A 124,882-nucleotide genomic window follows, 5' to 3' on the forward strand; every position below is an offset into this window, starting at 1 on the left:
GAGCAGCGTTTGTTCCGTTGATTCTGCTGATAGAAAACAATGGAATAGATAGTGCGAGGCAATCTAACCGAAGCCCTCGCACTGAAATGGACATTAGATGCTCAACCTCATCCGCCAGGCGCCATCGAATGTCGGGATGGCACATCCCCCGTTAAGAAGGACCGCTGAAACTCGGCAGTATCTTGTCACCAGCTCCCTGGATTTCCGTGAGAGTGGTAGCAGAGCGACAGGATGTGCCACCAATGGATGTCTTGGTCTTGCCCAAATTGACTTGCTCGGACTTCTGGAATGTGTTGCTTGTCCAGGGCCGAACCCCACGCCGAATTGTGTCGATAGCAAGTGTCTTAGCCAGGCAGACACCCCATAAAACGAAAGACATTCTCAAATATCCAAACAAGATGTGGTATCGCTGGGTAGGATGGGTTATTGTCTATATCCTGGATGTCTCCCAGAACCACGCTCCTAGACTCGGATCTGGCATGATGCAAGTGGGAGATCGCCACAACCTGTGTTCAACTGATATATACTCCGAGATTTGTTTTCGGATTTGTAGTCCGATGAAGCCATATTCCCCGACCCTGTGCGGCGGGTCAAGACCGTGAGCGGCGGCGGCGGCTTCGAATTGATTATCCACTTGTTCCTCGAACAGAATGTATGAAGCGATATCATGTCCGAAGACGTGATGAACTCCTCCGAGCAGGTCGCTTGCTGCCAAACAATGCCAGGACAACCCGAACGTGTGTGATATATCCCATCGCACCCTGATACACCATTGACGAAGTTGAGGAGAATATCATGAGGATGATCCCCCGACCTGACTGAAAGGTCATCATCCGTCATGTTCATGGTTTTCGTTCTGCCTTGTATATATAACAAAGGCTCTTTTAGCCCTCTTTCTGTTCGTACTCCAAATGTCGCAACACAGCAGCCACAAGGCGATGGCTCGAGTGCTCAAGAAAGGACCCGACGCCAACCTCCGCTCAAAGCGCAGCAGGGTCGACCAGGAGTATTCTCCGGTAGGGAACCGAGGCACTGCTTACTCTGGTTTTTATTATGCTCCCAAGAAAAGAAGGACAGAGCCATGACGCAGGCCGGCCCACCAGGAACCCAGCTCTTGTTCAGGGGGTTCAATCTGACGCTCTTCGGTTATGTTCTTGATCATCTCAACGGATCAACTGAGTGAACAGTCCGCAAGGTCGATGCTGGCCCCCGCCTCTACCAGATACCCCAATAGCATATACAACAGGACCGGGAGCCTATACTATATTCAAGGATGAGTTGACGCTTCATAGTCCCGATGATGTCTTGTGTGGGAGTTGTGTGCGAAGCAGGCAGAAACGGCTGTATATAGTCGAGGCTCAACAATCTACTCTGCAATTGCTAGGCGAGGTCGAACTTGACGCCGCCAAGGAGGAGAGGAGCTTCTCGAGGCTGCACATCAGAAAGGCCAACTAGAGCATGGACTTGTTGATCGTGTCTCCATGCATAGAACATTATGGGGAACGCGAAGCCACGTTATCTCTCAATGCGGCAAGTGCTGTGAGGAAGGACGGCGCTTGGATCCGCTGGACAGGACAGACACCTCAACTGCCCAAGCTGAAGTCTTTTGCGGCATCTATAACTATATAGAGGACTTTGAGGGCCCGTAATCTGGCTTTCGTAGCCCCGGGCCAGGAACATTGAAGGTCTGGGTTGGACTCGAGGACCGTGTTGAGCTCACAGGGTCCATGCCAACACGGACCTGCCATGCGCATTACTGGAACTTCGAGGGCGCGTATAAAGAGCAATTCTATACAGCAGACCAGTATGTCTTTCCACATGGTGTCAATGAGCTGTAGTAGACCTGCAGTTCCTAGATCGTGTGGGTTCCCTTCAAGATCAAAGGGAAAACTAGGGAGAAGAAGCAACGAGGATGCTTTAGGGCTGTCTTTCGTGTCTGCATGGTTGGTTTCTCAATAGTTCCATCAGCTCAGGGCTATCCGGCCAAGGGAAGACACTGTGCCTCTAGTCACAAGTCTCGGGACTCATGTTGAGAGAATGCATATATATACCAGGCAATGAACTGGGAATAAAGTGTGGTGAATCAGGATTGTCCCAGGCACTGGCTGTCAAGGCAAGGGGCAAGCACCGAGATGAAATCTATCACCCGCAGTGGACGTCCGATGCCGCAGCTGTATAAGACTGAAGCTCACGAAGTTGCAAGGAATTTCGAGTCCTCGAACCAGGTTCGTTGAGAGTCGAAGATACCTTGCAACTTCGTGAGCTTCAGTCTTGGGGGGAAGCGAACGACAAGGCACCAGCAGAGACACCCAAGATATATAGTTGTAGATGTGAAGACACGCATCCAGAGCCAAAAGATCGGGTTTCTGGGCGTTCTCCATGCCATGATGACCGGGCTCTGGTCCAGGTCGGTAGATCTTCCTCGCCGCTGTCTAGCAAATGGGTTGCTTCTGTCGAGGGCGGTATATAGTAAGTAGGTAGGGAGTCACGACAGCGCTAAAGACCGGACAGGTCTTTTGTTGTCCAGTTTTTTGACAGGAGCAAGCTCGCAATCGGTTGGCAAGCTCAGACTCAATCAATATGGTGGCGCTTGCAAAGACGTCATGGGTACCAGACTAAAGGTCTTTGGCCGGGTGAGGCGCGGTTGCACTGCGAAAGATAGCAAGGGCGACGTCTCATCGGTTGTCATGTGTTGGTAGACTTGTCGGGTCCCCTTCTCGCTGGTCGTACGATTAGGCCGAGTTGTCTTTCCAGTGTTGCCTCGTGAGACTAAGAGTCGACAGGATATATAAAAATATGTGACACCTAGAGCTTTCGGCTCGTTGACCTGGGGTTGACATGAAGGTTGCCCAAGAGTGTTGCCTTGGACACTCTCTTTGCCTTACTGCTTCGTAATTCGCCATCGCCCGTCTATCCTGTTCACCAGGTTGCCAATGAGATGGCCTGATGCGACGCGAAAAAGGAGTCGTGCGTTATATATAGGTAGGCCGATCAAGAGTGGCTGCCTGCGACCGACTCGGGGCGGTCGAAAGGTAGACTAGAGAGAAGAAAAGGGGACATAAACTAGGAGGACTCCAGAAGTGGTACAAACGTTTGACTATCCACACGGCGCCGCAGCAACTGTTCAGATCATGTGCTGACTGAGAAATCTTCTCTCGGGCGTCGGAGAAAACTCGCGCATGATGCAGACAGCCTGTAGGGCAGACATCATGTGTCCCAAAGGCTGGATGGAAGACTATTAAGGTTCAATCGGTCAAGACCGAATTTGATCAGGGTATCTAGTCATCCCGCAAGACCGGAAGCGATCTTGCGATCGGGGAGAGGAAGTATATAGGAGTGGTGATTGCCTTGGGATCTGTGGATCGAGCAAGGATGGTTTGAGGTAAGGTTAGAGAGTAAGTCGACTTGGCGGTTTGATGATGAAGGGGGGGGGGGTGCAGGGTTGGATTGGATCCAACTGCGATTGGGCCCGAGCCACGTCGATCTCGACCCAGATGTAAGATCAGGCAGGAAGATCCGGGGCCATTGACCCCGAGAGTCTCAAAGACGGCTGTATTCCTTAAACACCTAATCCGCCAAGTCATTGGGTCTCGTTGTCGAAATCTTGCAGATAGAGTATATAGAAAAGAGAAGACAACCATGACCACTGAGGTTACGTCTCGCTTGTCCTAACGGTTGAGCCATTCGTCGTTTCGTCATTTTTCGTTTCGAATATCTTTCCAGTAACTTCCTTGATCTCTGCCTCGTATCCGTCGAGCGTCATCGTTCTCGGGTTCGGTCTGACTATCATCAGGCTTGTGCTGGCAACGCGTCTGTACCTTGAACGAAAGAAACAAATCCCGAGGCGTTCAAGGTTTGAATGACAGCGAGACTTGGCTCAGCGGTGATGTTATATAGGGAATAGGGCACAAAACTGATAATGGGTAAAGATTGAAAGAACAGGGTTCCCATGGAACCAGAAGCGCGCATGAGCGACCAAAATCCCTGCGAAAAGGTCCAGTGAGCAACTAACTACAAGGTAACTTTGGAGACGGGAGGGCACCTACCAGGCCAGCCATCGATTAAATTGGGTGTCTGTTCCTCAGTCTAGACGTCCCTCATAGGTGGTATAAAAAGAAAGGATGAATGTGATGGTGTGAAGAAGATAGGACTGGGATGGGGAGGGATGGGGGGTATTTATACCCGTCAGGGCGACTGTCGCCCTCACATCTTGTGCTGGTCTTTCGTGACATGGTTTCGTGTTTCCAGACTCTGGTCCAAACTGGAGTAAAAGGAAACAAGATGGCTAACACTCAAGTTTCTTTTTGCCATGGAAACCTCGTGCTTAAACTCTCAAGACAGAAACAGGTGGGAAGCTTGTTGAGACAACCCACTGAGATGAGGGATTGACAAACCTCCTCAGCTCCCCTGATGACATGCATCTAAAAACATGATGAGATTAGAATGAGGCTTTGCTAAGGATGCATGCCTGGCTATCATGAGCTTTGGGCACGCCAACTTGGCTATTTGGCACGCCCAATATCCGCTCCCAGAAACATGCAGTTGAGTAAGTACCCAAACACGTCAAGGCTCAAACCTCGCTCACTTGAGCGACACTCAGGCATCACTTGCAAGCAACAGACAGTTAGACAAATGGACAAATGCTCACCCCGACAAGCTTCACTCAAAGGACAACGCATGTTGACGGACAAATAAATGTCGATTCAAAAGGGCAAGCACAAGCTCCCCATGCATCCATTGATTGATTGATTGATTGTACATACGCCCACTGTCTTTAGAGAGTGATGAGAACAAAGACCCCAAAATGCAAACAGTTCCATGTCCTTCCATCCAATGCCATGCCTGTAGTCCAAATAAACGTCTCCCGGCGTGTGCCAGAGATCTCTCGTAGAATCGTAATAAAAATAAATCGCTAGTGGTGAAGGGCTTCTCTCTCGCCCATGATTTGTTAAACATCCATTCATATCCAAAACTCTTTGTCTCGTCTGTCGCGATGACGCGATTCGTCATAACCGACTGGTCTTGTCTTGTCTTCTATGCACCAAAACAAGTATGCAAAATCTGCTGTAGAAAAAAAAGAAAAAACGCCTCAGAAGCTCCAGTAGACGCCGGCCACTCTAAGCCATGACAAGCTCTCGCTCTTTCTTCTCCTTGCTCTTGAACAAAGCCTTGAGCATGTTGTTGCTGTTGCGGTGTGACTTGGGTCGGAGAACAACCTCCATATCGTCCTTGCGACTTCGGCTGTCTCGGCTGTCGATCGATCGTGTCTCGATTCTCTCGGAGCGCTTGCTCCTGCTTGAGCGGTGACTGCGCTCACTGTCGGCAATGCTCTCATCATCGCGTCGGCTGCGGTGGCTGCGGTGACTCCGCTCACTTGCATCGCTTCGGTGACTGCGATGACTCCGATGGCTATCGGTTGTCTTGCTCGTCTTGTTGGTCTTGGTCGTTCGGGTGCTGCGTCGTGACTTGACGTCGAAATCATCTCCGTAGCGATCAACGTTCTCCTTGTTGGCCAGTGGTGTGATGAGCTCCATATCGGCCGTCTCATCCTCGCCAAATGGCACGATACCTCTCCTCCAGGTCTCGATAGAGCTGACTTCACTGAGATCATCCTCAATAATAAGTGCCTCATCCATACCGGCACTGTACTCAGTCGGCGCTCGTCTCGGCGCGTACTCGCTCTGTGTTCGCATTGGTGCAGGGCGGTCCATAGGCTCGTACATGAGAGCCTCTCTCGCCTGTTGCTGCTCCTTGACTCTCTGAACAATCTTCCATCCTCCGAAACAGACGACCGTTACACCGACCGCGATACTCGTGCCGATAAGGAAGTGGGGTGATGAGAGAAGGGAGAAGACTGCTGGGGATCCACTCTTAAGAAGCATCAAGAATGCAGGGGATGACTTCTTGACCAGTTTGGACAGCTCTGCCAGAGAGAGCGCAACGGCGGCGGCGGAATCGGGATCCTTCTGGAGCTGTGCCATGGTGGTAGTCGCGGAATGGTGAAGGCACTTGGCTTCGGTGAGGATTCCCTCAACGCGGTGTACCAGGGCCTTGGCCTCCTTCTCGGTGCCATACTGAGGGTCCAGGTCGGTGCGCTCCGCCAGGTCTGGAGGAATGTTGCCGTATGCGAGATCCATGTCGATTTCCTTGTGAGGCTTCATCTTGACCAGCTCTCCTGTCGATCGGTTCCGCTGCACCATGGCACCGCCACCAGGGCCGTAGGCAGAGGGTGCCACGCTGCGCATCTCGACTCGGGCAAGCTGGCTCTGTGGGGGGATGGCGAGATCCATGGGAATGGTCTCGGCGTACGGGTTCTGGTAGGTGCGAGGAGGCGCTCGGCTCGGGGTCACACTGGAGACTTCGCTGTGTGTCTTGAGGTTATCCATGGTCAGGGCAGGTCGGCTGCGGGTATCGTAGTAGTCGTCTCGAGGGCGGCGGGATTGAGAGGTTACGCTTCGCGATCGGCCACTGCGACGGGAGCTGGCTTGGCTGCGCTGGTCAAAGGCGCGGGGAGGGTAATAGCGGTCGCCATCATCGATGTATCTTGGCTGCTGGGGAGCGAAGTAGTGGGCGTCATCGTCGATGTATCTGGGCTGCTGAGGCGGAAGGCCTTGAGGGTCAAAGGACTGGGAGCGCTGAAGAGCCTTTTCCGACTTGATCTCGGCCTTCTTCTCCTTGTAAGTGCCTTGGGCGTCCTTGAAGATGGAGTAGAGCTGTTTGCCCTGCAGGACGGTTAGTACAGATCGGGAAGCTTGGGGTGGGAGACTAACGGTCTTGATGATCTTGCCGGAGTTGTTAACGATGGTGATTGTCTGCTCAAGCGCGGGCATGATGGGCGGTCAAGCTGAGGTCGCACTCTCTAAGTGATCTTATCGCGGTCAAGAGAGGCTAGACTTGTCGTGCAGGAGGAAGCACGACAGATGCGAATGGGGTGCTTGATATGTAAGTAATCAAGAAAGGAGGAGACCAGCTCTCTCTTTTGTCCGTAACAGTCTCTCTATCTCGGTAAAGAGTAGAAAGAGGGTGCGTGTGTGAGACGACAAGGAGCTGAGGTCGTGCGAATCTAGCGTCAATGCAAGCAAGATCCGGCCTTGTAAAGGCTTGTCTTTGACGTGACGACGGGGATCCCTTTACCAGAGCAAGGCGAGCAAAAGGGAAGAGAATGATTTACACCCGGTCCCGCGTGGGAGCGTGGGATGAGGTGAGTTGTTGCTTGAGTTCCCGCAAAAGTGGGATCCAAGTGGAGAGACTGAAGAGACGGAAAAATGTGGTTGACGATCAGAAGCGGGGGGAGCAGAGGAGAGGTCGGTCAAGTTTGTACTCTGCAGAGCCGGTACTTGAGACTTTCAGCGTGACGAGGGCCTCCCAGAGGTAACCCAGCGCCTATGTTACAGCGGCCTCCCGGGAAGGGCAGCGCTGTGGCAGGGAACAAGCTAGGGGGGCTAGCTCGCTAGGGCCCAGCTAAACGGACCATGTACCCACGAAGAGGAGGGACCTTGCTGGCGGTGGCGCCGGGGAAGAGAGAAGGGTGATTGGGTCCACAGAAAAAAAAAAAGGGCTTTTTTGGGAGGGAGCTCAGCAAGTTGGGAGAGGCGGTGGACTTGTCGGTGAAGAAAGGGAGAGAAAGAAGATGGCAGGGAAAACCCAGGTTCACGAGAAGAAGGGGATGGGATATTAAGGGAGAAAAACGAGGCATCAGTTCCCAAGGCGGCAAACCGGTTGGGTTGGGTATGGATGATTCTCAGGGACAGTATCCTGCAAGCGAATAGAAGGAGAAGGAAACCAAAACTCGGTCGAGTGACAGTGGTGACAGCTCCCGTCCTGTCGTCTCTCATCTCATCCCATCTGCACGATGATGATCGCTCTGCAGTTGGGTCCTGCATGGATCAAGATGGCCGTCAAGTTGGCCCTGCGACTGGTAGCAAACTGTTACGACAACCTGCTTTCGCCTACGTCGGCTCGCATGGCCGTCCGCATGGTCTGGATACTACACAGGCCGGCCTTGGATGATGAAATCTTGCCTGTGCCGTGTCTTACAGTCCATGAGGAAACAAGTCCGTGAGAATTGTGAGCAACTACCCCCGATGAAACGTGAACCTGAACCTGGCGAGACGCCGCCATCAGAATGGTCTCACCACACTTCCTGCCCCCCCCCCTCGACCATGACCTCGCCCAAAAGCCCAGCTCACCTTGGGTCCTGGAGACGCTGCCGATTGGCCCGACCCTGTCTACACCTCCCTCTTGGTCGGGCGCCTGTGCATCGGTAGCGCGGAGTGACCAGGGGAGACATGTGCACCCTCTGGGAGGCCCAGAAAGCCAGCGCTTGACAGCGACCCTATCGCTTCCCCGTGCGGGCCTGGAGGATGGGAGGGGGAGGGCCTGTTCGGCGATTAAGGTCGCGACATGTGGTGTGCTCAAGACCCTATCAAAGGGAGGACGGGGCTGGGGCAGACGAGGAGACGAAGAGAGTGGCTGGGAGGGACACGGCAGAGACGGGAAGACGGTGACGGTGACGACGGATGGCCGGATGTCAATGGAAGTTGACGATCCCGACAGTTTGCAAGGATCATCTTGTTGTGAGCTCTCCCATCGGCTTGATGTGTTCCACGATAAGGCGGAAGAGTCTCGATGTGGGAGAGAGAGTCAGAGAGTGCGTGTCGCACAAGCCTCGATCTCCACTAGCCACTCAGCCACAGTATGCCAGCTGTTTGATCGTGGCTGATGCATCCTCTTTCAGCTGCTCTTGTCACACCCACCAAGAACCAACCCCTACCATGGCCCTGCATCGAAGGTCTGGATTTCTGCAGCGCAGCTCGTGACTTGACGAATAACTTGGACTTCGAGGCCACCGCCTCTCCTGTATTCGTCGTGATCCCGCCACGGCTGCATCAGCACTGTGGCAAAAAGACCAAGACGAGAAAGAACCCCCTTCAGGCCAATCTATAATGCCTCAGTCTTTCCCCGAGGGGATCGTCTTACGATGCCTGCCGCTGGGTTACTGTGCAGTCGATCGTGAACATCCATCATCCATGTTCATAAGCGGGAAAGATAATGCCTCCTTCGTGTTCTCAGAGTCTGCGTAAGACGGTGCTCGTCCCTGATAACTGAGCCCAGTCCACCGGTGATGGGCTGAGTGGTTGGGCTCGGTCAGGGCGACACTGACTGATACACGGGAGAAACGGTTTCTGGACGTTGGAAATGGATCTTCGGAGGTTGATCAGAGGCTGCCATGTGGCAATCTCTCCGTTGGCTCCGTTTGGTTCTTGCATCCCGAAGAAGATGCCGAAGTTGGCCGGCTCACCCTAGAGCGATGACTTGGACGGGTGTACTTGGATACACGACTCTAGTCTCTCTCTGGCTCTCATTATTATATTCCCTCACTAACGTCTATTCCTCTATGGCTATTATTCTACGCCCTATGTCAACATGGGTATCCATCATGTCATGATCCGAAAAACGCTCTAATTGCAAATCTTCCCCTCCATCGGGGCAAGTTCCGAAGGTCGGGGCCCCCAGGAAGGGATTTCCCACCCCGCGCTTGGCAGATATTGAAAGAGTTGAGAGAATGAGCTGGACCGAGTCTGTACAATTATAACGCTACCTCAAAGAGGACAATGTTACACAACTTCACTCCGTCCATTCAGACACGGCAGAGACGTTTCACGGCCGCGGAATCGCGCCTGCGCCTGCGACTTCCCCCAATTAATCCCCAGCTGCGACTGTAAGAGGGAAAGTCCCCGCCTCCGTAGCGTCGTAACCACCTCATCCGACCCCGGACTTTGATTGTCTTGGCTCTGATGCTATATCCCGAAAGTCATCATCTTTTTTTTCATGGAAAATTCTTTTCTTCAAATCTCAGCCTCGTTTGCCTGTGAGAATGAGCCTGCAGAGCCAATAGATTCTGGTTCCGACGTCTTCCGGTATTTGTTTTGTTTTGTTTAGTCTCCACCTCAGCCTTGTCGTCAAACATCATCTGTCGCAAACACCATTTGATTCTCTACCGAAAGAGAGCGACGAGGCTCTGTCGACAGCCTCATCATGGCCGCCTCAACACCACCCCAAGCGTCAATCTCTGTCCTCTGCGGCACCCTCCAGACTGCGACGGCCCGCGCCATTGATGCTCTCCGCGATTTTGTCATCTACTACCCCTCGGCCCGCTTGGACCTTGCGTCACTCTCACGCGAGCTGGCTGAGCTCCAGATGGTCTCGCGCCTGCTGCACCACAATGCCGAAACCCTCGATGCGGGCACTGCGACACTCCCCCAACGCCTCGAGGCTGCATTGAGGGGAGTCGTCGAGAAGGCGAGCGCCCTTTTGGAGGAGACGGATGATGCGCTGGAACCTGGGAGGAAGCCTGAGGACAGGACCCCGGCTTGGCTGGAGCACACGGCCGAAAGGCTGTCGCCGCTGGCTCGATTGGCCGAAAGCTTGAGAATTGCCATGAATCTTGGATTGGACGGGATACTACTGTAAGAAGCTCCATCCTCTAAGCTCAATTGGCCACAGCTAACATGTTCAGGGCCATCAACTCTGAGCCCCACGACGGTCGGCGAGAACTCCCTGGGTACAGCAGCTCCCAGATCCTACAGGAGGCAGTGTCCTTGCGATCGCGAGTGGATGAAGACTCGGATAGTGAAGACTTTCGTGTACAGAGTCAGAGGCCAACACTTTCTGAGTTTGCCGATGCCATTCAAGAGTACATTGAGCAGACCTCAACAGCGGCACCTGACGCACCACCAGAGGCGCCTCCGCCGTCGATATCACCACCTCCTTCACTGGGACCTCCTTCGGGACCTCCACCGTCATTTGGGGAAAGTCTTAGACAAAATTCTAGCAACGCGACTCTTGCTACGGCCCCGGAGTAAGTATTGACTCATATTAGAGACATGCCATGGCTGACATCCCTAGAACAACCGGCTCGTCTGAAGTTGATGAGCCCCCCATCCCCGAATACAATGCCATCGGCATCACAAACCCGAGTCCCCTGCGCATCAGCCTCCGACATTTGGCGAAGAAGGAGCTCTCCAATCATGAGGTGATTGAGGTGGCGTACCTCATCCGCAGCGACAAGCCCACCATCGCCGTCTGCACCATGGAGTCGCCCACCCGCTTCTACGACATCAATGCGAACCAGGTCTCGTGCTTGCAGAACCAGCATGGAGTCAACATGGTTTTCTCGAGGAATGGACGTCAGTGGGCATATCTGAGTGAGGAGGATGGCAGGGTTCTTAACCCCCAGAGCCACGATGGCAAGAATTTCAAGAAGCCCGTCATTCACCTTGGTGACTACATCAATGGGAGGAGGGTATCCATGCCCAAGTGGCCTGGCTCAAAGCCATTGGGCTTTTCTCAAGATGGGAAATGGCTTGCTGTGGGCACGACTCGGGGCCGAGTTGGCCTCCTGGATTGCCTCAACTTCAACAAGACCTCAGTCGTGATACCCTGCCATCAGGACGAGGTGACACATGCTGTCTTCACTCCTGACAGCAAGATACTGGTCACTCAGTCTCGCGACGGAATGATCCGCTTGACTGACACGGAGACGCGCAAGGCTATAGCCAAGCTCGAGACTGACACATGGAAGAAGCCCATGTTCCTGGGCGTCTCGCCTCAGGGCGATATCATCGTCTCCATTTGGGGCGACACCATCTTCCACTGGAACCACGGGACACAAGCTCTCGAGTCGTTTGAGCTTAGCAGCCGCAGGACGCGCGAGGGCTGGCCTATGGCCATATCCCCCGACTGTCGCTTCCTCTGCTGCCGAACCGATGATGGAGTTGACGTGAGTGACCTATATTCAGGTCGCGTGCTGTACACTATCAAATTCCAGAGTGGCTATGCCACTACTGCGGCGTTTAGCTGGGATGGACGGTATTTGATCTTGGGAAAGGCGGCGTCATGGATGGGCTTCAGAGTTGCCATGTCGACCTTGGATGTGTGGGAATTGGTGTTTTAGTTTCACGGCGTTTAAAATGGGATTGTTCACCGTCTTGATGACATTGACGTTGAACAAGCCGTGTATGGTTATAGAATGTATCCAAAGTGTATCATTCAGTCAAAGACGAGGTTCATGTCACTCGACTTCTTTCCACCTTGCTTCTAGCATGCCGACTTGAAGGACACTGCCTCCTCCGACTTGAGATCTCATCTCGCTGGCTTGTCGATCGTATGCATGGCCTTGCAACACCCACTCATTCGCATGTCCGTACCCGGCGTACGAGTTTCCTACCGTGTAGCTATTGCCCATGACTGCAGCTTGCGACCAGCCTAGACTTTTGTAGAAAGTCCCCTGTCTCCCCAGATATTCAGCCTTCATCGCTGCTAGCCGTTGTTGTACCAGGATCTGCTCGCACTGCATGATGGTCTGCGTGTAGATAACGTGTCTCTGCTCTGCAAACGCCAACAAGCCCTGGAGATCACCCGTCTCGCACGCTTCGGTGTATAGCCCCCTCATACGAGGCGAAAAGAGATCGCACATCCTCTCGTTATCCGGTTCTCTCGCGCCTTTGAGTGCATATCGAGGCTCGAGTGCTGTTCCTTGGGCAAAGTTGAGATAGCACTCTTCACAGATGGCCAAGACACCCCATCCCCACCATGGACGGTTCTTTCCAGATTTGTGCTTTGCTCGAGGACATGGCCTCACGTTTATCCATCTTGCAGCATAGTTGGCTAGGAGCTTCCAGTCGCCTAGGTTGTGGGCGTTGTCGTAGGCTTGGAGAGTTCCCTCTGCGCGGGCGTGGTTCATGTTGAAGCAGCAGAGATACGTCGCATCTTGCGATACGTCTTTGTCTTGGATGAACCAACGTGATCCGCCGACAGTTTTTATGACGCCTTCGTAGCAGGCGGCGCATATTCCCCAGCCTGGGGTATCGCCGGGCAACGTGTACCATGTTCCGCCCTTGATTCCATCCTTGTGGCAGAAGGGATATTTGTCGACTTCAAAAGAAGCCTTCCAGAATAGACTTCTATCCTCGTCGGCTAGTGCTTGATGCATCGGGATGAGGCGGTTAAGCTGGCCCATTGTGCATCGTGTCTGGAAGTCTCCTCCGCTAACCTGCTCAAACAGGTCTTCATCTTCAGACCGGTAAAAGTAGTCAAAGAAGCACGTCACGCACGCCTGAAGACTGGAAGACCCATTCTTGAGCTTGTACCATTGACGGTCGTTGGCCTTGATGTCGTTCATGCGTGGACATGGAGGCAATGTCACCCGCACGCTCATCTCCTCTGCAAACTTGGCCCAGTTATCCTCTTTGAGGTATTCTGAGAACTTGCGTTTGAGGAACCAGGCTGTTGAGTCGCAGAAGCACGCTCCCTGGACGGTCTGGAGTTGGTAGTGCTTTGCAAAGGATGTCCCGCTGACATCGTCTTCGAAGCAGGCCTGGCAAAGGGTGCTGTTGGGGACGTCGGGAGTTGTGTACCAGGGATCTCCTTCAGTCTGGATTTGTTCGAGACAGTCTCTGATGGTCATTCGCTTCTTCATAAAGGCTATGCATTCGTCCAAACTTCCTGACTTGATGGCTTCGGGGAAGAGTGTATCTTTGAGACGACGTGATGAGAAGCGACACCTGCGTTGTTTCTTGTCGTCGCAGTACATTTTCGTGAAAGTGTCGCGGAACCTGGTGTCGTAGATGTGTTTGACGTAGCACCAGGCGCAGATGGTGAATTCAGGTAGGGAGGGGTGGAAGAACCAATGCTGTGGTGTTGATGTTATGGCTGAGGAGCAATTGGGGAGTGGCTTGGCTCCGGAGGCGTGTTCTTGTGGTGGTCCTGGTGTGTGGACGCGAGGTGTTTTGGGGCGAGTAGGAGTGGCTTCTTCCCTGGGATGGGCGTTATGAGGTGAAGCCGGAGGCTGTTGATAAGGGGGGTTTTGTGTTGCCTGACTGGAGGAGTCAGGAGGAGGAGGACCAGGTGATGGTGGAAAGTAAGGAACTTGTGGGGGACTCATCGCTCCCTGGTTTGGAGCCGGCGATGGATGTGAGTTTTGATCTTCCTGAGCCAGGCTTGTCTGTGTTCGTGGTGGGAGACTTGGTGGAGGTGGTGGATAATGAGGGACCTGCTGCTGCGAAGGGCTCACTATCGGTTGGTCTGGAGATGTTCTAGGTGGAAATGACGGCGACTGAAAAGTACCCTGCTGAGCCGAAGGAGTTGACTGCCCCTGTGCTGGCTGAGAGGGGCTGTATTGAGCATGGTATTGCTGCTGGGAGGGACTCGGCGGAGGTGGAGGATAGTAAGGGGCCTGCTGCGGCGACGACCCCGACGGTAACTGAATTGTTGGCCCTGAAGTCGGAGATAGGTAGACGCTCTGCTGGTTGTGGGAGCCCGGACTTGTCGTTTGAATGGGAGGTGGTCCTGGAGGTGGTGGAGGCATATACTGCGCCTGTGAAGGACTTGGCGGTGGGTGGCTCGGCGGGCCTGGTGGAGGCGACAGATGCGAGTTTCTCTGGCTAGGAGGAGGTTGATATGACTGCGGCCGACTCGTTTCAACCATGGAAACTGGCCTCCTCGGCAGCGGCGGCGCAACTTCTGCTTCCTCCTTGGCCCTCTGCATCTCATCCAGGAGTCTTTGTTGTTCCCTGATAATCTCATCCTCGGCACGCTGCTGCTGCTTAGCTTCCTCTGCCTTCCGCGCAGCCAGTTCCTCCTGCGCTTGTCGCTGTTGCTTCTCTGCCTCGAGGTTCAACCTGGCCATTTCCTCCTCCGCGCTCTTCATCTGCGCCTCATACTGGGCCTTGTACTGTGCTGCCAATCTCTCCGCCTCGCGCCATTGCGCCTCGAGCTGCTTGGTTGCTTCATCCTGAGCAGCCCGGGAACGTTCAATCTCCTGAAGGGCCTGGGTCTGGGCAGCTTCGAGTTGGGCTTGAGCTCGTGCTTGTTCCTGAGCTGCTTGAGCCTTGGCGGCTTGTAATTGAGCCTCAGCCTCGGCTTGTTCTCGGGCTGCTTGGGCTCTAGCAGCTTGTAGTTGTGCCTCAGCCTGTGCCTGGATCTGCGCTAGATCTTGAGACTGTTGGGGACTGGTCGGACCATACGGCGGCGGAGGCGGGACGTGCTGGTACTGCGGTTGTTGATACTGCTGCTGGGCCTGAGGTTGCTGATACTGTTGATGATATTGAGCCTGGGGTTGTCCATAAGGCGACTGAGGCTGCTGATACTGAGGAGACTGAGGTTGTCGCTGCCAAGAACCCCCAGGTGAACCCTGATTCTGTTGTTGACCCTGTTGCTGTCTCGCCCTCTCCCTCTGATACTCCTGACTCGCCTGCTGCACCGCCTTTGTGAGAGCGTCCTTGAACCACGCCATGTTTGATACCCGATGAGGGGAGTGAGGGGATTCGGATTGATAAATAGCTGGAGGAGGACAGGGGGCCCGGGATGATCGGGGGCTTGGCATTTGTGGTGGGCCTTTTTGGTGATGCGAGACATTCAAGGCTATTTTCAAGCTTCACATACTGCGTGCTCTATTATTGACTGCCTGCATGTATTTGTGTCGAGGTCGTCTTAATAGTATTGGGCTATGTCAACTTCTCAGTTTCATTTTCTGCTGGGCTCAACTCATGCGTAGATTCAGTATCACTGATCTTCCATCCCCGGCTGTTGAAACACCAAGAATCCTGATGACGTAGTGAGCCAGGGCATCCGCATCCACTGCGGAATGCCTCCGTGCCTAGAGATCTATATCACTCTTCAACACATCTTTATGAGCAAGACTTTATTTAATCTCATGATAATCGCCCTAGAGTTTGAGGAGCCAGAGGTTTAAATACTGCAGGTTCGCTCTGATCATTCTGTGGTCACTTTACTACCGTCCAGGCCTAGGGTAAACCCGATCTCAATTATGTGAAGTGTAACTTGGGACTTCACAGGGAAGTCTAGAGAATAATGGTAGTTGGTTCCGGTGTGATGCTGCATGGAGCTTAATACTACAGTAATGTTGGGTCGCATTTTTTGCTATTGTGCCTAATCCTCTCTGCTTCTGGGAGCAAAAGAGCAATTGAGTCAACGATGGGAGGATTTCATTTTATGAGCCTTACCCGATGTCGGCCACCAACCTTATACTCTCACGTTGACAAACCCTACCAGGCTTGACTTGATCAATCATGAGCATTTCCCATTCTGTTCGAACAAGCGACACCGAAGAGAGCCCATGTACCATTGATATACAGCCGTCTACCAGAACCCATCATCCCCCCATCCCTTCCTCTCCCCCCTAATACTCTCAACCAACCCATCCCTCGCCCTCTGAATCTTTCTCGTCGTATCCATACTGCAGCAAAGTCCAACGTCAAACTCTTTCAGGTCAGTCTCGCCCATGGTAGACAACGCCGCGAGACCTAGGTATGCGTGATACATGTCGGGTGGTCCTCCTACGGCCTTGGAGAAGCCACCGATTTGGTGCTGTGTGATGTCGAGGATGTAACGCCGGGAGGGAGGGGCGTTGATGATTGATGAGTTGCCGAGCATCTAACCTGTGAGAATGGTGTCTGTAATAAAGGAAAAGGGGACTTACTGCAAGTGTACCGCCAACCCACCAACAATAGCACGTATCAGCCTTCTTGTTCCACCGTCCATTGAAACCAATATGCCCATAGTTGGTCTCTCCAAGCTTGCTCTCTAGGAAATTCTCCTCAACTTCATCTTCCTCCTCTTCCTTGGCGAGGTAGGCGAACTGTCTGGAGGCGAGGAACTGGAGGAGTCCTTCACGGTTGGGAATCCCCTGCTTGAGAGCGCTCTCAGGGGGATGGGGGGAGGTTGAGTCTAGGGGACGGTCGAGGAGGGATAAAGCACCGATTGCGCAGTATGCGTATCCGGCTAGGGAAGTTAGCTTGAGATGGCTAAAGGGAGAGGGTGAGCGTACCGTGGGATTCGTGCTGTGAGGATTCGGCAACTCCGCCGTCATAGGTCTGAAAATCGTCAGTGAATGTATTTTTAAGAGAGGGGTGACCTACTTGTCCTCTCCGGATATGGGCAATCATCTCATCAACGTTAACATCCTCAACCCAAGCATCCTCACCCTCCTTGACATCGCCTCTCAGCATCCACCGAATACAACTCGCCAGGTAACTGTGCCTCATATCCCTCCCACCGACAATCTCTCCGTCCCAGATATTCTGCCCAAAACTTCCGTCTTCTCTCTGTAGTCTCTTCAACCACCTTAGCAGTTTCATCCTGTCAACGTCCTTGAACGCAGCACATGCTTCGTCCTCATTCTCCGCTGCGGCACCCAACAAAATGAGGGCAAAAAACGTAGCTGCAATGTTGGCAGTTCCCTTTGACGCATCCTGTCCCTGAAGCGCATGCGTCGAACTCCCGCAGAAGCCGCCATCGGGATGCTGCAGACTGAGCACCCAGCGACGGATGGCTGCGCGATCTGAGGGCGTCAGGGGCGCATCGAGCAGATCTAGGGCTGAGATTGTAAAAGTGGCAAATGTGAGACGGGTTGAGTCGTATGCCGTGTAGGGTGATGGCAGGTATGTCTTGTGGCAGCGCTGCCAGTACTTGATGTGTTTCTGCTTATGCAGTGAAGAAGCATCAGGCGAGTCTGCCATTGCGGGAATGAAGAGGTTGTCGCTGCGAAAGGTCTTATAGTTTAGGTATAATAGAAGAAAATGAGAGAAAGAAAAGAAATGGAGGGTAAAACGTAAGCCCTCGAATGTCGATACAGGATCTGAGATGATGCTCACAGCCCAAGTCCTAGCTCAGCTTGTAGGCCTTGTTGGGGCCTCTCACCAGCCACGCACCGCCACATCACATTGCTCGCATTAAGCTTCCCGCTGTGCGCCACAGGTCCCCCGGCTATCTGATTGGCCAAGATCTCACGAAACTCCCCACGATTGTTTGAGCGCGCCATGTGACGCAGCCTAGAGAGTCTACTGCCGAAGCGAAGGTACAGTAGGCCACCCTAGCTTTATCCATCGCGCATCGCATTCATTCATTCGCAGCGGATAAAAGTACAGCGTGACCACACATGCACGCAGACAGACACCAAGTGTGACCTTCGCTCGCTTTCTAGTCTGTCTTTGATTCTCGGGTCTATATTTTAGGCTCCGCCGTTTTGTTTCGTTGTTCTTCCTTCTAGGTTCCCCTCCTTTCACGAGCTACACGCAGACAAACGTTGAACTACCGAGACCAACACTGCTATCCTTGCGACTCAACAACACCTTGAACGAGACGATCTCGAGCCCTTGCCTAGAAACAACTCCGATCCTCTATCAAGCTCGCCTCTGTCGACCCCAACCATGGCGCTCATATCCGCCAAAACCATCATCACCTCCGTCTCCCTCTTCCACCTCACCCTCGCCTACTTCTTCCTCACCAACCCGAGCTCCCTCGATGGACAGGCCCTAGTCTTCATGCTCGGAGAGAGCATGGGAATGGTATGCCTTTCTTTGTCTTGCGCTGAGGCATAGATCAGGTCAAGCTAACAGACATAGCCCTTCGCCAGAGGCTTCGAAATACAAAGTCCCCCGCTCGCTTTCCTCGCCGCCGTCCTCATCTTTATCGGTTTCAGCGATCTCGTTTCCCTTTCTATGCCCGATGAGGTCTGCCTAGTGTTTCACTGGGGAACCCAAGGTCCGTCCCTCGCACCAAACCACAATCAACTTGGCTAACATGTTCCCCAGCTCCTCTGCGCTCGTTCCTCTCCCTCGGTTTCGTCGTCTACATCTACATGTTCGGCCCCTCCTCTCCCATGTACGACTCCTCCTCGCGCAGCCGCCTCTCCCACCCGAGTTCACACAACCCATCCTACCGTCCTGCTGGCTGGGGCGGCGACATGCTCAAGAACCGCCTGTTCTTTACATTCATCTTTATCGAGACCATGACCTGGTTCTGGATCTGGGTCACCCTCCGAGAGGAGCGTGAGGTCATCATGAGCAAGAAGTCCAGGAGACGGAGCCAGTCGTACTCCAACTGAGGAGTCGGATGTATCTTGGGTTTAGGTGGGCTTCTCGGAGTAACGGTGTCATTTTCGGTTGGAGGTACAAGGTGGACTTGGGACAAGATGCCACTTTGGTAGGTTATAGCAAGGTTATAGGATTTCGGTTGCATAAAGATCGTAGTAGAGATCCATGACTGATGCGTATGCGCTTTTACAGTTTGACGAAATTGACCTGGTCGTTTCACTTGCAATCATGTCACTTTGCTTCTACTTTGGACAGATAGTTGACTCAAAACGAAACAAGGAATGGCTCTGTGAGCCTCTATCATTCCGTGGTCGCATATATAACAAAAGAGGTATCCATGACTAGGTATTGTACAGCAGTCCATGCCAACTGATAATGATGATGGAGGCGACAAAGCTCGAGTAGCGAAGCAGAGGAACAAAGAAACAACAAAAACAAGATGTAAAACGGCGTCTAGTGCCGAGGAAGCTTTTTCGAGAACCCCCATGGATAAAAAATAGCAATGCTCACTTGCCAATTCCCAGGTAATTATAATATTCCTTTCGTCAAGTCGTTGGAACCCCCCACACCATCTGCTCTTCTCATGCGCTGGCGATGCATGTGTCTATCAGCACGACTGTGCTGCAGGAGCCTTTCCAGCAGCTACTGAAGTCGAGATTTCAGCTGTTGTCGAGGCTGCAACCTCGGGCTTCTTTTCGATGATGGTGGGCGCCGGTTCCAGTTTTGGTGTTTCATGCTCCTCAAAGATTTGCTCTTCGATCTTTTCCCCTGGACCCCCAATGACCGGACTGAAGACATCGACTTCTTCGATATCATCGTCCTCTCCGGATCCCTCATCCTCCTCTTGAATGGTGATTTCTCCAGATCGACGTCCCAGTCCGGAGGCACTTGCACTTCGGGAATGTGAACCGGATCCGCTGTTGCGCTGGCCTTGTGAAGATCCGGCAAAGTTAAGTGTCGGCCCCTTGAACAAGTTGCGCTTCCGCTTGGCAAACATGATGCCAGAAGAGAAGGGGTTCGGGGATCCGGGTGCCTGTGGGGGACCAGATGGCATACCTTCGTTAAAGATGCTCAACGGAGGTGGTGTCGCTCGAACAAGGCGGATATTTGATGGAAACGACACAGAAGTAGGTGTTGCTGGTAGAACCTTGACAGAATGATGAGGTGAATGGCCTCGTTGAAGAGGCGTTTTCGACATGGATGTAGAAAAAGAAGCTGCTGAGCTGGTGGACGATGCCTTTGAGTGGGAATGATGATGATGGTGTATCGATCGAACCGACGACACAGAGGATGACGTCGACTTTCGGCCTCGCAGTCCAGCTGACGACCGCCGAACCGTCGACCTCGGGGTCAGGGGCGAGGGTGACAACGACTGTCGCTTGTACGACGATCCCGTAGTGATACGTGGTGGGGGGTAGGCCGGAGATGCCAACCCTCCTGAGGCTGTCCTCTGCACACTGCTTCCGGCTTGATGTGCCCTCGCGACGTGGCCGTTAGCCACGACCCCCTTGGGCAGTCCAGCTGTTGGCTGTGTCCCCGGTGAGCCGGAAGCCGGGTACTTGCTAGTTTGCGGCCGTGAGCTCCCATCCTTACTGCTGGTGGCACTGCCCTCTTTCTTATGCAGGTCGGGGGTGCTCCGACTTGTCCGCCTCTCGTGTCCACGTTTGCTCCTCCTCGTCGTGTTCTCAGCCAACCAGTGTGTCATATTCTTCCAGTGGGTTATGAATGCAAGGCTGGGCTTCCTTCGCGTCTTTTCGGAACCGCTTGCCTGGCTCTGCTGGCTCTGAGCACTGCCACCATCCGTACCCAGTGCATCCGATGTCGTAACCAGATGAAGAGTTGAGCCTCGTGATCGAGCACTGCGTATTAGGCCCTCCTTAGGAGGTGGAATAGGTCGGCGCTGTCGAGAGGTCGAAACCGATCTGATCGAGTCCTTGTCGATGGGTGGGGGAGGATGATCACCATCGGCGTTTGCTGCTCCTGGTTCCTTTCCAACTTCGAGTAGTTGAGGGAGATCTGATACCACGTAGTCCACGTAATGGGCGCTCCTCCGTTCGCTTCTCCCTCGACTTCGTGATCCCGATCCCGAATGCTCCAGTCTCATGTGCCGCGATATACCATTAGACTCGTCCACCTCATGTAGGATGGGAGCTATCCGTTCCAGTCGACTCGATGCTGCGGACAAACGTCGTATGCTGCGGCTTTCAGCCTCCCTCTCTTTTCGCTTCCTCTCCTTTCTCTGCATCTTGCGCTGCTCCTTTTCGAGAAGGAGGGCCCACCATCCCGCAAGAGCATCGCATTTTTGAGCGAGCACACTTTCGATCACGGCGTCAATGTTGACACCAGCGCTTCGCATCCTCTGCAAACAATCCTTCTCTAAGGCAGTCGAGAACGGAGGCGACTGCTGGACATCGAGAATGGCTCGTTGGGTAGGGGCATGCTCGGCGAGGAACGGGTTGGCGAGGATATCTGGCAATGTTGGACGTAGTAGCGGTCTCTTGGACAAGAGTGCCTTGATCAGCGGAACTGCGTCAGCTGGAAGATGATCGGGATACTTGGGTTCCTCCGCCAGGATCTTGGTTCGGGTAACGTTATCGTCATCGTCGTCGAAGGGAAGCTCGCCGCAGAGCAGAGCGTATAGAATCACACCGAGACTCCAAACATCCACCTTTTCGCCAGCATATTTCTCGCCCTTGAGCATCTCGGGTGCTGAATAGCAGATGGTGCCGCAGAAAGTCTGGAGGTGGTTGGTCCTACCCTCGTACTCTCTTGTGAACCCAAAGTCGACCAGCTTGACATTTTCATGCTTGTCGAAGAGGATGTTTTCGAGCTTGAGATCGCGGTGGACGCACGAGTGGTTGTGAACGTAGCAGACGGCGCCGACGAGCTGTGTAAAGATCTTTTGGACTTTTTGGACGGGGAGCGGACCGTGTTCGAGGAGGTGGTTGTAGAGTTCGTCGCCTGGGAGCGTTAGCAGAGGAAGGGAGTGGCCTCGGGGATATTGTGCGTACCGGAACAGTACTCGAGAACCATCCAAACCATGTTCTCCGTCACGATGACCTCGTACAGCCTCGCAATGTGCGGATGTATAAACTGTCGATGGTGATGGATCTCCCGGGCAAGGTTGGAGTCGCCCTTGTTGGCGGACTTGAGAACGACCTTGTCAAAGATTAGCTTCGTTCGTTCGTGTATTGTTTCGAGCCGTTGCGGACCTTGGAGCCATTGGTGAGCTTGTGGGAGGCGAGGTAAACCTTGCCAAAAGATCCCTTTCCAATCAACCGACCGAGAGTATAGGAGCCGACGGATTTGAGATCCTTGCTGGAGAATTCACTGCACGGAGAAGGTATTAGCGATGGAGACGGCGAGGTTGACGGGGATATCGTACTCGAGAAGCTCCTGATATGAGCGGGCAAGCTATTCAAGAGGGTTAGAGCTGCATTCCATCCGAAGCCCAACGGAGCTCCATGTTGGGAGACCCAGTCAACGCACCTTGGCCTTGCGCACCAGCTCGGCCTGTCCTTTGACTGCCTGCATCCCTCCACGCCGCCTGGCCACGCCGGGGGAGGGAGATGGGATTTAGTTGGCGTCGTCGGAGCGGGAATCGGGAGGCGGTGATCGGGTCAGGTCGAGCAGCAGTGGGATATGGATGGCGGCGGGAGCGTCTCCCAGTGGCAGTGGCGTATTGCTTTCGGGCAGTCGCGGCGGCACATGCGCAGGATGGCCAGAAACGCGCATTCGAAGAGGTAAGGACAGGATGGGAGGGGCGAGCGCGTGTATCGCAGCTTGTTCGGTCGATGGTATGTCGTGACAGCTCTCGTCGGTTGTTGAGAGGTCCAGCTCGAGCTGGCGGCGATGGAACAAGGAGGGGAGTCGCGAGGGGTCGTGATGCCGCTGTAGAAAATCGAAAGAGACGAGACTCCGATCCGCCCGAAAGAGAAGAGAGTGACACGAACAAGAGGCACGCAGAAGGGGATGCTTGGAGGTGAGGTGACGTGACAAATGTTGGTTCCAAGTTGTATGTAGGTGTCAAGGTTTGGGGTAATAATTTTGGAGCTGGAGATTGGATGTTCAGGTTGCTCCAAAGACCGAAAAGGTACCTCTGACGCCAGCACAAATCAGCGGTGCAGCCAAGTACCCCTCCCGTCAGCCTCGAATTGATGCCGTCAGCGCCAACTCTTTGACACAAAGATCAAGAGATGCTAGACGGTTTAACTCTCCAAAGGTCTAGTCATTGCAAATGGGCAGAGAAGCTGTCGGCAGTGGCGCGACATTACACCTAACCTCCAATCCGCGAGCATCGGGAGAGTGGGTGACCACGGGGGACCATTCCCCGACTTGGACAAGGGGACAGGGAGGGAACAAGGGGGAGCGATTCGCCTGTGGAAGGGATTTGAGGCCCTTTAATCAAAACATGCAGGGGGGCCTCAAGGCTGGAAGATATAACATGTTTGTCTGTCGCTCCTTTGAAGCTTTATTTCTGCTGTGGGTTTGCATCGCCGTTCACAACGTTGTGGACAATTCAGTGATCGGCGGCTCGCATATCCAACCTGGATGTCATGTGCATTTACACGTAACTGACTGTTGTCTGTTTCTATTGTTAGGCGTGCTTGCATCAAGGATGTTCCTTTCACTTTATTCACTGGGAAGTCAACGTGCATCTTGTTAACTCTTCATCCAACGTTGGACAGTGACTCCAATGTAGTGAGGACAACGCTTCATGTAATTGAGCGGGAATAGCTTCTTGCACAATTGACAATTCAACCTGAGTGTCTCGGCTCCATCACTCATCCATTCGAGCTTCTATTAACCCTTATGGCTAGTCTTACTCACCCGCGCAGTCATTCGAGCTTCATCCGTCTCACTCAGCGCATCCTTAAGATCCCACGTATATTACCTTATTCTTGTCAACCAATCTCGAGTATAAAGATAAGACCACTATGGCGTAATAGTGCTTTACCAAAGACAAGCTCCTCGCTAATCATTTTGGAACAAATCCTCCGACCCGTGTTACCCACTTGGCACGTGGTTGAAGCAATCGTGAGCCGTCCCAAGCTCCCTTGCTCGCAATCCCACGACAACGCCAACTACTTGATCCAAACTTGAATCATGATCAAGAAAAGCACTCAAGCCCAGAGGATCTCTAGCTTCCCCACACACTATCGGCGTGATATCCTGTTATCGCTAAGCTGGAGGGCTGTCCCGCCTTAGCGACTGGCGTCGTCTCATCTCGTCTCAGCAACATGTCATCCAGACAACTACGCTAGACCAAAGACTGCTGCCAACAAACTTAATCTCAACGTTAGAGAGGAGTCGCCTGGGAGCTAGTGACCCCCAAGAGGACACGCACCTTCGCATCACATCTCCATCGCCTAGGCAGTGGCCATGAACGCCTGTTCTTGGCTTGGCTCAGTTCCGATAGGCTCATCCGGCGCCCCGAGATGGCATCTGCCTTTCCGTTCATCCCCATGATCGTATATCCGTTCTGTGTCCATATCGCTGCTCTCCCTGTAATTTGCAACATCCTCTTGATCTTCAGGTGTCCGCCATCCGAAACTGTTCGGCAACTTCTCGTGCTGGCGTGCTGGGAGAGCGACATCTAGCCCCCTTGCAGTCCTCTGGTCTATCGGCTATTACCCTGACAAGGCTGGGCTGGACTCTTGACAGGTCCTCCCATCTTATGTGTAATGCCAATGCGGTATCAGAAGAATCTCCGGCCATCGTAGCCACGCTTCAAGCGGGGAAACCTGTGCCTGGATTAACAGTTATCGAAACTTAAAGGTTGACTGGCATGCAGGCTCCATATTCCCCTCGCCCACACGCGACCGATTCTCAGGTACTATCGAATCATCGTCATCGAGCTGTTGCATTAAGGTTTTCGAGGCGTCCCGATGATGGCGTGGATCAAGCTACAGCTCCTCGGGTGCCTGCGCCAGTAGCGCCTGTCAAGTACCCTTTAAGGTTTCCGTGAAGCTATCCAGACTGTCGAATTAGGTCTAGGTAGGTCTGGCCCACTGACTCGTTGGCATGCTTGGGGTTGACTGGAATGCTGCGCTCTGGAATGAAGGGAGCCTCCGACAAGATGTTGCTCCGCCCCGTGGCCTAGAGTTCCCATATGGTTTTACGTTCCGAGACTGAGGCTTAAGGGTCCCTCCACGAGGGTCCGATCTGGACGCGTCTCCTAGATATCGGCCGCCACCGGTCACCGGTAGGTCGGATGTTGTGATAGCCCCAAACCCTCTCCTCCCAACATGGTATATCTGGGATGATCCCAACCCGTTCGGTTGGGCTGATGTTTCTCCTGTAACCGTTAGAGTTTCTTGTTTCACAACGGGTGTCCTGTCGAACAAGGACCTGCGAACCATCATTCCCTGTTCTACTTCAACCGCCACACCCTCGACAACATGGTCAACTGCAACACCAAGACCCTCCTGGGTCTCTTGGCCATCGCTACCTTGGCCAATGCCTACTGGCGCATGTCGTGCAGCATCATCCAGACTGGGCGAGTTGATCCCATTATTGCTCCTGGACGTGTCGCTGCGCATCTTCACAAGGTCTCGGGTGCCAGCAACTTTGGCGTCTCGGCCACCTACGACGACCTACAGGCTTCGCGATGCAGTTCCTGTGAAGTTCAAGACGACAAGTCGGCGTACTGGACACCACAGCTCTTCTATCAGCATTCCAATGGCAGCTTTGAGCTGGTTCCCAATGGCGGCACTGTTGTGTACTATCTCGGTCGCGGCGAGAACAGGTCCAACATCGAGCCATTCCCTCCTGGATTCAAGATGCTTTCTGGAGATAGCACCGCTCGATCGGCAGATACGAAGACGATGACCTACAGTAAGACTGGATATAAGGGTCGACCAGTGGCAGAGCGTATCAGTTTTGCTTGCCTAGACAGCTCGGGTCCCTCAAAGGAGCGCAACTTTATGTGGAGGACAGACTGCGACAACGGCATGCGAGCGCAGGTACACTTTCAGACCTGTTGGAACGGAGGTGACTACCAAGCCGATCAGAGTCACGTCGCATACTTGTCACAGATTGACAATGGCATCTGCCCACCCTCACATCCTCGCATGCTCCCTCACCTATTCCTCGAGGTCATATACGGAGTCAACAACATCGACAAGAGCAAGGGTGGCAAGTTTGTCTTTGCCCAGGGCGACACGACTGGATACGGGTTTCACGGCGACTTTCTCAACGGTTGGGATATGTCGGTTCTCAAGGGCGCCATCAAGTCTTGCATCAACAACGACGCCATTGGGGGAGCCATCTCCAAGTGTCCAATCTTGGCTTCGTCGCAGACCCCTTTCTTCAGCGATAACTGCCCTGAGATGCCCCCAATCGTCAACGAGACTGTTCGTGGAATGCTTGATCAGCTTCCCGGCTGCAATCAGGTCACGAGCGGTCCTGCCAAAGCCCCCCAAGGCATCTGCGCTACTCAGCCACCCTTCAATGACCTTGGTGATATGGGCATTGGCAAATGGTTCAACCCTTCGCCAGGCGACAAGGTTGGATCTTGGGCATACCTTGGCTGCGCGGCAGAGGGGGTGAACGCCCGAGCGCTGAACAAGTATGCCGTCACCTCGGACATTATGACCATCGAGTACTGCACTGCTGCATGCAAGGAGCAAGGATATCCTCTTGCGGGTATGGAGAATGGCCGCGAGTGCTACTGCGCAAGCGCGCTGACGAATGGTGCTTCATACGTGAAGGCGTCCATTTGCGCAGCAGCACCCAAGATGATTTGCAGTGGCAACATGACGCAGTATTGCGGAGGGCCGAACCTGCTCACTGTCTGGAACGACACATCTTATACACCTCCTGTTCAACTTGTTATCGGCTCGACCAAGATCGCCAACGGTACGGCTACATATCAAGGATGTTATGCCGAAGCTACCAACGGTCGTGCCCTCTCGTCGGATCGTACCGCAGATACTGTTGGCATGACCAACGAGATGTGCGTTGCTTTCTGCCAAGCTGGCGGGTATCTGTATGCCGGAACTGAGTATTCCCAAGAGTGCTACTGCGGCAACACCATTGGCGGCGATAATATCCCTGATATCTCTCAGTGCTCCATGCAGTGCAAGGGAAACATCTTCAGTTACTGCGGAGCTGGTAACAAGTTGAGTGTCTGGAAGATCACCCAGCCCGAGAAACCAGCTGGGCCTATCACCGCCTTCAATGGTGCCGCCGTCTACACGGGCTGCTATACCGATGGAGGCTCTGGTGGTCGGACGCTGCCTGGCGCCGTCTTCACCGGCTCCTCCGTGTCGCTTGACACATGCTTCGCCTTTTGCAAGAAGCTCAACTTCCCTTTATTTGGCATGGAGTATGGGCGGGAATGCTACTGTGGCTACGCGCCCAAGACACAGTCCTCGATTGCACCCGATGGTGACTGCAGAATGCCTTGCGCTGGCGATGTCTCACAGAAGTGTGGTGCCGGCAATCGCATCTCCATCTGGAACAACACCCTTTACACTCCCATGGCCAGTCCTGAAAGCTTCAACATCCAGCCCAATTACCTCGGATGCTACACCGAAGGCAAGAAAGGCCTGGCGCTGGGCAAGGCCAAGACGTCGGGCAGCAAGATGACGGCCGAAGTGTGCGCAAACTACTGCGCCAACAAGAACCTCGCCTTCATGGGACTGCAGAATGGTCAGGATTGCTACTGTAGCAACGCTGGACCTTCGAGCGGGAGTGTTGAAGCACCTGAGAAGGAGTGTAACGTGGTTTGCAAGGGCAACAAGGCTCAGAAGTGTGGTGCGGCAGAGAGGTTGAACGTTTACAAGGTCAATGCGATCAAGAACAGTGCCAAACCTGTTCAGGCCAAGGTCCAGGACTTTTCTCCCACGACCTTGCACAAAGCGACCACCACATCCAAGGCAGTCAATGTCAAGGGAAAAGCGACAACCTCTTCCAAGGTGGCCAACGTCAAGGCTAAGTCGACAACGTCCAAGGTTGTCAATGCCAAGGCAAAGGCGACGACGACATCCAAGGTGGTCAATGTCAAGGCCAAGCCTACCACTACCATTCGCCCTGCTGTCAAAGGGAAGACATTAACATCCAAGGTTGTGGTCCAGAAAGCCAAACACACATCTACAGCTCGAGTTGCTGTGCAGGCAAAGAAGACCTCATCCTCAAAGGTCGTCAACGTCAAAGCCAAGCCGACTACCAGCCATCGGGTAGCGGTAAAGGCCAAGGCACAAACGACCTCAAAGCCCATCCAGGTCAAGGTGCAAGCGAAATCGACCGCTCGCCCTACTACAACCTCGAAGGTTGTCAAAGTGGCAGCCAAAAAGACAACTCCCGCAAAGGTCCAGGTGAAGAAGACCACAACCTCCAAGGCGAAATCGACCTCGACTCTTGTTCGTGTGGCCAAAAAGACTCACAGAGCTGCCGAGCCTGAAGTGACTGTCGCTCCTATCTTCAAGAGAAGGAAGGGAGAGGGCTCTGATGGAGGAAAGAAGAACAATGGTGGTGGTGATGACAAGGACAAGAACAAGGGCAAAGGTAAGGGCAAAGGAAAGAATGATGATGATGCTGGCAAGAGGAAGACCTCAACATTGATCAGTGTCACCTCATCCTCATCTGCCACCAAGACGGAGGACTCAAGGAAGGGAAGAGAGACCAAGCACTCCGATGACAGGAAAAAGAGCAAGGGCCGAGAAGACTCCAAGGGGAAGAAAACCTCAACGAAGTCTTCTTCATCCTCGGCTACCGCAACCGCCTCGGTGTCGAAGACTGAGGACTATAAGAAGGGAAGGCAGACCAAGGCACCCGAGAAGGGAGAAAAGGGAGAGAAAGGTGAGAAGGGCGAGAAAGGAGAGCAAAGGGAAAAGGGCCCAAGCTCTAAGGATTTGAGGAAGTCAAAGACCGCAACGACTCGCCCAACCCCAACTGGCTCGACCGCCGCAGCGCAGGCGACCAAGGACTCCAACAAGGGAAAGGGGCATGGAGATTCGGACAAGTCGAGGAACAAGAAACCCTCGACAAAGTCCAGGTTCAGGTTGGTTACAAGGATCTCAAGGGAAAGGAGAAGATCAACCGGTTCAGGATCAACCGCTTCTTCAAATGACGATGCGATATAGAGGCGACGCTTCAGTCTCTGTAGATAGTTAGCTGACTCTTGAAAGAGTGTGTCATATAATGTAAATGATCTATTGTAATGTTAATGCACTTGCACTCGAGTGTGTCATGTTTCTACGTACCCCCATTCCTGGTCGAGTTTCGAAGGGGCTGGAAAAGTAATTGGCTAGCACGGATGGTCTTGTTGATTCTATGGTATTGGAGCTGGACGCCGTCGGAAATGCCCGTAGCACGGGGGTGTAGAGTGATCATGTAGCCTTCGTCCTGCCCTCCAGGATCGTCGAAAATTCTGCCAAATCGGATGGCAGGTTCTTGGATTGTTAGCCATGATGGCACTGTCTACGCCCTGCCCGAGATGTGAACTGGTTTGTCGCCCGCCGATTGGGTTCTTGAAAACATCGTTGCTGGTAGTGCGAAGCTCAGTCCTGGGAGGGGGCGGCGAGTTGGCGATAATGGGGGTCAAATACTCAACAGCAAAGAATTGAGCATACTCACAGCGAGATATCGCAAAGGAAAACGCCGTTTCTCTTAACGTAAGTGTCGGAGGTGTTCACCCAAAGCACCGAATGGTTAGTTGGACTGAAGGGTCATCGTAATTAGCGACGAGCGGTCGAAGTGTGCGGGTTGTAATACAAAGTACTGGAGTAGATGTCTGGGCTAGGGCAGTAGAAACGACCTTTTGATTGTATGGATACAAATTTAAACTCGTGAAAGCCCCAAGTATTGTAGTACGGGAGCCATTATATCTATCGACGGCTATTATCTTGATGAGGAGGTACGGTTTTCCCCTGTCACCTTGTCCGTAGTGCCAGTAGGTGTTTCGTAGACATCTCGCATAGTTGCCTACTCCTGAACCTTCTTACCGGTGGACCCTTACATCAAGGACGCACCCCAGGACATGTCACGAACCTACGTCAAGTTCGCCACACCAAAGGAACCCACCGAAGGCAGTTCTAAGATGGAAGAGAACTGGCAACACTGCATCCAGGCAGGCAAGTTGTGGGCTGAATGGGGACACGCACTAGACGACGAGAACAGGGCGCTTTGCAAGGCGTACGCAGGAGACTTCTTTCCAGTGAAGTTTACAAGCCTCCCAGGCAACCATAGAACGGCACGTCCTGGAAGGAACTACATCACTGACTCATGGGCGATATGGACCTTGATGAAGGTGATCTACGGCAAGGATAAGGTGCTCAGGAACAACCACAGGAGAACCAAGAGGAATCAAGCAGATTCACACCCACATGTGAGCACCTCACCTTTTTGCCAGTGTTTTGGGGGGAGAAGGATCTCGAGATCTCGACCCATCCCATTCTCAATGAGGATGACCTTGGACTAGTCACCGTAGAAGAGCTGAAAACTGGCACGAGTACCCTCAAGGATCGGTTTCCCGCCCGCGTGGGGGAGGAGGAGGAATAACTTCCTCTGTCTTTTCTTGTGCTGTCTTCCCCCTGTTGTCGCACCTCGAACTCACCTTGGGTGGTGCCCGCGAGATGCCCCGAATCATGCGATGCTCTCGACTTCTCAGCTATCGTTTTCGGATCTTTCCCTAGACAGCTCAAACTCGTCGTCATCTTTCTCATCGGGATCCATATCTGACGCCCGCTCACTGCCCTGTTTCTGTTCCCTTCTACTCTGCGCCATGACTTGCTTCAGCTGCTTTTCAAATTCCAATCCTTCCCTTGCGTGTCGTTGAGCTCTGTTGCCTTTGGACGTTCTTCCAGTCGACCCAAAGCTATCAACTCTCAATGGTATAATTGGCCTCGACTTATTCATTGGTAGCGCCGCCCCATGATCCCCATGGCCTTTATACTACCGCATCCGGTCCGGTCCCCGCGAGGTCACCGAGAAGGCTCAGGTCTATGCCCTGCAAAGCCCAATCGCTTGCCCCTGTGTCGAACTCGGGCATAATCATATGCGCATCCTGCGAGTTCTTATTGAGGTTGAAGACAGCGGGATGACTGGCCCTCGCGGCGGCTCTCTGCGTGTCGGATTCTTCATGGCCGTTTTGGCCCTCTGATGGCGGTGGTATCAGTGATGAGATGGAGACGTCAATCCCGCTGCGGCGAATCTTGACGGTGCCAAAGTATGGGACGAAGATATGTAGCGCGTTGCCGTCCTCGCTAACCCTGCCAAACTGCGCTTCATTATTATGCGTCTCAGCGGCCGAGGAGTCCGCGCTGTACCATCCGCCGGCTGCAACATCCGCCTCAATTGCAAGTAGATGTCTCAGGATCGTGACAGCATTCTTTACAAGAACATCAGAACGAGAAGTGGCCATCCTCTCCATATTCCCAAAGGCACGCTCCATCATTCCCCGGTCAGCTGGCCGCTGGTGTGTCAGGAAGCATAGTACGCTGCTCTTGATGGTGACGTTCTCTGCGGCAACCTGGCTGCGTGCCCCCATGTGAGCGAGGCATAAGGCCGCTATTGCGATGAAAGTGCTGAATTCGAGACCGTGGCAGTAGGAGCTTATGGGATAAATAACGCGAAAGGCAAGAAAGCGACGAAGGAGTTCACGGCTCGCGTGGACGGCTGTCATTTTACTGTAGTCGTACTTGCTCTGGGCGGAGGAATAAAGGAGGTAAGGGAAGTGAAGTTGGACAAGAAGCTGGTAGTGGATAAGCTGATCTGTGATTTGGACTGTCGCTTCCAAGATGTGTATCTCTTCAGCATCCTGTTCCCCTGGATTGGATTTGTAGCTGATGACCTCGCTACCAGATAGCCACCACTGAGGCGGCATGATTTCCGACGACTTTTGCAGCAGTTGGTCAATCTCACGCGTCTCGGCGACTCCGTCCCCAATGTCGCCCTGGTTGCGTGCTAGGATGCGTCCTCCTGCTACCGCATCAAGACGCCGCATCCGCTCTACTGGGGTGCATCGCTCCATCGACTCAGGGTGGACGAGGACACTCTCGGGTGAAAAATGCGGTAGCCCCAGCATTAGGGAGATATAGCGGTCTATCTGCATAATTCGAAGCCACATGTGCTCTGAGTCAACCCGCTCACGAGTTTCTGGCTCCAGAGCCTCTAACGACAAGCTCGTGGCACTGCCGCGGTGGAGACCTATTATCTGGGACATGGCTATGGCTCTGCGGATTGCAAGCCATGCGCGGCGAAGATTCCCAGCACCCTCATGGTAAAGAGTCTCCAAAGCAATGCATTCCATACCCTCGAGGGAGCTGGTGAGCTCGTCCCTGGTCGCCACTAGGCTAATGGCTGCTTCTACCATGCGGGACATGGTATCGTAATATTTGGTATTGGGTTGTATGCTTTGAGTGTAGAGACCCAAGAGGAAGATCTTCTTTGCAATGAGCACAGGGTGTGAGCCTGGCGGTGGTAGCTGCAACATGTCTTGCGGCCGTGGTATAAGGGGCACGCCTTGTGGTGGTGAGCCCTCACCAGACGGAGCGCTGGGAATGTAGCCGATCTTGTGAAGGATTTCCAAAAAGGATATTCCATCGCTAAGTGGCTCACTTAGGATCATCTCGAGCTCGTGCGGCTTTGGCCACGTCGTAGCAAGAACTCGGGATACTTCATCCAGTTTGTCTGTCACTGCCACCTCTCCATATGTGGCATGTTTGGTTGTTGGCGCAGGAGAGATCCACTCGGGTGTCTTTGAAGATGTGGCACTCGTTTGGGGCAAAGTGTCGGCTGAGACAGTATTGTCCTGAAGGGTGACGCGGGAGGGACTGCCAGGGTCACTGCTGTTGCGACCATTGACCCCAGAACTCTTGACCAACAGCTCAACGGAGGCTTCCAAGCGGCCGAGTCTATCTCCGTACGCCGGCAGCCCGTCGCTGTCGGTGGAATGGAAAGTAGTAGGTTCATCCGGGAACTCTTGGCCGACGCACGCCGTCCGGCGGCGTTTGCATCCTGTACAGCGCATGTCGGCAGACGCTGCAAATGTGCAGCGAATCTTCCGCCGCTTGCATTCCCAGCAACTCTTTGTGCCTTTACGGACGTGGAGCCTCTTTCTCGGGGGCTGGATTTCGGCCGCCGATGGACTAGGGGGCTCCCATCCAGGGATGGAGGTGTGAGCGGCGTCCATCATGACTGAGATACGTAATGGGGCCGAAGATTTGAGGACAACGCTATACAGGAGGCTTATTTCAGGAATGATGGTCGGAGGTGCAATGCACTGCAAACAAAGTCGGCGGAAGAAGCATTGCCGTCCAGCATGGTTCAGCGGAAACAATGTGTTTATGGTTGCTGGTAGTTGAGACGGCGGAGTAGTTAACGATCCGCGACGCATTAATAATAATAAGTGCCCTATTAACGTTGATACATACTCTTCCGTCTTCGGCCGAAATCTCGGCGGAGTGTGCACGCCCCGTGTGCCCGTCGATCCAACGACCAGGACGTCAGGGTGTTATAAGTATGATAGGAAGAACATCAATATTTACCTTGAAAAATTAAATTTATAGCACTTCTTTTTACAGCTACCCAAAAAAAAATACGAAAATACTTTACCTAAAGAGACAATGGTCAAGATTGCCATCGCAGGCGGTTCTGGAAGTATGATCCTCCTGGCAGTACCTTACTGAAAGGTCACTGTACTAATCTTCTAATTAGACCTCGGCCAGGAGGTTACCGATGGTCTTGTTGCGACTGGGAAGCATGAGATTCTACTCCTATCTAGAATGGCATGGCTCTGAATAACACCAACCCTCTGGATCAACCGCGCTGACTATGTAGCCAGGACATTCCATCTGACACGTCCCCAAAAGGCGTGAAATGGATCAAAGCAGACTACCAGGACCAAAAGCAACTGAAGGGAGTTCTGCAGGGTGTTGAAACAGTCATCTCGTTCATCGTCGCACACTTGGACGCGGGTGGAGTAGCTCAGAAGAATCTCATTGATGCATGTGTTGCAGCCGGGGTTAGGAGATTCGCCCCTAGCGAATGGTTCTCGTGAGTGAGTCTGGCACTGCAAGCCCACGACAGCTTTTGACTGCTTGTTCGTTTACAGGTCGAGTTTTGAGAATTTTCCATGGTATGAAAGCAAGGGCATAGTCCGTGAGTATCTCGAGACACTTAACAAGCACGAAAAGGTAAGCTCTACTGATGTTTGAAAATGTGTGTCTATATAGAGCTAGGACTGATTATATAGCTTTAGGTGCTGGAGTACTCGCTATTTCAGCCAGGACTCTTCCTAGACGAGCTAGTCTACCCCCACAGGTCCTCTAAATACGTCATTCCACTCGAGTTCACCATCAGTTTTGAGAAGCGGCGAGCACTCATGCTGGAGGGCAGTGAGGACGCCCGAATTTCCCTCACCACGGTCCAGGATATCGTTCAGGTTATCACCAGAGCCGTTGACTACGAGGGCGTCTGGCCAGTCATGGGAGGTATCCGAGGCAATAGCATCACGATTGGACAGCTCATCGCCCTTGGGGAAAAGATCCGCGGCCCCTTCAAAGTCGAGAAGCTCAAGGCTGAAGATCTCAAGGCTGGGATTGTCAAGAGTGATTGGAAGCTTAAGATCGAGCACCCTGCTATCGGACCGGAAAATGCCGATGCTTGGGGGGAAATGGTTTCTCGCTGCATGCTTCTGGCCCTTGAAGCCGGGGAAGTTGATTGCTCTGATGAGTGGAACCAGTTTCTGCCTGACTATGAGTTTACTCAGGCGGAGGACTTTTTGGTGAAGTGGTGGGATGGTAAGCCATAAGGAATTTGGCCTCTATATCTTCTCTTCGCTATGCTTCTAGGAGATCCCGCACCATCTCAGGGTCGAGTTTCTTCTTCAGGTGCTTCTGAATCAGCTTCCACCGAACAATGACATCTTCCTTCTCTGCATCAGAGCTCTTCATCCACTCGTCGTATCCCTGAGCCGTCCTGGACGCAATGATGTAGCTCTGCACATTGCTGCCAAACAACTTCTGCACTTCTTTGTGCACCCCTTTCATCACATAACCAGGGATACCAAAGACACCCGCACATGGCTTGGCTATGAAACCTCCAACCCCTCTACCGATGCCTTTGAAAAAACCCCCGACGCCCTCTTTCTGGGCGCCTCTCCAGGGTTGAGTGAATAGACCGGTGACACCATCGTACCAGCCGAGGCCAAACTCTCTCCCCGCTGCTCTGGCACCTGATTTGAAGTCGCTGACTTGTTCCTGAGGGCGTACTGTATCGTCTCCCAGAAGTTTGGGGACGTTGTGAAGTCCTTTGGTGAAACTCACTGATATGTCCATGGGCCCTTGCACGATTGCCTTGACGATACGGCCGAGGCCCTTGCTTGTGTGCGCGCCAGTCTGGCGCAGCATGTCATGGTCCTTGCCATCCGACATGGAGCTTGATCCAATGTTGGAAGTGGAAGATGACGATCGGGGAGTGTTTCGAACACGGGCAAGAGACTCCTCCCTGTTCATGGTCGCTTGTGTGGTGTGCCTTCGACTGGGCCCAGACGACATGTTCAAGGCCTTCAGCGTCTCTGAAGGAAAATCGACTAGCCCCATCAACATGCTGCCGACCGAGCCAGCAAATGCCATGGTACCTCCGGATATTGGCTCTAAAGGGCCCTCGTCGGTATAATGTTCCTGTGGTCTGAAGAGCTTCAAGTCACGGAAATCCAAAAGATTTGCATTCGCTAGAGTACAGGCCGCAAAAGCGCTCAGCCTGATCTGAGTGCGTTTGACGCGCCATGCAGCTGGTCGAGATGGTGCGAGAGTGCAACGGAGACGGTCAACCTCGAGATGTTGATGGAATGACTGAGCTCCCATGTCGGTGCCTTGTTCTGCCGCCATCTTGCTTGCAAGTTCTCTGGCGCGTTCTAGACTGGAGGGCTTCAAGCAAAAGTTGATGGCGTCGGCTAGCTTATCCGCTGTGAGTTGCCTGTGAGGGATTGGGTCGGGGCCAGCGCCTGCTCGCGCGACCATGGCGCCCCAGAAAGGTTGATCTCCAAAGAAGGGGATGACTAGAGTTGGTCGACCTGCGGTTATGCCCGCCGCTGTGGTTCCTGCGCCACCGTGGTGAACGACGCATGAGACTTGCTTGAAGAGCCAATCATGGGGCACGTTCCCTAGCATGAAGACGTTGTCGGGGATACGAAGCTCGTCAGCGCCCATGCCTCCCCAGCCTTTGGAAAGCAGGACACGCTGACCGGTCTTTCTGACGGCTTCGAAGATCAGCTCCGTCATGGCGTTAGGATCATCGAGAACGATGCTCCCGAATCCAATGTAGACGGGGGGCGGACCGGCATCGAGGAATGCCTGGAGGTCAGGGGTAGGAGTGTAGTTGGAGGCCAAGTTGAGAAGGTAGAAGCCGGATACTGATATTTGAGAGCCCCAGTCTTTCGGTTTGGGTATCAAGGCCGGAGACCAGCAGTAGGTGTGAGGAATTTTGAGACGCTGGAGCATCCCGGGGCCCCAGATCATACTAACGGGATCCAAGCCGAGACACCTCGCGCGAAACCTGTTGATGATGTCGCCTAAGGCTTGCCACGAGAGGAGTTCTATCATTGAATAACTTATGTAATTTGTGAGTTGAGGGTCGGCGTTTGAGGACTGGATGTTGGCGAGTGGATGGGGGAAGGCCTGGGTGGGAGAGTATGGCATGGTGAACATGATGTGGAGAGGAATGCCTAGCTTCTCTGCGCAATGGATATGAGCGAAGCTTGGGGGGTTGGCGATTATGCAATCGGCCACAAAGGGTCTTGCTGCAGGGCCATTCCCAGAGGGCTCAGAAATGTCATCCAGATTCATCCCATCTCCAGCTTGGTAACATGATCGCCAGCAGCCTTGAATGTACTCGGCAACGTCCCTTCTTCGCTCCCCAATCTCTCCACCTATTAGACTGCGAAAGCCCGGCATCAAGCCAGGATTCTTGACCATGAAGGCCATCAGTCGGGAGGGGTCGCCCCCTATGCTGAAGAATTCCAGACCATTCCCCTGCACAAAGTCCTTGAAGGTGGGATGAGTCGCCAGACGTACTCGATGGCCGTAAGTGTCTTTTAGAACCTTTCCCAATGCAACGAAAGGTTGCACGTCTCCGCGTGAGCCCACGACTTGGATGACGACGTTCAGGGACGGGGGCGGAGGAACTCCCTCTTCACCTCCTAAGGATGGAGGGATATACGGGGGAGGGGGTGGGCGATCATCTTCAGCAATCTCCTGACGGAGGGCGGGAGTAAAGATTTGGGACAGACGCCTGTTGAGATGATTGATGCGGATGTTGACACGGCCGTCGTCGGTGACACAGGCACTGGTGCCCGGGGCGTCTTTTTCGTTGTGGATCTCGCCATAGGTGTCACCGTAAGCTGGAGGAGGGATGTCATCTTCAGGATTGACAAGATCAATGTCTTGCAGAAGAGCCTCCTCTCCTGTGGGAACTGCGAGATTGGCAGCGGCGGCTTGTGCTTGTTGAAGAATGGATTGTTGCACCACCGTCTCCGATTGTTTTGGTGGATTTTGGGTGGCCATGGTGTGAATGAGAAAGTGTACAATGAGTTGAAGTGCTTCAGTCAGTACAGCCTCAGGGTAGTGTATGATATATCCATATGAGAGACCGACTGAGCTGAGTGAGGTGACGCGGCAGGGAGAGAGTTAATCAGAGAGATTCTGTGATGAACTCGTACATCCTTGGCATTTTCAAACGCTTTTTACTTCGCCATGAGGCTGAGCAGAATAAAGATGCATCTGATGGCGTACCAAAACCCTTCTTCAAGGCACCAACTTGAAGACCGAGAATGAGGACATTGGCGTTGTTTCCACTCTGCTCGGTCTTTGCTCCACTGTCAGACTTTAGCGCAAGCTGATATAATGCTATTGGCTAGATCCCCGAGCTGCCCCATTCTTTTGCTCGGTCTTTGACTTTACGCCAAGACAATTTTGGCGATCTTAGCCCCTGACACCAGATCCTTCGGAAACGAGGAAGTACTCTATACTTTAATCTGGTTGTTGCCCTTTACTCCACAAGTGTACTAGTACATTTGTCGCCGAAGTCTTCCCAAGCACGTTCCACGCGGCATGGGCCGCCTCAACTGACGCATATAAAACGGTTATTGTGCCGTGTCTTGCTTATTATTCTCGTATCATCCACGCTCGGTCTTTGGCTTTCTCGGTCTTTATTTTCAACTCACGACCAACCATCCAAAGACCACAATGTCACCAGAAACGGACAAGGCAAAGCGGACCAGGACCAATGTCAGGCAATCCAAGTTCGGCTGCTTCACTTGCAAGTATGATCACCCTGAGTTAATATTCACGTGCACGACTGACCTGGCACGACCAGAGCTCGACGAGTAAAATGTGATGAAGCTAAGCCATCTTGCCGACGATGCTTGACTGCAAAGCGGCATTGTCAAGGCTATCCACGTGGAGCACCTAGCGAGTCGTCATCACCCTCCACCGCAACGTCTTCACCATTGTCATCATCACCGCCCTCGACACTTTCGTCGGCCTCTTCATCATCTCCAATCTTCTTAATACCCGACCTCCACTCTCCTTCCAGCCCCTTGGCCAAGCTTGCCTGCACCGTACTCGTACAAAGCCCCCGCAGGGCAAAGAATACGCTCGAGCTGGAGTTCTGGTCCCGCATCGTCCCCCAGCTGACCCACTCCGTCCCATCTGTCCAGGCCGCCGTCGAAGCCTTTGGTGCCTGTTATAAAGAGTATGTCCTAAAAAGTGACTCTACTAATACAGGCCTCGAGACAACAAAACGATACATCAAAGCTTTGAAATTGGCGCAGCTCGATCTTTCTACTATGCAACATGGACCCTTGCCCTGCATGATCGCTTGTCTTCTCCTAGCAAGTATCGAGGCTATACAGCAGCGGCTCTATAGTGGACACGTGCATCTTAACGGTGCGTTAGCTCTGATGGCGTCCCATTCCAGCGAAGAAGCAACGCCCATGATCGATATGGAGTATGTCTCCTTGTTCCGAAAGCTCGATCTGCATATTGCCACCTACGCTGTGGGAATCGCGCCACATCTACCCCCTCAGCCTCCAATCACAGCAGACGAGTTATTGTCAGGTCCGCCTGATAAATCTCTCTCCAGAGTATTGCACTCCTGCTACCACTTCATTTCCGCAGGGTATGCGTATAAATACACCAGCCGACGAATAATCCCTCCAGAGCTGCTCATTGAACAGGGCCGCCAGCTCAGCAACATGAGGCAATGGCTTGAATACAACCAAGTTCCGTCGCCAGATACTTGCGATCAGGATGAATCACTGCTCGTCCTTCGCACACAATGCCTTGCCGCCTTGGTTTATGCCTCGTGTGTTCTTGATCCCCGGGAAACTGCCTACGATTGCTTTGGCCCAGAGTTTGAGGAGATAGTCACATCGGTTGAGGCTCTTCCTCCCAACATAAACCAGGACCAGACTTTACGGTGCGGAGACTTAAGCACCTTGTTGTCATACACACCTGAAATGGGCATCATTCATCCACTATACTTTGTGGCACGAAAATACAGGCATAGGCGCTGGCGCCGCAGAGCCTTGCATCTATTGATAAAGAGCGGCAGGGAAGGACCATGGTGCGGCGAGATCGAAGGCGCCGCGGCGTCATCTGTGATCTGGGCAGAAGAGGGAATCGCCTATAACGCATCGCTGGACCTAGCAGGGCCTGAAGACACAGTCATGGATGATCCCATCAACATCCTCGAGAGAAACAGAGTCCACGTCAGTGGGCCAGTTGCGGTTGACGATAAAGAGGACGAATATGGGAATGTGGAATCGAATCAGATGTCACATAAAAGGCTTACAAAGGTGCACATCTTCAGATGCTGTGATATAGAGGCGATGCTGCGGGATGATGGACATCAACCTCGTTTTCACCCATGGAAAGGTTCAAACCATTGGGAGGAGTGGATGGATCCACTTGAACCTGTTTCCTAGACTTCGTTCGTGGTTGTTAATGATACTTTCGCCCAAGTGTTTATCCCATGATCTCAGCCTTGACTGCATACCTCTCTCATGGGAAGCTTTCTGTGGGAGGCCGAAGAAGGTGGGCAAGGGGGAAATGACCACGTCTCGCTAGATTCGCTTCCTGAACCAAAGATATTTCTTAAGTGGTCTTGTAAGGATTGTGGCTCTGACGTGGGAATGGCTTATGTCTACATACAGCATTTAAACTATACGTGTTTCATGACCTTGTCGGCCGGGCCTGGCGATGTGGTATGTGACGGTTTAACAACCTGTCCAGAAGCCATTGGTCAGAGAATCAAAGGGGAGTGTACGTTTTTGTTGAGGATACCATTTCGCAAAGTTTGCAATCCAGAGAAATTGGCCACAAACTCCGCTCTTCTGCCGTTTCAGGGGTTAACGAGGTTGGCCTAAAAAGACCTCCTTCTTTGAGCATTGTGGCAATGAGCTCGGAACAGTCCTGGCAATAGCCTGCCGAAGATAAGGGCTGCAAAGTTTCCATTGTCGACGTAATTGATAGCAAATTGAAAACAATGTTTGAAGGCTTCGATTAGTAGTTCGGTGTACCAAAACAAGCAGACGAGACAGTCAGAGGGATTGTCATATCATATATCGAGGTCGCACAACAAAGCAATGGCTCCACGACGCATCGAGTCGCCTCTCTTTACGCAAAGATTACAAATCCCGGAAATCTTTTACCACGTTTAGATCTGACCAGCCACATGCCGACGCTGCCAAGGCGCGGGACAGGCCGGTAGAGCGGACACCAGGCTCTGGGCTGCAAGTTGGGCAGCAACGGCGCTTTACCTCATCTGCCTCAAATAGCCGTTGACTTACTCGTGGCAGATATATCGCATACAATTGACTGCTTGGCCTGACCGCACTCGAACGGTGTTCCATCAGGATGACTATAGTGGCATTCGGGGAGGTAAGTCAGATCAATATGAACCGATATATAATACGATAAGCTGATATGCACCTTTATAGACTTCAACATGCGCAGGTACAAACCAAGGTCTAGTGTTATCGACAGCTTCTCAGCACACATCAGACAGAAGGCCGTTAAGGAAGTTGAGGACATTTTCAATTTTTAGGAGACATTGAATGCCGACGAAGAAGGCTTTTGGCTATCGGAACCTGTTTGAAACCTTGTATATGCCTAGAATCAGAGCTCTTTCAAGGGAACTATTGATGGTTGACGGATTAGTTTGCTGTAGTATGCCTAAGAGACCCAGGCATTCTCTGCCTGACGGTAAGCACACAAAATGGAACATCAGGCAAGCAGAAAAAAAGCCCCTTTCTTATCAGCAATGACGGCTGTAAAAGAGGTGATCAGTCTGAACAGCAAAAGTCACAGTTATCAATGCATGGCAGCACTAAAACCCAATACCTTGAAACACCGTAGTGGGTTTATTAATGAAGACGAAGGTCAAGAAAGCGTAATGCTGGCCAAAAGAAAAGCAGAAGATTTGCAAACCTAGTGGAAGAGATACAAGATAGTCAGCCAAGAAAAATCCCACCAAAGACAGCACCAAACCTACCTAGCATCTTTCTCAAGAACTCATATCAGTATCAGTTGAGTGTCCCGACTTTCCCGATACCTCGCTCTTGTCGTCATCTGTCCCCTTAGCCATCTTCCTAAGCGGGCTAATTACCTTTTGGTAGAACGCCTGCTGAAAATCATTGTCGTCCCCATGGCAGTCACCATATTTCGAAAACTCGACGCAGTAGCGCACGGCTTCTTGGAACTCAGTCGTTGTGCCAATTCTGAGGCGACTCAACTGACTCTCCAGATCATTGCTGAACATGAGCCGCTCCCAGAGTCCGACTTGGAGGAGAACAAAGCCGAGGTTGAACATGAACTTTTCCAGCTTGCCACAGCCGTGTTTGAAGATCTTAGCACGCAGAAATGGCATCCTTTCAGATTCGTAAGGGTAGAATTTGATGTCTCGGATGCCCCATGCGTCCCCAAGCCATTCTCTCCATCCGTAACGGAGAGCCGCCTCGGCGATCTTGAATGCCAGCTTGAACCGGTCTTCTTTGAGCTTGTGACTGCGCTCGAAAAGAAGGGGTTGGCGTTGATGCCATCTCTCCTCTCCCAGTTGGAGAATTTCGTCGAGATTGAGAGGGCTGCAGCTGGTGTCGGGCCTCTTGCTCTTATCGAGATACAACATTTCGTGGCAGCCGCTGTCCTCATTCTCGCCGATGCACATGGCCAGGCCTTCACCGCCTTGATCGAGGCTTCCTGGGCACACCTTGATGTGATAAGATTCTCTACTCAGCTGGACTTGCTCTCCGGGCCAGGAAGTAGAGGCAGAAGAGTATCCAGAATCCCTGCGTAACCTTTCTCGTTCTCGTAAGCCGTCGACCACTACCGCCAGAGGAGACGAGGGCTCGGAGCAGACGGCCTCACTTTCGCCTCCCGGGAGACGCAGAACAGAGTGGGCCTCGAACCAGATATAGTCTCCTTTGCGGAATGTTGACTCAATGGCAACGTGATGGGTGGTGATGGAGATGGCATCTGGATCAATGCAGTCTGGCTCTCTTTCTGGCACAAGGCCAACGAGAGCCGTGTGACAGTGACCTTGTTCACGGCTGTTCAGAGGGCAGGCTTGACACAAGTGACGATACAGTGTCCGAGTGGCCGAGCTGGAGATGAATAGCGTACCAAAGCCCTGTGTTGATTCAAATGGAGAGGGACAGGCCGATAGACGATAGACATGACTCTCAATAGCAACAATATCGAGTTCAATATTGTGAAAAAGCTCCGTGAGGTTATTGAAGACTTGAGCGCGCTTCGTCACCACAGGGCCCTTGGGGCCTTTGGAGACCTTGGAGACCTTGGAACTCTTGATGCGACCTTCTCTCCTGGGGCTCTAGAAGCAATGTATCAGACTCTGCAGGTACCAATCCGTTCAATTCTCCGATGGCACTTACCTGGCCTCGTTTCGAACTCCGCGGCAGCTCATTGACAGCATCGTTGAGTTTGTCATGGATTTCTTGGAGCCTCCTCTTGAGCTGATCAATTCTTTTACTCATTTCGTAGCCAGGCACTGTGTCTTGCGATGCAAGGGTCGATGAATCCCATTGCTTCATGACCATTACTTGAATGTCGATGCGTCCTTTTTGGGACTCTGCCTTGTCTCTCAGTCTCTTGAAAGAGTTTGCCTTCACGCTGGCAGTTCGGCCCAACAAGAGCCTATACTTCTGCTCTATCCTGGTACCCATGCCGCTGATGTACTCAACGTCGTTCTTGTTGATGGTTGGCAACAGTTTGGGTATGGGCTTGGATCCGCCATGACTGTCGTGGTCCTCCTCAAGGGTCTGGATTGATCCAAAGTTGAAGTTGTCCGTAACTGGGAGTGACGCCGGTGGGTTCTCAGTAGGGGTGGCTCCGACACCGCTCAAGTAAAGATTCTTGATCCTCGTTTTTGTGCGGTGTCTGTTTCTGATGCTGCCGTTGATTTGGGTTGAGGCATGATTGGCCTGGTTTCCAGTCGCACAACTTGATGCCATATCTGAGTCAATTGCATGAACCGAAGAAGGCTAACCTGCAAAGACGTTTCAACAAGAGCGGTGAGAATAACTCAGGTAGGGATAATGACCAGTTGGAATGATGGACGGACCGCGGGCAAGATATCGGGCGGGTAATGCTCAACTCGGATGCCGACCAAGATTCCAGCCCATCAATCAAAAGAGGTTGAGCTTCACTCAGGAAGTCGGGTTATCCAATCCCCGATGATTCCGGTCACACGCATATCTTGGGGCTTTCCCGGTCAACCACGCAATCTGAAGGCATCAGCTTCTGACTGGCCCCCGCGTGTTTCAACTGCATTGCATGCATAGGCAGAAGAGTCCACACAGTGTAAATGGCATCGCTTACGCCGAGCCTTGCAAGGCAACATCCCACCGGTGTGTCTAGCCAGCCTGGGCTGCATTTACTGCCCCAAAAACCACAGCCTGCCGCTGAATGGGTGTTCTCACCCACCCTTCGCTTCCCAATTACAAGGCATCAGAGCAGTCAGATGATAAGCAATTACAAACAAATGCAATGCGGCTGAAGAGAGGACCAACAGGTTGGCATTCTTGGGCCTTCTTGGGGGAGGTTGCAAATTCCCTCACCCTCTTGAGATGGTGCATGTCAGACTGGCATCATGCAATCCCTTCAGCCGCACAAAGGCAACCATATCGAGGTTTAGCAGAGAATTGCAATTTGGGGGGTTTCCAGAGCCGGGCCGACTTCTCTGGTGTTTCCTCCAAATCCTGCCTCGCTGTCCACCCCGTCGTCGCCTTGCTAGCAAGAACAGTTTGTGACAGGGCTGTCTTTCGGAAACACATTGGCCATGGTACGACAACAGAACAATTACACTTAGACATACTAACATACTCTGGTTACAGATCGACCCCGTCGGCGCCGCTGCGGCAGCTACAGCCACGATTGGCCAGTCCCTTGACCTCATCCGTAGAGTTACTACGACCATCGACATCTACAAGAATGGCAACGAAAGCTTGGAATATCTATGCAAGGACCTCCGCAGTGTCACTGAGATCATTGAACTTGTCCAGGCTCTTGAGGCGCTTAGGACCAAAGGAGTCCTCAAGGCTCTAGCTAACATGCTCAAGCACGCTCAAAACCTGGACAAACACATCAATGGCGTCATGGAGAAGTCCAACACAGATTCCCCCGTGCGTCGTTTCGCCCATCAGTTTATGAAAGGCCCTGAAGAAATAGAGTCCACCAACAAGATGGTCGCCGAGCTCACGACGCTCAAGGCTACACTCATACTCCAGATCCAGGTGGCCCATGTCGGTCTGTTCGTGGAAAGGAGTCAGGAGCAACAGAACGACTCCGGCTGCACTCATGTATTGAACAGTGTTGTTCTGCATCAGGTCAATCATGCCGTCGAGCAAAGGCTGGGGAAGGGAAAGGGGCTCAAGATAGCCGAGGTGCTGCAAGGCAAGAAGCCAGACGGTTCGTAACCCATTCTTCCCTGTCACCATACAAGACCTGACCTGCTTTCCTGCATAGGCGACGGAATGATTCGCCTTACCAAGGAGGAGTACGAGTGCCTCATCATCCATCCGTCAAGTGAAGACAACGCAAACAACCAACAGGGTGGGCCTCTAATTTGGGATATCATTGCCAAGATACTGACGCTGGGCCAAGGCGCGATTAGGGTTGCAAACAACAGGACTATTGGTCAAGCACTTCAGATCAACGGGTTTGTGGATGATAGTTGGACAGAATTCACCCACAATCTAACCATCGAACACAACGAGGCACAGGACCAAAGCATCCAGATCAACAATCCTATCAACGAAGGCACATTTAACAGAGTTCTTGAAGCAAGAAATGCCGGTCTTCAGATCCATGCCATGGGAAGCTCGGGTCAATGGCCACATCCACCACCGATGCCTCCTCAACAGCCAATGAATGGGCTCCCTCAACCATGGCCGTATCCGCCATGGCCATACTACGGCCAGCCTGGTGCAATCCAGCACTCGAACCCCCCTTCCAATGGGGTTCAAGGAGCATTTTCGGGCCCAGGGCAGTCCGCCTCGCTTGAGAGTCAACCCTAGGCGGCTGTATCCTAGGCGGGAGCAGATGATGACGGGATACGTGACAAGACAGGTGCATCCCTGGACGGCACTTCAGGCAACAGGGACGGACGCACACTGTAAAGATGTTTGATGGTGGATGTTGCATGCATTATTTTGTTCAACTCTTGATTCTTTTCGATTGGGGCGCCATCTTGATCTTCTTGATTTCGGGGGCTGGGTATCTCGTCTTAACTTGAGGTGAGGAACCTGGACACCCCAACGCCAGATCGGTTTCATTATCTCTGTTACCTCTCACAATACTTCTAGGCATGTCAACACGGGCCGCTTGACCTATAACTCACTGGGCTGGCTCGATGCCTTGTTTTGTTTTGTAGTTATTAGTGGCCTTTTCAAAAGTGGCCATCAGTCACAAGTGCAAAAGACAAAGTTATCAATTCATGACTGCATCAAAAGCCAATGCCGAAAAACGCCGTAAGCTACCGTGATGCCTTTAATATCCTAGCAACCACGTAAATCATCCATTCGCTGTGAGAATAATTCCGTTACTCAGCCCAAGACGCAGTGACTGAGACAACATCTGCAGCCTGTCAATATCAAACCTGAGGGCGTCTAGAGGAGTCTCCTCCTCAACAGTGCACGTTGACCCCTGAGTCCCCGAGAAACCATCACACTCAGTCATTGCGTCATCTTCAACACTAGATACTGATATCTTTGCCTCAATCTGCTTGGTCAGATACTGCAGGGACTCTGCCAAATCTCCAGGCTTCAATAATGCCTGCCTCTCACCTTCGGACTTGAGTCAGTAACAACAATACTTGGAGGGGAGGAAGACCTTACTGTATCCTTTTATCAGTGTGTTTGCCAGACCAGTCAGACATTTTAGGACTCCCTGCGCAACTTCGTGTTTAATGAACGGCAAGCGATCCAGGTCGTCATTAGAAAAAGTGGTTTTCCAGACCCGTAGTCTCTTGAGCTCCTCTCCTAGTAGGAGGTTTTCGAGATTGAATGTCGTTCGGTTTGTGCCGGTGCAGTCTCTTGTCCCCAGTTCCTCCTCATCAGACACTGCAGTATCTGAGGGCAATTCATCGACACCGCCGCATTCGGGGTCATCTGTTGGGCTATCACTGCACTCTTCTCTGCTAGTGATATCATCTGCGACGGTGGTGGGAGGGCTGACAGGTCTGTCTTGCCCTTCCTCATCCTGGCCTTGGCTCAACGGTAGCGTTTCGTCCTGAATGATCAGGCTCCAAAACCGAGTGATCGAGTCGAAAAGTCTCGACACCAGTTGGCCGTTTTTTTCATGGACACTCGATATGGGGTCCTGTACTTCCGATTCTGGTGTCAGAACTTGTGCTCTAGGCACCTCTTCCACCGGAGGTACATAGTCACCAGACTGCGTAGCCAAAGACGATTGGTTTGCGAAAGATCTCGAGACTGATCGAGTGAAATATTTCCGCGGCAAGCATGGCTCGCAATGATAGACATCAATTGATCCTCTTCGTACCATTGTGAGATCGCAGGAAAGATAATGTCAAAAGCCCCGACGTTTCAAAGAATTGTGGTAAGGGGGAGGGGATAAGAGAGGACAACCGGTTCGCACGAAACAAATTGTACCATCAGATTCGACGGTCAGACTGGAAAGATTACCTTAATTAGGTCTGTGAACACAGAGACGGGCCCGTTGCCGGACCTGTGGGCGATCACACGCTTCTGAGCCCGAGCCGGATGGACTGTTGGGCACATGTCTAGAGAGGCTACCTGATGGAGTACACACCACGACTGCAAACAGTAACTGCGAGGCCTAAACAGTCGCCCTGCAGAGGGAGGTCTCGAAGCGGTCAGGCGATAGCATCCGGCAAAGGTTGCCCTGCGCGAGAGGTTGTTGGTTGTCCCCCTCACCACACCAGTATCGTTGATTCAGCTCCTTACCGAAGAGATTCCTTGGCTGCATGGGCTTTCACGTCTCCACTATGATCTTTTCAGCCGCCGCTGCAATGTGATCACACACTACAGCTGCTGGCTGTGTTGTTCTTGCATGTGGTATGTCCGATTCTACTCCGAGAGGGTTGTCCCAGGCGGGGGAATGAGAGATACCGCGCCGGTATTACGCGCGAGAAACACCTGATGCCCAATAAGAAGTATGTTTCAACCCTCAAGGATATCTGTCTTGCTGGAAGTCTGACTATGATAAGAAGAGACAGCCGTGGCGCCAGTGGGATGTGTGATAGAGGCGTCAGTCTGATCAACGAGGCACTGCCGGCTGAGAGGCCTCCAGCAGGCTCGCACTGTTACGTGCCAAGTGGAATTTGTGTTGGTGTCTTGGAACTCCAGCGATTTCCACGAGTTTCCACCTCTGTGGGCTAGGTTGGCATGGCTAGAATCGGGATTATAATCGGGATTATAACACTTGGAAACAGGGAGGTGTTGCATAAGGCTGATTCCATAGCGCGAGAAGCTATCGGGCACTCTGGTCAGGTAGCATTGGTGTGATAAGCCCCAGCTAACGTCAACTTGGAGCAGATAGGGGGGTCATCTTCCAAGAACTTCTCGACAGATGGGAGTCTGCTGTCATCTTGTAAGAATGGATATCATTGGCTCTGAAGTACTGCACAATGCGTCGAGAGACAGTGGTAAGCAGTCCTCTCATGTCGGGTGTTGATGAGTTGCGACCAAATGGCCCGAGCCACCCTTCGAACCTTTCTTAAAGGGAATGGTGGTGATCATTTCTTGATACAGACAATCTATGAGGACCTATAGCTGCTCTTTCTACAATCCAATATTGGAGTCCAGCATTGGGATTCTTTGGTCGTCCCATGTGGTTGTGTGGTCATCTACCTCGGAGGCTATGGCCTCCTGGTTGGCTGTTTTGTGGCTTAGCCAGTAGATTTGACAGGATAAGCACCCCTCGGTGAGTTACCCAATGGATTCAACCTGCAATCAAGCATCCAAGGGTATTAACTATTGGTCAAAGCTAACAAGGCATACCCGATAAATGTGCTTTAGCGTAGCACTCCAGCTCCCTTAATCCACCACTTTGATAATGGAACTTGGCAGGTCATTAAACACAGATTTTCTAACCCGGTGGCAGCTGGGGGACCAAGGTTAATTACATTGTATATGAAACGAAATCCGGAAAGTCTTTAAGAGGCCTCTTTTGCCGTTGCTGCTGCGATTTGTTCACCCTTGCCTTCAGCCTGTCCCCAACCCTCAATCAGCTCATTGTCAGCCTCTCCCTCATCGTCACTCTCATTCCTATTCTTTATCACCTTCCTCGCTGCTCGCTTTCCTACCACAGGCAACTTCTTGACGCCGAGGTCTTTGGCAGCCTGTGATAGCAACTCTGGGTCTAGCAGCCCCGCCTGTAGTAGCACGCTGGCCTGGTCCCAGTACACATGCTCATGATAGAGTCTGCCGCCCCTCAGCGTGACGATGCTAACCATCATGATCTCGATCTTTTTATTGGTAGGCGGGACTCCGGGGAGCATCCATGGAACTTTCTCCGTATGCTTAAAGCGTAGGTGTATCTCGTCCACCACTCGGTCAGCGCCGATGGTACGCGATATAAGCGTCGTCTTGATAGAAGGCGGATTGGTAAAGAAGTCGGAGTAGAAGCGTTTTAGCTCAGCTGATCCGATGCCCCCGGTCAGGGTCGGCATGTTGGTGACGTGGGGTGTCTTGTGTGTCGTATACGTAGACATGGCTTGCTCGGGATGCTTAGAGAAGAATTTGCCTGCCGGTATTAGTCTGGCAATTCCTAACATGACTTGTAGATCTTCTTAGGAGCTCACTCTGCACGTTGTTGTCCAAAGCAACTTCCAGGTCAGGGTTAATCCCAAACACTCTTCTCGCCATAGCCAAGCTACGGCTCCACGCCAAATCGGCAGATATCCCGTCATACTCTTCCATATCATGCTCAGCAAACCCAGGCTGAGCATCATATGTATAGCTGGGATACGCGAGATTCAACTTGCCGCCGGTGCCGAGGCCTCTGCTAATCGTTCGACGTCTTGTGCGCTTCTTGCCTTGGATGCCCACCATCTGAGACTGCTTCACGACGCCGACTTCCCCGCCGGCAGTGAGATGTACCAAGGCGCTGATAGCGCTTGGGAATCGGCCATTGGGATCTGGGATTGAAGAGGGATAGTAGGCAATCAGAAGGCCGAGCTTGAATTCGGGGTTGTTGTCTAAGACATGGAAATGCTCGAGACAGATGGCTGCTGCGTCGTCGTATGCTACCCTGTGTCAACGCACGGCCAGGATGTCATTTACATCATATCACTTACCTATGATTCCAAACTTTTCACAAGGTCCCAAATTCTCTTTGCTTAAGGACTTGATTTTGCGTAGGTACCCATCACCATGGCTCTCCATGGAGATGTACTCGACATCAAAACCCTCGGCTCGCCACTCGGCGAGAGTCAGTTGGTCAAACTCATCGCTTTCTCCCGTCACGTACAATTTGGGGGGGTTGGACGGAAAATCGCTGGAGAGGAAGTTCTGGTCCCTGTAATTGTTTCCCGTCATGTTGTCATTAAGGATCTGGACATTGCGACCTTTTGACTCGGGGACGGCCGCTTTGATCAAATCCGGGACGTTGACGTTCATTTTGGTAGCGTTGATTATGGATGAGAGTTTGAAAAACGAATGATCCAGGTGATGGAGTAACTTGTCATGTTGCTCAGATGATGTTCCAAGTTCTAAGCCCTCATGACATCATGCTTGGAGCTACCCTGCGTGAGTGTGATGTCAGAACTGCCATGATTGGCTGAGTCATCATCATCTTGAGCTTCCACTCAAATTAGCCATATGTTTTACCCGAGGTGCAATAGGTATTCCATCTTATTGATGTATATATAACGTACTTGATAAGCATGCGGATCAGACAAGCATGCGGATCAAAAATCCCTCATCCTATAACATTTCCATTTAATCAATTAATTCTCAACCACCCAATATGCCACAGTCAAATAGAGAGGCTAATATCCTTCTTGCGCTCTAGGCTTATTAAAATGACCTAAAATTAAGTCTCCGACGCGCCGCAAAGGTCTATGAAATCTCTTATACTACTCTCTATCGCCGACAGCATGGCATATCTGCGCGTTGTGATTAGATCCCTAAATCACGCAAACTATCTGATCTAGAGGAATAGATTATTATCTAATTTATTCTCGACCTAGATTCACGAGGATTTCCCCCGCGACTGCGTGGTATTAAAGAAATGGCTAACTAATTGCTCGCCGACCGCAACGCGCTACCCGTCGGCAAGCGCTAGGCTAGAAACTTCATTAAGCGACACCCAGAGCTTAAGACGCGTTTTTTTCGTAAATATAACTATTAGAGGGCCAAATACGAAGATCTAACTATTATTCGTAATTGGTTTAGGCTCATTGAGAATATAATCGCGAAATATAGTATCTGATTAAAAGATATCTATAACTTTGACGAGACTAGCTTTATAATAGGCCTGATTCAGAGCGGGATAGTCGTCATAGGCGCAGAAAGGCGTGGAAGACCGAAATTAGTGCAGCCTGGAGACCGGGAATGGGTTATAGTTATTTAGGCGATTAATGCGGAAGGCCGGGCTATCCAGCCGTTTATCGTAGTTACGGGCTAATATCACCTCGCCAATTAGTACCAAGAAAGCAACCTCCCGGGCGATTAAGCTATTGCGACGTCTCAAAATAGCTGGACCGATAACGAGATAGGTCTCGAGTGGCTAAAGCACTTCAATCAGCACACAACTAACCGATCAACTAGTCCCTATCGTCTTCTAATCCTTGATGGCCACGAAAGTCACTACTCGGCCGACTTTGAGATATATTACGAGGAGAATAATATTATTACGCTCTATATGCCGCCTCATTCATCTCATCTACTCTAGCCCCTTGACGTCGGTTACTTTGGGCTACTTAAGAAGGCTTATGGTTAAGAAATAGAGCATCTAATTAAATACTCTATAACCTATGTTTCAAAGACTGAATTCTTCCCGGCCTTCTACGCCGCATTTTAAGCTACTATGACGAAGAAAAATATCAAGGCAGCCTTCAAAGGGGCTAGGCTTATTCCTTTTGACCTAGAAAGTGTGGTCTCGAAGCTTGATGTGCAGCTACGGACTCTAACGCCTGCCGAGGAGGAGGCTGGCCCCTCTAACCCTTAGGTCTCAAAGACCCCAAAGACTATCCTTAAGGCCTAATCTTAGTCTAAATACCTTAAAAGAAGAATTAGAAGGCATAAAAGTAGCTCTCCTAAATCAATTCTAGAAGCATTAAAGTCTCTTTCTAAGGGAACAAAGGCGGTTATATATGAGATAGCATTAATGAGGGCTAAGATCTAAGACCTTCGATAAGCAAATAAGGCATTAAGCCGGCGGCAGAGGGCAAAAAGGACCCGCCTATAGAAAAGAGGGAAGATAACTCTAGATGAAGGAAGGCAAGTAATTGATCAGATGGATATTGGTGCGTAGGTAGTGGCTAAATCGTCGAGAAGTAGTAGTTAAGGAAGGTCGGCGCGACCGGGGGTTTGGCGCTATGGTATATGCGGTAAGCCCGGTTATAATATAAGAACGTATTAGGTAGTGATTAAGATATCTAGGGAAGAATATAGTAAGTAGTTTTAATTAATTAAATAGTTTATTATGTTTTTATTGCGATTTATATCTTAGAGGTTAAGATTTTTGATCTGCATGCTTATCTAATCCGCATGCTTATTAAGTACGTTATACTATAGAAGCTCTAAATATTTATACGTGGTTAGATGTGGGAGCTAAATAGCGCACGCATAAGATGTATAGTGCGAAGAGTGATTGACATTGTTCCCCACTCAGGTATAAATAACCTGGACCACGACAGAAGGCCGACTAATGCAATCACTGAGTTTCGATGGGTGCGGCTGCAAGCTCTACCGGTGACCGACTGAGACCACTGGGACCAATAATAACACCATAGCCTGCGCCACTAAGAGGCTCAATGTAGAGGGAAGAAAAGGTTCCCCTATCCTCGCAGTGGAGCATGTCGTTCTGGTAGTAACAGAATTTGCCAGGAACGGAGCACTGAATTTTCTCGCTGGCCGTTAGTTGACAGGTGAGAGGTACCTCTCGCAAATCGGGATCGACCTCGGGCTGACAGCCGATGAGATCTCCATAGCCTTGGCCGGTTCTGAAGTAGGCGCAGATGCGCTGTGACCCGCGTTCGACGAGCTGGTTGAGGCCAGTCACAACGAACACGCCCGTCTGGTATGTTGTGTATGGATTGTTGAAGTAAATATCTCCCCCAAGGAGGGTCCTGACTTTGAGGAACCCACTGGCAGCTGAGCCATCACCTGGGATGATGTTGAACGCTGTTGAGTCCGGCCGAGGAGCGGTCGAGGTGGTGGATGTCTGCATCGACAGAGAGGTGGTCGCCTCGGAAGTTGAAAGTGTTATCGAGTCCGAGCTCACTGAGACACTACTGGTTGTCGATACAAAGGTTGTTGACTCGGTGGAAGACTCGGTGAGTGTCAGAGACGCGGTTGTTGAGTCAGTGCCTGGGCTCGAGGTAGTAGAATCTGTGGTAACGACCGTGGTGGAAGATGCGGCATGCGAGGTAGCGGATTCAGTCTCGGAAGAAGAGGTCAAGGCTGCTGAAGGTCCCATTAGTTCATGCCGTACGACCCAATATTGACGCTGCACGCTCACTTGAAGTAGTACCAGGCTTGCAAGGACCTGCAATTGCAGATTCAATGCAGACGAGGCTGAGAGCTAACAAGAGACTGGCCCGAGGAATCATCGTGGCGGCTGAAGGCGTTTGAACGAGTGGAAGTTGGTGGCAGAGAAGGACAGGACGCTTGTGATGACAGTGGAGCGATTCTTCATTTTTATCTCGCGGCTTCACCTCGTCTCTCTCTACACAGCAGCCAATTTCCTTGACATCCGGTACCCGTCAATAGTTAATCAATAGCGTGGTTTCGAGCGTCACTAGACGCTGGAGTTGCAGAAAATATCGATACACTAGCGAAAAAACCCCAGCTGATCCAGGGGTCTGACCTGTTGATCTGTCTCCTTTTGGGCAGGCTTATCCAACCCCTGCCAAGAGATGTTATTATCAGAATGGAAACAGACTAGCATTCTCTCCTTCTTGTTTATTCGTCTTATCCTGCGGCACAGCTGTGAGTCGCCGCGGAGCGGCCGCATTGCTCTCTCCTGACTAATAATTCTGTTGCAGGGATCATTGCTGACACTCCAGGTTTAAGCACTACTCTCATCACTCAGAGGATGTACCTATGGCTTCCGATATCCTTGGAGTAAACCCGCCCTGATGCCTGGTTTCTTTGGTGTCCCGCTCCCGCTCGGATGAGAGGTCACCTGTTATTCCGACCAACACAGAGAAATGACTGGGAAAGGATTTCAGATTGATGACCTCGATGGCTTGAGATATTAGTATTGTTGGAAAATATCAGCGCCCACGCCTTTTTGGTATGGTCAGTTATGTAGATACAAGTCTGGGGTTCCCCCTATTCAAAGGTGCGATGCCTTTGTCCTATCAGTCTTGATCGCCGCGTCAAAGTCGATTCCCATATCCTCCATAACACGCATAGCTACAGGACGACCACCGCCCCAAACACCACCACCTGGATGCATGAAGGGGCCCGCTAGATACAAACCCTTGACTCCGGGAACCCGATATTGGGCCAACTCTGGGGTAGGTCGGAGAGGACCCATCTGATCTGAAGACATTGACAGGCCACAGATATCACCACCCTGGAAACTAGGTGTGTCATCCTGGTGGTCTTTGGGAGTAACGACATGGTATGCCCGGACTTGTTCTGGAGTAAAGTCCACAAGATAGCCAGACAGGTAGCGGAAGAACTTTTGCGTCACCTCGTCCTTGACCTCATCCCATCCCTGGAAACCAACGCGAGCATGCTCTGCACGAACCATCACCACGGCATGGAGGATGGACTTTCCGGGCGGAGCCCGTGATGGGTCGGCGACATTGACGGCTGACGCGCCTGTCATGATGATATCTGGTATCTCGCCTTTATCCATGGTGTCGTAGCTTTTGAGGAGCTCTTCGACGCTGCCCGGACAGATGGTGTTCATCACCACGCGGTTTGCCACTCCTCCTGCCTTGAAGTTGAGTGGTTTTTCCAAAGCAGCATGGACGACCACAAGGCTATACTCGGACAGTTTGGTCTTGGAAGCCGCTGTTATGATGGCCGGGTCGATGCCGTCCACAAGTCTGCCCAAGACGTGTGGGTGTATCTGAGCCACGACGCACTCCCGCGCACGAATTTCACCGGCTCGCGTGCGGACACCAACAGCTCGCCCGTTCTCGGTAATGACCTTGATGACTTCGGTATTCAGACGAAGCTCCCCTCCATATGCCTCTAGGCATCTGGACACAGCGGCCGTAAAGGCTGAGCCACCTCCACGGGGCACCGCCAACCCGTACAAGGTCATTAGGCCAACGCCCAGATACGCCATCAAGCCGATCCCTGGGGTTTTGGGATGCGCTAGTTGGATCTCGGTAACAAAGCGAAGAATGGCTACTCTCACAGTCGGATCCTTGAAGTACTCGTTGACTATGTCAAGCGAGCTGCACTTCGCACTCGACTCAAGAGCCGCAGCGACATCGGGGTGGCCGGACAGATCTGGGGGTGTCGTAGCCGGAGGAACAAACATGCCTGGCATGATGAGCTTGGTGATCTTGGCAGCCAATTTGGCAAAGCGCTGGTACGCTTCACCTTCCTCTCGGGTTGAGACGGCGGCGATAGCATCAGCAGTCCGTTTGATGTCCTGGTATAGAGGGAGGACTCCATCTTGGAAAATGATTGCATAAGCCGGCTCCAGCGGAAGATACTGCAACCCATACTTGGACTGAAGCTGCAGCTCATCATCAGTGATCAGAGGGTTGCCCATAATCATCTGATGGATGGCGCTGTGACGTTCGCTGGTATAGCCTGGCTCAGCCATGGGCAGAGACGCGACACCTCCACCAGGGTAGGATTGTCGCTCAAGAACAAGAACCTTTTTTCCAGCTTTGGCGAGGTATGCGGCTGCGAGAAGGCCATTGTGCCCGGAGCCAACGACGATAACGTCAAACTCTGGCTCGGAGGAAGACGTCAGCCGGCCGATCTTTGAAAAGTCGTTCATTGTGTGGTGTCTGTTCGTGATGGGCAGTGATATTAACCCAAGGTATATCAATGATTGGTTGAAGGAGAGGTTTGATTGAAAGTTGAACAACGGTTAATAGAAACGTATTTGCGAGTTGGTTTATATAAAAAATGGCTGTCGCCTACCAGCTCTCTATCCTAAATACTGTATCCCTAACTAATCGAGAAGTCAGAACAGACTTCAAGGCTAAACTAGCCCATGTCGACAGGCTTCGGAAATGTGGTGGGGGATGTCTGCATAGTTTCGGCCATTGTGGGGTAGTAGTTCCGCAACGTCCAGCACACCGCAAAACGACTGGCTTGGTGGGTGCGGTCAAAAGGGGTAATTACTCCGAGCATACATGGCTAGGTACGTCAGGAGTATCGGCTTCTCAACTTGAAACAGGCAGGCATCGGAAATGTGGTAGGGTGCTCCCCACACTTACATGATGCCGAGGAAGGCCAGGATATTCGCACAACCAGAAAGCCGGATATCCGAAAGATACCTTTATTGTGCACTGGTACTTGACGAACATGTGACATTTCCAGTATATATTGAATCAGGATACGCCGTATGCGAGCGGGGCGTTGAAAGTGCTTCATTCACAACTCCAACCTTCAAGCATAAGATTCTCCAACTCTACTTAGACAACATGGCCGACCCAAGTCTCACGACTGAGGCACTCGCTCAGACTAAGCGTCTGGGGAAATTCATACCCGGTGAGCCTAGAAATGAGCCTGGTTTCCATTACGAGCGTCGAGCTAACAGTACTTGGAGGATGGGATCCCAAGCTGTTGGGCACTCGAGACCCCAACCCAAGGACCATCGTCGAAGATGGCATTATACAGGATTTGGATGTCGCTATCTCCATCAGGGATGGCACAGTTCTCAGAGGCAACATATATCGTCCTGAGAACCGCCGGAATGAACTTCTGCCTGTCGTCCTCAACTACAGTGTCTATGGCAAAGATGGTGCCGTTGACATCTGCGTCTTTCCGCCAGCCTCTGGACTGGATGCTTCTCGCATTTCCAAGCTCTACATTTTCGAAGCAGCGGACCCCGGTTGGTGGTGTCAGCAGGGGTATGCTGTTGCTTCCGTCGATGCCAGAGGGTCGCATCAGTCAGAGGGAGACAAGGGTTACTACACCCGTGATGTCGGCCTCGACGGTGAGAGACTGGGCCATGGAGGGAACGTTCTCCTTTGCTGACTCTTGTACCAGGCTATGATGTTGTCGAATGGCTTGCTAAACAATCATGGAGTAATGGAAAAGTCGCGCTTTATGGAGCTAGTGGATATGCCATGGTAATCTGGCTAATTGCAGCTGAGAGACCCCCTTCACTGGCGGCAAGTATCCTGGGCTTTTTGCTTAGACCTGTCACTGACTTTGCATTGCTTAGGCTATCATTACTATTGACGGAATGACGGACCTTTACCGCGAGATGACATTCAAGGGAGGAATCCCCGAAACGCAATTCAGTGGCCTGTGAGGAACAATCCCATGATACCGTTTCTGTGACTTTGCTGTGTGATACTGACTTGCATCTAGGTACCCTGTATTCTGGAACTGGGGCCGCAACCTTGTCGAAGATGCTACTTATGGTGGACTTGAGCACCCCTACTTCGATGACTACTGGAAGAGCAAGTTGCCCAACCTCGAAAACATTGACTGTCCTACGTACATCATCTGCGGCTGGGGTGATCACTGCATTCATACACGTGGCACGCTCAACGCTTGGAAGAAGATACCTGCCAAGGAAAAGTTCCTTGAGGTTCATCAGTACCAGAAGTAAGGAGCCTCATCTCTAAAGCTAGCTTTGAATTGTCACTAACCATATACAGGTGGGAGTGGGCTACTACAGAAGAGTCACTCGGGCGCCAGAAAGCCTTCCTTGATAAATACCTGCTGGGAGAGGCGAATGAGGTTCAGTTCTGGCCAACCGTCCGGTATACTATGAGGGAGCGATATTACGGGGGAGAATGGCGCTCGGCCAAGTCGTTTCCAATCGAGACCACCGAGCATACGCGTTTCTTCTTGACACCGTCCGGGGGTCTCAGTCGCATTACGCAAGGAAAGGAACAGTCACTTTCATATGATGCCGAGGGCGGAGAAATCGCATTCGATCTCCCCATTACACAGGCATCACTGGAATTTGCCGGTCACGCCAAGCTCCGTCTCTGGGTCGAAGCCAAGGGCGCGGATAACATGGATCTCTTCATTACTCTCCGCAAGCTGGACCGCGATGGTAACCAGGTCTTCTTCCCTTGGTTGACAGTTGTCGATACCGGCCCCATTGGCTTTGGCTTCTTGCGGGTGTCGCGCCGTGAGCTGGATGAGAAGTCATCGACACCTTACCAGCCTGTGCACAGTCACCAAAGGGACCTGCCCCTGGCATCGGGTGAAATTGTTCCCGTGGATATCGAGGTCATGCCTACCAGTTGCCGTCTGAGACCTGGGGAGCGTCTTCAGGTTGTCATTTCTAGCCACGATTACGGCACTTATCCAACGAACATACCCGTGTCGCGACATCCCAACACAGTGAACAAAGGCACGCATGTCATTCATTTTGGTGGGAAGTACGATAGTCACCTTGTCCTTCCTGTTATCCCTCCGGCGACAAATTCTTACTCCGAAAACAACAAGACCGTCAAAATGGCCATGTTGGCTTCGCGTGTACCTGGCTGGAAGGACGACAAGTTTTTGCACGAGTACACTGAGGTCCACGCCGGAATGACACAAAAGATTGCGGCCCAGGTTCCTGTTTTACGGAATTACACCCAGGTTGTCGCAGTACCTAAACCGGCTGTGCAGCTGATTGGCATGGACGCCTCGACATCAACCTCATGGGACTGCTCTACGATTCTGGGTTGGTCAACTCTCAGAGCACTCTGGGGTTCATTCCATGCCCCAGACTACAAGGCCTCTGCAGGGAGCCATGTGTTTGTTGACGAGTCTGGTACTATCGGATTACTCTGCCAGTCGACAGTCGATATTGTCATTGATCCGGTGGAATTCGAAAACCGCGATAAGGACTCCGTCCTGATGGTCTTCTACCTAGCGAAGAATTCACAAGCTGCCAAGGATCGACTCGGAGAAGACATGACCGCAAGAGCGAGTACCATTGTTGAAGCCTCTAGCGGCACCAAGTTGCTACGCTATGCTATGAACAAGAGCGTCACTCCTGATGACACTAAGGATTTCTTCGCCGATACACCTTTCTTGACCGCGGATTGGACCACCATGGGAGCCATGGAGCAATTTTGGTTCGCAGGCATGGATGGAGCTACAGCCTTCCTCGAGGATGAGAGACGCAGACGTGCGTTGGAGGATCTCCCGGAATCATTCGATTTGCATAAGTCTGTGTTCTTGGGTGGTAGGGAAAACAGGGTGGTCACCAAAGACTTGGGGTTTTGAGTAGCGGACTTCAGCTAGAATGAATATGAGGAGCAGTTAGTTGTACCTACAGAAGAAGCATGACTCTTAATGATCGGTGTTTATACCTGTAAGTGAACCCGAGGCTGCGATAACCATTTTGCGGGGATTATACACGCCTTGGATGACAACAACGTTGGCAGCAGTGATTGGTGTATTCCGTCCGGGTTATGGTGTTTTTTTATGCCAACATGTGTCGAGAAGTGTGCTCTTTGTTATTGTGACTGATGGCTTCATTTTGGGGCGTCACTATGTGCACAAACGTAGATGACAGCAGTGGAGAAGAAAGCTTACTCTATCCAGACAATATCAAGCTTGTGAAAAAAAAAAAAATTGTGATTATGTTCCCTTGCGTAATAGGATGCCCTGGCTCCATGCAGTCTGTCCGTTCTCTAATTGCTCTACAGACGAGAAAAGGAAAGATAGTTAAAATCAGGATCCATATCATTCTTCGCCCAAACCCTCAGCATTTCCTCAAACCCATCATAGGTATTGACGAAAAACTTGCCTTCCTTCAGGCCATTCACAATCCTCTTAGCCACAACACTAGCTGGACGACTCTGAGTTGATACAAATTCGGCGAAACCAGTGTTAAACTCGCTGGGGGCGGTGCCCGTCAACTCATGAACCGACTCCGTGTAAGTGAGGTCAGGGAAGACGATGCTGACCCCGACGCCAGTGGGTTTGAGTGACATCGCCATGCACTGGGACATGGATACGTCGGCACCCTTTGTGATACAATAACCGAGGAGATTTCCAGCGACCATTGGTGGCGGGACGAATGCGTTTGGCGATGCTGTATTGATGATCCAGCCAGAGCCACGGGCTACCATGTCAGGCAAAAAAGCCTGGGCAACGCGGATATAGCCCAGGACGTTGACGTCTAGTTCACGCCGGATGTTCTCCACGCTGGCGTTCAGGATGCCGCCACTCCGAATAAAGGCGGCATTGTTGTACACGATATCCGGAACGCCGACATTCTTCAAGACGTTTGAGGCGAACGTTTTGACTGACTCGTCACTGGTCACGTCGCACTGGTAAGCGCAAGCTTTCTGGCCACGGCTTTGGAGCTCCGACACTGTCTTCTCTTGAGGTTCCAGTTGGATATCGGCCAGGACGACATGGGCGCCAGCTGCAGCGAGCTCGATGGAGATTGCTTGGCCGATGCCACGGGCGGCACCTGTGACAACAACGATTTTGCCTTGAAAGTCGAGCATGATGGGATGTAGTGATGGGGGTAGACTCCTTGTGTAACATCGACGAGGGTGGAGAATAAGTTTCAACAGATACCGAGGAAATAGGACCTTATATGCTGCTACACTACTTTGTGATGCTCTATCAGCTCGATAGGACACATTCTGAGCTCTTGTCCATTGAGGATGTTGATGTGTAATCGGAATCTGGGGAATGTTTATCGGCATCTCCCCGCGACCGAACTGCCGCTAGGCGGGGCCGCCGTGGAGCAAAGTGTGGGGAGCGTGTTTCATCGGTTGTGGGTTGCTGAGGTTCGAGGTACCTGATACTAACGTGGCCTCTACAGGTTGCACTCTCGTTTGGTCAGTGATACAACTGATCTTCACAGTCATGAACCCCCTGCAACCCCGCGTTGCCTCGTCAACTGCCGCTGGGCATAACCGTCATCGGGTGGCTTGACCAAGAACGCGGGGAGATCGTATTGTGGAGGGGCAGGGAACGGGAAGCAGAGGGGTAATAAATGGTGTGTCCCTCTCATTCTCGCTCTTGTTCCGACAATTCCTGCTTCTTTTCTGACGTGGGGCCGTACCCTGCAACAATGCCTTCATGCCGTGACTGCGGCGCTACCTTTTCTAGAAACGAGCATTTTCAACGTCACCGGCTTCGGCATCTCGGTCTCCGGCCGTTCACCTGTGATCAATGTCCATCTGCGTTTTCCCGAAAGTGAGGCTAAAGGCCAAACCCCACGTTTGCCGACATGTCAAGCTAACGTCTTTGCCCTAGGGATGCACTTAGCCGACATATGCAGGTTCACGACACAAACGCAACGCCGCCGAAGCGTCAGAAGACATCCTACATAGCACAAGCTTGCATTCACTGCGCCAAATCTAAGCAGCGTTGCGATGGTCAATTGCCTTGTACGAGGTGCACATCGAAACTCTTGGGATGCGCCTACGCACCGATGAAGAGGGGACGCCATGGCGAAGGGAATCAACGAAGCCCTGACGGTGATGGACAGATATCTGAGCATTGCGATTCAGACCAAGGTATGCGGGCCGTAGATGGCTTAACTTCTCCTGGGAGACCGGGTAGTATAAGCCTCCCGCAATCTGGAAACGAGCCCGGATACGGCAGTGCTTCCTCCACAAGCCTTCCATTGGCCGGCCAAGCATCGATGCAGAGCCTCCTGGATCCGTCAATCGCTGCTCCGGAGCTCTGCATTGATCAAAACTTTCTCTCGGGATGTGAAAGTACCTTCCAGAACTTAGGTTGGGATAGTATTGACCCCCTTTGCGGTCCAGCGGTGTGGCCGTTGTTCGACTCTGATCCCACCAGTTTCCTGGGCCATGCGACAGAGTTGCCCGAAACTTCTATTCGGGAAAAAGAATCTCAACGGCTCGGTGCTTTGGCAGCCGCTTCCATACCATCTCCAGCCGAAACAGAGGTAGAGATGCTGGCGACTGACGCACCACCACCTACCTTCACACAGACAGCTGACGCAAGCTCTCCTATTTGTGGAACGGCAGACACAACAAAATCATCCAGTGCTCGAGGGATTAGTAGTGGAGACGGTGAAAGCCAAGATCTGGAGTCTTGGAGAGCCGAAGACTACCATCATGTCCCGTCCCTGACACAAGACACCTACGAGATGATGGTTTCGTATTTTACTCGCCTCAACGCCGACAACGAATTCTACGTGCCTTTTACTGCACAAAGCTTTCCGTCAATGAACCACATCAACATCTTTATACAGGTCTACTTTGAGGAATTTCACCCTGTGTTTCCTTTCTTACACAAGGCGACATTCGTTCCTCGTAGAGATGATTGGCTACTCGCCGTCGCTGTTGCCGCTGTTGGCTGTATCTTCTCACGGACCCTGAGATCTGAACAGACCTTTTATGATCTACACGAATTCCTGCGCCGAGCCATCCATCTCAGGGTTAGTTCTTGGTCTCTATTCCTTTGGCTACAGAATGTTAATGTCAAATCAGGTGGAACGCTCTCGGACTTTGCCGCCTGATATTCATGTCGCTCAAGCCACTGTCCTCAACCAGGTCGGCATGATGTATTCCGGGGAGATGAGACTTGCTGAAGCCGTGCCCACCACCATGGCTCTTCTTGCAACCCTATGTAAGAGGATCTCCTTCTACGCCAAATTCAGTGAGTTTGGAGTACCGTTAGACAATGCAGCGCATCCAACTTCAATGGATTGGGAAGATTGGCTTCGTGAAGAGAGTAAGCGACGACTCTTCTATTTTGCATGGGTAAGTATTGTAACACTTGGCGTCGCAGTACGAATTATGGGGTCTTAGTTCTATCACAGGTTCTCGATTGCCAGTACAGTTGCTTCTGGTCAGCTCCTGCGGTAATCCCCATCGAACTTCTGCAGCTGCCGATGCCTTCTCATGAGTCAACTTGGGATGCATCTTCCCAAGAGGAATGGCAGGAGAGCTTGAGCAAATGTACGTCTCCCGGATATTTTGGAGGAAACCGCTAACCTTGTCACCCGACCAGCTTCGCACTCACCGGCTCCCCTACGTCAGAGGCTTCTTGACCTGTATTGCTCCGGTGAGGTTGCCAATGTCGGTGAATTCAACACTCTGCTCCTTACAATGGGAGTGTACCATGACGCTCCCAAGCTCCAGAACGCCTTTATATATCTAGACCTCCTTCAACGCCACGCGGCAGCTTTCTCCCCAACCAGACTATCTCGGGCTGTCCAAAGCCATATCCATCTGCTATCATTGTTCACTCGCTTGCCCGTACGAGAGCTCTTTGCATTTTCTGGCTGGCGCGTAACTGAGGCCCAGCGAGCTACCAATGTTACCAAGCTGCGGCACTGGATACGGAATAACAACGAGGCAAAAATCGCCGTCACGCATGCATGCCGTGCGTGGTCAATAATCCGAACAAAGCCCACAGCAGCACAGCACGAAGGGATTGGAGTGCTGCTCGCAGCCTTGGCAATATGGGCGTGGATCGAGCTTGGCGAAAGGCCCGCAACTGAAGACGTGAACAAACTGCCAACTATACGGCTAGATGACTTCGACAAAGAGACAAGGGGCTGGTCCACCGACGGTGGACACAAGCGAATTTATCTCGGCGGGGTCGGATGTCTTTGGGATTGCGGTGTCTCGAAGAGATTGGTGAGCGAGACGGTGCAGATCCTTAAACGTAGTTCTTGGCCGGAAACTGCCATCACATCACGAGTTTTACAGCAGAAGCACAGCTCTCTAGTTGATAAATGTTTTGAGCTTTAGTTAGTAGACCCGTGGTTTTAATCCGATGACTTCCCATTGCCCACAATATTGACTTGGCAGAGCAAGGCGTATGCGCGGGGCGTAGGGCGTAAATATCGGAGCCGGCCATCACGCCATGGATGAACTGAAGCTCTCCTAGCGGTGACAGCTGTGAGTCAGCATTGTTTGAGAAAAACTCGAATCCATATTACAAATCACAGCCAGACGCGACAGATAGAGAGCCCTTGGCCAGACACCATTGGTGAACCACAAGTATCTACTTAAAGGCCCTTTCGGACATCCCAGCACCGGAGGCTCTCATCATCGCCACCAGCCTTCTATTTGCCGAAAGCATCTCAGCTATTCATCATGGGGTCGCTACCGGGAGATTATCCCACCCACAACCCCAATAACCCCTACAGCAACACACCTCAAGCGGGCATCTCATACTTCACTCCCGCGCAGCAGCCCGCCGCCGGCACCCGAATTCTAGACGACCCCAATGGATCGCCTTGCAAGCTATTCACGCCCTTGACAATCCGCGGTGTTACCTTTCAGAACCGCATCTTTCTGGCACCTCTATGCCAATATTCTGCCATTGGCGGCTATGCAAACGATTGGCATGTCGCCCACCTTGGCGGCATTCTCCAGCGTGGTCCCGGCATGGCCATGATCGAAGCTACGGCCGTACAGCCAGAGGGACGCATCTCGCCGCATGATCTAGGCCTTTGGGAGGATGGCCAGATAGCCCCGCTCAAGCGCATTGTCGAGGTTGCTCACGGCCAGAATCAGCACATCGGTATTCAGCTCGCCCATGCTGGGCGCAAGGCCAGTACTGTACCGCCCTGGATCAGCGCCAACGCCGTGGCAACCCCCGACATTGGTGGCTGGCCTGATGAGATTTACGGACCATCTCCGTTGGCGTATAATGATGTCTTGCCAAAGCCAAAGGAAATGAGTCTGGCACAGATCCAAGCAACCAAGGAGGCATTCGTGGCTTCTGCCAAGAGGGCTCTTGAAGCTGGCTTCGACATCATTGAGATCCATGCCGCTCATGGATATCTGCTTCACCAGTTCCTCAGCCCCATCAGTAACCAGAGGACAGACAAATATGGCGGAAGCTGGGAAAATCGTGTCCGAATCGTTTTGGAGATCACGGAACTTATCCGAGGAGTGATCCCTGACACCATGCCGCTATTTGTCCGCGTTAGTGGTACGGAGTTGCTGGAAGGCCTTGATGAGTTCCCTGAGAGCTGGACTATCGCTGATAGCACCAAGCTTGCGCTTCTCCTCGCCGACCGAGGCGTCGACCTGCTTGATGTCAGCTCCGGTGGCCTCCACCCAAGCCAGGCGACCGGTATAAAGCCCGGGGCCGGCTATCAGGTGCCTTTGTCGCAAGAGATCAAGAAGGGGGTTGGCCAGAATATTCTCGTGGCTGCTGTTGGGGGCATCAAGACGGGTACATTGGCTGAGGAGGTTCTCCAGTCTGGTATTGATGTTGTATTCTGCGGGCGCTGGTTCCAAAAGAACCCTGGCCTAGTTCACGCTTTTGCCGATGAGCTTGGAGTAACTGTCAAGATGGCTAACCAGACCGGTTGGGCCTTTAGAGGACGTGGAAAGAGGTAAATCACTATTCTAAGAACACTTTAGACAAGTAGCCGTTGTGAAAAGAAATTATTTCTGCCTCTATTAAAGTTACCTTGCTCGCCAGCCTCGTCTCACCAGCCCGTGCTTCTTCGTTGTGGCAAAGACAACGAAGATTAAAAACAGAGCTGAGAAGAGGCTTCCAAGATATATGCTGAACGACAAGAGGGCACCATGTACTCACCCACAGTTACCTCGTGTCTCCACTATTGCGCCTCCTTTGCTATCGAAAGCTCAGATGATAGACCTTTGAACCGAACGAATGTCGATACTTTAATTGTTTTCCTAGTTACTACCTTGAAGCTTAGACGCTGGCCTTCCCAACTTGGTTCCCAGATGCAGCTGGAATTGTGATTGCATCGCCTTGATGTCCGCCGGTGCCAGCCATAGCTATGATGGAAAACAGGGCCAACTTCCTTCGGAGGTCAAAGCCGGCTGGGTTTTCCCTCCCAATTTGAGCCCAGTGAGTGCAGGGAACGTCTTTCATCGTACTACTCATGGTGAATCGTAAGATACATACGGCTTGGTCTGTGGTGCTATGGTTGTGAAGTCGAGTCGAGGCATCTTCATTTGAGGCTCACTTCGACTCAACTCATCTTCTCAATGCTAGACTCATTTCAGGAAGATCCGCCACGGCGTAGGTGGTTATCGTTGATGGATATTGGAGGAAGGATGGCGCAAGGCGTAGGGCGTGCCAAGCTCCGCATATCGGCATCCGAAAACTTTTCAATGTAGCCACTCCAATGCCCTCGCATCAAACGAAGATGGATGAATGATGAATATAATATTTATTTTATCGACTTATGAATATTCGTCATCTCCCTTCCTCTCCATACAGCCTCTCATGAAGTGCTCAGTCTCTAGTAACCCCTCTACGTAATGGCTTCGAAACGTCTTGTGGCAGTCTTGGTTGTCGGCCATGGTGCATTCCCACGGGTCTGTGGTGCCATACTGCATCTGCCGGGCCTCATCCTGGAACATGCTGTCTGTCGGCATAATACCCAGCCGCATTTGTTGTTGCGCGAAGCGGCCCAGGTGAAACGGTAGTTAGTAACTCTGAAAGTGTCATCAACATGAGGTCCTCGTTGGTAAAGGAAGACGATGAGCCCTTAGCATCGCCCCCCGACGCGATGGATCCCTCAATCATTCCCCATTCCCGCATGCTGCGATTAGAAGAGATCTGGAGCTCCTCAATGTGCTGACTCGTGGCCCTATCTGTTGGTGAAAAGGGGGTAAACGTTTCCAACTCATCCTTGATAAGATATGGTGATATCGCGTCCATGACTCGAGCTGCTATTTCAGGCTTAAATCCATGCTCCCCCTTCCACTCTTTCATTGTCTTGCCTTTCCTGAAATGTTCCGCGACGTGGTCAACGCGCTCCGACCAGTTGTGCATTTGTGCATTGCAGAAGCCGCATCTTGAAGATACTGGCGGCATCTCGACTTTCCATGAGTTAATCATAGGCACATCATGTACGCGATGGACGCGTCGTAGGTGCTGGATCAGCTGATCCTTCCGCGTATACATGTGCTCCCGCGTCTGGCAGCTCCCGTGGGCATGCATCTCAAGATGTGACGGCGCCGGGTCGGCAAGGTGGCAGTAGGCGCAATGATTCCTGCCGGTTACGGGAGACATGACGGTGCCACCAAATGGCGCACATCTCCAGCCTTGTAGATTGAGGTGCAGTGACTTCTCGTGCCGCGACCAGTCGTATTTGCTCTTGAACGAGTCGCAGCAAAAGGTACACTGGAACCTCCGCTCCTCAGCGGGATTCCAGCTTGGGGGAGCCGGTCGCCTCCGTTTTTTCACGCGTCCGCTCGTCGTGTTTCGGAAGCTTGTTGACGTGGCCGACACTGTCGAGTTTGAAGAACCACTCGTGCCACTGCTGACGGTTGATACAGTCTGGCTGCCTCTGCGGCGGCTGTTGAGGCTACCTGCGGATGATTGAGGGCGCAACGGGTGTCTCATGGCATCGGCGATGGCGTCCAGCGAAGCGCCCTCAGTCGCGGGTGGTGAGTTCCGCCATCGTTGCATCGGAGCGGCCGCGTCGTCGGCTAAGGTGTGTACTGGTATGGATATGAGGCCCAGGCCTGCTTGTTGGGCCGGGCTGCGGAGGTACCGACTTCTTCGTCGAGGAAGGCCGGGTTTCTGATTCTCAGGGACAGGCACAAAGTGGTAGGCGTCGATATGTTGAGAGGGCGATTCGGGGGTAGATATTTCGCCCGTAGACAGCTGACGTGGGTGGTTTAGCTCTGCTGGGGACGACTGTGCTTGCAGGGACAGGGAAGGGTCAATATATGCGTCGAGATCGATCACGCCAGGGAATTTGAGAAAGTCTGAAATGGTTGGGCGGGTAGATTCGAGCGGCTGAGCTGATATAATCGTGTCGCATGGTCTTGTAGACTGATCTTCTCGACACAGCTGGTGTCCAGTATCCAAGCTGAAGTCTCCAGTCACAGCATTCTGGTCAGTGGCTTCTAGTATAAGCCCCAACTGTGCAAAGTCGAGTTCCGAAAACATCAGGACTATTATCCACGCGTCAGTATCGTTACCTCGCTGTTATTGTCGTAAATGACCTACTGTCGCCATCGAAGTTGTCCATGATGAATATGTGTGTGGTGGAGGTAATAACGTGAGGGGTTCTCCCACTGCTTTAAATAAAGGGGATCAGTTCTTTCCCGTAACCGGCCCCTTGGAACTCCGCTTTGCTAGCCCAATTGGGGTCGACGCTTTGCTCAAGGTTTAACTCTTATCATGAAGCCTCAATTGGTTCGGCATGATGCGCAAGACGCCGTTAAGACGTTTCTAGGAAGAACGCATTGGCTGAGCGGACAGCTTCGAGATCTTGTCGGTGCTGGGTGCCTCTTCTCCATTGTTGTCATGTTTTACTCTTTAGGTTTTAACTGCGTCGTGTGTCCACTGTTTTCTTGCGGTGTTCGGCCATCATGACCATCAACTCCAATTCTCAGCTAAGGGGGAATATTCCCAATCTCGAACACGCATCAAATCTAGCCCACCCCAGGTGCCCATCAACTACTTGACCAAGGCGCTTCTTCTTGCCATCAACGACATGTCCAAACGAGGCCATCGACAGTAAAAGACAGCTATCAATACACGAGGGCATTAAAGCCCAATACCCCAAGACACCATAGCGTAGTTTGATCAAAGGCACTCAGCATAACAATAGCCTTTTTAGCATCGCCAGTTGCCTCGCATGATTCAGTCACTTCTCTTTATTGAAGTTGCTTCTACACACAGGTACTACTTCTTGACAATCTCGAATCCGTCCATGCTATCCAACGCCTGCCTAATCTCCGCCTTATAAGTAGGCAATCCACCAGAATAGCAAACAGGCTCATAGGCCTTACCAGGCACGCTCCCGCCCATGTATGTAGAGCTTGTCGTGGGGAAGAGCGTCTTGTTGTTAAGGTCGAGGACATGCTGCTTCCACTCATCGGCAGCCTGGGGCTTCGGATTGACATACTTGATGTTGTTTTGCTCCATCTTCAGGAGCATATCCAGCACCCAGCGGCCCTGGATCTCAACATTTGAGGGTCCGTTGCACATGAGGGTGGGCGCGTGGGCGCCGTAAATGTGGAACATGTTTGGGTAACCACTGACGCTTGTCCCCAGGTATGTCTTCGCACCATGCTTCCACTCGTCTTGCAGGTGAGTCCCGCGAATGCTCTTGACACCAAGCTGGGTCATGACTAAATTGGTTAGCAGTGTTCAACCAATGTTTATATGGAAGCTCACCTCCAGTGACAACATCAAACCCAGTAGCGATTGCGACGACATCCAAGTCATGATGAGTGCCGTCCTCGAGAACAAGGCCAGTCTTGGTGAATTCCTTGACAGGATTCGCCTTGATATCGATGATATCGACGTTTGGCCGGTTGAACTGCTCAAAGTAGTCATGTTCTAAGCAGGGCCTCTTGGTGCCAAAGTAATGCGGCATCTGAAGAGGCGCAAGAAGGTCTCGCTTCTTCGGATCCTGAATCCGGGCTCTGGTTTTCTCGGCCCAGAACTTGTAAGACTCCACATTAGCCTTCCCACTGAAGAGGTTATCCTTGTAGATTGAGACCCAAAACCGGAAGCCACCCTCGGCCCAGGCCTGTTCATACGTAACCCGTCGACGTTCGGGCGTATCATCAAAGGTATTCTTCTCAGACCAGTCGTAGCGAAATCCAGCAAATGTCGTCTCGCGGAGTCTGAACATCTCTGGATACAACTCCTTGTGGATTTTCTGCGTCTCGACTGAAAGATCCTTTCGGCGCATCGGAATGGCCAGGTTTGGGGTGCGTTGGAAGACCTTGACGTGGCCTGCCTTGGGTCCCCAGGTCTGAGCAATCTGGACACCCGATGCGCCGGTACCGATGATCGCACATCGTTTGTTTCGGACATCAATCTCCTCGTCAGGCCAAAACGAGGAATGGTGGATCACGCCTTCGAACTTTTCGATGCCTTTCCAGTCGGGAATGTAACGCCTGGCAGCCTAAGGGAGTCAGCACGGGTCAGAGATCCTCAGGACATGACGTACAAATCCAGTGCCCAAGATGAGATACTTTGCTTTCGCGGTGCGACCATCCTCAGTTCGAATGGTCCACTTGCCAGCTCCAGTATCAAACTCAGCACCGACGACAACGGTATTGAACGAGCAGTCCTTCTTGATGTTGAGAATCTTGTCGACGTGATCAAAATAGTCTCGCAGATCTTGGTACGACGGGTAGTTGGTCTTCCAATTCCACGTCTTCCACACTTCGGGCCAAGAGAACTCGTACTCGGGCACTTCAGAGTCGACCCTGGCGCCCGGGTAGCAGTTCCAACGCCAGGTGCCACCCGTGTCATTGCCAGCTTCGTAAATGACGGTCTTGAGTCCTTGATCCCGGAGGGTTTTGAGCATAAAGATGCCAGCTGTGAGAGGTGATTAGCAGACATTGAGGTGGTGGATGGAAGTGTTGACATACCAAAGCCAGCTCCCACGACCAGAGCGTCTACTTCCAAATCCTTTGCATAAGGACCGCTCTGTTCAGCGTGGACGATAGAGTAGTCGGTCAACTCGGTCTTGAACCCGCGGCTTTGTGTAGAGCTGGTCTTGTTCATCTTGGTTGAATGACAATGCAAGGTCAAAATGATTGTAAAGAGATTTTTATTGAAAGTTTTTTAGTGATGTGATTGATTCGACAATTGAGACGTGGAGCGAGAGGAGGTGCTTTATTCCTTTTGCCCCTGTTGTAACCTCACGAGACCTTTGCGCTCTTCCTTCTTCCCCATTCCATTCTATCTCATACTTCCCACGATGGCTTCAAAACGCGGAGCCGCAGCTTAGTACGGCATGATGCTCATTCGACAGGCGGGTCGAAAAAAACACCGCCATTGCTGGCACTAAAGTTCTATGAGTAAAGGGGGTGATGATTTTTTGGATCCCTGCTACCCTACAAGATCTGCAGATGCGGGGCCGGCTCCGCATTTGGAGATCCCCGCATTTCCCCGCACACCAAAGTAGCTTGGATTATGGGGCCGGTTATAGCAGCGCGGCGCGGATCGCCGTGGTGGATCACCTAGGTCGATCGATAGGGCGTGTCCAGCCACACCACAGTTGGACTACCTTTGCTACTGTGCGATACCGATACCGGCTGGCACGTCTCGTAGAGCGCGGATACTTTGTGGACTTGGTGACATCTCTAAAGGAAGCTTAGCTTGCGGATACGGCACCGCATTTGCCTCTGATGCCACGGCATCCGGTGTTGTGGGGGAGGTACCGGTATCTGATCAAGTCCAATACTTGATATACCCATAGCTCATCTCATGTATCATGCATCGTGTATCACTGGCTCCACCATATCTTCGTACTCGCAAGACCCATCTTCATCGCATCTATTGCCCAACATGTCCAACCCCGAGATCTCGCCCAAGGCAGCTCCCTCCGTTGAGCTCCCACCAGGGAAGGTGATCTGTCAGGTGTCGGCCGTCAATACGACTGCCAACCTGGCCGTTCCTTCAGACACTTTGGTTCAACCACCAATCCCCGGTCATGAGCTGATGAACTTTCCAACCATTGCCTTCCTCATCACTCATCCTTCAGGGGACCAGGTCATGTTCGACCTGGGCACCCGCAAAGACTTCTGGAACCTTCCTGGGCCTACCGCAGCTGTCATTGACGCCAAGATTCCTGGCATCAAGATCGAGAAGAATGTCATTGACATCTTGGTCGAAGGGGGAGTTGATCCGGCAAGGCTTCGAGCCGCCATCATTAGTCATTGGCACTTTGATCATATTGGAGACCCAAGGACCTTTCCTGAAACCATGGAGTTTGTGGTCGGTCCTGGGTTCTCTAGGGACTTTCTGCCCGGCTATCCCACAATGGAAGGCTCGCCGTTCTTTGAAGACACGTTCAAGGACCGCAAAGTCAATGAGCTCAGCTTCTCAGATCTAGTTGTCGCGGGCTACAGAGCCGTAGACTACTTCGGCGACGGTAGTCTATATGTTCTTGACACGCCTGGTCATGCAGTTGGCCACATATCCGCCCTCGTCAGAACCACAGTCGACACATTCGTGTTTCTAGGAGGCGATATTTGCCACTTTGGAGGGTCATTCAGGCCAACTCAATACGCTCCGATGCCAGCGGATATCAAACCCTCAACCATCATCCCTCACCATCGTCAGGTGGCCCCGTTCGCCTGTTCTCTCTTCACTGCCTGCCACCCAGATCAGAGAAATGCGCGCACCTCTCCATTTTACACACCCCGTTGTGGTGAAGGATCATGGTACATCGACCCTCCCACTGCGGTAAAAAGCATTGAGAGCTTGACGGTTGTCGATGCAAATGAGAAGGTGCTTGTTCTCATTGCTCACGATCCTGGGCTGCTGCACACCCTACCATTCTTCCCGCGTGGTGATATCAACGATTGGTACAACGCTGGGTGGAAAAAGGGTCTGAGGTGGGCGTTCTTGGACGAGCTTCCTATCCCAGGCAAGACTCGGAAGTTCCTTGCGGATGGAACCTATAGAGATGGTGTATGTGTTAGGAAATTGGATGTTGCTTCTGCTGAGTAAATGAGGCCTATAAGGTAAAACTATAGCTAGCTTCACTTGCCAGTTCAAGCATTAAAGTTCAATCTTATCTTTGGAATATCACGACCGTTGCGAGAGTCTAGTGCCTGTGGTGGTTGCGAATGTAGTCTCTACGTTCTTTCACGTAGAACGGTGCCTCGCCGTTGTACAGAATGGATACACGCAACATCGACGATCTTGATCCACGAGTTAACAGCCCAGAAGTGAACCAGCAAAGTAATGATGGACGCCCAGAAAGAAGGGCTGTGAGAAAGCTTCTCAAATGCACTGCGTCACTGTGGAGTTGAGCGTCCTCTGTTGTCCGGGTACTCATTTTCCTCCTCCATGGTAACCACCGATATACGCACCCCGCAGCAGCCACATCCCCAGATTTCGTGAGATGACGATCTTTCATTCAAGGTTTGCGGAGAAGGGTCCGCAATGCATCCTGGCAACATGTGCCTAGATCTGCTCGGAGCCGTCATGTTCTTACCGGAGGTTGACAACCCCACGATCTGGGGCCCCGGACCTAATGACCATGCCCTTTCACTTGTTCGGGCTAGACTCTCCAGAAGCCGTTCGGCATGCTCTTAGGCTCCGAATGTTCGGAACCCATACGCCCTACGCCCTACGCCGAGCACTACCCCTGTAGCGGTGCAACCCTGCAAGTTCGACGGCTCGCCGGGTAGCCGGAAGTATAGTGCAGCAGAGAACCCGAATGGAAGCTGAGATGATCCAACCTGAGATGTCATATAACACACAAGTGTGATAAAGGGGAAGATGCTTCATGGTGGTACTTCCACAAATCCAGACTCCAGTCCTTCCCAAGTCTTTCACTAGCAAGCACCCTGATACCATGGCATCCACCTATTATGCCTGGGCCGTTGTTGAGCACGGCAAGCCTCTCCAGAAGATAGAGCTGCCCATCCCAGAACCTACCGGCACAGAGATCTTGATCAAGGTGTCACACTGCGGTGTGTGCCATTCTGACCTGCATTTCTGGGAGGGTTCCTATGATCTCGGTGGTGGCAAGAAGATGTATGTCAAGGACCGAGGGGCCAAATTGCCTCGAGCCTTGGGCCACGAGATCGTGGGCACTGTGGCCAAGCTTGGTCCCAATGTCGATACCAGCACCTTCCCCGTTTCTGTTGGTGACAGTCGGGCGGTCTACCCTTGGGTGGGCTGTCAGAACTGCGGCCGATGTGAGGATGAGCATGACAACCTATGCCTCAAACAGAAAACCCGAGGCGTGTTCGCTCACGGAGGGTTTGCGCAATACATTACGATCCCACATCCACGATATCTCGTCGATTACGGCAACGTGGATCCTTCACTGGCGTGTACTTTCGGCTGTTCAGGCCTCACAGTCTTAAGTTCCATCCATAAGCTGATGCCGCTGAAGCCACATGAGCCCATCTTATTGATCGGCGCGGGGGGACTTGGCTTGACTGGTGTCTCAATGCTCAAGGCTCTGGGTCACAAAAACATCATCTCGGCCGACATTTCACCTGAAAAGCGAGCAGCGGCCCTCAAAGCCGGCGCAACTGCGGTCGTGGACTCTGCCGCCAAGGACGCTTTTGATCAAATCATCCAGGTCGCGGGAGAGCCCTTACCTGGAGCCATCGACTTTGTGGCCTGCAAGCAAACAGCAGAGCTCGCCATGGCTTGCATCGGCAAGGGGGGTAAAGTGATTGCGGTAGGCTTGGTTGGGGGAGAGATGAGCATTTCCATGGTTCCCTTCACGTTTACCTGCAAGTCTCTTGTTGGGAACATTACTGGTAACCCGCAGCACATGCGAGATGTTGCCCAGCTCGCACGGAGTGGAAAGTTGGAGTCGATTCCCATCACAGAGGTCCCTTGGGACAAGGCGAATGAGGCAATCCAGAGATTAGCGGAAGGAAAGGTGACAGGAAGAGTAGTTCTAGTTCACTAATGGGCAAAGATTCATTTAGTCTACAAGGCTCTGCCGATATTCTTTGAGTAACTCATACCTTGCGTAAATATGTAGCGATCGGCTTTTTCGACCGAGATGAGACGTGCTAGTGTATTGCTGCCAGAGTATCTCGGAGTTGTCGTGCAAATCATGATGGCAATGGGGCAATCTAGAATTGGAGATAACTGAACTGTGACTTGAAGCCTCTAAGGATATATCAAAGCCAACAAAGATGTTCTTAAGGCTACGCAGTCTGCCTGCCTCGGCATGTGAAACGAATATTTAGGAGGAAAACGGTGCAACTTTTATTTCCTACAAGAGTTCTATAAGACTTCGTGTGAAGCGGACATGAATTAGATCCTTGAAATTTGATCCCTAAGGAGATTGGAAGACCTCATCCTGATATGTGATCTGCGATTACTAAAAAAAAAAAAAAAAAAAAGAATTGGTTATTGTTAAGTCTCACTTTAAGTCGTTGGAAACAGCTTGAAGCTGGCCATCAAAAATCAATGCCATGTTGTCCCTACCCTAGACAAAGATAGGACCCCAGCAGCTCGGAGGCAATTTGACACCGATCATTACAAACGCCAGGATGACTAATCTCGCGCGAGGGTTAGAACGTCCAAAGCATCCTCGTGGTAAGACGTAGGTAACTTTTTCCTCCTTCATGACTTCATGAAAGTCGAAATAAGATGGATGATGCTGCCCTGGAAGACGGCTCTTCTCAGCCTCGAGCTCGATTGCACAATGTGAGTGTCCGATGTCCAACGCTCGCTCACAAATTCGTCGAGCACATGCCATATGCATCTGCTAACGCACCCCTGTATGCAGGCTTGTCTAGCTTGCCAGAAACGCAAGTCAAAATGTGACGGCCAACGCCCATCATGTTGCCAGTGTCAAAAGCGTCTCGTTCAATGCGTCTATCAGCAACGGAAATTTCGAGGTCCTGGCAAAAGGTATTAAGCCATATCGCGACTTTTCGAGCATCGCTAATCCTTGGTAGCAAGGAGTATGCACACAGATTGGAGGAGAGGCTCAAACGACTTGAAGAGTCCCTTAAGCCAGGCTCTTCTAGTTCCACAGAGTCATTCGACGTCAGTGGTGGAGGCCACGCTGGCCGGGTCCAAGACACAAGCAACCCCCCATCTGCCTTACTGGAGCCAACAACGACGAGCATGGCTCCCGCCCAAGCCAATGCCTTGAGCCAGAACCCGACAACATTGCACTTGTGTCCCTTGGAGAGAACCTGTATCACGGAACCTTCGAACCAAGTCCCCAACATCCAACAGCCGGGCCCTCGCCCGGTATTCCTCCAAATGCACTTCATCGAATTTATACGAGCTGTAACCGAAACAGGCGCATTCAAGATGCAATTGTTTAGTCCGCAGCATGGTCACAGCAAAATCTTGTCAAGACTCGACGACATAATCCAAGACATCAGCGAGATGTATCCCGTTCTTGACATGAGCCACTTTCAAGAGCTTCTGACGCCTCGGGAACCCGACAACGATGTCGATAAATCGGCTAGACTGGCAATCGGCAATGCGTCGCTCGCACTAGGAATTCAATGCAAAACTGCAAACTCTGCATTTGCCGAACTCTCGCCTGCGGCGTGGGCATACTTCAAGAGCGCCTTTTCCACAGTTCCCATGTTGGCGTTTCAAGGCTTTAGCTCATTGGCCCATGAAGCGATACTCATCATGGCTATGTTTATGCTGGGCAGCGCTGATCTTCACATGGCTTCTCATCTCAACACACTTGCGCTACGTGCGTACCAAACGTGCGAGGTTTCACGCTCTCACAAGGGCTTTGTCGAGACGCAGAGCCATCTGCGCGTTTTCTGGACTCTCGCTTCCCTAGATATTGATCTAGCCTTCAGGATTGGTATACCTCCGATTATATCGGACCTTTCAGACAAAGATCTCCCGACTGAAAACCCATCGGATCCTGTTGGGTGTCCTGAAGTGCGAGGCATGAACTGTGGTGCCAACATTATGAGAATGCGAGCCGAGCTGGCGAGGATTCAGATAGACACTTACCGTCAGATGCTTTCCAGTGCTGCAAACCGATCATCACAGCAGGAGCTCTCATTGAGAGCCGAACGATCGGATCAGGATCTGGAAAGCTGGAAGGCAAGCATCCCTTCAGCGTCCCAGCCGCGTGAAGAATACCAGCCTGGTCGGGATATTCTACCGCTACCGGTTATTGTGTTGCACTTCATATTCCACGATTTAAAAATGAAATTGCGGAGCGCGACAGGTGGTAACCCTTTGGGCGACTGCATACCATGGGCATGGGCGACAATTCGTTTGATGCATTGTCTACCCACACAGCAGTTCGCAGCTCTTTGGTATGTCTACTGTGTTCCTACGTCCCTGTGATAATACGCTAATATGTCTAGGCGTGTTTTGGTGTATCCCACTTCTGCTGCTCTTGTTCTTCTGGCCGCTGTCAGCAACGATGTAGTTGGGTCCCATGCACAACCAGCTGTGGCTGGGATCAGGGAGCTGACGTGCTTCCTCCACGAAATGTCTTCAACAAAAGGCTGTGATGTAGGAAAGCTTTTGCCATGGTTCTCCAGATTCGAAGAGGTGGTAGCCCGGAGCATAGCTCATGATTCTGTGCATCAACACCAGGAAATGCAAAAGGTGAGGAACTGAACATTGATCCATTTGCCGAAAGCCTGGACTAATCTCATGTGCGACTAGCACTTGTCTCGAGTTCTCTCTCCTGGCATGGATTATCTACGACTCGCTCAAAGTTTTCTGGGAAGAATGGCCTCCGATGATGCCATCCTGATTCAAACACTGTCTGAGATCCTCGAGATCCCTTGGGCACCGGAAGACGAGTTTGGACCATTTGTTCCAGACGCTTTGAAACCAAAGACACATAACTTCTCCTTTATATTCGCTTAGATATTATCCCTTGTTGAGGAGAGTCCATATCAGGTAGAAACACGCACCCAAACTAAGTGTTATGCCTTCAAGCTCAAGGCACCCGTTTCGGGCAATACTATGTAGGTAGGGGACATAGGCATGGCCCTCGTCCTAGAGCTAGAGGATTTCATCAAGCTCTCTGGCATTCCAAAGGTACTCTTGGGATATCTATTTATCTACTTCCGTCTTGCCCGCACCTGAAGTCCAAACAATAGCCCGCTCCAACTGGCCCATGAACCACTCATCCTCATAGGCATCGTCAAAGTGTCCTAGGGCTGTGTAGGATGACCGACCGCCTTCAAATTCCTGACACCAGACAAGCGGGTGGTCGTCGCCCATATTGCCGCCTTGGAACGAACTTGTGTCGCCACGTACCAGCACATGCAGGTTCGTGTTGTCCCGAGGGTGCGTCTTGAAGTTATACCACTCATCCGTCCACCGCCGCTCACCGCCTGAGTTACCCGACATGATCTCATGCCCCGCATCTTCGATCACCAGAGTTCCCTCCTCTGGTGCAGGGTGATAGTCAAAGTGCGCACCGACAAGACGGCCATACCACTCAGACTCCTTATTACCACTCGCAGCGGCGTGAACGCCGACAAAGCCGCCGCCGCCCCGTACATAGGACTGCAGGGCAGTCATCTGGGCTTCATTGAGAAAAGGACCAGTCGTATGAAGGAAAATAACGGTCGCGTAGCTAGCAAGCATATCCGGGGTCAGGATCTCCGCGTCCTCCGTTGCATCGAGGGTAAATAGGCGCGTCCGATCGCCAAGGGCACGTAGAGCGGCGATGTTGGCAGGTATGCACTCGTGACGATAGCCAGCTGTCTTGGAGAAGGCAAGGACCCGGAAGGGAGGCTGTCGTGCCGTTTCGGGCACGGCATCTGCTGTCGTGATAAAGGTCATGTTTCTGGTGACGGAGTTGCAAGATAAGTTATAATGGATCTACTACAAGGGTAAGGCCTTGTCCTTAGTCTTGCTGAATGGTCGGATATTTTACAAAAGAAGTGTTAAATATATCTCAGTCCCTGAGCTGTCCACGGTTTTTTGCTCTGGTTTTCGTTTTGGTCGGCTTATTAATCGAGATATCGGCATCCTCCCCGAGAGCTTCTCCGGACAGGAGCACTTGCAATCTACGGCTGAAAAGATAAACCAATCACTTCCCAATACAGATCTAGGCTATAACTAAATAGCCGAGCTAAAATTAGATGCCTTGGCAGAAGCAGGCTCTGGAACTTTTAGCCGTAGCGCTTATGGATTCAATATGACCCCGCTCCAGTCTTACCTTATAAGGCTCTCTCTATTTCTCTGACCTGCTCTACATTGAGCCTCTTTAGCTCCAACGCAGTCAACTTGACAATTAGAGATCACTAACCCTCTACCCAACATTCCTATCATTGAATTACCTCTTGAGTTTTCTTCACAATCATCCTCGCTGCCCAACCCCTGGCGTGCTCACTAGCATGCGGCTCCTCAATACCGAGCCTGTTGAGCTCAAGTACTTTGCCGATAATGCTCCGCCGTACGCAATTCTCTCTCATACGTGGGATGAGGAGGTCACCTTCCAGGACATGGAACAGGGTCGAGCCAAGGACAAGAAGGGTTACACCAAGGTGAGCTCTATCAATTCATTCTTCTCTTCCCTCCAGGACTCGATACTTACGCCCTGAGAAGATAAAAAATTGCTGCTCCGTTGCTCGTGATAATGGGTATAACTATGTCTGGATCGATACCAGTGTATCGATAAAACGAGCAGCGCGGAGTTGACGGAGGCGATCAACTCGATGTATCGATATTACCGAGAAGCTGAAGTCTGCTATTCGTTTCTTCCAGATATATCCACGGCATCCGACTTCTCTCAGAGCAGATGGTTCACTAGAGGATGGACCCTGCAAGAGCTCATCGCTCCGACGCACATGATGTTCTTCAACAGAGAGTGGCAGTACCTCGGCACGAAAGCAAGCCTTGGGGACAAGATTTCAGAGCGCACTGGCGTCCCTCAAGCTATCTTGTCCGGGACCGAAAGCCTCGAGTCTGCAAGTGTCGCACAGCGAATGTCGTGGGCGGCTAGCCGGAAGACAACCAGGCTCGAGGATCGCGCCTATTCCTTGATGGGAATTTTCGATATCAACATGCCTTTGCTCTATGGGGAGGGCCACAAGGCCTTCGTTCGGCTTCAAGAGGAGATCTTGAGGGTCTCGGATGATCATTGCATCTTCGCATGGAGGTACACTGATACTCGCTCTGATGGTAGCCTTCTCGCTGAGACGCCTGATGCATTCAAAGACTCCAAGAACATCACCTCGTGGAATCCTTTTACACCGTACAACAGTCCCTTTACAGTGACCAACAAGGGAATCCACCTGGATGCCCCGTTTATTGCGCGAGCGGAAGGCGGACTGGGCCTGGTGATCCTTCACTGTGCTGAAGCTGGGGGCAAGGACCAATTGGTCGGAGTTTACCTGCGGGACCCATTTCTAACAATGGAGCACTTCGAGAGATGTCGGCCTGAAGAGTTCACACTGATCAACCTTGGACGGTTCAGCCCTTCCCAATATCCTACAAGGAATCTTTGCATCAGATTTCGGGGCAAGGTTTCATCGAGAACCCTAGGGAGTTCAGTTTCTAAGGACCAGGGGCTGCAACCACGTCACTCAGCCGCGGGGGGCCAAAACTCCACAACAGGCGGAGTAGAGGATGCTGAAGGTGATGAGCAAGAGAAAGACCCTCAACAAAAGCTTTCCCTCGCTGTGTCAAAAGGCAACGAGGCCGTTGTGAAGAAACTCTTAGCCCTTTCCGACATTGACGCCAATTCCATGAACGGAGACAAACGGACGCCTTTGTCACTCGCCGCCGAGGCTGGTCACGAGCGTATAGTCGATTTACTTCTAAACCGGCGCGAAGTGGACATCAACTCGAGAGACAAATCTGGGCCCTCACCGCTCTCGTATGCTGCGGCCATGGGACACGAAAAGGTCGTCTGGATTCTCCTGGCTCGAAGTGATATAGAGGTGAACTCCCAAGATGCAGGGAAGCGAACAGCCGTATCTCTTGCTGCGGGGCGTGAACATAGAAGACTGGTAGAACAGCTTCTGGCCAGAAAAGATACGCAAGGGCATCTTCTAGATGGTAGAGGTCGCTCAGTGCTTTCCTACGCGGCTGAGCATGGTCACGAGGAGGTTGTTCGACTGATTCTCGGTTCAGGTAAAGTACATCCAGGCCTGAGAGATCAAGCAGGCTGCTCTGCGCTTTGGTATGCTTCCAAGAATGGGCAAACAGGGCTGGTTAAATTGTTACTCGAGACTGATTGGGTCGACCCGAACGTCAAGGACCCTAATGGACATACGGTTCTCTGGCATGCCTGTCAGATGGGACAAGATGCCATCGTCGAGCTACTTCTCAAGGCAGGGGCTGATCCCTGCGCCGTGGTGCCTAAAAAGAATCCACTTTCCAAGATCGATTTGACAGCGACACAGAATCTCTGCAAAGCTATACGGGAGCACTGCCTTTTCCGTCATTAATGATGTCCTCAAAGAAGGACACCGGCCGAAGAAAGTGGTCATCATCCTCTTCAGAACTGTCTCTATTTGAGGGCCTCAGCGAAGAGGAGCCATCATCCCCAAAAGCCGAATCCTATTTCCCACCAGACATGTTGTCTCGATGTGGGAGCCTCGACCAAGAGGAGCCAGGATTCCGAGGGGCACTATGGCAGGCAGCGTCGGGGGGATACCACGTGATAGTCCAGCTGCTGCTGGACAACTACCCAATGCCGCTCGACAGCTACGACTGTTTCATGGCGCTATGCGAAGCTGTTAAGCTAGGCCACATCGAAGTCATCAAAGCATTCCTTGAAAAGTTTCCCCGCGGCCGGAGGTGGAAATTTCATCTTAACGTCGCAGCTTGTTGGGCTGTGACCGGCATGCAACCGGCCAGCATAGACATCTTGATCAGGTGCTTGGAGGATGTGGAAGCGATGGAACCCTCAAGCCATGACATGTGCCTTCTCTTCAAGGTCTTATCCGGTGATGAAGCTATCGCCAAGCTCTTTCTTGAAAAGGGAGCTGATGCGAATTATTCACTCGGTAGTGATGAAATCTTGGCAATAGCTGAACGGTGTAGGTGCCTATCCATCACGACTCTGCTGGAGGGGGTACATTGTTGAATGACACTATGATCGGGATAAGGTTCAGGAAGGTGGTGTTGTCTCACGAGATAGAGCTGGATCCATCTACCATTGACTTCAAATGCAGGGCTAGGACTACAGAGGGTTACGATACCACTCCGCTTTGGTGCGCCGTTGTCAAAAGCGACGAAGCTATGGTTGAGGCCTTACTTGAATACGGAGCTAATGCCGAGGCGAAGATCAAGGAGGGCAAGACAGTGCATTCTATGCTGTCTCGCTGGGCCATTGCTCCATTCTCAGACAACTTCTCAAACATAGCGCCAACAAGGAGGAGCGTGATGAGGATGGCTGGTCTCTTTTGATCGCTGCGGTTTCGATGTTTGCAGATACGACGGACAGCGACATGCTCGAGTTACTCCTGGACGAAGGTGCAGATGTGGAGGCGAAGGACAAGGATGGCAATACACCCTTGATGCACGGAGCTTGGTGCCTAACCACGGCTAAACTGCTCCTAGCACGGGGTGCTGACGTCAACGCAAGGAGCAAGCATGGGGTCACGCCTTTAATGAAGGCAGCCTTTTATAAGGAGAACGCGGGTGTAGTAAAGCTATTTCTCGAACATGGGGCTGACCCAACGGCGAAGGATGAGGGGGGCCGAACCGCGGCATCGCAAGCTAAGGATGAGGCTGTATTGACTTTGCTACGTGAGTATTCGGAGAGAAGCTGAAAGTGGCTTGCGATTAACTGGTATGGCACTTCGGGCTAGATTGTTAGAAAGTAGGACTATCATTAATTAAATGAATTCTCTTTATGTTATACTTTCTCCCCAATTCCATCACAACCTACGCTTAAGAGTAGTAATATTACTGCCGGATTGAAAGTTGTGCGTAGTTATCGCAGGTGGCCAAGTGGATCACAAGTCAACAGAAATGATTTGATAATTATATAAGCCTAGACATTATGGATCGTAGTTTCTAGGTAAGATGTTTTTTATGTACATTTCTATTACGCAGTTGCTAAAACTTTGTTACACATGTCTTCCCAGCAGACATCCCGAGGCTTGAACAATGGCTGGCGTGGAATGTTCAAGTTGCTGGCAAATGGCTAATTTCATTATCGCAAAAGTGTCACATCATGTGTTTCACGGCGTATGGGAAGGAGCAGCACACTTGGCTAGTTGTCGGTACCGAGCATATCGGAGGTAGAGTCTACTGATGCGCATACACGGGGCAGGGTACCGCTAACTCAGTCCAAGACTGTAGAGATGGACCTATTCCTTTCTAGTAAGTTATAGGCATAACACCATAGTTTGAGCCTACAAGTCCGGGATGACGCTTACTAGGGTACTTAAGTACGTCTAGTGATCTCTCGACACACATATCCCCTTCTTTGGAAGCTGCTCGCAACTATTCAATGTTCCATGGCACCATTGAACTTCCTAGCCCCCTCGATATCCGGCAACCAGCTGTACTTTTCCCTACAGAAAATCTCAGCTGTAGGTCTATAATTTATCTCGTTTAAGCTCAAGTCATCTAGAGTGCCCGCTTTGACGACAACGACCCCTGGTATGTTCTCGCTCGTGATGTAAAGCGTGGTCCCACATTCCCGACAGAAATGAAAAGATCGATTTTTCCCCGATTCTCCCTTGTCTGTATATGTCTTGGCAATGCCCGAGGTCTTGAAGGTGACGGCCGGTACGAGAAGGTTGTGGGTGTAAACAGAGCTGGAGGAGCGCTTGCAACCGTTGCAGTGACAGAGTGCCTTAGGTCCAGGATGCAGATTAGCAGAGAGAACATATAGCAACACAAGGTCAAGCCCTACGCAGACGAGAGGCTCGCTGTTGAAAGAGTATTTCAGAACGCCGCAGGCGCATGAACCGGTAGCCATTCCCCTATCGTGTGTTGGGGGGTATTTCGAGGTCCTTGTTGGGCTATACCTTCAAGGAGTAAAAGGTCATCCAGTTTTGCAGTAGAGTTTTTAAAGTCCAACAGAAATATTTGATTGTCTGACGAGTTGTTCAGCTTACGGGGTTCCTTTATATTGCTTCAACCAACATTAGTGGGTTGCTTACCAAATCTCTTTACAACGAACGCCTCTCCACGTAAGACTTTCTCGTCGCATCCCACTCTACCTCCGATGCCTCTTCTCGGCTCACTTCGCAGGTGACCAAAGCGGCCCCATCTGTGAAGTGGTCCTGTCTCGTAGGCTTAATACCTGTCATTGCCGATCTCGGTCTTCTGGCTCAGTTATCCCGGACATATACCACAACGAAAAGGGCGCCAGAATAATTGATACCCAAGGCACAATTCTGACATTAAGAAGCCATGTTGGGAGCCTTATGCGCTAAGCCCTTATAAAAATAGAACCAGCAGCTGAAGGCGTTCAGGCAGAATCAGGCTCTGGGGTGTGACAATCTGCAAGATGAAAACCCCGCAATGTCCGTCGTTTTCAACCCGACTCGAATATTGTCTTCTTTCCAAATCAACCGAAAGGATCTTAAAGATGCTCAATTGACTTGGAGCTGCCCTTTCTGAAGCTTGGTGGCGACCGCATCTAAAATGGAAGTGGTTGGCGTTGTCGCGGCCATTCCCAGCCTCATCGAGATCGTTCAAGGCCTAGCCACGGCGGTTCAAGGGCTGGCCATGAGAAAGATTGCCACGAAAACAGCGCAAGAGTTGCATCTGCAGCTGAAAGACCTCGAAGAAACCCTCAAGGACCTTCAAAGGAGATGGCGACAAAATCCCCTCGGCCAGTCTCAATTGTAGAGGCTCTCCCCTGCTTTGACCCAGTTACGGCTTGAGCTCTCCTCCACCAATGACAAACTGGAATCTTCCAAGATCACCAAGGACCCCGCAAGATTCTTTCGAAAGGCAATTTTCTTAACAACCAGCCTTGACAAGACCCTCAAGGAGTCGCTCACCCGCCTCACAGAGGCTAAAACATCTCTGACGTTGATCCTTGCCCATCACCATGACAGGCAGGCTGAAGGTGAGTACTCAAGTCATGGAAGCATGCAAAGTTCGCCACAGTTCTAATTCCGCTCAGAGCTACTGGAAGTCTCATATTCTGATTTGAGGCTGAAACTACGCACGCTTCTCAGACCATCGAACTACAGCTTTATCCCCAGGAAGGTTGACCAAACCTGCGAATGGGTCTGGTCACACGCCGTGTTTACCCCGTGGGTTAGCAAATCACCCTCGCTTTCAACGAACTACCTTGACCGCATTCTGTGCCTTTACGGTATCAAGGGATGCGGCAAATCTGTTTTGGTCAAGTCCATTGCCGAAAGGTTGAAGGAAAGAGGAGAAATTGCCTTGCACTTCTCCTTTTGGGCTGGCAGTGAAACCCAGCGGAAGCTACTGGATCTCTTGCGCACGATGATATGGCAGCTGTTGAATCACCTTCCAGACGTCAAGGTTCAGCAACTATCAACGCCATTGGTTACAGAACCCTGCCTCAATGAGCGGAATGTCCTGGGTGTTATTCACAAAGCATTACGTCTCGTCAATTATGGCATCTACTGTATCATCGACGGTATCGACGAATCCACTGATAATTGGACCAGTCGAGGGGACAAGTGCTTGCAAGCCGTCTTCGCTCTTGTGGAACAACACCCGAAGATTCATCTACTCATATCTGGACGCGAACCCACTATGCGCACCCTCCTGAGAGAATCACCGCCAACCATCGAAATCACAGAAAGCTTGGTACAGCAGGATATGCGAAGATTCATCTCAGTTGAGTTGCAAGATGCCCTCACTATACAGAATGCGGAGATTGAGGAACTTGTTCGGACGACCCTCGAAGCCAAATCACAAATCATGTTTCTCTGGGCGACCTTAGTCTTTAAGGAGCTACGGCGATGCTATAGGATTCGGGAGATCAAGAAGACCCTGAGCCAAGTGCCTTATGATCTCGACCGCGAGTACTACCGCCTATTCCAACAGTTGATGGGCCGAACCGGGGGCACCTTGACAAAGCCCTCAATCTCGATGAAGCGTGCTCGCGGCATTCTATCCACCATCCTCGCATGCCCTGAGCCTCTCACGGCTGAGGAGCTTTGCTATGCGTATGCTGCACAGGAGAATACGAGCGGGGACATCGAGGACGACTTGATAGCCGTGGAGGGCATCACTGATTCTTGTGGTGATTTTCTCCGTGTCACCGAAGGCCGCTATCATCTTGTCCACACTTCTGCGGCAGACTTTTTGACCCGTCCAACTGAAGAATGGAGAGATGAAGACTCAGACATTGAATACTTCCGAGTTGATCCTGGGGATGCTCAGCAATCTATGTGCACTGCTTGCCTTCGCTACATGGAGACATCGGACTGGGGGTATCCGCTTACAGACAACGGAGCCCGAGACCTACCCTCCAAATACGCTTTCTTCCTCTACTCCACAAAACTCCTCCCATATCATTTCGCAAGGGCTCTGGATTTTGGGCGTGGAAGTTGGGCAAATCCATATCTCGGTCAGTTTGCAGGTACAAGACAAGCATGCCTCCTTATCGAGTATGCTACTTTCATTGCTCAGAATAGGCTACAAGATGGCGAGATGGGCGAGTTCTTGTACTGGTTCGAGTTATTGGACGCCGGCATCGATTTGCCAACTTCACAATTCATTCACGCGTACGAAAACGAGTTGAAGCATCGGAGGCACCAATTCGGCCCTGCCGACAGCCGTTACGAGTCATGGAAGGCGTTATCCTTACTCTTCCCTGTGGATCTTCTCCAGAAGAGAGATTTCCAACCTTTGGCAGGCTTGAGCAGGCCTGACAAGCTGGTGTCGGGGATACGAGAGACACCTTTCCGTGCCTTGCCCGACTATCTAGCCCAGCGACAGAATCTCGGCATGCAAAAAGTCTGCCAGAAGGTCCAAGCCCTTCCCAGTGCATTGGGAGGCTTCAGGGAAACGGCTGCAGACCTCATGGCTCTTTCAATGGATTCGCTTCCAACCCCTATGATCTTCCTCGGCGAGGCGCTTGCAGCTCTTCGGGAAGATTGGCCGATGGCCAAGAGATTATCAACAATTTCTAGGAAGAAATCGAAGGGCAAAAGAGATCTATTTGAAGTTGCAAGTCTCCTAGACATTGCATCCGGGACGTACCCTCAGAACGACAAGGACTGGGATGACGTCGAGGACATTCTCTGGCAAGCACTCGGTATACTCGATCAGCTTCCCCCACAGTCGCAGAACCAGTTCTATAAGGTACGAGCGCTTAGTCAGCTAACATTTTCATTGATACATCAGGGTAAGGAAGTTGCCAAGGAGATGGGATGTCGTCTGAGGGATCTTGTTGGCAAGGAGCGCAAGAAAACTAACAACCGCATATGGGAGTACTTCCTCTGTAACACCTCGACAGGACTCGAGACGAGGATCTCTCTCCTATGGTCTATTGCAGACGATTACCTTGACAAGAAAAACTACGCCGAGGCAGCATCGTGGGCAGGCGAAGCTGTGGCTGTGGGTGAGGGGTCCAGACACAGACTGTATCTGCATTCACTACTGGTCCAACGGAATGCTTTCTATTCCTTGCACGACACCCAAAAATGCGTCGCTGTCAGTTTGAAGATCCTGAACTTCCTGGAGCTATCGGGTCGAGATCAGGAACAGCAAAAGTCCGACACATGTATTCAACGCGCAACTCAGCTCCACCTTGGGACGTCTCTCGCTATACAAGGAGACGTAGAGGAGGCCCAGTCCTGGTACTGCAAGGCAGCAGATGGTGCCAGTTCATTACCAACTGATGAACGGCATCCACTGTACACGGAGGACATCAATGACCTTCCCGACCTAGCAACCGATCTTGCTCTTGTCGGCGAATACGAGCGGTCTGAGTTGACATTTTTGAAGTTTCTGCTACTTCGGAAATGCTTCCATGACGATAGAAAAACACAAGACTTTCAAACAATTGGACCCTTGGTGGACAAGCTCAAGCGACTTGGATCTATTGAAATAAACTACCAGCGCCTCATGCACTGCTTCTGGCTGTTGAAGTCGTGCATCTTACCGTTGCAAGCAATAAATGACCCGATGGATCTGGATACTGAAGTAAAATGGTGGGGGAGATGTGCAAGAGACCTGAAGAACCATGTTGTTCCGACTTTCCGCCAAAACTGGACACTTCTTTGCCTCAAGCGCATTGACACACGCCTCGGCCAAGATGGCGGTTGGTACAAAGCATTTTACTGGTATAAAGACCTAGGAAAACACTACTCCAAGGTTGGAGATGTTACCGCGGCAGAGATGGTAATGAGCGATGCCACTTCTCGTTACCTCGCCAATTTCTCTTTGGCTTTCTCAAAGGGGCTCATACTAGCGAGCACAGTTTTCCTCTACCAACGAAGATTCCCTCAACGAAGAGTTCTCCTTCTTTCCGCCCACGAAGCCTGGAGGAACAAAGCGGATCCTTACCCCTGGAATGTATTTTTAGGAGAGGCTTATTTTGGCAGGAAGCTTACGAAGGACGCCGAATTTCTTGGGGAGTCCTCTACTGCCTCCGACTTTCGATCATCGTTCGTCCAGCAAGCCTACGAGCACTTGACGAGGGCCAGAGATGCAAATTATCAATTGGGGGGAGGCGATCCCGATGACCTAGATGAAGATGCCACAGAAGAACAGAAGGCGAGGCAGAAGACGATTGTTGATCTAGAAGATCGTCTGAAGTTCCTTGGAAGCGAGCCTCTTCCACCCAAAATTACAGATGGACACCAGGAAGTGACTAAAGGGAACCGCAATCTGAGGCGGGTCAAAAGCCTACCGCTTCCCGGCACATCCAGACTATCGAAGAGGCGCCTCAGTCTGGAGCTGTACTGATCTGGGATTATGATTCTAGACAGTGTCTGTGAGTGGCTTAAATCTTTTGAACTATGTCATACTAACCATTGGGCTAGTCCTTCCTTTTTTCAACTTTTTTGCCTTTGAATCTTTTCGTGGTCTCGATATCTCCTCTTCGAGGCTTATTTTGGTCTTTTTTTTAATGTTGGATCGATGAACGAGAGGCCGATTTCGATTATGAGGGATACCGACTACTAGCAGAGGACCCTTTCTCTACGTTTTTTTGAATTTGATTTGATAGCTAGCTGTTAGAGTGTACACTTTTTCTCCTTCGCTCCGCAACCAGGCCGCCTAGTCATCATCATTGAAAATTGATCTAACTCTAGCTTCAAGCCACTCTGTATTTCCCCAGAATCCCTAAGACGCCTAAAACCGACACTGTTTAACCAGAGCGGCCTTTTAGTGCCAGATAAATATATTCCTTCCGTAATCAAAAATTTCCTATTCCGGAGATCCTTGATTAAGCAGAATCTCGTAGTATTTGTACAAGGGGTCTTCTCGTCGATACCCATTAGTAGCTCACCCTGAACGCCATCGTGGTCAGTGAGAGCCTCTGACCGGGTTTGTGTGATGCCGGACACATTCAGCCTTACTTGACGCGATGAACGTGCCTACTGTTGGCGTCTCGGCTTCAGAGCTCTTAGCTCAAGGCCAAGAACCACCCGGCTTCCACAAAGGCAACAAAAAAGAGGAACTGCGTCTTCTGCTGCTGTTTATGATGGCCTCTTTGGAAATGTTGTTGATATTGATGATAAGCAGCAGCCCGGAGGCGTTCCAAAAGATAAGGGAACAGGTAGCTTGTAGGACAATTATCTGAGAGTATGTGGCGTTATGAATTTGTCTACCAGCCTCATCATCTTGGAATTTGACTTCGGCCCGTGAAATGTGGCTGGAGAACTCTATGCCCGGCCGGCTTCTGTAGGCAATCACTCGCTGACTGGACGATCCGATATCGGTTAGTTACATAGATCTATCTTGGGATTTCCTTTGGAGGGGGACATCTCCGTACCCCGCACGTGGAGGTGTCATTCGTGAGACTGTTGTTGGGCCTTTCCTTTGGAGGGTATTCCGACACAGTACGGTCGCACCTCCAAAGGCATAGTCTCCTGAAAATTGTCTTGATGCTGCAGATATTTCATGGCCATACCTTTGGAGGCTAGAAACCTGCAAAAGTCTGCAGCTATTCGTATTGTTTGGCCGCTAAAGGTAGTTGTAACCGGAAGGCGTGCAATCAAGACACAGCTCAGTCTTGGCATTTGCAATTTAAATACTCCCTTGCTTGCATCTTGTCCAACTTTGACATCATCAACTTTTCAACTTTTCTCTCCTTGGCCTTTTCACCTCTCAAACCACTTACCCAACTTTCATCAAGTTGTCAATTGCCGTCATCATGCTAGCTGTTCATCCCTTTGATCCCCTCAGCCCTGAGGAAATCTCCAAGGTGAGCCCCGCCCCAATCAACAACCCCATATGGCGACTTACTCACGAATGCTTGCTCTCTGTAGGCCGCTAACATTATCCGCCCTCACTTCGCAGGGCGAGACATCAACTTCCGTGTGATTACTCTACGCGAGCCTCCCAAAGCTGAAATAATACCATTCCTAGACAAGGAACATCGCGGTCAGTCTCCAGGCCAGCCTCCTACACGATGTGCCCGTGTCGAAGTGGTTTTGGAAAATAAGAGCGGAAACCACCAGCTCTTCGAGTTGGTTGTTGACCTTGACAACAACCGCGTCAGTGCGAAGCAGCATCATCCCGGAAAGCATTCTTACATCGACGCCGAGTATATGGGCAGGGTCGAGAAGGCTTGTCTGGCGAACGAAGAAGTCCAAGAGGAGATTCGTCATCTCCAGCTCCCTGATGACGCTACCGTGGTGGTCGAGCCATGGGCATATGCCACTGATGGAATGAATGACATGACCCAGCGCATTACAATGGTATGAGCTCGCCTATCTCTCAGTCGATTTACAACTACTAACCGTCTGCCAGTGTTGGTTCTATCTTCGGTTGGTAGACAACCCAGATGCAAACTACTACGCATATCCCCTCGATGTATGCGCTGAGGTCTCAGAGCAGCTCAAGGTCACCAAGGTTTACCGACTACCAATTACTCCCAACGAGCGAATCCACAACGAGTCCCGTCCTTTTGACCGAAGGAGAATCCACGCTCAGTCTGCCAGTGAATACCACCCCGATTTGCGACCCAACCCCCGAACCACCACCAAGCCTTATCAAGTGGTGCAGCCTGAGGGCCCTTCCTTCAAGATCAGTGGAAATCAACTTACTTGGGAGAAATGGCATCTCCGAGTTGGCTTCAACTACCGTGAAGGTCTAACTCTCCACGACATCCGCTACGACGGACGTAGTCTCTTCTACCGTCTTTCTCTAGCCGAAATGTTTGTTCCATACGGTGACCCCAGGTCTCCTTACCCCCGCAAGGCCGCATTCGATCTAGGAAACGACGGAGCAGGCCTCAATGCCAACAACCTAAAGCTCGGTTGCGACTGTCTCGGCACCATCAAGTACTTTGATGGCTACCACAACACAAGCGAGGGAGTATCAGTGAAGTTGCCCAACGTCATCTGTTGTCACGAGCAGGATGATGGTATTCTGTGGAAGCACACCAACTTTCGAACGGGCAACGCCGTCGTCACGCGTTCCCGCATCCTCGTGCTTCAAACTATCATCACAGTCAGCAATTACGAGTACATATTTGCTTTCCACTTCTATCAGGATGCATCCATCTTCTACGAGGTTCGAGCCACTGGCATTCTATCCACAGCGCCTACAGAGGTCGGTCTCAAGGAGAACACTCCTTATGGTACCGTTGTTGCGCCAGGAGTACTAGCCCCATATCATCAACACCTGTTCAGTCTGCGCATTGACCCCGCCATTGATGGTCACTCCAACTCACTTGCTATTGAAGAGTCAAAGGCCTTGCCGTATGGAGATCCCTCTGTACATAATCCTTTTGGCGTCGGTTACGTGACGGAGCAGAAGATCATTGAGCGAGAGGGTGGCTTCGATCTCGACCATACCAAGGCCAGAACCTTCAAGTTCATCAATGAGAACAAGGTCAACCCCATCACAAACACTCCAGTCGGCTTCAAGCTTTTGCCAGCCTACAGCCAGATGCTCCTGTCTCACCCCGATTCATTCCACGCCAAGCGCTCCGAGTTTGGCAAGCACGCCGTCTGGATCACTCGCTACGAAGATGACGACCATTTTCCCTCTGGTAAACACACGATGCAGTCGCCGGGCGGTGATGGCATTGCCTCCACGATCAGCAAACGTAATGCGGAGGGAGCGGCACATTCTGTGAGGAATAGCGACATTGTCATCTGGCACACCTTTGGCTCAACACACAACCCGCGTATTGAAGATTGGCCGGTTATGCCAAGCGAGAAGATGATGGTTGGTCTCAAGCCAGTCAACTTCTTCTCAGGTAACCCTGGCCTAGACGTTGCCGTTTCAACACAGGAGAGGAACAAGAGTGTGCTGTACACCGGGGATGAAGAAACCCAAGGCGTCTGCTGTAGATCCAAGATATAAGCGCCTACTTGAAACAGATTAAAGGCGTTTGTTTTCTCTAGTCATCGATGACAGTCACGGGTCAAGAAAGTAGTATAAATGGTAGAAACTGGTCATTCTACCCTTCTATAGGGGTCATAGAAGAAGGGTATTCAAACTTTTGGGCAATTTCACAACAGACAAGCACAGATTCCATCAGCACCAAAGTGACTCCTGCATGTTCTTAGTTGTTAGGGCCTGCCAAAGCTGCCAAAATTAATAGTATTGGCCTCCTTCTTTTGCCAACCCGAATCTCATGCACAGTTTTGGCCAATAGCCGTCAGGTGTCGCATGTAGTGACGCCAAATCAGATGACGACAGGTGGTAGTGGCTGAGCAGTAACCATGATCTGCAAGGCACCCATGGATCTCACCTCAGTAATCGCTGCGTGGCAGTGCAAGGCGTTTTGGCACGGAAGTAAAACCCACCGGTATCCATCACAACTTGTTACGACGCGATCGTCTTCTTTCACGAATGCAAGGCATCAACTCATCTTGGCTTATTGTCTCTGGTCTGGTTCATATTTTTCCTTCTCTTGGCAGCCGAAATTAGGCTCTAGCTACCCATGGCAATGTCTACGGATCTCGTCCTCAGCCGAGGTTGCCGCCACAACGATTGGTGGTCCATGCCCCAGACCTCTGTTGAATTCTGCAGAAGCTGCGGATTTTCCCTCATCTATGCTGCCAGCCGCCCGTCTAAGGATGTCTACGCTGAAGTTCAGGTCCAACCTCGTCCGCAAGACACATTCGATCCGGCGCGGGTCACACCGCCTGGTGCCCGCAGCTACCAGTACCAGCCTCTTGATCTCACGAATGGGCGCCAGATTCGTGTTCTCGTGCTTAAGGCGGGAAGGCTCGAAGATCCTCTCCAGTGCGAATTGGAACATGTCAACCTGCAGCAGGGGCCCATCTACGAAGCGCTTTCGTACACCTGGGCCGACGATAAAGGTGATGACTCAATTAGCAGAGCAATACAAGGCGGCTATGATGGTCAGTTCATCGGCATCACCAAGAACTGCGAGCTAGCTCTCTTGCGCCTCCGCAAACAAGATGTGGATCGTCGACTGTGGGTTGACGCCGTGTGCATTGATCAGTCCAACGTCCTGGAGCGGAATCACCAGGTCAAGAATATGATTGCCATTTTCCGAAGCGCAATTCGTGTTGTGGTCTTCTTGGGTGAAGGAAATCCTATTCTTGACCGACTAGTAGACTACATGAGCAATGACACTGGCGGCCAGTTACCACAGGTCACGGACTTTATCGCTTTGTTTCGAAGCCGGTGGTTTCATCGAGTGTGGGTGCTACAGGAGGTTGCCGTGGCCAAGAGCATTTTGGTCATGTATGGAATGAAGCAGATGAGCTGGGTGGACCTAATTAGGCATGGAAATCTCTTCTTACGACTAATGGCGGCTCGCAATCTCTCTTTGGTGCTGCCTCCAGTCATTTCTTACGGCCTACGACAGACGGAGGCGGGAGACCGCCGATTGAGAGGAGTAAGGTCCCCTAGAACTTGCCACTATCGGCCAAAGCTGACAGGCTGTAGCGCTCAGATCTCTTGTCCTTGTTGCAGGTCTCGCGGAATTGTGCCTGCAAGGATGCTCGAGACAAGGTGTATTCGATCCTGGGGCTCCTACAAGAGGAGCCGGTGTTATCACTACAAGCGGATTATTCACCCTCCACCACAGCTGGCTGGGTGTTTCTGCAAGTTGCTGCCTGGCATGTCAATACCACCAAGACCTTGGAGATTCTCTCACAAGTGGACGGAAAATCAGCATTAAACATGCCATCATGGGTTCCGGACTGGACGAGAAAATCTCCAACTGCTTTACCGCCACAATTCAAAGTTCCCCAAGAATTCTCTGCGCCTCGGATCAGGGCCTTAGATAACCAGACCCTACGTTCAACGGCCAGGCTTAGTTACCCCCTGGGATGTGTGCTCAAAGTTACTGGACGAAGGTATGGTACCGTCTGGACAGACAGGAAGATCTTTGGCAAAGCTCTGGTTCTTTCAGGCAGCGCCGGCAGAGCTACCGACAGCAACAAATCGGACCCGCACGTTCCTAGCCCGTCCTCGATAAACGACAATATTCATTGGCTACTTAACCCGTCTCAGAATCCGGGGACTCGGCGCTGCGACGGAAGGCTGGATTTCTGGGGTCGAATCCTTTCGTTATACCACGGTGTCACGCCTTCTGGTGACTTCAAGGCCGACGATACAGTTTTCCGCGCGGATATACCGCCAGCCTTTGGTGGATTCTGCTCGAACTGTTTCGAGATGGACCAGATGCACTGGCAAAGAATCAAGCGGGCTATGAAGCTGGACGTGAATCAGGCGACTGAGCAGGCAACCAAGCAAGCTATGGCTTCCTGGGATACGGCCAACTGGGTTAGCGAGAACACCATCAGTAAAATTACGAAGGACACAATAGGAAAGGTTTTGGAGCAAGCAACTAAGGATGCAGCTGGGGAGGCGATCAGACAGGTTACGATAGACTCGAATTGGGTCACCTGGGCCAACAAGATAGCTATCAGTAAGTCCATCCATCAGTCTATCAAGCAAGCCATTGAGCGGGCCATGACTATGACCAACCAACCTTTTTCCGACTGGGCTATCCAGCAGGCTACCGACCAGCATGCTGAGGTGGTCGAAGAAGCCGTCAATCGGACTATCGAACTGGCCAACAAAAAGGTGGCATGCTGTTGCGTGTCTCAATCACCATCTCCGGGGCACTTTGACAAAGATGAGTTGGACAACTTCATCACAAACATGAGCCAATACGGCATGGGCCGTAGGATATTCGGTACGGATCACTCGCTTGGCCTCGGCCCGACGGAACTTGAAGACTGGGATGAGGTATGGACCCTGGAAGGAGCTACAGTTCCCTTCATACTCCGGCCTGTGGGCAACCACTACAAACTCGTCGGCGCTTGCTACATTCACCAAGCAAGTCAGACTACGGATCGATGCTGTATTTGCTCTCATAACACTGCCAGGGGGAGGACCACCCTACCAGCAACCACGCAGCCAGGAACCACGCAACCAGCAGCCACTCGAACAGCGACAACTACACTTTCATCCGCAGTGAGAGCAAGGCGTTCACTCAGAAGAAATTTCCTTGCGTCAGCCTCCCCAGATCCTCTAAGCTCTGTGATAGCGGCTGCACAAGAGGTTCTTGATTTTCCCTCGATACCCAGTTCATCAAGTACCTTTTCAGAGGGGCGGACACTAGGAGGTTTTTCAGCGCCTCTCTCATCACCGTCCGTAGAGAGGAGAGAAAGGCCTGTTACATCAACCGTGCTCCCAAGATCGCTAGGAAAGATTAAGATCAGTGATCTACCACCGCGAACTGGATTGAGTCTGTATTGAGTACCTAGAATTGGGATAATTATGTGTATAAACCTTTGGACCAATTGTGCTTTTTAAAAACAATACCGGTATCTTCATTACTCCAGAGCTTGACGCAATGCTTTCGCTGTGCCTTGACACGTCAATCCTTGATTGACGTGTCAAGCGAGTGTGTTGTAACTACCAAGTAGCGCCCTTGGCGAGTAAGTATGCGAACCATTGGACTTTCTCCGAGCGGGTCATGCAAAAAGAGCCGGTTTTGGCTTGTGAAGAGGTGACATGACAGCTAAACGCTAGCAATTGACCTGTCAGAAGCTGAGCGAACCCCGCAAGCACTGGGCGGTGAGGCTCTACCGTGGAGTGTTCGGGCAGCCAAGGAGTCCTGACACCTCGGCTCTTTACCTTGATCTGTGTACCCTGTCCTTATGAGTCATCTTCAAAACTATTAATCACATTGGGCTCTGATTGAACTCTGAAATAGGTACCATAACCTTGCTATTTCCCTTGCAGTCACCAAGACCTTCGTGCGCCTCTATCTTGTGCTTATCCATTCTCAACTCCATCTTTTGTCTCTCATTAATTCACTTCTGAACAATTTTTTTAAGTCTTGTCTTCGTCCCAGCGACGCAGAGACAATTTTTATTATCCCCAGCCACAACTAAATGAATCTTCCCCGAAGCCTCGTTCACCGCCATATGCTCCAAATCGTCGAGTCCGCAACCGCATACGTCCCGGTTCCTTGGATCAGAGAACAGCTTCTCCGACGCAAAGGTCTCCAGCTTCATCAGGTAGCTGGCATATTTCACGATCAATCCATTCTCAACTCTTTCGCCATCGCCGAGACGCTCGTTGAGCAAGACCGATTTGATGAGGCAGAGGAAATCCTGCAAACCATCATCCGGGGCCAACAGGCAGCTGCGGTGCACGACAAAGCAATAGAGCTCCTTGGCTCTCTCTACAAGACATGGTATCACCGTCTGTTTCTCGACGACGTTGTTGTGCTTCTCGACAATGTTGATGTCGAAGCAACCAGGATATTGGAATCCTTTATTTCTCTCCACCTCGAACTCTCAGATATGCCATCGGTGTCATGCCTGGACAATCTTGGCAGGGTATTGGCTTGGGCGGGCCTGGACAGGGACGCCGAACAAGCTATGGCCTTCAAGATGCTGCTTCTCAGAATGAAGAGCGAAGAAGGGACTCAAGAGTCATTCGGATGCTGCGATATCTGCAGCCAGAACATACCCTTGGAGGTGGCGTACTTCTGCCGCATGTGCGAGAGCATGAATGTGTGCCAACGCTGCTACGAGGCGAACCTTGGAAATGCGACCTGCAACTTATCCAGCTGCTTTCCGCATCTCATCAAAGTGGCGCCTGAACAAACCACCGAAAACATTGCCAGGCAGATAAAGGCCTGGCTTCCCCCTCTCTTGGACACTGTTCGTTCTTGGAACTTGGAAGCAGGAACCGAGAAGGAAAGGATGTCTCCAAAACGACTCTTCTCGTCTGACGACTTGCAGACAGCGGTGCGGCTGTGCGACGATGTCGATGCGGACGACCGCGATTTCATCAGTCTACTTTCGGTTCTTCACGCGGTCCTGATGCAGAGCGTCCAGACAGATGAATTCAAGACGCTGTTTCAGGCCCAGGAAGGTCCGAATGTACTTTCCACCATCGGCCTACTAGCCATGGTCAGTAACACACGATCTGGACTTACTCTTAAGTATCAGGATGCATTTTGCGGTGATGGTAAGTAGGAACCCTGCCTCCGCGCCATGTCGGGAGTTCGTGTTAGGCAGCCACTGATGCATATCCCGCAGGCTTCGATGAGTGGGATGTTCCCAGTCTACTCCCCGCAGAAGCCGAAAATCTCGACTTGGAAGATAGCGAGATGGCGGACGAATACGGACAGTCTCTCGCTCAAGTGGCTTCTCGCGTGATCCAGTTGGCACGCCCGAAACACAGCAAATCCCTCGAGATGACCAAAGACATCCGAGACGGCAACTCAGACGCCGAGAAAGGGAAAGCCCTGCAGAAGAGGCGTGCTATTCCACAACAGCTCTACGGCATATTGGATTTCCACTCAAATCCCGACGCAATCCGTCTGGTTGAACTGCTTCCTGGGACGGGCAAGGATCCTATTCGATGCAATTTGCGCATCGAATCCCGGGCCGATGAGCAACTCTCGTACCAGGCGCTGTCATACGTCTGGGGCAACCCAAAGCCAGAGGACCTAGTCAACATCGAACTTGGTGGTCAGCCAGCGCCCGTCACGCCCAATCTTTACTGTGCGCTCTCTTACCTACGTCTTGCATCAGCGTCACGGCTCCTCTGGATTGACGCTCTATGCATCAACCAGGCTAATGTAGCGGAGAGGAATGCGCAGGTTGCCAAAATGGCTAAGATCTACCAGAGAGCCTCTGCTGTTCTGATATTTCTCGGCGAGGAGGAGAGCAACAAGAAGCGTAGCGAGAATCTATCCTACGCTGACTTGTTTACCTTCCTCAACAGAGAGGTGGACATTTATGGTATCCACGAAGATGATCATTACGACAAAAAAGAACAAGAACAGCGACGGTTTAGGGAGGCGCTCCAGGAGACAGGCGTTCGGAAGGTTTCCTTGCTCCGGACCTTCTATCATCTTTGTTGCAGAGAATGGTGGAATCGTCTATGGATCTTACAAGAGTACGCCATCGCTTCGACGGATCCCATCTTCATGCTCGGAACCTGGCAAACAAGCGGAAGTGCTCTGCTGAGAGACATGGACATGCTGGCAAACGAACATCGAAGAGCGTTCAGACAGGAGGAAACAAGGATCCTGCTTTACAACTCTACGCCTTACTATCCCATGACGCAGGCGTCGGGTGTGCTCAATTGCCGTCCAGCCAGGACTGACGGATTCGAGTACAAGTCGTGGTTGTATCCGCTGCTCCTCTCAACCCATTCTTGGTGCATGGACCGTCTCGATATCATATATGGACGCCACGCTCTGATGCATCCTGTGCTGCAGCAACTCCTTGGGCCGGACTACAGCCTCACCACAGAGGAGCTTTACGAAAAGGTGGCCATTTGGCTTCTCATGTTTGAGAGAGGCGTCAGCATGTTTTGGGACTTCCCGGTACGTCTATCACCCGACCTACCGTCGTGGGTTCCCGACTTCTCCAAGCCACGACAAATGTCCGACGTGGACATCAAATGGGAAGTATACGAAGAGAAACTCTGTTTCGACCCCTATCCGACCATCTACAATGGCGAAATGGCCCTCTACGGCCGTCCTATCGATACCATCAAGGAGGTTTTCCGGTTACGCCCACAATCAGAAGACTTTAGGGCCGACCTGGTCCGAAGACTCTGGTTCTTGGACATTGGCCTTGCGACTCTTGGTCCTCGCTATCCACTGTGGCAGCGACATTTCTTGTCTGCGAAGCTCCCCGGGATGTACGCTGAGCAGCCCTTGCACGCATGGTGTACGAGTGCAGAATCCAGCCGGGACACCAGCTCCTCGGCCTTCCTCCTCGACAGTGTAACCATGAAGATATTGGAAGAGGTCACTCACAGTGTTATTAGCCCTGTGAAAGAAAAGGTGGACAGAGAGAAGGCCATTGCAGATTGTATGTTGCCCATCATGGGCAAGACAGGCAAGATATCGCCTGCCTTTGAGAGGGCTCGTGATAGCCTCAGACGGCTCTCTCTGAAGCTGGGCTCCATCAAGGCTTTTCTCTTGAACACGGATACTACGCGTCCCGACTTTCTTGGAGCGGTATTCTTCGACTTTGACCGCTTAGCCGAGAGCCTGCAGTGTCTACGCACGCCATCGTTGGACGAGCCGACTGGCATAGATGCTCCTCAGCGCAGGTTTGTCAAGGCCATACTTGAGAGAGTACGAGGAGGCACACAGAGCGGCGACATCATACTCCACAACAAAACCATCAAAGACAGACATGCCAGTGCCTCGGCCAGTCCCTTCCCAGGACTCCCGCTGCCGACCTATGGGGCCACTCAAAGCTGGGTCGAGAATGATGCTGCATTCGCAGAAGAAGTGGAACTTATTTCTACCTTACTCCTTCAAATTGCACAAAGAGTCAAGGAGAACGACTCCGACGTCTTCCAAGATACATTCAACGAGTTGGAACAAGTCACGATACTGGACTTTCTCGAGGACAAGAAGCTGAAGGATTGGGTCGTCACCTTCAACAAACTCAGGCAACAGTACTCAAGCCGTTCCAGCATCCGTAGGAGTGTCGTTCGCTCTGAAGGAGCCCGGTTGTTTGAAGATCGGACATTTTTTGTCACAAATTCAGGCTTGGTTGGCGTGTCAGGGAATGGCACCGAGGGTGTTGCCGTCGGTGACGAAGTCGTGATGTTGGACGCCGCACCCATGCCTATGATTCTTCGAGGTGGAAAGGACAACAACAAGGCACAACACGAGATTGTCGGATACGCGCATGTGCGGGGACTGGAGCCGTCCAAGGTTTTGGACCTTCCTGAGCAGTGGTGGCCAGAGCTGCGGCTATTCAAGATTGTGTAGACATCAAGTCGGAGAGCAGAGTCTAAAACTCTCCAAGATGGAAGGAACTTGCAGAATCAAGGAGCTGGCACATCGCAGGGAAAAGCCAGACATGGTGAAAGACAAGCCCCAAGTCAACACGGTGATGAGTGCTCTCTGGGAGCCACAAACCTAACTCCTGGTTAGTCTGAATCAACCGGACCGTAGCTTAGAAAGATCATATTCATTTGATAGGTCTTAGCAAGGCCAAATGAAATCACCATGTGAAGCACTCGACTCAAAATTATTGCCTGTGTTGTTAATGGTTGGGGGTGCATGTGATCCCACCTGATTTCCACCACCTTTATTTCGACCTCTTTGGACACCATCTACCCCAACTGTTCTACATCGAGAACCCAACAAAACTCATCATAGGTACTAGATGTCTGATACGAAGCTGGGGGTCAAGAATCACGGCGTTGTGTCTTGCGCAGTTGATGAGATTGTAGGGCGTCGGCAAATAAAACTAGCGACTGTTAAAGGATACTCATTTTCTAGCAAGAATTCAGTATCAAAACTTGTCTTCTCATCTAACGCGACCAATTTCCTATTGGCAGTTGCTCAACCCCTCGGCAGCCACATTAGGGTTAGATCCCCCACCCAACCGTTCCTGCCTTCCAACTGTCGGTGTCGGGAAGTCCACCTCTGAAAGAAATCATCACCAGCCCATTCTTCACAAGGAAACCTGTGATAAGCAACATGGCAAGCGTTTCGAATGACCCAGGCACATTCAAAGGCCCAGTCGGTCCTCTACGCCATCGTTGCCCGCAATGCACAGCAACAGGCCCTCAACTCCTCCGATGCGGCGCCTGCCGGGCGGTCCGCTACTGTAGTCGCGAACACCAGGCTGCCCACCGCCCCCAGCACAAGTCTGCCTGCAACAAGATAAAGAAAGCTCGCGCCAAGCTTCTCGAGGAAGACGGCCTCGTCCGTAATGCCACCGAGGACTTCATGACCCCCGCCAACGCCTTTGAGACGCATGTCGGCCGCTTTTGGGGCTTGCTCAGCACGCGCGACTACATGCGAGCGCGATTCGCTCTGGTGGATCGTCTCTGTTCGCTCGGCACACTGGACGGCGTTCAAGAAGCCCTCCAACATATGCAAGACATGCTGAGACTTTGTCGCAGCGACAACATGGGGCTACGCGACATGGTGCCGGCCTTGATGCTGCGACTGGATCTCGACCAGGAGTGCTACGATTTTGTCAAGTGGTGGGCAACGTGTGATCCAGACGGGCGTTACGACTGGGGTGACATGTCTCTGCCGCATCTCAATATCCACGGGGCCGATGTCCTCGAGAACGTGGATTTCTTTGGGAAGTATCCGGCGCTGTGCCACATCGTCGCCATTCTGCTGCTGAAACTGAAGCTGCTCGTCGACATTCGGGATCTCAAGATGACGCGAAAGATCCTTGCCTCACGACACCTCCCCCATGACCTCTGGCAGGCAATCGAGTTGTCGGTGATCCGGAGTCCACTGTCGCTTAAGCTCCAGAAAGAGTCGCCTGAGTCGCTCCTCAAAACAGAGAGGAAGCTCCTTGACCAAACCCGCCAGCTCGGCGCGGCCGTTGTCGAAGCTAACCACAGCTTCATGTTCTCCCTCTTCGAACCAGACGAAGCACTCTGTGCCGAACCCGCTCCGTATTCGATGGGTTCATGGGAAGAAATGGCACTTGCGATGCAGAGGTCATATGCCTCATGGTGGGAGATGGAAGGCGTCCTTGACCTGCTGAACGACGCACGAGCGTGTGCGGCGCGAGACTCGGAGGATGAGATTGACGACATGATGGAGGGCGAGGCAAGGAGGTTGGGCAGCCGGACAGCTGAGGAGATGCTGTCGGATGTAAGCGTGAATCGGATTTGGGGATACCTCGATTGGGCAGTGGAGAACGCCTCATATCTGGGTCCTTGGTCCGACCGGCCTTCTGAGCAGCATACGCGTGAGAATAAGGAAGCTTGGGCACAGGCTATGGCGGAGGAGGCAGAGTTTGACGAGTGGACGGAAAGCGACCAAGAAGATTAGCATCCCTTTCGGTGGATCAAGGCGATCCCTCTGTTGAAGAGTTCAGACGACGGGTCGCTCTGTGTCAACTAGTCCCAATCAACTACTTTAGTCCTCATGGCCCGGTAGGCAAGCTGTTGAAGAAAGTGCTGGCAATTGTTTAATTCATGTGGGTATCCTTCGAAGTCAGCCGATCAACGACCAGTCCTATAATTCCTATGGTGGCAGTATTCGATCCGTTGAAGGAGCTAAGCTCAGAAGGCAATAGATGCTTTCAGGCCACAACTTTTCCATTTTAGCTGATACATCGCCCAGAGAACCCAAGTTGACGACTTCCTTCCACTCATTGCCCAAAGTCCAACCGATCTCGCCACTATCTACCGGTTTCAGTTCGTTTATAAGCGTATATTCGTCTTCGGCGCGCTGAAGGAGGCAACTACTACGGTCATCGTCGAATATGATTTTGAGATGGAAGGTAGGGCTATCGGGGCTCTCATATGTCACAAGAGCCCGTTTCTCCTCTCCAGGTGCCCAAGGACCGAAATATATCGTTGAATCGTCAACGCTTGAGAAAACCGCATGTGGGTGTAGTTCTCTAGGGTGATACTTCGCCTCGGTCAGTTCTTTCGCCACGAATAGGGTATATTGGCGCCGATTTCTCTCCACTTCGATGGAGGGATTTTTGGAAAGATATAATTGTCTCGTCGTCGCTTCGCCAAGCCAGCTATCAGGCACAAAGACGGGCATGCTGCAAGGGTCTCGCACAAGGATGTCCTCATCCTCGCCAGTACCACCTGCTGGGTATAGCGGGATGGACATGACTAACTCCGCCCTGGATCTCCTTGTGGCATTGAAGAAGGCATATTGAACGCCATTTCGGACGGTCAATACAGGGATCTGGATCTGAACTCCAAGATTTGTCACCGTGTAGTGAGACTTGCGCCCAATGCTTCTACACACGATGCTGCCGCCGCCAGCAAAGTCCAGGGGGGAGGTGGCGAAGATTCCACCATGGGTCGGTCCCCTGACGAAGCCCCATGAGAAGATGGTGTGGTCATAGTTCTGACTGATGATTTCCTCCTGCAACCGAATGAATGCACGCTTGCCCCCTTCGCCATACAGGAGAGGCATGTTGATACTAAAGATGCCGAGCAAGGAGTATGCCATGTCCTCGGAGCGCGTAGTCTCACGCTCAGCGGCCCACGACATCTTCTCGGCCACACTGATGCTATCCATATTCACCTCATGCCGGAGGGCTGCAACAGATATGTTTGTAATGCTTGAGAGCTTTTCAGATAAGTCATCATCGGGTCCTGGCCTCTTTCGAAGGACAGGTGGTTCGAAGCCTTTGGACAGCCTCTTCTCGGCGGACTTCTGTCCAATGATTATCCACGCGGAGTCAAAGAACTTGACGCATCCGGGTGCCAGAAGTTCTTGCAGAGTCCATCCCCGCTTGAACCAGCGGCTGTTACTGAAAACATCGTCATCGCTAATCGGATGGACGTCGCTGAGGTAGGCGTAACAGACAGTGGAGTCACCATACCACTTGTACATGGAGTTGATGGCTTCGGATAGCTCAGAGCTGCTGGCCTTGTCGATGCAAAATGTATCGACCCACACGTACGTGATGTCGTCCTGGAGGGCTTGCTTACAGCAGCCAACTGTCTTTTCGAGCCTGGGGTCGTCCCAGGAGAGATTTGAGAACTCTTGAAAGGTGACTTCATCTTTGGTCCATGTGTGAGAGAGGATCGCATAAGGGGGGATGTCATTATCGTAGAATTGTTCCAACTGGAAGGTATTTGCATTGAGTAGCCTCATGGCTAACATGGGGCTGGTAACTTGTCATCGCAACGCGACTTTTTACCGAGGTAAGTCGCCACAACACGGAGGTACATGAATTTGCAGTCTGTGCCAAATAAAGTCACGTGTTTTGTTGTCTCTTTTCTCCATGCCTCGCTGGACCTTTTCAGATAACGAGATCTCTTCAAAGCCTTGCACTGTAACATCTGTCTTTAGCCGGGCCACTGTCTTGATTTCAAGAGGCGGATTTAGCGATAGCAGCGTGATATATATCATTTTAGACTGTCACTCATTCAATGGCACTTGAGGAAAGACCTGGCACTAAAAGTTAGAGTCTTTGTGAGCCGCCTTTGTAGTCCTGCAAATTCATTTAACCAGACTGTGGCGAGTGTGAGGGTTGAAGACACCCCCTGATTGCTACTAAAACCTCTGTCTACTTAGGGATAGTCATCAGACCTTACTAATTACCTATTAAGAGGATGACCTTCATCTTGTTGTCGTTTCCTTGATCAGCTAGTTCCCAGTTGAACCCTACCCTATAGAGTTATCTTATCAATCAATGTGGCTTTCGCCTGCTGAGCCACGATAAGATGACAGGCTTACTGTTGGATTGACCCCTCGTGTGGCGGCATCTGCCCCGAATTTGCATAAACCTCTGGTACACAGATATCCTAGCCTTAGTCAGATGACTAGAAAACCCCCTCTCGAGAAAAGAGGGGGCCGGGAGGAGGATCGATCAAGAACATGATCACTTTTGGCTCCACATTGTATTGCTTCATATCGTTCCGATCGAATATGCCGTACGCGATCCAACACTTACTACAACGCGAAAAGGACGCGACACGACATCGCGTCGCGGCTAAGGACTTGATGCAATTTCGCGACGTCGCCGATGCAACGCGTCTGAATGAGCTAACAAACCTTAATGTGACCCCAACCTCACTTAAATGATGCAGTGTAGGTACTTTGTACTTACACTTCAAAGAAACTCGGCTGCGAAAGTCGGGTAAACAACGAGAAGAACAGATAAACTTACCACAAGAGGAATTGGTGCTGAGCAATATGCTTAGTTCGTTCTTACTCGGTAGCTCAGAAAGGTATTATTATTACTTTCTAAAGCGTCCAAGACTGAAGTAAATGTCATTCTCGGCGCTAGGGACTTGACGCTGCACGCCAGCCTTCGCAGTATGCCGTTTGACGTCAGTCACCTTTGCTTATACCATTGACACGCAATGTCTGCTTCGCGTCTTATTTACAAGGCCCAGGCCGTAACTTTCCTTGTTGTGTCTTGTCCCTTATCTTGTGGTTGTTTACTGCTCTCCTGCTCCTTTTCCTCAAACCAACGTCAGGCTCCTGGTACGGAACATTTTGCAATTCTGTCGCGACGTTTTGTCTAGTACAACTCCACCGCCTGCCACATCTTGTTCCCTCTGCTTTGGGCCGTCACCCGGCAACGCATCATGTTCTACTCTGAGTCCCTGCTCCAGAAGAGCGGGCCACTCGCTCGCATCTGGCTCTCCGCCAATCTCCAACGCAAGCTTTCGAAGAAGCATGTGCTCCAATCGAATATCGCCGATAGTATAGCGATCATGATCACACCAAGCCAGGCGCCAATGGCTCTCCGGTTGAGCAGCCAGCTACTACTCGGGGCTGTTCGGATCTACCAACGCAAGGCACGATACTTGCTGGATGATTGTGATGATACTTGGATAATGATGCAGATGGTATACGATACAAATTGATCTGTTTGATGACATGTGTTGACATCCTCAGACCTTCCGACCAAGCCTAGACCATGATCTGCCCATCAGTCTTCAACATCCTGACCCCGAAGCCCTTACAATCCCCAATGAGGTGATACCTTATAACGGCTTCGAACTCGCCCCTCCCCCGGACGCAAACTGGCTCCTGTCTCAGATAGGAGATGTTGGTGTGGTCCCAGTCAGCCCCAAGCGCCGGGCTACACTACGCGACATTACCCTGCCAGAGATTTTGACACCGAGTCAATACACTGGGATGTATGAAGAAGCTGTGGTGCCTACGGAGGGTGTGGATCTCGAGCTTGACTTCGGTATCGAGATTGGTCGAGAAGCACCAGCCCCTCGCCCGTTTGAAGAGGAAATGGTGAGCGAACTGGAACCAAGGCCAGCCGAGAAGGAGGGCCCTGAAATTGAGCCAACCTTCGAGGAAGGACTTGGCGAACTCCCGATAGGGGTCGAAGAGGAATTTGAGTTCCACCCAGCCGATATCACTGCGCCCCCAATCCCCGAATCCCCGCTATCTGAGATTAGCGAAGATCTTGTTCAGCAGATTGAGGAGGAGATTCCCGCACTTCGCCTGTCTGAACCCCACGAACCTGAAGAGGAGCGTCCAATATTGCGACGCCCTGAGCAACGGATCAGGAGACGGAGGATTATGGCGCCAGATGAGGAGATTACCCTCTCGAGCCGCCAAATTCAGGACCAGCAGACAAACCACGAGGCAATAACCAGACCTACGAGATTCTATCCTCGAGACCCCCTCCTAGGTGCCTTGATAAACATGCAGGTGTCCGGTGGTTTTGTCTCTTCTATTATGATGGAAGGACGAAGTGCTGCGTGGGCCCCTGAGCTCCGAGGAGTCCTTTCCTTCGATGCCGTTCAAGAAGCAAGACAACTGGCACGGAAGCGTCCTGCTAGGGAAGTTGAAGTCGAAGTTGAGCCAGAGCAAAGAGTCTCCAAGTCACCAAGGCTGGAAATTGCCGAGGAGCCAGCATTCGAGTTTGGAGAGGGTATTGCGGAGCCAAGCATCGTCGGCGGAGAAACCATGATGGAGATTCCAGCCTTTGAAGTCAGTCCTCCTCCTCCTAGTATCCCTGCTGAGCGGCTCCCAATACCGATGGCCACCGAACATGCCGTCTACACTTTGCGAGATCAGTTTGGCGCTGAGGCTGCGATCAGCTCCGAGGTTCGGGAAAGGACTTCTGTCATCTTTCAAGACTTTGTCCCTGAGCAACAAGCCACCAAGGCCGAGGCAACAAAAATGTTCTTCGAGTGTCTGATGCTTGCTACCAAGGGCGCAATTAAGCTTGAGCAGGGGCCAGGGCTGGGAGACCCTATCCAGGTATGGGCAAGGGAGAGCCTTTGGGGAGACTTTGCTGAGACGGACACGGGTGGCGAGATGGTACAATAGCAGATCAAGCTCTAGAGTTGTAATTTTGACTTTGCTGAAATGTCCAAAAGAGGTCATCACTCTCAGTCACTCTATAAGAATACAGCCATCAACAAATGGCCATCTTAAGATCCAAGAACGTAAAACACCGTGATCAACCCACTGCTGTACCTCTTCATGCGGCAACCTGTAAAGCTTTTTACAGCACTCAATCTGAAGACTATGCCTCATCATACGCGACAGAGAAGTCCAGTATCCAGGTTATAGTCCCAATCATGGCTTCCGACACCTGAAAGAGCATACAAGCTGGAAGTGGGATCATACTTCTCCTTGATCTGGAGTAAATGACCGTAGTTGCCACCGTAGAAATCCTGCTGGAAATTCCTAGCGAATGGGTTGGCCTCGTTGATGTATGCACCCGTGTCTGGCGCCCACTCTCGCCAGACAGCCTCCTTGTTGTCCTCTGCCCACGCACCGGCGGCGGCGAGGGCATTTTGAGGCGACAATGTCTTAGTGTCAATATTGACGCCGGTAGCCATGAGATGTAGGTAGGCACTTCGCCATGCCGGATTCAGGGCGCCTCGCATCTCGTTCTGGACACTTCTGGGCCCCAGACCACCTTGGAGGCCCAAAACCAGTCTGGTCTGTCGCCCCCCGACCTCGGCTTTTGATATCTTTTGGAGATGGGTTCGTAGTTCGTTCAAAGGAATGTCCGACAGGTGACGGCGGCCTAGTAGGCGGCTAGAGGTCAGGCTGATGTCTCCGCAGCGGCTGCGAGACGGGTTCAAAACGTCAAAGAGGGATAGGTATGTTGGTAGCACAGTAGGTTCCGAGACTTCGACTGATATATCCTGGCTTGCAACGTCGGCAAGCATGGTTTGTCGCGCAGATTCCAGGAGTGGTTTAAATGCGGCCGCGGTGGTGTTGTAGCTCCAGAGTGTCATGGTCAGCTCGATGCCCATGTTCTCTTGTGTTACCCCAAAGCCGTATCCTGTTATACCAGCATCCATTAGATCCGGGACTGAGCTTACGAATATGGCAAATGCGGTCCACGAGTCTTCAGCGGCCGCAGCTGTCTGGTTCTGGATGATGAACATGGAGAGAGTGCTCATCACCACATTGTTAGGAAGAGGCACAGTCCGCAACACATACTCGACTACGATGCCGTATAGACCTGGCCCGCCGCCTCGAATGGCCCACAACAGGTCTTGGTTCTGGGCATCGTTGGCTACGAGGATCTGGCCCTCAGTGGTGACTACCGTCGCCTGCAGAACGTGATCTGCTGAAAGACCGTAGTGGCTCGATAGAGGACCATGGCCCCCGCCTCCGATGAAGCCTCCGAGACCGACTGTACCGTCTTGTCCACTGATGACAGTCCTCCCAGTCTTGGCTGCGGCTTTCAGCACCTCCCCCCAGGTGTTTCCACTGCCCAAAATGATAGTATTCTCGGTATTGTTACTCAAGGGATGCGTCCAGTGCGTATTGAAGTCGAGTTTGCGCAGGTGATACGTCCAGATGGACAACGAGTGGGTACCGCTGGATCTATAACCAGGCAAGTGTCAGTCTCAAGCTTGGGGCTGACTAAAACTGCCTTAACTCACCTGCCGTTCAGATCGTGGCCGGTACCTTTGACAACAATTCGTATGTTTCGCTGGCTGGCCCATCTGGCAGCGACTGCGACCTGATCAGCCGTCGTAGCGTTCATGATGTACGCCGGCAGGCCGCCCAATTCACAGCCAAGTGCCTCGTCGTAGGCGTAGTCGTTTGGGGGCACACACGACCTATTGGCCCAGTACGGATAGCCAATCGACTCGGGAAGGGAGGAGTGAAAGTCGGAATAGAACCAGTTCTCCTGGACGTGGTCGCAGCCGGCGGCTGAATTGTTGTTGAAGCACGAAGATGCGACTGGCTTGGTCCTGATCAAGGCCCCGTTTGTTGACCGGTTGAGGGTGTTCCAGTCGTCGATACTAGGCCAGTTGGCGTCGAGTGGATAATTCTTGCATCTTGGGTCCGCCAGGGCGACGCCGATAAGGGTACTGGCAAGAAGTCCCGTAGTACATAGCATGGCCAAGGAGAGATGGGCGAGAATAGAACAATGGAATGTAGTTCAAATGGTAACAGCACGGAATGACATTCCATCTTGTAGTTAATTTGTATTCAATGCATTATGCTATGGCTACCGAAACAGCGGCATCGCCAAGACGGGGACAAAACTGACGAAGCGCAGTAGCCACTTCACTTGGCTGTCCTAAGTTTTCGGCAGGTGAAACTAGGTGCTGAAGCTTACGTTGCTAGGTAGCAATAGAGTTAGTTGGATCCAGGTGAGTGATGAATGTCATGCGATGGAGTGCCTGAGGACGCTCGTATAATCGTATTCGCGAGTCAGTGGTTCGTACCGTATACGAACCACCCCTGGGCGTATGATGATGCTGAGAATCGTAGATCAAATCTCCAATCTAAAACGCTGATTTGTTCAACAAAGCCACTCCGCATGGTATGCCAAGGCAGATTGCGAATACTTCAGGTCAGTCCGGCCCAGCAAGGCGGCAGTGGGAAGGCACCCTCATCAATCCTGGATAGATTACGAATGCTGTAGGATCCATCTCACACTTGGTGCCTGCTTTTGGCTGTGCATCTTCCTTGCACATGTCTTTTTCCAGTACCGACTCTAGACAGAAAACGGCGATTCTGAGGGTGGTATCCTTGACCGGCCATCAACAGCACTGCTCTGCTCTTTTAAAACTACCACCACCCCAATTACCCACCCTCCTGACATCAAAGCTCCTCTTCAGACATTCAATCTTGCAGAACAACTCGTCGCCCCTCGATCAACTCGGTTGCTTGTAGCAGCCACGCTGGGATCATGTACCTGGAAGATAACGCCTTCGGCTCAACTGCAAGCATGCCGCCACGGTATAGCACGGTTGTTCGAGAGGATGCGGTCGAAATGGAGCCCACCATGAAAGGTTTGTTCCCAAATACGTAAGGCGGGATATCGAATACGTCTAACTGTGCTTGACCTTCACAGACGATGGCCGTGTCAACATCGACATGAACTCGCGGGCGATCAAATACCTCTCCCTTCTTCCAAACTTGAAGCCGAACCCGATAGACAAACCCCCGGAGACTCCCCCGGCCTACCAACCCCCTCATCCGCACGACAGCGACCGAGAACCCTTCCCAGTGAGACTCAACATCGTCATTCAGGTCGTCGGAAGCCGCGGAGATGTTCAGCCGTTCGTAGCGCTGGGGAACGAGTTACAGAAATGCGGACATCAAGTTCGGCTCGCGACACATGCCGTGTTTGAATCCTTCGTGCGCGATGCTGGCCTTGGTTTCTACCCCATTGGGGGCGATCCGGCCGAGTTGATGGCATATATGGTGCGCAATCCAGGGCTTATACCCAGTATGAAGAGTCTTCAGGCGGGTGATATACAGAAGAAACGGACAATGATGGCCAACATCCTGCAGGGGTGTTGGCTATCTTGTATCAGTCCCGACCCGATATCTGCGGTCCCCTTTGTGGCAGATGCTATCATTGCCAATCCCCCCAGCTTTGCTCATGTCCACTGCGGTCAGGCACTTGGGGTGCCGGTCCACATCATGTTCACCATGCCATGGACTAGTACGGCAGCATTCCCTCACCCGCTCGTCAATATCAAACTCGGCCAAGGATCCAGCTCTGAGCCTTCTATTGTCAACTATTTCTCATACGGTGTGGTTGAGTTCCTCACGTGGCAAGGGTAAGCCGTTCCCCAAGGATACAGAGGCGAAGAGCTATTGGGAATCAGGACTGAGTGACCTTTTCTACCAGGCTCGGAGACGTTATTAACCAATGGAGGGAGAGCATAGACCTGGAGCACATTGCCTTTTCGGAAGGACCCTGTCTAATCGAGAAGCTAAAGACACCTATCACGTACTGCTGGTCTCCTGCGCTGGTGCCAAAGCCCGCAGACTGGGGTTCCAATATCGGTAGGTTCACCATCGAGCTTTTTACTGTTTCGTCTCCAGTTCTGTCCTAACAATGCATAGATGTATGCGGCTTCTTCTTTCGCGAACCGCCGGACTACACGCCAGCCCCAGAGCTCGACGAGTTCTTACAATCCGGGCCACCGCCCGTGTATATTGGTTTTGGCAGCATCGTGTTAGACGACCCGCAACGCATGTCTGAGATGATCCTCGAAGCAGTTCGAATCACAGGCACCCGGGCCCTTATCTCGAGAGGATGGAGCAAGTTGGATGGCCCCGCATCAAGCAACGTCATGTTTCTGGGCGATTGTCCCCATGAGTGGCTTTTTCAGCATGTAGCTGCCGTTGTCCATCATGGAGGAGCTGGCACAACTGCGTGTGGATTATTGAATGGGCGGCCGACTACAATCGTGCCCTTTTTTGGCGAGTAAGTGTTTCTCAGTGTCTACCACATCGCCTTATTCTTGCTTACAGTGGTGCAGCCAGCCATTTTGGGGCAACATGGTGGCAGCTGCAGGGGCAGGCCTTGAACCGATTCCTCAGAAGTCCTTGACTGTCGACAATCTTGTCGATGCCATCCGCTTCTGTTTGACGCAGGAAGCTGCGGACTCTGCCGCCAAGATTGCAGGCAAGATGCGATCCGAGATGGGCGTCAAGGCTGCTGTGGCATCCTTCCATAATCATCTCCCTCGAGACGAACTCGAGTGCGATATCATCAAGGGCCAACCTGCTGTGTGGACCTGCTCCAAGAAGAACCGCCGCCTTAAGCTTTCCAAACCGGCGGGAGAGATTCTTTCGAGCCATCTCAAGATTGATGCAGGAAGCTTTGAGATGTAGACTTTAATCCCCAATCCCTGACTTCAGATTGTCCGTTTACTAATCACCCTCCTAGGTACGAGAGCCACCGCACCATCATAGAAACACGCCGATGGGACCCTTTCAGCGGCACTATAGCAGCTGCCATAGGAGTTAGTGCCGACTTGGCCAAGTCGGCTGCCGACACCGTCGTCAAGCCCGTGAAAACCTACCAGCAACGGAATACGCTAGACCAAGAATATCATTTGGACCCTGCAGATGCATCCCGGGGGACGGCGCTTCAAAGCCTAGAAGCGGGAAGAGCCAAGAACTCGAGAGGATGCATCAGCACAGCGAAATCTGTTTCTACAGTGTCAGCTCACAGCATGTCAACATTCTTGAAGCATTTTTTGAACGGCCTTGTCATCATCCCATTCGCCTTCACCGAGGGCTTCCGCAACGTACCGCTCCTATATGGGGAGGAACTCCGGGACTATGGTGAGATCTACGACTGGAAGTCAGGCATCACGTTTGGGGCCAAGGCTGTTGTCTTTGGCGTGGTTGACGGCGTTGGCGGCCTGTTCATCTTACCCTACGAGGGTGCCAAGAAGCAAGGCGTGTTTGGAGCTGTGAAGGGGGTTGGAAAGGGCGTTGCTGGTCTAACCAGTAGGATCTTCACTGGTATGCAGCCGATCTCAGTTCTCCGTTATCATGATTCTAACCAAGACAACTCGCAGCGACCATCGGTTCAGCCATTTACCCACTGCAGGGGATCTACAAGAGCATATGGCGTCTCGCCAACTCCAAGACTCGTCAGGCTATTCAAAAGGCTCGGTTGGCTGAAGGCAAGTACTTGGCAGACAAGGGCCGCAAAATGGGCGTCAGTGACAAGGCTATCATGGACACGTTTGATGCTATGATGGCGAGGGAACTTCGAACTTAGCATGGTGTTGATATGGTGGATTTAATACAGGGATGAACTGCTCGAGACATCTAATCTTCTATTCCTCTTCAACAAGTTGAATCTGTGGCCAAGCCATAGCCTCGCACCAAAAAGGACCAACATGGCGCGCAATTAGTTCCATCAATGTCAACCCGGCACCCCGAAAGACCCAGAACTTCCGGTACCGATGGACGATGGCAGCGTAGTAGCTGAGGACAGCGAATGCTTCTGGGCGGTGCTGGTAGAGAGCGTCGACGTAATCGTCCGGAACGAGGAGTGGCCAGGCCATGGTGGCATGAACGGCCAAGTCGAACCGCGTGGGTTCCAGCTTGATCGTGTCCAGCACCCACTGAACCCATTTGAGGGCAGATAGACAGGCCTCCAGGGATGTAGATGACAAGCCGGGGGCAGATTGTAGAAATTCTCGCATCCCGGCCGTGTCGGTTCCAGGTTCAAGCTGTTGGGCTCTTTCGGTCCAGTCGACGATGTACAGCAGAGGCTTCAGCTCCGACTGAAGGATCAATCTCCAGTATTGGTTGGTGACAGCACGTACTCCACGATGGAGGCGGATATAGGCCACAAAGGCGCTGATAAAGGCGACGAGTGTGTCGTGGTTTTGAGCAAGGGTGTCGCGGAGCACGTGGACACCAAGTAGGGTTGCAAAGACGAACGAGGTTAAGTGATTGCTCTCGGAGATGTCAGCCTTGGTCTCGTTGAAGGCGGACAGGGCGCGTGTCTGCAGTTCCGTAGCCTGTTGATCGTAAACCGAGGCCATGGGGGGATCAGATACTGCTCGATGGAGGGCCGAGAGGGCAAGCAACTGGTCGAGGAGATAGGGCGTTGTGAGGGCGTTGTCGACGGCGAGCGTAATGATTGGTCTCACGTCGCACTGAAGAGCCATGAACTCGGCCAGGTTACATTCCGCATGGTGAAGGAAGCCTAGGTCCATTACAGTGAATGCCCCAGACTTAGCTCGCGGCTCGGGGGTTTCTGAGCCACGGGGCGTGGCCAAAGTCGGTGTCTCGGGTTTCTGATTCCGATACGAGCATTGCCGGTCGCCAACTGTGCACTTGGAGCACCTGGGACGGCCCTCGTCGCATTTGACGCGGCGTTGCTTGCAGGTGAGGCAGCCGTTTCTTGATTTGCGGTGCGTGCGCCGGGTGTCATGGTGGCGCTGGGTCGGATGCTCCGTCGTGTCCATCGTCAGGTGGGAAGTATGCGGGTGTTCACGATCTTACTAGGAGACATGGAAGAGGAATTGAGAATGCGAGCAATTTACGAGACGTCTGATGACATAGGTTGAGTACGAGTCAGTCAGGAGTATCCACCCGTCTTTGGACCGGCGTTGATCTATGGGCTGTGGCTTGACTCGTACCGAGTACGAGGGTGGGGTGCTATACTCGTATATAGGTCTCGGACGTACGTGAGCTAACAGGGAGACTACAACACACTTACTTAACTAGTTAGTACCCATCCATGGCTGTGTGTCTGGTCAGTACCGAGTAGCTCCAACGCCCCATCCTGTCTACCGTTGCCATGGGCAAGACGTTGTTATATGCTTTAAGCCATCGCCTTTCTACTCTCTGTCTTTCTGGCCCAGCCTATTTATCTGACCCGTGGTTTGCTCTTCCAGAGCCAGCGTACTTCGCAAGTCATTCAACGCAACATCAACGCCCATTCAGAATATCGCAACCACTCCCTTCGAAAGCAATGGCTGAACTGAAACCTTACAGAGGAGATTACTATCTCTGGCTTTACATCCCTTCTACGCCTGCCGCAGCTTTTTTCACTGCTCTCTTCTCCCTGGGAACGGCCTACATCGTGTGGCGCATGTTTAAGAGTCGCACCTGGTTCTGCACTGCCTTTGTCGTTGGTGGCCTTTGTATGCCTACCATTACTGCTCAAGCTGTCCCTATCAACTTGCTAACTTGAAACTCGTCCAGTCGAAATTGTTGGTTACGCCGCGAGGGCCGTGGCCAAGAACAAGACAGAACAACTCATGCCCTACGTCATTCAAAGCACCTTCATTCTTGTCGCCCCCGCCCTATTTGCCGCCACCATCTACATGATCTTGGGACGCCTCATCCGAGCCCTCGACGCCACGGCCCTGTCCATCGTCCCTGTCAACTGGCTAACAAAGATCTTTGTTTGCGGCGATATAGCCTCCTTCGCCGTCCAGGCTACCGGGGCCGGTGTCATGGTCACGGCTGACTCGATGAAAACGGGCGAGAATATCATCCTAGGCGGCTTGTTTATCCAGATTGTCATATTCGGCCTGTTTGCTGTCACGGCAGCCATCTTCCATGTTCGAGCCCTACGATGCCGCCCCCACAGTTACATTGATTGGGAAAAGACCATAATCATGCTCTATATCGTCAGCGCTTTGATCATGGTACGATCAATTTTTCGCGTTGTCGAGTATATCATGGGCCATGACGGATACCCGCTTAGGAACGAGTGGACTCTCTACGTCTTTGACGCTATGTTGATGTTTGGTGTCGTTTTCATGTTGGGATGGAGATATCCCTGTGACCTGCGTCCTCATAAGAGTCGTGATCTGGAGGTTGCACTTGAGTCGGCAAGGACACCGCCCCAGGACTCGGCGCATCTTCATAAGCAAGTTTCTCCGGGGAGATACGGCAAGGCTTAGGATAGATTGATAGGGTCCTAGATTACATAGAACATGCCTGTTGCTTGCGGTAGAGAACAATGGCGTTTTGCAACTCAATAACACTATTTGGCTTGGTCTATAAAATGCGAATGTCCCAAGCTATTCACCCATCACGACCGTGAACGTTCTCTTGTAAGCCTTGGTTTGCCTGGGTACGTAACATTGTTGTTGATCTTGCTAATTTCTCTAGATGAGAGCATTGATAGATGTAGGAAATGAGACAGTTATAAATACATGTAGACAATGCGGTACGAAAAACCACCACCACACGTTAAGTTTCTTCAGCCTCAGACTGTATTAGATGGGTGAAAATCCCGGTGGGCAGACTATTTGGTACGAGGGGAGTTTCCATCAATGCGGTCTTCAAGTAGCGAATAACTTTAACCATCTGCTTGATATTTCCGTTTCTGCCTGTAAGCCATTCTAGTATTCTATAGTATCTAGCTACCGTTTTCCTGTTATACAAATGTAACCCCCCCCCTCGGTTCCTCTTCCATCTATCAGCCAAATTTGTGAAATAGTGTGCTATCAAACCTAGCAAGCCAATTAATCCATCCTCCTATAGCTGGACTGTCCAACCATGGGGAAGCTGTCAGAGCTTTCTTCCAAATGAGCACCCCTATCTGAGATCTTGTGGCCCTGAAGTACCTGACTGGGGTGATAGAGTGTGAAAATGGCTGCTACGACCAACATAAGCACCGCATCCAAAACATAGGCGTAGACTTCCTTCTGCATGAGGCTTCCATTATTTCCCTGAGCATACTCGACCATGCGAAAGACGGACCGCACCATGATTAGCACGCTGCTGAAGTAGAGAACACACAGGAATCTTTGCCAAGGCCTGGTGGTGGTCTTGGATTGGAGCGTCGGGTGTTTGACAATTCGGACGTGGAAAACAGCTGTCACCAGCATGAAGCTGCTAAAGAAGGCAACTTGAATGCCGAGTCCAATAAGAATAACGGCGTTGCCGAGGTCCTGAGTCGACTTGGACTTGGAACCGGCGAGTAAACCGCCGCCTGCATGTGCTCCAGTCAGCTTGTGTCCCCAGTAGTTGGATAACTGATCTGGTATGGAATTTGGGATTCGTTAGCAGACTCACCTCCTCCTTGCCCAAAGATAGACAGGATATCGCCCAGCAGAAAGAGTTTTGTCAACCACTTGACGCGGATAAGGGAGTAGTCCTCGCCCTCGAGCACTTGGATAAGACGGCCCAGCACCATATATATAGAACCTGCAAAGAAAGCCGGGCCGAGAAGGATCAGGATGCTCTGGATGATATATGGCATAAGCGTCCAGTCGGGCGTTTGCCTGGCCGAGTAGGCTCGCGCTGCGTATCCTGCCGTTTCAACTGCTCAGGAGTTGGCATCAGTAAAAGGTAGAGAGGCAGATTGTCAAGAGGGAGGGAGACGTACACAGACAGCCTATCAGAAACGGAATGAAAGCCCATGTCCGCGACCTGATCAAGAGTTGCAAGTGACGAATCGACACACCACCAAACAGTACGGCGAACAGGACTGCGACAGCGAAGGAAGGGTCAAAGTGGTACAGTTTGAACCCCCCCTCGCTCGACTCAGAATCGTTATCTCCGGACATGCTGCGTGATGCCGTGCAGGGCGGTTGGGATTGTAGGGGGGATTGCTGATAGTCTGAAGATCAGGAGGAATGGTGCAGGAAGGCAGGTGCTTAAAGCTTCGCGCTGGTTCAACGCCTGTAGACGGACATTGATAGTAAACGAAGTTCAATGTTCTAATAATAACAAAGGCGAAACCTTTCCCGTTGGTTGGCAATCTTGACATCTAAGACAATGCAGGGGTACGGAGGCAGGCAGGATCTGGGTTAAGGGTCTTTGAAGAAACAGTGTTGTAGCGGCTGAGCCAAGATTTTGATCTGAAACCAATGCATCCTCAATGACCGATACGAAGAAATGCGAATGCCCTCGTACTTCATCGGTTCGAGCTTTCAACTTAGACACCCTCAAGTCCTCAGCACTAGACTCGTATTCTGTACGAACCCCTGGTAACGTCCACTTGGTGCTCCACTAGTCAAATAGTACGTACCCCCTCAACCAAGGGAGCTTACGTGCCTACCTGCTACCCAGAAGGTGATCCGCCGACGAACGCGGTTCGGGCAATTATCGTCGCCCTCATCGGTCCTGTACACGCAAGCCTCACAACTCCACATTGTCGGCTTCGCTGAGGATACCAGGAGGCCGGAAATCTAGTCTCACGAGAGGCACAGACATCTGGGTGACTATAATTGGTCCCTGATCGTTGGAAAGGGATCAAACATGAGTGCCATTCGACTCAATTTCACATCTTCAAATGCATCTTTTGAGAGTCTTCGATTCTACTACGCTCCTGAAAGTGGCCGCCTTGACCCATTCAGCCTTGCTTGGGAGCTACTTCGTCTACTAGGGCAGCCGAATCCTGGGACGAAGCATTGAGCAAGGCCCGTAGCGTTATTTCCGAACTCACCACTGCTGAGAATTGGCTATGGGGTAAAGTTACTTGAATAATTATTTCTATAAAAGTCTTATTAGAAATTTCTAGTGAATAAGTTAACCCTATTGATATATGTGCCCGTATTTGGCGTCCACTCGCGCTAGATAGCCTCCTTATCGGCAAGGGCTTGTTGGGGAGACAACATCCTAGTCAAAGTGGCTGAAGCTCGCTGCGTTCAAAACAGCGAGCCATTGGACCAGGACCAACCAGCCCAGCACAGAGACCAGAATCAGGCTGAGCGTTCTCTACTCAGAAAAATTTCTCGTGACGCATCTTCTCCTCTTTTCACCTGTTACCTAATCTCGCAATTGAAATCAAACCATCACGAAAATCCATCTCGAATTCCCTCGTCCCGCGGTGCCGCATCTGCAACATGGCTAATAAGGGAACAGGCATGCCCCATGTCTCAAGGCACTAGTAAGTCTAAAGTGGCCTGTCATAACTCTAGCTTCTCCTGCTGTGGCCCCTCCGCTGACGTACCCATCCTTCGCTCCAGCGCTGAACCTAGCAGACCGGCTTGACCCGGGAGCCAATCGATCTCAGTCTGTTCCTGCGTGTGAGTTCCCAGTGGCAGCTTGAACAAGTGACTTTCGGTTACTTCCTTGGCTTGCGATCTGCGGGAGCGGCGCCACCCTCTTGTCTGGGCTACACAGCTAATCCAATTGTGTAGCACATGCGTCTCAACTTCCGTCTCCCTTCGCCGATTCGTTCTTGGCCGATGCTCATCATCTGACTGGGCGCCCCCGGTCTGCAAGCTCTCAATTGACCTCCGATCTAGCGACTAGCTGGGGCCCATCACCGACAATCTCCACGTTTTGCCCACTACCTTTGAATCCATCATCCACCGCTCCTGAACCGCCGTTCTCGCATTCGATCAAGAGGCCGAGCCACGAGCTGAACGACTCGACTGATTGTAATTCTGAGGTTCAAGACCATCCAAAGGGTGTTGCCGACGGTGAAAGGGAGACGAACGCACGACTGACCAGTCGCTACGTTGACCCCGAGGATCATCTAGCCTACAAGGAACTTCAAACGAGGATACACCAATCACACAATGATCAAGATCGCTGGGCCGCATGCATGATATTTCACGAACGATACAAGATTCTCAAAGAACCTTTAGGCAGGCTGGGTGAAGAGATCGAGGAAAGGAAACGACAGTTGGAGGAGGCTGAGGCCATTCGCGGCGATAAAGAATCCAAACTTGATGCCCTTGTCTTGCTCGGGACATCTTTCATGCGAATAGAATGCGAGCGTTTTGGCCAGGTCCAGCAATCTTACAATGAGGCCAGACACAAACGACCAAGGAGCTCCGACTACCCCGAGCAGCGCGATTTGCAGGCCTCAGGCCAAGAATGGAGCGACTTCTTCGACAACCACACCAAAGCTTCTCGAGAACTACAAAAGTGCGAGAAGGTACTTGATTATATTGGTGAAAAATGGGGGAACGATAAAATTCGGTACTACGGCTGGGCGACCAAGACCTGGGCAACGTGCCGGGTGCTTCAAAGCGCCGCGAAGTCTGCCCCCACTTGGGAAGAAGCTGGGATTAAGCTGAATAGGCTGAGAAACTACCGCGACCGAAGTATGGGGACTCTAATTACACATGGAAAGAGGTCCCTTTCTTGGAAAGACTTTGACTATTTGCGCTCGTGGAAAGGGCATGGCGGATTTGAGATGCCTCCCCCACCCGGCAGGAAGAAGAGAGGGGAGGATTCTGGGGAGGATAGGATCCTCCGTTACGCGCCGCTGGCAACGGGCGAGTTCAATGCTGAGCGCCTTGGCTTTGACAAGTTTGGCATCTTGGTCTTGAAGGAGAGTAAATTTGATGATGAGGGTCCGATAACCCTTTCTGCACCACCATGGGGAATGGCGAAAAGCGCAGACGTTGGCCAAGAAGCTGAAGAACAGATGGGTGACACAGAGCCATTACTCGGCGACCAAGATGAAGGCTGCAGGAATGATGTTCAGGATAATGCAACCCCAATCACCTCAATTCGAGGTTCAGCCCGCTTGGCGGCACGCCAGCCACCATCCTACACCAACCAGTGTGCCCCTTTGAAGAAGCCTGTATCTCACCGGACGAGATTGAGGCCAGACACAGATAAACACGTGGTTGGTGACGAGGAGTATGGTCTGGCCCTGCCGGCAAACGAAAACCGTCGCCAACGGCCCAAGAGCTCCATGGCTGACGCGACCACCCAAACTGGCCCAATGCTGGGGGAGGAGTTTAACTTGGCAAAGGCGAGAGACCTGAGCAGCCTATCACAGGGTGCTGAGCTGGGCGCATATTATACCAACTTCCAGGACAGTGAAGAGTTCAAGAGACGGGCCCTTGAAGAACTCAACAAGGTGGGCGACAAATCGTGTTGGGGGGCCGAGAGCAGCAGTTCCTGCAGTCATTACCTTTCTCGCAGCTGTTGTCCAGCCATTGCGCCCGGCAATGGTCAACTGGATGCCTATTTCAGCACGTTGGATGAGGCAAAAGGATTGGTCGACAGAACAACTCTAGCTGTGCCCATCTTCACGCGACGCAGCAACGCGGGTGGGTGGAAGCCCAACCTACGCCCCATCGTGGATTATCTCACTCGGATGAAGACGGTTCAGAAGAAGAAACGTTACGTCCAAAAGTATTCTCTTGAGATGGCAGGAGAGTCTTTCACAAAGGTTACTCAATGGGAACTTATGAGTCACTTTTTGAGGGAAGATGGTGCTGATGGCCTCGATCTGTGGAATGCTTTGGAGTTGGAGAACCACCTTGAACAACGCCACGTGCCAGAGTTTTTGAAGAACAGCAACTGCAATCTCCTTGTTGAAATGAGAAAACGTGCAGAAGAGAAGAGAGTGGTGAAGAAAGGGAGAAAGGCAAAAAAGGTAGAGGAGCCGCCAGAGAAAGATCCTCTGCATTTTGCCTTGATTGCTGACGGTGGGATGAATACCTACCCTCACACTGATAGTCATGGGTACTCAACCTTTCTTACTGTTCAAGAGGGTGAGCTGATTTTTGGTTGGCTCTCCCGTCCTGATGATGATGTAGAGTATCCCTTCCTTCGATGCTGAGATCTGCTGACATCTCCTAGACTTGGAATGGATGGGCCCGCAACCCCCGGTATTTTGAAGGGGGAAGATGGTGTTTTGTTGTTATGAAACCTGGAGACTGTGTATACCTTCCGTCTGGCACACCACACTACGTTGTTCGAAGGAAGGGAACCCAGACCTTCATCCTGGGTGGTCACGTCCTCCAGTGGTCCAACCTGCATGGTTGGGCCTCATTGTTGCGCAGACAGATTGGAAATCCAGCAACGACGAACGAACACATGGCATCGGAAACGGTGAGGAGGTATGTTGAAGTCGCAGGCGGCTTGGTCGCAGAAGCCATCAAGTCTGGGGACGATCGGCTCGACTATCTCGGGGGAATTGAGGCGGCGAAACAGACGCGCCAGGTGCTTAAGGTACTGCCATCGAGGTGCCTATGCGCATTGGAGTTAGCTAATAGTTGTGATAGGGTCTCCAAGAGATGATCGAGAACAAGCAGACATAGACAGAAACGTGAGAAAATGAAATTGAGGGTAGGAATTGGAATTGGGACACGGCTGTGAAAGCGGTGAAGAAAAGCATGCATGAGGCCGCAGAAATCGCGGGTTAGGGCCTCACGGCAGTAATCAGCGAGCGACATTGACGTTGGGAGTTCGAGAGGGGGGTTGAAAGTGAGCTTGAGCATTTTGAATTGAGGAGGCACACCAAGACACTAAATGACACCGCGCCTTGTAGGGACGTCCCATTGATGACAAGGGTGGGACCACGGAAATCACGTCTGTGTTTTCTTTTATCACCAGTGTGTAGAAGAATGCCTAGGAGTCCGTTTGGCCGTTGTTGATTGGGTGCCTCATGCCACCGTCCAGGCACCAAGATGCAAGCCAACAGCCTCATCACATTCGTGATGGCCGCAATCTCACGCCAAGAATCCCACCCCGAGGACCTGAAATAAAATCTACGGTCGTAGGCTCGCGTGGTTATGGAGTGAGTATAAATAAAGAGTGTTGTATGCTATGGGTTTTGCTTGTTTGGTAGAGCTAAGACACTCAGTCATGGCAGTCAGCCAACCTCCAACACGCTTCAATTCATACCGCTTGCGTATTCTCATCTCTTCGGCCCGGGGCATCATGGTCGCAAAACGCCCCTTATTCTCCTTTCGCGTAACCCCGACTCCGGCAACAACAAGCAGAGACACAGCCCAGCCTCATCAAAACAGCCAATCGTGCTGCCCGTCTACCACTGCCACCGGATCTACGGCTGCTGGCGCCAAAAGAAAACGGTCATGTCCAGCAAGGATGATCCCTCATTGCCCCCGGGCCATGCGCCGCCGTAGCACACGCTCTCTAGAACCCGAGTTTGGGGGGGGCTCTTGGGACTCTGATTGCGACTCTGACGAAGAGTCATGTTGCGAAGAAGATTTTTATTCTGAGGAGGACTGTTTTTTACCTCAGGGGCATCAATTGCAAAAGGCGCGGCTACCGCTATTGCGACTTGCACGCCAGAGGTTCCAAGTATTTACAGACAATGCCTGCTACGTGGCACCATCAGACCATCAACCACGGCCCCGAAAACGCCCCAGGCCTTGCAACTGGCTGCAAGAAACAACATGTCGTCCCAGAGAACCAGTTGGTGACACCAACGAGGAAGACACCGAGGATGGTTGTTTGGTAGTGTCACCACCAGAGGAAATTGATGAGAAGCCGCTTCATTTCGCCTGTCCGTTTTATAAACGGGATCCCAAGGCCTACCGCCAATGTCTACTGCGACACGATTTGCGTACCTTTGACAGCGTCATCAAACACCTCCAGCGCCATCATAAGAAACCGCCTTACTGCCCTATGTGCTCTCAAACGTTTGACACGGTAACAAAGTGCGATAGACACATCTTGAAGCGAACATGCGAGATGGGCGACCTCGTAATGCCAGAGGGTCTCAATTCGAACCAGAGAGCCATGTTGGCGAGAAACGACAGGCGCATTCTCAGCAACACTGAACGGTGGAATCGCCTCAATGACGTGGTATTTCCTGATGCTGGGTGTGTTTCCTCACCGTATTTGGATCAAGGTTGCGGGCGGGAAATACCCATGGCGCGCGACTACTGGAAAGAGTATGGATGGCGCTGCGTGTCCGATGTTCTAACTAGCCGGGGCAAGCATGGTGAAACCCATGGAGACGATGGAGGGGCCCGATTATCGCTGCTCAAGTTGGCTCTTGAGGACCTCCTGGCTGAGATAATGCAAGAATATGAGCATGGAGGCCAGTGAACGAGACGGATAGAGTCTAAGCAGATAGGTTTCTGTAGCAGAATGTTGATAACATTGTCTTTTCACCGAGATAGGAAAGATAAGTAACGTTTCAATTGACTTGTAGTTTAGGCTTAAGAGACAATGCATACAATATACAAGATAAAGACAACGCAAAATGAATCAAGATAGGTCATCTGAATCTAACTTCGGCAAGCTTAGATCAGAGGTGAAAGTCGGCCCTCGCGATGATCAATTCGCCTCTCTCTCATCTCAGCCGAAAAGGCCATGCCCAAGATCATCTCCTCGTCTGATAAAAAAGAAGTGCGATCATTATACACGTTGTTGTGCAGATTCGTTGGTGTTGCGGAGGAAGATTGCGACAATGAAACGTCTGACGCATTTAGCATGTGCTGCGGGAACTGTAAAGCCATGCTGTGAGAATTCTGCATCAACAGCCAGCTTTGGAGTGCCTCAGTGCTGAACTCTTCGACTCCAGACAAATCGGGCGGAATCTGCTGAGGCTGGGCAAAGGTCTGCTCTTGGCTTGGCAAAGGTGTGTCTGGCGGCACCTGCGGGGGTACCATCAAGGGGTTGGCTTCTGGAAGGTCTCGAAACTGGGTTGTGCGACGCGTGACTCGCAGGCTGTGCGCTGGGTCTGCTGCCTGCGAAACCTCAGTTGCAGTAGTGTCAATGTCACTGCCTCGTGCTGCCGGCACCAGAGTGTGTGTTAGATCACTGAGAAGCTCATCTGCCAGAGCCGACAAGTCGCCATGGCCCTGTGAAGCCTTTCGAAGAGCCTTGATGCAAGCTGGTCGACCAGTGCGGCTGATAATCTCAAAATCACTCTCGTAGAAAGGGGAGGGGGTGGGCAAGTCAGGGAACAATCTGCCCCATGCCTCTTTCCACTTTTCCTCGTCGGAGTCGTGGCGAATGTACTTGAGATTGTCATAGTCTTCTTCCAGGAAGACTCCGGACTGTGCGATGTCGGCTGATTGGCAATAACTGCGGCGAATGTGTTCATCCTTCAGTCTTGCGCTGCTGAAGCTGCAGCGACATTTGGGACAATGATCTTCTTTGGCTAGATGAGTCCGCTTGAGATGTTGCAACACACGACCCCAGGATGTCAGGACGCAGTTTTTGCATCGCTTGTGTTTCTCTCGGTTCTGCAGATACAGAGGACAGGCGTATGTCTGGAGCGGTTGTGGCGTTCTTTTACGCCTCGAGGCGTTATTCCTTCTGGGCCATCGGCGGCCAGCAACGCTGATGCAGCCCTTGCCATTGTTGCTGACTCCGCCTTTTCTCAGAGGCGGGTTACAGGTCTTGTTGCGATGGGTTGCTGGTTGAGGCCTCCTGTTTTCGCTCCCACACTCAAAGTGTTCGTGCGTGCAACTGAGTGAAGGAAAGCCAGCAAGAGACTGGGACATGGAAAAGCTAGGTGCGCTCAGAGATGGTTGGTACGAGTAGTTGATGGGTGCATCAAGCTCGGTAGGGAGACGTGATTCTAGCGTACCATCACCATTAGTTCAGAGCTCCAACAAGAAGCAACGCTGCAACACCAGCGAGCACTCACCATGGTTTTCGACCATGTTGGCACTCTTGGTCACATCTCGTTGCCGGTTGGGTTGGTTGGTATCGAGAGAAAAACGCTGGAGCTCTGGCTCAACCCCGACGTCTGTGACTGAGGCCAGCGGCATCAGCCTATTGGGAATGTCTTCAGGGCCGTAGGGGTTGTTTAGATCGTATGGGAGGACCATGACGAGAAGCACAAGTCGTTAAGGGAGACGTAAGAGGTGAGATTGATCGTGCTATTGGATTTGTGAGTAGGAGGGACATGCACAAGGAGCAAGGTCCAAGGATACACGAGGATGCATCAACTTTAAGTGAGAGGCGCATTCTCCATCGGGGTGATTATAACAAACACACACGTTTCTTCGACACCATGGAGTCGGGGTAACAACTGAAACTTAGGAATTAACACAATTGTGGTCGCGATTTCGGTCTCGAGTTATTTTGCGATGGGCCATTGAGAGGCAATAATTTCACAGCACAAATCCTTGTATTGCAATTTGTGTAAAGTCGCCTAGCAAGCGGCAGTGTCGCGAGCGGGCAAAATTGGACCACGCTGTGAATCTGGTGGGCAAAAACATTCAACCGGTCGTTTTCTCATCTCTCTTGCATGGTTCTGTCGATATTGATTCCTTGTGAGACGGCTATCGTCAAAAAGGCCATGGGAGGACTTTGGTTCCTAAGGCTGTAGGAACAACCTGTTACAGCCGTCGGGTGCATTCCGGTTGGGCTTTGGACAACAACGGCAGTCGAACTGGCGGAAAACTGACAAGCCCTTTGTCCTCTTTTCGCACAAAGGTGCTG

General features: G+C 51.8%; 36 protein-coding genes across 36 annotated transcripts; 17 read left to right on the plus strand and 19 right to left on the minus strand.

Annotated features, from left to right (window-relative positions):
* Positions 1–5,117: 5,117 nt before the first annotated feature.
* LRP88_09398 (uncharacterized protein) lies at positions 5,118–6,830 on the minus strand (the record flags this gene model as incomplete). Its single annotated transcript, XM_083245884.1, has 2 exons — positions 5,118–6,722; positions 6,771–6,830. The coding sequence occupies 2 exons, from the start codon at positions 6,828–6,830 to the stop codon at positions 5,118–5,120; spliced, it is 1,665 nt and encodes a 554-aa protein (XP_083096997.1).
* A 3,208-nt stretch (positions 6,831–10,038) lies between these two features.
* LRP88_09399 (WD40 repeat domain-containing protein) lies at positions 10,039–11,956 on the plus strand (the record flags this gene model as incomplete). Its single annotated transcript, XM_083245885.1, has 3 exons — positions 10,039–10,469; positions 10,520–10,861; positions 10,909–11,956. The coding sequence occupies 3 exons, from the start codon at positions 10,039–10,041 to the stop codon at positions 11,954–11,956; spliced, it is 1,821 nt and encodes a 606-aa protein (XP_083096998.1).
* Positions 11,957–12,073: 117 nt separating this feature from the next.
* Positions 12,074–15,295, minus strand: LRP88_09400 (uncharacterized protein; the record flags this gene model as incomplete). Its single annotated transcript, XM_083245886.1, has 1 exon — positions 12,074–15,295. The coding sequence occupies one exon, from the start codon at positions 15,293–15,295 to the stop codon at positions 12,074–12,076; it is 3,222 nt and encodes a 1,073-aa protein (XP_083096999.1).
* Positions 15,296–16,210: 915 nt separating this feature from the next.
* Positions 16,211–17,540, minus strand: LRP88_09401 (protein geranylgeranyltransferase type I subunit CDC43; the record flags this gene model as incomplete). The annotated part of the gene is made up of 3 exons (XM_083245887.1): positions 16,211–16,258; positions 16,502–16,803; positions 16,937–17,540. 3 exons carry the CDS (start codon positions 17,538–17,540, stop codon positions 16,211–16,213), a joined length of 954 nt encoding a protein of 317 aa, XP_083097000.1.
* A 690-nt stretch (positions 17,541–18,230) lies between these two features.
* LRP88_09402 (increased loss of mitochondrial DNA protein 1) lies at positions 18,231–18,907 on the plus strand (the record flags this gene model as incomplete). Its single annotated transcript, XM_083245888.1, has 3 exons — positions 18,231–18,368; positions 18,426–18,564; positions 18,615–18,907. 3 exons carry the CDS (start codon positions 18,231–18,233, stop codon positions 18,905–18,907), a joined length of 570 nt encoding a protein of 189 aa, XP_083097001.1.
* A 596-nt stretch (positions 18,908–19,503) lies between these two features.
* On the minus strand, positions 19,504–22,430 carry LRP88_09403 (non-specific serine/threonine protein kinase; the record flags this gene model as incomplete). The annotated part of the gene is made up of 6 exons (XM_083245889.1): positions 19,504–20,417; positions 20,490–21,857; positions 21,908–22,055; positions 22,109–22,226; positions 22,282–22,310; positions 22,386–22,430. The coding sequence occupies 6 exons, from the start codon at positions 22,428–22,430 to the stop codon at positions 19,504–19,506; spliced, it is 2,622 nt and encodes an 873-aa protein (XP_083097002.1).
* Positions 22,431–25,297: 2,867 nt separating this feature from the next.
* Positions 25,298–28,971, plus strand: LRP88_09404 (uncharacterized protein; the record flags this gene model as incomplete). Its single annotated transcript, XM_083245890.1, has 3 exons — positions 25,298–27,970; positions 28,061–28,700; positions 28,751–28,971. 3 exons carry the CDS (start codon positions 25,298–25,300, stop codon positions 28,969–28,971), a joined length of 3,534 nt encoding a protein of 1,177 aa, XP_083097003.1.
* A 1,818-nt stretch (positions 28,972–30,789) lies between these two features.
* Positions 30,790–33,036, minus strand: LRP88_09405 (uncharacterized protein; the record flags this gene model as incomplete). The annotated part of the gene is made up of 1 exon (XM_083245891.1): positions 30,790–33,036. One exon carries the CDS (start codon positions 33,034–33,036, stop codon positions 30,790–30,792), a length of 2,247 nt encoding a protein of 748 aa, XP_083097004.1.
* Positions 33,037–33,466: 430 nt separating this feature from the next.
* On the plus strand, positions 33,467–34,653 carry LRP88_09406 (uncharacterized protein; the record flags this gene model as incomplete). Its single annotated transcript, XM_083245892.1, has 5 exons — positions 33,467–33,500; positions 33,558–33,586; positions 33,685–33,896; positions 33,955–34,036; positions 34,102–34,653. 5 exons carry the CDS (start codon positions 33,467–33,469, stop codon positions 34,651–34,653), a joined length of 909 nt encoding a protein of 302 aa, XP_083097005.1.
* A 28-nt stretch (positions 34,654–34,681) lies between these two features.
* Positions 34,682–37,405, minus strand: LRP88_09407 (putative glucosyl/glucuronosyl transferase; the record flags this gene model as incomplete). The annotated part of the gene is made up of 1 exon (XM_083245893.1): positions 34,682–37,405. One exon carries the CDS (start codon positions 37,403–37,405, stop codon positions 34,682–34,684), a length of 2,724 nt encoding a protein of 907 aa, XP_083097006.1.
* Positions 37,406–41,408: 4,003 nt separating this feature from the next.
* Positions 41,409–43,371, minus strand: LRP88_09408 (uncharacterized protein; the record flags this gene model as incomplete). The annotated part of the gene is made up of 2 exons (XM_083245894.1): positions 41,409–42,731; positions 42,793–43,371. 2 exons carry the CDS (start codon positions 43,369–43,371, stop codon positions 41,409–41,411), a joined length of 1,902 nt encoding a protein of 633 aa, XP_083097007.1.
* An 827-nt stretch (positions 43,372–44,198) lies between these two features.
* Positions 44,199–45,435, plus strand: LRP88_09409 (uncharacterized protein; the record flags this gene model as incomplete). The annotated part of the gene is made up of 3 exons (XM_083245895.1): positions 44,199–44,201; positions 44,254–44,827; positions 44,885–45,435. The coding sequence occupies 3 exons, from the start codon at positions 44,199–44,201 to the stop codon at positions 45,433–45,435; spliced, it is 1,128 nt and encodes a 375-aa protein (XP_083097008.1).
* Positions 45,436–48,557: 3,122 nt separating this feature from the next.
* LRP88_09410 (ester cyclase) lies at positions 48,558–50,022 on the minus strand (the record flags this gene model as incomplete). The annotated part of the gene is made up of 3 exons (XM_083245896.1): positions 48,558–49,147; positions 49,206–49,649; positions 49,701–50,022. The coding sequence occupies 3 exons, from the start codon at positions 50,020–50,022 to the stop codon at positions 48,558–48,560; spliced, it is 1,356 nt and encodes a 451-aa protein (XP_083097009.1).
* A 2,260-nt stretch (positions 50,023–52,282) lies between these two features.
* LRP88_09411 (uncharacterized protein) lies at positions 52,283–52,798 on the minus strand (the record flags this gene model as incomplete). Its single annotated transcript, XM_083245897.1, has 1 exon — positions 52,283–52,798. The coding sequence occupies one exon, from the start codon at positions 52,796–52,798 to the stop codon at positions 52,283–52,285; it is 516 nt and encodes a 171-aa protein (XP_083097010.1).
* Positions 52,799–53,908: 1,110 nt separating this feature from the next.
* On the minus strand, positions 53,909–55,546 carry LRP88_09412 (phytoene desaturase family protein; the record flags this gene model as incomplete). The annotated part of the gene is made up of 1 exon (XM_083245898.1): positions 53,909–55,546. One exon carries the CDS (start codon positions 55,544–55,546, stop codon positions 53,909–53,911), a length of 1,638 nt encoding a protein of 545 aa, XP_083097011.1.
* Positions 55,547–56,198: 652 nt separating this feature from the next.
* LRP88_09413 (uncharacterized protein) lies at positions 56,199–58,959 on the plus strand (the record flags this gene model as incomplete). The annotated part of the gene is made up of 6 exons (XM_083245899.1): positions 56,199–56,265; positions 56,324–56,713; positions 56,767–56,816; positions 56,945–57,030; positions 57,094–57,333; positions 57,387–58,959. 6 exons carry the CDS (start codon positions 56,199–56,201, stop codon positions 58,957–58,959), a joined length of 2,406 nt encoding a protein of 801 aa, XP_083097012.1.
* A 419-nt stretch (positions 58,960–59,378) lies between these two features.
* Positions 59,379–60,194, minus strand: LRP88_09414 (SDR family NAD(P)-dependent oxidoreductase; the record flags this gene model as incomplete). The annotated part of the gene is made up of 1 exon (XM_083245900.1): positions 59,379–60,194. One exon carries the CDS (start codon positions 60,192–60,194, stop codon positions 59,379–59,381), a length of 816 nt encoding a protein of 271 aa, XP_083097013.1.
* Positions 60,195–63,779: 3,585 nt separating this feature from the next.
* On the plus strand, positions 63,780–65,036 carry LRP88_09415 (NADH:flavin oxidoreductase/NADH oxidase; the record flags this gene model as incomplete). The annotated part of the gene is made up of 1 exon (XM_083245901.1): positions 63,780–65,036. The coding sequence occupies one exon, from the start codon at positions 63,780–63,782 to the stop codon at positions 65,034–65,036; it is 1,257 nt and encodes a 418-aa protein (XP_083097014.1).
* Positions 65,037–66,021: 985 nt separating this feature from the next.
* Positions 66,022–67,657, minus strand: LRP88_09416 (uncharacterized protein; the record flags this gene model as incomplete). Its single annotated transcript, XM_083245902.1, has 2 exons — positions 66,022–67,580; positions 67,636–67,657. The coding sequence occupies 2 exons, from the start codon at positions 67,655–67,657 to the stop codon at positions 66,022–66,024; spliced, it is 1,581 nt and encodes a 526-aa protein (XP_083097015.1).
* Positions 67,658–68,316: 659 nt separating this feature from the next.
* On the minus strand, positions 68,317–70,158 carry LRP88_09417 (flavin-containing monooxygenase; the record flags this gene model as incomplete). Its single annotated transcript, XM_083245903.1, has 4 exons — positions 68,317–68,717; positions 68,812–69,542; positions 69,621–69,969; positions 70,023–70,158. 4 exons carry the CDS (start codon positions 70,156–70,158, stop codon positions 68,317–68,319), a joined length of 1,617 nt encoding a protein of 538 aa, XP_083097016.1.
* A 786-nt stretch (positions 70,159–70,944) lies between these two features.
* Positions 70,945–72,111, plus strand: LRP88_09418 (MBL fold metallo-hydrolase; the record flags this gene model as incomplete). The annotated part of the gene is made up of 1 exon (XM_083245904.1): positions 70,945–72,111. One exon carries the CDS (start codon positions 70,945–70,947, stop codon positions 72,109–72,111), a length of 1,167 nt encoding a protein of 388 aa, XP_083097017.1.
* An 853-nt stretch (positions 72,112–72,964) lies between these two features.
* On the plus strand, positions 72,965–74,041 carry LRP88_09419 (alcohol dehydrogenase; the record flags this gene model as incomplete). The annotated part of the gene is made up of 1 exon (XM_083245905.1): positions 72,965–74,041. The coding sequence occupies one exon, from the start codon at positions 72,965–72,967 to the stop codon at positions 74,039–74,041; it is 1,077 nt and encodes a 358-aa protein (XP_083097018.1).
* A 3,104-nt stretch (positions 74,042–77,145) lies between these two features.
* On the minus strand, positions 77,146–77,883 carry LRP88_09420 (ThuA-like domain-containing protein; the record flags this gene model as incomplete). Its single annotated transcript, XM_083245906.1, has 1 exon — positions 77,146–77,883. One exon carries the CDS (start codon positions 77,881–77,883, stop codon positions 77,146–77,148), a length of 738 nt encoding a protein of 245 aa, XP_083097019.1.
* Positions 77,884–78,440: 557 nt separating this feature from the next.
* LRP88_09421 (ankyrin repeat domain-containing protein) lies at positions 78,441–80,498 on the plus strand (the record flags this gene model as incomplete). The annotated part of the gene is made up of 2 exons (XM_083245907.1): positions 78,441–78,590; positions 78,840–80,498. The coding sequence occupies 2 exons, from the start codon at positions 78,441–78,443 to the stop codon at positions 80,496–80,498; spliced, it is 1,809 nt and encodes a 602-aa protein (XP_083097020.1).
* A 4,255-nt stretch (positions 80,499–84,753) lies between these two features.
* Positions 84,754–86,671, plus strand: LRP88_09422 (uncharacterized protein; the record flags this gene model as incomplete). Its single annotated transcript, XM_083245908.1, has 3 exons — positions 84,754–86,310; positions 86,359–86,569; positions 86,667–86,671. 3 exons carry the CDS (start codon positions 84,754–84,756, stop codon positions 86,669–86,671), a joined length of 1,773 nt encoding a protein of 590 aa, XP_083097021.1.
* Positions 86,672–89,329: 2,658 nt separating this feature from the next.
* On the plus strand, positions 89,330–94,685 carry LRP88_09423 (copper amine oxidase; the record flags this gene model as incomplete). The annotated part of the gene is made up of 6 exons (XM_083245909.1): positions 89,330–89,380; positions 89,445–89,876; positions 89,929–91,407; positions 92,069–93,001; positions 93,622–94,362; positions 94,503–94,685. The coding sequence occupies 6 exons, from the start codon at positions 89,330–89,332 to the stop codon at positions 94,683–94,685; spliced, it is 3,819 nt and encodes a 1,272-aa protein (XP_083097022.1).
* An 864-nt stretch (positions 94,686–95,549) lies between these two features.
* On the plus strand, positions 95,550–99,382 carry LRP88_09424 (uncharacterized protein; the record flags this gene model as incomplete). Its single annotated transcript, XM_083245910.1, has 2 exons — positions 95,550–96,603; positions 96,675–99,382. 2 exons carry the CDS (start codon positions 95,550–95,552, stop codon positions 99,380–99,382), a joined length of 3,762 nt encoding a protein of 1,253 aa, XP_083097023.1.
* Positions 99,383–100,099: 717 nt separating this feature from the next.
* Positions 100,100–101,422, plus strand: LRP88_09425 (zinc finger MYND domain-containing protein; the record flags this gene model as incomplete). The annotated part of the gene is made up of 1 exon (XM_083245911.1): positions 100,100–101,422. One exon carries the CDS (start codon positions 100,100–100,102, stop codon positions 101,420–101,422), a length of 1,323 nt encoding a protein of 440 aa, XP_083097024.1.
* A 195-nt stretch (positions 101,423–101,617) lies between these two features.
* LRP88_09426 (uncharacterized protein) lies at positions 101,618–103,219 on the minus strand (the record flags this gene model as incomplete). The annotated part of the gene is made up of 1 exon (XM_083245912.1): positions 101,618–103,219. The coding sequence occupies one exon, from the start codon at positions 103,217–103,219 to the stop codon at positions 101,618–101,620; it is 1,602 nt and encodes a 533-aa protein (XP_083097025.1).
* Positions 103,220–104,661: 1,442 nt separating this feature from the next.
* On the plus strand, positions 104,662–106,372 carry LRP88_09427 (double-strand-break repair protein rad21; the record flags this gene model as incomplete). The annotated part of the gene is made up of 2 exons (XM_083245913.1): positions 104,662–104,925; positions 104,975–106,372. The coding sequence occupies 2 exons, from the start codon at positions 104,662–104,664 to the stop codon at positions 106,370–106,372; spliced, it is 1,662 nt and encodes a 553-aa protein (XP_083097026.1).
* A 209-nt stretch (positions 106,373–106,581) lies between these two features.
* On the minus strand, positions 106,582–108,416 carry LRP88_09428 (FAD-binding oxidoreductase; the record flags this gene model as incomplete). The annotated part of the gene is made up of 2 exons (XM_083245914.1): positions 106,582–107,893; positions 107,953–108,416. The coding sequence occupies 2 exons, from the start codon at positions 108,414–108,416 to the stop codon at positions 106,582–106,584; spliced, it is 1,776 nt and encodes a 591-aa protein (XP_083097027.1).
* Positions 108,417–109,214: 798 nt separating this feature from the next.
* LRP88_09429 (glycosyltransferase) lies at positions 109,215–112,058 on the plus strand (the record flags this gene model as incomplete). The annotated part of the gene is made up of 8 exons (XM_083245915.1): positions 109,215–109,317; positions 109,380–109,587; positions 109,846–110,094; positions 110,166–110,323; positions 110,384–110,747; positions 110,803–111,153; positions 111,213–111,796; positions 111,853–112,058. The coding sequence occupies 8 exons, from the start codon at positions 109,215–109,217 to the stop codon at positions 112,056–112,058; spliced, it is 2,223 nt and encodes a 740-aa protein (XP_083097028.1).
* A 58-nt stretch (positions 112,059–112,116) lies between these two features.
* On the minus strand, positions 112,117–113,259 carry LRP88_09430 (Zn(II)2Cys6 transcription factor domain-containing protein; the record flags this gene model as incomplete). The annotated part of the gene is made up of 1 exon (XM_083245916.1): positions 112,117–113,259. One exon carries the CDS (start codon positions 113,257–113,259, stop codon positions 112,117–112,119), a length of 1,143 nt encoding a protein of 380 aa, XP_083097029.1.
* Positions 113,260–113,768: 509 nt separating this feature from the next.
* Positions 113,769–114,708, plus strand: LRP88_09431 (RTA1 domain-containing protein; the record flags this gene model as incomplete). The annotated part of the gene is made up of 2 exons (XM_083245917.1): positions 113,769–113,940; positions 114,002–114,708. 2 exons carry the CDS (start codon positions 113,769–113,771, stop codon positions 114,706–114,708), a joined length of 879 nt encoding a protein of 292 aa, XP_083097030.1.
* Positions 114,709–115,275: 567 nt separating this feature from the next.
* Positions 115,276–116,322, minus strand: LRP88_09432 (RTA1 like protein-domain-containing protein; the record flags this gene model as incomplete). The annotated part of the gene is made up of 3 exons (XM_083245918.1): positions 115,276–115,745; positions 115,829–116,080; positions 116,142–116,322. The coding sequence occupies 3 exons, from the start codon at positions 116,320–116,322 to the stop codon at positions 115,276–115,278; spliced, it is 903 nt and encodes a 300-aa protein (XP_083097031.1).
* A 6,405-nt stretch (positions 116,323–122,727) lies between these two features.
* LRP88_09433 (uncharacterized protein) lies at positions 122,728–124,266 on the minus strand (the record flags this gene model as incomplete). Its single annotated transcript, XM_083245919.1, has 2 exons — positions 122,728–123,500; positions 124,083–124,266. 2 exons carry the CDS (start codon positions 124,264–124,266, stop codon positions 122,728–122,730), a joined length of 957 nt encoding a protein of 318 aa, XP_083097032.1.
* Between the last annotated feature and the right edge of the window lie 616 nt (positions 124,267–124,882).

The sequence above is a fragment of the Fusarium phalaenopsidis genome (genome assembly GCF_050370095.1).
Source record: "Fusarium phalaenopsidis strain FUZ10S chromosome Unknown contig_32304, whole genome shotgun sequence".
Classification (NCBI taxonomy): domain Eukaryota; kingdom Fungi; phylum Ascomycota; class Sordariomycetes; order Hypocreales; family Nectriaceae; genus Fusarium; species Fusarium phalaenopsidis.